Source organism: Sorex fumeus, unplaced genomic scaffold (assembly GCF_029834395.1).
Source record: "Sorex fumeus unplaced genomic scaffold, SorFum_2.1 ptg000039l, whole genome shotgun sequence".
NCBI lineage: Eukaryota > Metazoa > Chordata > Mammalia > Eulipotyphla > Soricidae > Sorex > Sorex fumeus.
The window spans coordinates 8,811,041-8,955,219 of NW_026606096.1; the positions used below are offsets into that span (position 1 = coordinate 8,811,041).

Genomic DNA, 144,179 nt, shown 5'->3' on the forward strand with positions numbered 1-144,179 from the left:
GAGTTGGTCAGGGCCTTTTATTCCTTTCTGATTTAAATAGATTATCTAGACACATTTAAGAACAGAATACAGTGAATATTGGTACTTGACAAGAAAAAGTGTTCAAGAAAGTTATTTGAATGCAAGGTAGAGGTACAGAGAGATGAAAGAGATAGTATATGATTTGGCGAATAATTTAGTTAACCTACATATCATGTATTCAGAAAAAAATAGGCAAGTCAGATAAAGAAAAGTTTTTAGACTTAAGTAGAAGGGTAATAAGACAGTTGTTATTTGTGATAGCTCTTCCTAGTTGATGGTTTTAAGCAGAAATTGAGTTTTAAAATGATATTATAATAGGCATTAGGGTATCTGTCCTCACAGAAACAACAACAACAAAATTCACAGGCCAATACCTGGTTCAAATGGAGAACACACACACGCACACGCACACACACACAAACCCATACTACTTCTAATCTCTGATTTGTATTCACAACTTTTTCTCTAAGGATACATAGTTCTAGACAGTGTTGTAGAATTTTGGTTAGATCAGACTAGGAAAAAAACAAAAACTCACTCACTGAAGTTTTAGAAGTAGACTTTATTAACACCACAGGGGGACGGGACGTAGCTGAGTTCAGGTTCTTTCAGACTGGGCCCAGAGCAAAGGTGAGAACTCAGTTTTATAGAATACCTTTTGAGGGATACATCATTTGCAGCAGCAGGGGGCAGAGTACAGAAGCAAAAATTGCTAAGCATGTTCCTTGCATAATAGGATCAGCATCCTTTCAAAAACACTCAGCATTCATTCTGCATTTACAAGGCAAGGGATTACCTAAAACCATCTCCCACGCCTACCATAGTAGCAGTCTGTTTTGACATCCAGCTGCTGTGCTATAATGGAGGCAGGGGAAATGGACCTATTCCCTCAACCGAGAGGGGAATAGGGTCTATTTTCATCATCAGAAAAGTATTCAGGGATACTATGGCCATCCAGTAGATATAACTGGTTCAAATACTCCTGAGTCTCGCTAGGGCAACAATTACTATGAATATGGTCTACTCGTGCTTGGAGAGCACTAGAAACTAGTTCACAGCTTACACTGCTTAGGAGTGATGCAAGTACTGGCATAGGACTAATGGAACCTGTTGATCAGGTAAAATTTTATTCCTCAACCAAAAGTAGCCTTTGATTAATATTTTTAGCAATTCAATATATTACCTTGACGAGCCACTTGACATACAGCTTTATTAAAATTTCTGATGTCTTATTGTAAATCACGATCACGATCATGATCATCCTGTTGTTCATCGATCGCCTCGAGCAGTCACCAGTAACGTCTCCTTCTTCCCAGCCCTGAGATTTTAAAAGAGCCATATTCAATGCTCTTTTAGGGCTAGGAGAATGAGACCCATCATTGTTACTGGTATTTGGCATATTGAGTACAACACGGAAAGTTTGCCAGACTCTGCCTTATTGTAAATAGAGTGTGTTATTGCTTAATGACCAACACTAAACTACTTCTTTTGTTCAGAAAAACTTTTAAATAACTGAAATTTCATTGTTTCACCAAAAATTGAAAAGCACTAATAAAAATACTCTATACTTATCTAGATTTTCACTTAAAATACATCTTAGCATGAACATTTTTGACTATGTCTGTTAATGTTTTTCTAATTTTTCAAATTAACTACTATATAACTGGACACAAAATTTTACTACAAGTCACATATTGTCTTCAGTAAATATCTTTATTAGATACAGTGAATTTTAACAGAACTAATCTGAACCTGAAGTTACAGAACTGATTACTAAGATGAAAGGAAATAAAATTCAGGTTTCTGTGAACCTGAGCTCAAATTATCTACCTGAACATCTGTTGTTTACTTTTTTCTGGTCTAGAAAATTGTGTCTGTTCAATATTCTATCCAAGTTTTACCTAAAATAGCCATTAATAGACTGAAGCAAAGCCAGAACAAGAGTAGAAGTACACAACTATACACACAGGATTTCTTGGGGGAAAAATGAGTGATACAATATTCACTCCAGGATAAAGCTTTAGTGAGATCCAATAAAGAGTAGGTATAAGTTAATCATGACTGATTCTTAATCTGTACAAACCACAACATCCTTTGTGCAAACATTGCAAACTATCCCTCCTTCTTATTCACAACTGATGGGAACATATGACTTTAGATAATTTGTTTTGTAATATGAGTTAACAAATGTACAAAATACAATTCATGCTTATCTACAAACATGAGGCCTCCACATTCTTTATTTATCACACTCTTAGATAATGCCAACTTCTCAGACTACACAGGCAAATATTCTGGCCTGCATCTGGCACATTTCTGCCTGAATTGAAAGAAAGAAAGAAAGAAAGAAAGAAAGAAAGAAAGAAAGAAAGAAAGAAAGGTCCCATTTTCTCATTTTGTCTGAATTTAAAAAAAAGAATACAAAAAATAAAAAATGCTATACTTAGAAGATAAGTTTGTATTGTGGGGAGGGGGTTTGTTTAGACAGTAAGAACGGAGTTGGATTTTCCATCAGCTGGTGAGGCGAATTTAAAAATTGCATTCCCTGACATATTTTGGAGAACAAGTACATTTGGCTAGGGACGCATAAAAAGTTTTTTTCTTCCCTTTTATGAAAATTAGATATTCTAAAACAGGAGTGAAATCAGAACATAGTAAAATCAGAACATTTTTTTACTATTGATAGAGTAAAAATCAACATTTGGGTTAATAATAATGGTGTTTGTGGAATGCCAGTTTAATTTTTATGGCTCAAATCTCCCTTCCTTCCTTCCTTCCTTCCTTCCTTCCTTCCTTCCTTCCTTCCTTCCTTCCTTCCTTCCTTCCTTCCTTCCTTCCCTCCTTGTTTTTCTGCTTTCCTGCCATCCTGCCTTCCTGCCTTCTTTTCTTTCTTTCTCTTTCTTTCTTCATCTCTTTCTTTTCTTCTTTCTTCTACTTTTGGGCCACACTGGTTATGTTCTGATTTTACTCCTGATTCTGTGCTCAGGGATCACTCCAGTAATGGCTCAGGGGACCATAAATGGTTCAGGGGAGTGAATCCCTGTCAGCTGCATATAAGGTAAGTGAGTTAATTACCCACTGTATTACCTCTCTGAAACCATGTCTTCTTCCTTTCTTTCAAGGATTTAGAATTATCTTCTTGCCAGTCAACTTTTCTTCCAATATTATCTCCGACCTTCCTGTCTTCTCAACCTTTCACGCTTTTAAGTTCTAAATGTCTTCTTATTTTGTATTAGCCTCCCTCTCTCAGCCCTCAATAATTATTGGCAATTATTAGAATGCTTTACTTTTATTTTAGGCCCACTTCTTACTCTGTAAGCACAGTTCATTTTTTTAAAAAGAAATACTCATAAAACATGACAATTTTCTGGACATAAATGCTGCGTTAAAATATGACCAATTATAATGTATATCACATTGATGTCTTTTTCTGTAACTAATGTGTCACTTAGATTTTCCAAAAACGATATTCCAGTTGACTGTTTTATATTATGAATTCTTACAAGAGACTTTTCTGTACTTGAGCAGTGGGTATGGGAGAACTGAATTTTCAAGCTCATTTTGCTGCCTGCTGCCAAATATATGATCAGTGCAATTTCATTTCAATAGTGCCTGCCCCATGATCTTAGAGTATCATCATGTGGCAAATTTCTTACCTTATATAATTTTAAATTTTCTACCTTATATAGAATTTTCTAATTTTCTACCTTATATAATTTTTGAAATTGGTGATGTACAATACTATTTATGATACAGTTTATGCATAAAATGTTCCAGCATCACACCCTCCACCAGAGTTTCCACTTTTCTCTACCTTTGTACCTTCATCTAGAATGCCCTCCTATCACCCAACTGCCCATGGTATTATTGCTTTATTCCATTGTGTATGTGTGTATACCTGTGTGTAAATACATGTATATGTTCCTATAACACACATATAAGAAATATACTACAGGAGCAGGAGCAATAGCACAGCGTGTAGGGCATTTGCCTTGCATGCGACTGACCTGAATTCAATTCCCAGGATTCCTTATTGTTCCCCGAGCACGACCAGGAGTAATTCCTGAGTGCATGAGCCAGCAGTAATCCCTGTGCATCTCTGGGTGTGACGCAAAAAAAAAAAAACACAAAGAAATATACTACATATAAAATATATATAATATATAAAAGACATATTTACTCACTAACTGGTCAAGAAGTCTTACACGGCACCTCTCACGGCCATGCTGCCAGTCAGGAAGAGCACAGATCTAAGAGCTTCCTTTTCTGGAGGATCAAATATGGGGTACCTAGAGTCTTTGCATATCACTCTTTATTAGTGAATCTAACATGTGAGAGAAAGAAATGAGGTGTAGGAAGGGAAAACAGTTCATTCCATTGTTTTATGGGTTTTAACAGTCATATGGATTATCTAAGACTTTCTAAAGGAGCAATTTCATGGGGTTAAAAATCTTATTTTCAGTTGCATAGCTATCAGATTAACTGTGTTTCTGGCAATATATGTATTCACATATTGAAATGAAGGCAAAACTTATCAAAATTTTAGTGTAAAGAATTTATAATAAGAAAGGTTTATTTTCAGGCACCATACTACATATAGCTTAGTTCTTAAAAATGATAAATATAAAGATCACGATCACGACCACCCTGTTGTTCGTCGATTGCCTCGAGCAGGTGCCAGTAACGTCTTCTTCGTCCTAGCCCTGAGATTTTTTTTTTTAAAGTGCCATATTCAAGGCTTTTTCAGGGTTAGGAGAATGAGACCCATCATTGTTACTGGTATTTGGCATATTGGGTATACCACAGGGAGTTTGCCAGACTCTGCCGTGTGGGCATTTTACATTTGGTAGCCTGCCAGTTTGACCAAATTAGGAATGAGATGATAAGATGTCATTCGCGGCCGCGCGCTTCCGGGAGCTGAATGTGATGATCTCTGGATCCTGGCCGTTGTTGGAGTTACATGGCAGTTGGTGGGTGTAAAGATATGTTAATATATTTATATATTAAATATAAAGATATGTAGGGGAAATTAAAAAAAATATTCTGGACTGTTAAAATGTTTTTGGCTTGGGGAGATCTTAGACTTTAAAACCATTTGTTTTCTTTTATTGTGTGTTGGTTTTTTTTTTGTTTTATAATGCTCACTCAATATGAGTTTAAATTGAATAAAGAACAAATCACTTTATAGAAGGATGCTTGACATTATGTTAAGTCAAACAACATAAAAATGTACACTTCATTATAAAACTCAGAAAAATGACTAAGGGACACAGCACTTGCAAGAGGCATATGGAACATGCAATAGTAATAGATACAATACTTGCAAAATAATAAACTGACTTCTCCTTCCTTCAGCCAGTATTATCACTTCTTAAATGTTTGTGACGATAAATAAAAAGAAATGTTTATATTAATATTTTAATATTTAATATGAAATTAGTATACTGTAAATTTTTGTTTGCTTGTTTTGGGGGCCACACTAAGTTGTGCTCAGGTCTAACTCCTGGCTCTGTGCTCAGAGGTTACTTTTGGTAAGCTCGGGTCCACTTGGGTGTTTTGAGTATTGAACCTGGGCTGGACACATCCAAGGCAAGTGCTTTACCTGCTGCACCATCTCTCCATCCCCACTATACTGGAATTTTACATTCTAGTACAAAACTCTAACTCTAAAATAATGTCTACATTTTCTGTGTAATTGATTAGTAATTATTCTAAACAAAACTGTTAATTATTATAATTTATTGCTACTATAGTGGTCTATGAAATTATGACCTTATTTTACTTAAACTTTAGTCATATTCTTGTCCATCTATGTCCCTTCTTCTTTGTTAATTTATGTCTATTGTAGTTATTACACGACAATTGAAATTCATGCCTGATTTTTAACAAATGATGAAAGTCTGTCTCCACTGGGGCTAGAGCATGAGGTCACTTGGCTCACACTCAGCAGACCCAGTTTGATTACTGAACACATATGAGGGCCGCAAGCCCACCAGGAATGATCCCTGAGTGCAGATCCAGGAGTCAGCCCTGAATATGTAACCCATCTCTCCCCCAGGTATATCACCACTTGTTTAAATTATTGGTTGTTTACTAAGATAGAGAATTGTGATTCAACATGGCTCAAAGTATGAATAAAACTATCCTGGGCCCTTTACAGGGTTTTGTCTGCTAAACTGATTATATATTTCTATAAGTCTGTGTTAGTAATTTTTTGATATCCAAAGATCGTGTTTGATCTGCAGATGAGAGTTTCTCCTATTCAGCTTGCTGAGAAAAATGTTCTTTCTCCATGTCACCCAGCTCATTTCTTCATAATAACCTAGCCCATTTCTTCGTAATAAGCAATAACAATGTAGAACCCTCATATGGCTTCTTGGGTTCTGTGGTTCATGTTTCATTATATTTATCTTACTGTTTTGGCCTCATTCACAAGGTATCACTGTTCCTGATAAATACCTTTCTACATAATCACATTCTAAAGTGTGCACACAACAGCTTTGGTATTTCTGGCAGTGATTCATTAGGAAATGCAAGCTTTAGACATTTGAATGCTCTTCTGTTAGTTTCTATGATGTCCATAGAGGAAGTGGTTTCAAAACAATTTCAGTCCATGAGAACTCCCATCTCCTCTCTCTGTATTTGTATGATTCTAAGTATTTTTTTCTTAGAACTTTACTTTTTCTGTTAAGTTCTGTATTTCTTATGTCATTTTGTCAGGATACCACTCCTCTCTTTTCCTGGCTTTCTATTTTACATTCCAGTATGATGGTTTCCTTGCTAAAATTGATTATCTTGCATATATATTATTTTCTTTATTATGATTTTAAACTTTTGTTACAGAGATTTAATTTCAATTTAATTTCATAAATAAATTCAATATTTTTTGATTGGGCAACACATGCTCCTAAATTGCTTAAAAACCTTTTATAGCATTATTTTAACAGGAACACTTTTAAATATAAAATAAATATTCCATTACCTTAATTTTGCATGTATTTTTTTGCCTCCAATTTGGTTATTTTATTTATTTATTTATTTATTTATTTATTATAATTTATTTATTTATTGAATCACTGTGGGAAAAGTTACAGAGCTTTCAGGTTTAGATCTCAGTCATGTAAATATCAAACACATTTCCCTTTACCAATACTTATTTTTAACCGCGAACCCCAATAGAACCCCACCTCCCACCCCTCCCAATTCCTGTGAGGCAGATGAGTTCTAGTTAACACTCTATCTACTTTGACTAGATTCATTGTTTCGATAAAAGATGCACCATTATTATTTAGAGTTTACGACTCCCCCCCTCCCAAATCAGACATGCTGAAAAAGCGTTGTGAAATGATTTGCTTTCTACAGCTGGGTTTTAAGAATTAAATGATGTCTTGGATTTTGGATTTCTGCTATTTTACTTATTAACCCTGGAAGTATTTCTGTTAAAAGTTAGATAGTTAAGAGATTGGTTTCTGTGCTCTGGAGTCGTGGCTGTGCCGGAGAGCCCCTCGTGGGGGGCAACTGGTGACCTCGGTAGGGCGTGAAGGACGGACTGGAACGCCCCCCTTCCCATGAGGTCCCTGCCGCCTCCACCCCCGGCTCAAACCTGCTGTCCACAAGGCTCCCATGCAGCTGCCATCTTTTTTTCCAGAGAGACTTTTATTTATATAAACCTTGGATCATATAAATTCAGCAGTTGGGGCACTTGCCTTGCACACAGCTGATCCAGGTTCAATCCCCAGCGACTCATATGGATCCCTAAGCATTGCCATTCATAATTCCTAAGATCGAAGCAGGAAAAAGCCCTGAGCACTAGAAAGCAAGGGCCAAAAACAAAAATAAAAAAAAACGGAAAGAAGAGACTCATTTCTAGTTCTTTTATCTTCTAATTTTTTTTAAGAACTGCCACTATAGATTTACAGATTGCAACATTCAGTATACCTCCCGTTATCTAGCCCCTGTCCATGACTGTACAAATTGCTTTGCCCTTATTGTGAGAAAAATATTGTGTGTTATTCAATACTATAATATTGTGTGTTATTCTATTACGTTAATAGTTATCAATGAAATAATTTAATTATTAAAATCAAATAGATTTAAAAACATTCTTATATATGTACCCATTAGGAATTATAATTAATGCATTTTATTGCTTTCTTATTCCCATCTCCTCTCATACTCATACAGAATTAGATCTAATCCCTATGTCCGCAGTTTTTATTCCTCTTTGTGGTTCTTTTCATTCTATAAAGCAGGCTGACTTATCTTTGTGCCAGTGCATCTTATCTATTTCTTTCCCTTCAAAGAAAAGGTTCTGTAGTCCATGCATTTGATGCACACTAACTCCACTCTCCATTGTCTATTGAAACTACTCTTGACCATTTGCCAAATCCAAAGTCCAAATTAATTTTGATTAATATAGTTAACTTTTTCAGACAATTTGTATTGTTAATTTCCTTTCTCTCTTTTCTTTACTTCATTCCCCTCTTGTTTACTTTCTTTTTATTTATTTTTCCTTCTTCCCTTTATCCCTCACCCCTTGCTCCTCTCCTTCCTTCCTTCCATTTTATTCTTCAGAAATTTTTGACTGCAACACCAGTTCTTTGGTTTTTTAACACCCTCACTTATTCTCAGTCTATTTCATGACTACTTATTTATAAGAAGAAGAAGGCCCTCCCGTTGTTCATCGATTTGCTTGAGCGGGCCCAGTAACGTCTCCATTGGAGATTTTGTTGTTACTGTGTTTGGCATATCGAATACATCACGGGTGGCTTGCCAGGCTCTGCCGTGCGGGCGAGATACTCTCGGTAGCCGGGCTCTCCGAGAGGGGCGGAGGAATCGAACTCGGGTCGGCCATGTTGGCCGCTTGTAAGGCAAATGCCCTACCGCTGAGTTCCCAATTATCCATAAAAAGAAAATTAACAAAGTGTGTGAGTGTGTGTGTATGTGTGTGTAGGCAGATTATGAGGTAGGGAGGTAGAGAGAGAAAGATTTGAAGAAACAAACTCATGTAAAGAAAATTTGGTAAATGTAGACTCTGTAATTATACATGATGATATTGTGTGATATCCAAATACATCCATGAAGAGTTTCAGACAGAGTCCAAAGGCAGGCCAACAGTTTCCTAGCAGAATTATTTCTTTCTCAGAAATCACTTTGGTTATATTGTCATTCAAGTGATTGAATGTGGCTCACCAACATCCTGGAGAGTAATGTAATTTCTTCTAGGTCTATTGTTTATTACTTGGTATTTATATATTAGCAATAAGCTATTTGGAAAACAAATTAACAGAACAATTTCTGTCAATTTTGCCAAGGAGTTGAAAGGACTGCACAATAGAAGCATTGGATTAAGGAATAGAAAAATTAATTTCTTCATCCTATAAAAAGATCATTTGGAGGACTTTCCTTAATGTTCAAGAGCGGGTTTAGCAGGCTCACATTTTTGCAAGGTTAATGTAACAGTATAAAACAAGTTCTTTATCTGAATTACTAGAAAGATGCAATACCCACTTGTCATGCAGAATATATCTCAACAGAGAAGGGAGCAATTATAAAAAAGAAAACTCTGGGTACTGAAGAGATGATGAGTAAGCCTTGCATGTGGTTCATCCATGTTTGACTTCATGGCACCCCATCAGGTACCCAGAGCCTATCAGGAGAAATTCCTGAGCAGCAGAGTTAGGAATAAACACTGAGCAAAGCCAGGTGTGGCCCAAAAACAAAACCAAAAATAATTCTATGGTTTTTAAAAAACAAATGTCAAATCCCAATATAGATACCCTCTAATCATATATATTTCAAAGTTTTCTGTCAGACTCATGTATTTTTGTGAGGTTAGTTTTGGGACAGATTAGAACAGTAATAGACTTTGTAAAGGAGGTTACTCATCATACCCACATATGTGGGTCTCATTTAATTGGTGAAGTGCCTTAATAAAGAAAGACCAACTTCCCTTAGAAGAAAGAATTCTATCAGTAGATTATTTTCAGGTTCAGTCTTCAGAATAAACTCTTTGGGCTGTCAGCTTTATAACCATTAGATCTTAGACTTTCCACCATTTACAAATGTGTGAGGCAATTTGAGACATGACAATCAAAGACAAAACGGGGCTTTATTCAAGAGATTGTTTGATTAGCATAACCCTAAAGCTGTTTGCAACTTTATGCCCTCTATTTTGGCCATCCTGGTACAAGCAAATTGTACGAACTATAGCTTAGCAGGTCAATGTGAATGAAGAATCTTTAATGTCTTATCTCCGATGCCTTATTTGATGCTTCAATGAGATTAAAAGTCAATAAAAACATTTTTATGTTAATTAAGTAGCTTCCCCAATGATAAAATATTCACAATGATGAACCAGTCCAAATCTTGTTGTTGTTCGTATCTTTTGTTTGTACAGCAATGCCATTCTTTCAATAACGTAAATCTGTGTGAGGTATTGAATAAAGTTTTGAAGTAAGAGAGTGCATAAAAAGGAATAGAATGTGTTTCCCACCAATTGGGATTATTGGGAAATCTAATGTCTTGCTAAAAACTTTTCTAAAGATAAAAAACGTATGTTTGCATATATATTGATTTCTTATATTAATTGAGTTATAATATTTCATTAAGAAGGTTATCTTAAATATAATATTTGGAAGTATTCAAGTAGAAAATATTAAAGTAGATTTCTGAAGAAGCAATTAAAGAGAAGAACTATTCAAAGCAAACACAGAGTCAAGAAGTAGCTGACGTGTTAAAGAATATGAAGTAATCCAGTAAGTCTAAATGAAATAAGATGGGTTCAGAGACCCGACTGACTGAGATAGAAGCACAGAGTATAGGACAGCAGGTTCTGTAGAATCTGGAATCTCACTGTAATTGGTGAGTTGAGTTTAATTGAGATGTCAGCTATCTTATGCTCTGTTTGAATTTGTAGGTATAGGCAAAGTGTGAGAGTAAAAAGAGATTTAAAGAAGAGAAATGTGACTTTTTTTTGATAATAGGATGGAGAGAAAGTTTCACTGTAGCACTGTAGCACTGTTCGCCCATTGCTTATTGATTTGCTCGAGAGGGCACCAGTAACGTCCCCATTGTGAGACTTGTTATTGCTGTTTTTGGCATATCGAATACACCACAGGCCAGCTTGCCAGGCTCTGCCATGCAGATGGGATACTCTTGGTAGCTTGCTGGGCTCTCAGAAAGGGGTGGAGAAATTGAACCTGGGTGCTCAATAACACAGCGGATAGGGCATTTGCCTTGTATGTGGCCGACCTGAGAAGAATCACCATGAAATAAAAATGTGACAAATTAACACAGGAATAAGCACACTGCCTCTCAAGGCCAGAAACATTTAACTGCTACAGTAGATTACGTGTCAGTGTACATATTATATCTCTATAATACTTTCTATTCGTTCACTATTGTGAATGTTTTGTCACTGGGGGAAACTACATACAGGGATGGCTGAGCATATAAAACTGGACTTATACGATCAACAATAGTTTATTTCATATATATTCTGTACCTCAGACAGAATCATGCATGGTATGCAGGGCTATCAAGGACTGTGCCTGGGAACAGGATAAATCTGTGGGAGTTAGTCTTAGTAGTACCAAGAGGATGAGGTACCTTTTGTTTTACATGAGAGGATGTGGTTGATTTGTTTGAGCATTTCTATAGGTTGGCAGGAAACTAAAGTCTATTACACAGAGATTAACAGGTCTCCACCTGGTCCTAGTGATAAGAGTTATTTGCCTGGAGGACTGAATCCATTGGAGAGCAAATCCATTGTGAGAAAAACTTGCAATTAGGCCAATCCCAATCCTCTCCATCTTTTATTTATTTAGTTATTTATTAAAAGACATATAGGTACACATAATATTGGGTCTTCATTTTAGTTTTTGTACTATGAGGTATGTGGGAGGATGACCATATTTGTTTTTGAGAGTAGAGAATAGGACAAGTAGAAAAATCAGAAATACACAGGGTAGGAATGTTAGTAAGTACAGCATGTAGGGTGCTTGCCTTGCACGTGGTCAACCCAGGTTTCATCCCTGACACCCCATATGGTCCCTTGAGCCTGCCAGGAGTGAGCACAGAGCAAGAAGGGAGCCCTGAACACCACTGGGTGTGCCCCCAAAATAAAACACGCACACATGCACACACACACAAACACACACACACATGAAAATGTCTCTGTTGCTTCCACTTGACAGAGTTTTCATCCAAACCTAGTCTTCTTGCTAAAGACATCAATTTATGCAAGTGGTGCATCAGCTTGTCTGGGAACGATAAATGTTTGTTGACTAGCTACTGGTGTTAGATATAGGTTTTGTATGATGAGAAATAAGGCCACTAGCTGTCACAAGGTACTTAATGACATGTAGTATTTCTTAAATACGTACTTAAGTAGTTCTAGACCAGAAGGGTTCTCTGATGGTTATTACATTTAAACCTAAACAAAAATGTGGGATCTTGATAACAAAATCTCTTGGCTTATGTAAAAAAAAAGTAGTGTTTACTAAGCTTAAGACCAAATAGCTTTCTTTGCTTTGTGTGACACTATATACTTACCACAGGTAGAAACCTGATAAGTTCAAATAGGAAACTCTAAGGCTGCAAATTGGTTTTGGTTTTAGAACACACCAATTCTTTTTCTTCTATTGAGCTGCTCATGACTTGTGGTTCAGAGACTGTGTTTTCTAAGTGTTCTGCCTCCTATTATTAATTCGGCTTGCAAACTTATGTTCAGGAATGACTCTTCTATATTGGACTCTTGCAGATTTGACTCAAATATGTCCTAAAGGGAACTCACCACCACCCCACCCCACCCTAACACACAAAAACATTTTCTTTAAACACTGTGAGATGCAAATTTGTTCATGATGATTTGTTACAGACACTTAATATTCCAGCAGTAATCCCACTACTACTGTCCCCTTCCCACCACCATTGTCTCCATTTTTCCAACCACCCCTCAAACCTGTCCCCGTCACAGGAGAGGGGTTTATTTGAGGATTGGGGGAAGGGTTCTGGTTTAAAGATATTTTAAAATATTGGTTTAGTACTTCATTGAATAGGTATGCTTAGATTGCATATCCATATTGCTCGAGCGGGCCCAGTAACGTCTCCATTGGAGACTTTGTTGTTACTGTATTTGGCATATTGAATACGTCACGGGGAGCTTGCCTGGCCCTGCCATGCGGGAGAGATACTCTGGGTAGCTTGCCGGGCTCTCCGAGAGGGGCAGAGGAATCAAACTCGGCCGCTTCTAAGTGGTTTAATTATTTGTTTAAAATATAAGGATATACTGTGGCTGGAGACACAGTATAGTGGGTAAAGAGTTTGCCTTGCATTCTGCCAACCCCGTTTCAATTCCTGTCACACCATATGGTTCTCTAAGCCTATAAATAGTGACACTGAGTCCAGAGCTAGAAGTTAGCTTTGAGCACTTCCAGGTGTGCACATATATATATATATAAATACACACACACATATATATTTTTAAACTCTTGAATTTGATAATAACCTGTCTATTTTCTGGAAATTACTTTTAATTACTTTTAATCTTCAAGTTTGTCCTTTTGTTTGTTCTTTAACCTAAGTTGAGATAAAGATGTGATCGGATAAATTTTAAGCATGTGTACAACATGCTAGTACAACAAAGAAAAAGAATGTAAGTTGCCAGCCTGAATTCTTTAAAACCCAAAGTATATTCTTTAATACTGTTACTAGAATTTAGTCAGTGCTAACTCTGATGTGTGTAGGTATCAGTTTCCGGGTACAAGTAAATCAAAGAAGGCAATAGATACTCCAGTACTCAGTACTGTATAGCCTGCAGCTAGGTAATTTTTCTTTTTTGATCTCAAAATTATTTGTCTTCCTTTTTCAAGACACTGAAGAAAAATATGGCTGTTTGGTAGATTGAGCTGTCATGTAAAAATGCAACACTCCAAAAATGACAACACATGGACTATGGAATGTCTGCTGTTCACTCTCATTATCTTTGACCAGGAACAGTTTCTCCTATGTGCACATTGATCTTGCACTATTATAAAGTGAAGAACTCTTAAGTGAAACCATCAGAAATTGGGAAACACGCAGTCTTACCCATGTGGAATTTATCTCATCAAATAGCAACTAGAGGATATAAGAGAGAGTTACTATGCTCCTCTCTGCCCCCGCGCCTGGGTGTTCCTTCCCGGAGTCCCTTGGAGGGGAGCGGGTTGAGCTTTCCTCCCCGCCCCGGCCAGGGCTACGGCAGCCGGAGACCTCCAGGACCAGCCACCACCATGCTGAGACCACTCTCCGCACACCTGAAGGTACTGGCAGAGGGACAAAGCCACGCGGGTTCCGGGGCCGAGACCTCCAAGCCTACTCGAATTGGAGTCGAGCATCTTCCACCAAGATCCTCCAAATTCCAGTAGGCGGGGGTAACACCCACCACCTGGCCCCCTGGCGCCGTGTAATCCCATCAGCGGCCAAGACTCAGAGACTTTAAAATCCAGAACCCGGAACCGCGCGGCCGCAAAGCCGCGCGACATCTTAACAGAACTTTTTTTTATGACATCTTATTGTCTTATTCCTACTTTGGACAAACTTGCAGGCTATTGAATGTAGCCTGCCCACAGGGCAGAGTCTGGCAAACTCCCCGTGGCGTACCAAATATGCCAAATACCAGTAACAATGATGGGTCTCATTCTCCTAAATAGCCTTGAATATAATCTCAGGGCAAGGATGAAAGAGACGTTACTGGGGCCTGCTCGAGGCAATCGACGAATAACAGGATGATGAAATGAAAATGAAATGAACTATGCTCCTGAGTGGAAAGGAATTATGTTATGGTCCTTCTGTTGTGGTTCAAAACCAGAAATTAAAAAGAAGAAAAATATCATAGCAAGATGCTGATCCACTGGGTCAACCACAAAGGTGTGCAGGGGGTCTGGAAGCCATTTCTGGTACCTCTCTTCTCCCTGACTTCTTCTATCCACACCGCTCGTCGTTCTTGAATATGTAAAGAACATTTTTTGTGTGTTCTGTTCTTTTCTTCTTAAGACACCCTTTCCATACATTTCTTCATGCCCAGTTTTCAGTTTCTCCTCATCTAGGTTCCAACACAATAACAACAAAATGTCACCTCCTAAATATTTGCAGTAAGGAAGAAGGGAGTGGGGAGGGGAGAAGTAAGGGGTAGCCTTAACTCTTTTCTCTGTTTTCCCTTTTATGTTGGACTTCAAAATACATCAGTTAATAGGTTAATTTCTCTAATAGCTTTCTGAGTCTTTGAAAAATATGACAAAGATTATGCAGATACAGTATTCGCCACATAATTGATTGGGCTAAACACTGGAAGCTGTGGCAAGTGGATTAACTAATCCTGATCCCTAAATTATCCAATACAATAGACAGCTGTCTTGTATCACATAAGACTTGTTTTCTGCTGCTTCCTGGAAACCTAAGGGATATTGCAGAGGAGATATGTGCTCGTCAAACCTTTCCCTTTCTCTCTCTCTTATGTATGCTCTTTCTCAGCCCTCTCTGTTTCTCTCTCTTTCTGTTTATGTAATACCCCAGAGAGAAAAGGGAAAGATGGCAGGGTCAGGCAGATGCACCTATTGTTTCCCTTGATAGCCTAAGAGAAGGGGGCAGGTGAGTGTGTTATTGACTATCTGCCCCTAAATGATACATTAAAAGTGAGGAATTATGTGTCCTCAATACTGAACACCTTGTTTTATTTTGTAGCATTTATTATGTCTTCCTTCTCTCCAGATTCTAAATTTCATGCTTGCATAAATTTTTGTCTGTTTTCAAAGTTTAACAACACTGAGTGCAGTAGTAGCTATATAGTAGATACCAAGTAACTATTTAATGAAAGCATACACCTTCTTAATTTCAGTACTTGTATATCTGCTTATTGTGATGCTACTAGTTTTTCTGAAGTAATATCTGAAATATGTATGTACAATATAATACATAGGCAATACATAATATTACATGTAGCAAATTGTACAAACACACATGTATAGGTGCTGAACTGTCTATCTTCTTTCCCCTCTATCCAAGTGTAGAATGTTCCTATTTGGCATAGTTTGGTAGGCTGGTGTTTGGATCTGGCCAATAATTTATAAGAAACAAATTTTTAGCCTTCTCGGGCTAAAAAAAGAAAAAAAAAGATCTACCAAGTCGTGGGACCAGAAGATATAACAGTGGGTAAGGTGTTTGCCTTGCTGAAAAGGGTCTGATCGCTGGCATTGAAACCCCACCAGATGTGATCCCTGAGCCAGAAGTAAGCCCCGGGTACTTTCTGGTGTGCTCTGAAAATGAACAGATAGTTACCAAATAAAACATACTACACCTACTGAAAACAACATATTCTGATATATAGACGGTACTCATTTTGCATGTCATCTTGTTAAATATTTTTCCTGTTTTTCACCAAACCATTTTAAAGGCATTTTAAAGGACATATTTGCATTTTAAACTACATTCTCAGTAACCTACATATAGCATGATTATACATAGAATTATTAAAGATAAAACCTGTTATAAAAACTATCTTTTACATTTCCCCAAATAGACAAAGGAATACAATTTGTGTTGAAGAGAGACAAGATACCTGTGAAATTCCCAGCCTCTGAGACTGACATAATCAATAACTAGATAAAAAATTTCTTTGTATTAGTCAGCGCCTGTATGATCATTTAAAAAAAATCTTTTCATTTTAAGTCACTGTCTAAGAATGTACTTCTTAACACATAAATGACTCACAATTTTAGTGAACGAGACATTGATTCATAGCATTAATCTTGGGACAGCTTCATTGGAGCTATTTTTATATATTTATCCATAGAAATAAGACTTAGTGCATATATCAGCTCTGTGAGTGGAAGGTATATGACTAAGAGTTTAGACAACAGTGAGTTAAAGTTCTACTCTTGGCAATTATAAGCAACTTTGATTGGTTACTTGATTTTATTCTATAAAATGCCCTTTTTTTGGTAAAGGATCAAATGAAAATGAGGTGATATTCAATAAAAATGAAGACAATAACTAGAAAAAACTTGCAGCTTACTGAACAGCTCAGTTTCTATTAGCTATTAGAATAGTTATACAGCGTGATATCGGAACATGCCAGCTTAACAACAGTGCCACCAGTGATAGCTCCTGTAATTACCCTGGAAATTACATCCTTTGGGCTTTGAATCCTTCCCTCCCAATTCTCCATGCTCCTGGATCTTAGTGACGAAACGAATAAATACCTCAGGGGAACTAAAAAACATTGAGCTGATACAGTTATAAACATTTTATTTTAGGACAAGTCAGAATCCCTGAAAGCATGAATGTTTGAGAATGGAACACAAGATAATTAGAAAGGAGAATTTTACATAAGAGATAGATTAGGTCTAGAAACTGTTTTTATGGATCCACATGTGTATGTGGTAGAAGAAGAATGTTTTCAATAATGGATTTTTGTCAAGAAAGCTATATATGTACATAATTTTTGCTAACTCATATCAATAATATACACATTATTGAGATACACTGAAGCCAATATCTCATTGAAGGGCTATAGTAATATTTTGGAAATGTGCTCCTTGTGAGTGGGCAACTTGGGGAAGGAGAAATGAGTTCGTTAAAGGAATCGTGGAGCAGGAGGCAGCCAGAACTTCCGCCTGCTCTGCCTTTGTTACAGCTTCAAGGTTGTGCAACACCTTTAGTAAACACTTCCTGAAGCAGAAACAAGAATGAACCCAGGAGTCTCATTCTGTCTCACTGGAGCTGGACGGAGCAGCCACAGGTCTAAGGAAAGGGACAGGAACCAAGTCCTGAGATCACCCAGCATGTTGCAAGGGCTGCTCCTAATTCTCATGTTCCTCTTTTCTTCAGTTCCAGGTAGGTCTTTCACTTCTTCACAGGTCCTACTAATAACTCTGAACTACTTGCTAGCCTTCCTCTCCCAATATTTTTGCTAAAGCAATTTTAACAAGTTGGACTGATTTTATTCTGTTGTTTTGGGGCAGTTGTGACTTCAATAGTCTGTAGAAGAACCAAGGAAAGGGGTCGAATCTATATGTAGTCTGATCTACGAATACATAGAAATAAGGAAAGATGGACACAGCATAATTTAAGAAATGAAAATGATATTTGAATGAAAAATAAAAATTCACCAAATGCCTATTATTTTCAGAAGTGTGAAGTTGCACCAAATTTACCAGATTATTGCTGGCAAAGATGATTTTGGAAAATATTTGCTGTTATCCGTGAGGCTAATTTGGCACATTTGTAACTTTCTGAGTGAACATTTTTGTAGTCCTTTTATTACTGGTGATAATAATGAAATAATCGAAAAGTTGAAATAATCATTCATTATGATTTTATTTGATCCAAATTATTTTGGTATTAAATTTAAACTGAGATTTGAGTTTTCATTTTGCTGCAAACATTTATTATTTCCAAATAATAAATGACTTTGGATAAATTCTCCAATTGCATTTTTATGAAATTAGATTGGGTAATACACTTTAAGAAAGAAAAAAATAAAAAGCTTATTTCTGTTCCTTCAGCTATGTAAGCCAATACCTGAGTTTGAGATCTTTCACTGGGAGAACTTTCCTTCTGTTTTAGAATACTTGCAGGGACTCAGGGACGGGGATTGATTATCAACAAGAAATACAGGTTAAGGAGTAGATTCTTTTCCCTCTCTGCTCCTTCAACACCTAGTCACTAACAATGATATTCCCTACCCCTGGTTTCTGATTTGTATCCCAGACTTGTGAAAGTTTTGTTAAATATCTTTAAGTCTAGAACTGTGATAGCCAATTCAGTTACTGTCTTAAAATTCTTCACATTTTTAATTGAATTAAATAGAAATTTTCTTTCCCTGAATTCTCCAAAAATATTATCACCAAAATCTCATTGGAGCCCTTCTCTCAGTTGGAGAAACTGTTTGGGTACTAGTTTCATCCAGCCTCATGACAACCAAGCTGGTTCCATAAACCTAGAGTTCACTTTATCACCGTCTTTTCAGTCAACTTTGTCTACCATCTGTTACTGTTCCCCTGACAATGTAGTCATGGCACCAAGAGGCACAGCTTCCTGAGAACCTGCTTGAAAGAAGGACATTTCAAGTAGTTGTTAATGAGGTTCTGAGAAGGTTCTTGTGAAATTGAGGGCATGGGGAAGATATGGAGACAGGTGGAAAGCTATCGTTCTTTGACTAACCTTCTTGAGTTTTCCAGTGTCTCCCTGGTCATGAAATTCTCTTATTTTCCCCTATGCTTTCCTAATTTCTCTCTTTTCCTCACTGTTAATATTTTAGAGAGAATGCTAAAAAAGACAAGACATATATTAACCAGAGCTTGATTAAAAGAATACAGAGAATGCATTTATACACACATATAATTTAATAATAATTAAAATTTATAGCCTTGATTTTCTTAAGATTTATATTCAATTTATGTCACCATACTTTAAGGGAGGCCCAGAGAATGACAGAATTTAAGTCTATGTCATCGCATAAACTCTGCTTCAGAGCTTAATATCATGCAAGTGTTCTATTTGGAAAGACAATACATTGAACAGTTTTGCAGAGACTTTAATGAAAAGGAAAATGTTGCCAAATATTCAAATATGCTAACCTCCCAAATAGCCCTAGAAACATAAAAAAATAGAAGCAATCCAAAGGAGTGTTGAGTTTAATCTTGTTAATGAGCTTTGACTTTGCTAAAATGAGTAATTAAAATAATGATCCAAACAAACCAAAATAACAGATATTTTTTTCTTGACCTGGTTTTGCCACTCAAAACAAATTCAATATGTGAATTCTGTGGGAGAGAGAAAGCAAGTATTAAAATGAATTAGTAAAAACATATTGTGTTACATCTCGAATTTGTATAATCCCTGGATGGCAGTTAGTTGTGTGTTTGTTCCACAGACTTCAAATAATTAGTCTGATGTTATTCAGCTGGGAGAAAGCTGCTGCACCATCTCCACCAAACCCAGTGATGAATGAGACAAACAATATTTAGGATTGCTGCATCTTTGTAACTGAGGTGCAGTTTATTAGATCACAAATCTCATTATTTTTTCCAGTCTTTTTCTTTATCTCACAAAATGAAGGGCCTCCAAAAGAAATTCTATCTGTTTTTGTTAGAGATTGTATTGTGTCATAAGAGCTTGGGAAGAGTGGAAATCCATTCATTATAAGTAAATTAAGTTGAAGGAAGTGAGAAGTTGAGGAATTAAAAAATACTGTACCTTAGAAAATATTAATTTATTTTGACTACTAATTGTAAGTACTAAGCTCTCAGGGAACTGAATTGTTTTCCCACTGATTGTGTGTATACACTCCATTCTAAGGAATCAAGGATACTTTCCAATATAATGAAATACTGACTCCAGAAAATAAACAAAAAGTAAGTACTGTTTAGAAAATAGGAGTGCAATTATCAAAGAAAGCTTGGTTTTGACTGATTGTTCCATTCTCACCACTTCTGACTACAGAATATATGTATGTTATATTTTTTTAAAAAAGAATCAGTTGAAAGTTATTTTTGTGATTTAGAAGTTATTTTTTGTGACATTTATGTGTTATAGGTAAAACTCATTTTTTATACTGCTTCTTATGCAAGTTTCTGGAACTGTCACAGATGAATATATGGTTCTGTGAGTTTTATATTAATAGGGCTAATTGTTTTTGATTGGACTCAATCCACGATACAGCATGTGGAGGCCTTATGGTATATTTGTTTGGTCTCATCAAGTTAAGGAGACAACAGGGAATTGTGTTGATGCCATCAGCTAATTTCTTGCAAGAGTAATTTTTTCACCTCGTTATTATTTTGAGGTAATTGTAAATATTTTAGCTTCTTATAAATAAAAAAGATAAACTGGGTCTTCTTTTAGTTTTTGTTAAGTGATGCAAGATAGTTTTATTTAAAGAACTGTGCAGGCAAGAGACAGAGGTATTCAATAGTGAACATGGGCTTCTTCAAAGGGGAATAAAATTAAGAGTAGAGATCTTGGACTGTGGTAATTCTTCAAAAGAGTATGTGCCATAAAGTAAAAGAAAGGAATTACATTTATTACATGAGTAATAATTAATACATAAGTAATTCATAATAACTAGGGAACTATGAAAAAAGAGAAATATTTGAAGGTACATGTTTAAGGGAGATTTCAGAGGCAAAGAAGTTCTCTTATTTTGTGGTTCTCTTCTGTTGTCTGAGCCTGAAACATTTTCCTAAATAAATTAAAACTCTGGTGTGTGACATCATTCATTAGAAATGCAATAAGGACGACTATTATCAACCAGCTTAAGTTTGTTCTGTTTACTTAAAACTTCTCTTACTTTTTCCTCCCCTAGTGAACTCTATAAAGAAGTATGAAGTGGTTTATCCCAAAAGAGTTCATCCACTGCATAAAAGAGAGGTCAATGAGCCAGTTGACCAGGTACAACCTTTGATTCAACAAAGAAACTTGAATATATATAAATATATACATAATATTATATATTTATGATATGTTGTTATAGCAAATAAGATATATTGCTTATATCAATTAAACTTGTATCATGGTAATTAAAATTCCATTTGTAGTATATACATATAATTAATATACTCATTTTTCTTTTTATTTATATACTAAAAATTTTTATTAAAGGAACATGATTTACAAAGCTGCTTATGGTTGTGTTTTAGACACACCATGTTCCTACGTCAATCCCACTACCAGTGTCTTCTCTATAACAGGGTCCTCGTTTCCCTCCCAGTCCTTCTAACCCCATCCTCAACCTGCCACCTTGATAGGTTATTTTTAAGTTGAATTGCTGAAATCTGGATCTATTGCTTTCAGTGTTGTCGATTTTGTGGTTTTGGTATGTAGCTATACATCTCCTTACACCACCAAAATATTTGGATTGCTTTAGCTCCTGCGCTCCTTTGCTTCCTGTCTATTCTTTTTCCCACTCAATATCTTTCCTTCACTGTCCTCCTCTCCACACTCTGAGATCAAGGGTGATCTAGGCAGCACTTCTTTTAATATATCCATTTCATTCTCTCCTCCAATTATTCTATAGACTACATATAAGTGATATCATCCAGTGTTTGTCCTTCTGGCTTACTTCATTTAATATTACTTCATTAGCTTTGCTTCTTAAAAGACATTATTTGGCTTCTACAATTAACATTATTTTGCAAATTAAGACTTTGACAGTAAAGTTAAGTGAGCCAAGTATACACAGAGTAGTTTTAAGATCCTTATAACAATTAATATTTTATTCTATGTACTTTGAGAGAAATTTTATAAAATTACATTATCTAACAGTGTATCTATATATACAAACAAATTCATGGTTTTCTTTAAAGTCATTAAATATTAAAATGTTCTTTGGGCTGGAGTGATAGCACAGTGGACAGGGTATTTTCCTTGTACAGAGACAACCAGGGTTCAATCACCAGCACCCTAAATGGACCCCTGAACCTGCCAGCAGTGATTCCTGAGATAAGAGAAGAGAGAAGAGTCAAGCCCTGAGCACTGACTAGTGTGGCAAAACTCTCTCTCTCTCATTCTCCCTCTCTCATTCTCTCTCTCTCTCTCTCACACACACATACACACACAAATTTAAATATTGTAGATAAATATATGCATGTAAAGTTAGGATGCTATTGAACATAAATTTAGCAGTCTTTCCTAAAGAGTCATTTATAAAAAATTTGTATAAGTATCAACACTTAATATCAGAATATTCTCAGTCAAAATTCACTCAACATTTATTGTTCAAAAATAAGCTAGGTTATAAAGTTTAATTCAACAATGTTTCAATTATTGGCACTCAGAAATTTCTGTTGGGAGCCAGAGAAATACAGATAGAGTAGATATAAATAATAATCACAGAAGTAAATGACAAATATATTCTATCACCAGCTAAGGTTCCTCACAGGATATTTTTTTCTAATGTAAATAAATTTGTAACAACAAAACCTTAAGGAAATAAGTAAACAAGTAAACCCTGTTTTCTCAAATAATCACCTCAACAAATGTTCTTTTCAATTGTTTTTATTTAGGCACTGTGATTTACAAAGTTTTTCATGGTTGAGTTTCTGGCATACAATGTCCCAACACCAATCCCTTTACCAATGTCCACTTCCTTCCACCTATGTTCTCAGTTCTCAGTTTCGCTCCTACCCACCAGCCTGCCTCTGGAATAGGCACTTGTTTTTTTCCTTTTTAGGTCCTGTAGTTTACAGTCCTGTTACTGATAGGGTTGCATGCACACCACCTGACCACCTTCCAGCACCACCTCCAGCTCCATGCTTGTCACTTCCTTCCACCGTTTATTATAATATTCCCCTCCCCATCCTATTTCATCAGACTCCTACTCAAAGGTTCCTTTGAAAGGCCATTCTCAGTTTCTGTTATCTTTGGGCATTTGTTATGCTTCTACTATGTTTCTTTATAGCCAGCCTCTGAGAGAGTTCATTTTGTATCTATCCTCTTTCTCCCTAGCTTCACTGAGTATGATACTCTCCAGATACATTCATGTAGCAGTAAGTTGCAGGATTTTTATCTTTCTTATAGAATAGTATCATTTCACTATATATATGTCCCATAGTTTCTTTATCTGTTCTAGAGCACTTGGGTTCTTTTTGACTTGTGGTACGATGAGCATAGGAATGCAAATGTCTTTTCTGAAAAGTGTTTTGGGACCTCGGGACATATTTTAAAAAGTGGAAATGATGGGGCCTTATGTAAGATCAATTCTACTGTTTTAAGGAATATCCATTTTGTTTTCCAAAATGTCTGGACCAGTGACATTTCTACCAGCCGTGGATAAGGATTACTTATTTTCATATCAATGCCAATATAGGTTGTTTTAGTTGTGTGTTGTGTGCAGGTCTTTGGTGTGAGGTAATATTGAATGGATGTTTTGATTTGCAGTTCTCTGATGGGTAGTGATGCCGAGAATTTTTTCATATCTACATCTTGGTTAATCACGTGTCTTTTAGGAAGTTTCTGCTCATATCTATGCCTCAGTTTCTGATGGGTTCTATGGAGTTTTTATTCTTATAAGATTCTACATCTTGGATATTAACCCTTTATCAGATGAATGGTATAGAAATATTTCTCCTTATTCTTTGGGGTTTCTTTTGATTCTGGTCATCTCAAAATCTTTGAGATGCACAAGTTTCTTAATTTAATGTAGTTCTGTTTGCTCATCTTTGTTTCTGCTTGCTTGGTCAACAGTGCTGAATCCTTAAAGAAGCCTCTAATTTCAATGTTATGGGCATTATGCCCATGTTTTCTTCAGTATATTAGAATCAGGTCTGATACTGAGGTCTTTAATCCATTTTGAATTGATTTTTGTGTGTTATATTAGAAAGCAGTCTGATTTTATTTCTTTATGTATGGGCTTACTGATTTTCCCAGCAACACTTCCACAAAATGTTCTGTTAAATTAGTTGGTGCTCACATGCATTATATTCCCATCAATATGGCTTCCATTATGCGCTTTCTTATACCTTAAAAGTTCCAAATATCCTTTTTACAGAATAGTTTGAGGAAATTCAAGTCCAAGGTTTAAAAATAACATTTTTAAAGTTATTCCTCAATACTATGAAAAGAAACTTAGGGATAATAGAGATAGTACAGGTATTATAGTACATGCAAGATAAGCACTAATGCTGGTTTGATCCCTGGCCATGTATACTGTCCCCTGAGAGCAGACAGGAACAATGCCTGAGCATAGAGTCACAAGTAATACCCAAGAACAGGTAGATGAGGCTCCAAAGATATTACCATATCACTGCTGCTACTACTGAATTCATTTTAATGAAAAAAAAAACACAAAGAAGTTACTGGAACATATAAATCAACCTGAACTTTTAAATGGTTGAAGTTTATACAGTGTGTCTTACGAATACATTGTTTACCTAACTGAGGACTCAGCCACTACCTAATCCTCTAATCAGCCAATGTAAAAGCTAAATAAACTATCCTTATGTGAACTGTGCAATGACATGTAAAACACCTAACTTTATAGGTCTTTTTTGTGTGTGTGTGTCCACATCTTATTTTTTGCTGCAGAAAGTTATTATTTTTTATGTTAGGCACCTTTATTTCCAATAATGTTAAGGGTAGGATTTCTTGCATACAATGTTCAAGCACCACAGCCTCCCACTCAATCTACACCATCCCTGACCCCTACAATGGTATACTTAGTTCTGCAGAGCAATTCTCTAGTTGTTTATACATGTGTGAGGGACGTCATTCTGTATTAATGTTAGAGAAATTTTGGAAATACCCGGGCTAAATTTCAAAGCAGCTTGTGTTCATTCTATAGTGCACCTAAATTGTGTGTCTATTACTTTGAATCCTTAAATTAAGCTAAAAAAAATAAAATAAAAACATAACATCTTGGTGGTTTAAATTCTAAGTTCACATACACAGAAAATTGCCATCTTAAAATTGAGTTGGTAATTGTGCTGCTTATCTTTATGGTTGTCTTGAGATCATGTATTTGAGAGGATAAGTAGAATCTAGTTATTCAAGAATGTGTCATAACTCACCGTACTCCACTTCATATGACTCTGTCTAGCCTTCTTGTACTTAATACTGTGATTTATTAAGCTATTTTGTTTTCTTTCTGCCTTTCAGTGCAATCTTCTTTTCAGTCAGCCTTGACATTCTCAAAGATTTTCTTAATAAAGGTCTGCATGTCCTTTCTTATGATTCCCTACTGTCTTTAATCAGTACATTTAGGTAAAACCCAGCCAATATAAATTTTTTTGTGAAAGTGGACATGAGTCCTGTGTATATCCAAATAGATCTTTTTCCTAAAGTGATGTGTCAGTCAAACCATTTGATTCTTTCTTTTTTTAGTGTATATTTCATATTGTACTGCTGGTGATGGGGCTAACATGTATGTCTGCGTAGTTTTGTGTTGTATGTAGGAATGAAAGCAATTTTCAAGTTTGAAATTGTCTGAAAAGGAAAATAAATATTTTCTGTCTTTGACATGTGTTAAAACTCTTCCTTACTCTTCTCTTTAAATCCTGTACTACAAAAAAAATTCTCAATTCAAAACTTACTTTCATTATTATATAATTAATTATTTTTATTGTAATGGGAATAAAAGCATTAAATGAAATTCCGTAAAGAATCAGAAGGAAATTTTCCTAAATAGTTGCAATTTCTTTCTATGATGACTCTTATTTTTATTTATCTCGCATATTTTGTATATGTATGTATTTTCCCTTGGAGGCAGTTGTAAACAGTAGAAAATGCCTTATCACTGAGTGATGAACAGAAGAGAATGAGCAAGAATGTTCCCATAGTGTCTCACACGTATATCTGTTATATTGACTTTTCGCTATTCAAGTGACATCAGCATTCTTTGTAACTGAAGAATTACACCAATATTGTAATTGAACAATTAAAAGTAATTGCTGGTTAGAGAAACAGTTAAAAAATCTACTTTTCCCCACTGTTGGTTTTCATAACACATCTTTCTCTAGTCATTGATTTTAGTTCTGTTTTTCTTACATCACATATGTGGAATCATAAAATTTAGCAAAAAATTAAGATGCCTTATTAAATTTATCAGATAAACAGTGAAGAGTGGTTTAGACTAAATATTCTCAAATGGTGCATATCAAGTATTTATACTTAAAAATTTCTCACTGTTTAGCAATTTTATTTCCCTGATAACATATAGAAGTCAATCCTAGAAATTTTTTTGTGATTTCAGATCGTGACTCCTCTACAAATAAAAGATTCCATGCTGTCATGTACATTCCAGATATTTTATTGCTGTCCACCAGAGTTTCTGAGGTTATTACTTTATGCTTGTATCATAAGCTCAAATTAGAAAAGTTTGTGACATCCCATCTACAACCCAGGAGGTATAATCCTTCTCCTGTCAGTACCCTTGTTTTTTTCGCCTGGTGAAGCCTGTTAAAAAAAACCAACCCTATCTTAAGATATAAACTAAGTTCTTACAAGTTATCTTTGTTAGTTTGGTATTGAAACTCTTGGTCTTTCTTGCACAAAGAATTTATGAGAAATTGAAACCATAAAGAATTTGGGTGAGGGTGAGAGTAAAACATATAGGGCATTTGTCTTTTGCATGGCCATCCTGGGTTTGATCCCCAGTATCGCATAGCGTTCCCCGGTCCCACCAGGAATAATTCCTGAAGGCAAAGACAGGAATAAGCCCTGATTACCACCAGGTGTGACCCAGAAATACAATAACAAAATAAAATATACAGAATTCATGAAATATGTACCCAAGGGGCTCTCTGTAATAAAGGATGTTACATCAATCTCTTTACTCCTCAAAGCAGAGAGGAGAGGACTTGTTTCTTTTCTTATATACAACTGTGCCCTCTACTGGACCAGAAAGCTGACCTGCCAGCTCTTCCAAAAGCTTCACTAGACATGACCACAATGCTTAAGATTTGAGCTCCAGTGAAATCACTGTATCACTGTGTCACTGTCATCTCGTTGTTCGTTAATTTCCTTGAGCAGGCACCAGTATTGTCGCCTTCATCCTAGCCCTGAAATTTTAGAAAGTGCCACATTAGAGGCTCTTTCAGGGTCAGGGGAATGAGACCCATCATTGTTACCAGGTTTTGGCATATCAAATATGCCATGGGGAGTTTGCCAGACTCTGCTGTGCGGGCAGGATACTCTCAGGAGCCTGCCGGGTTCTCCAAGAGTAAGAACTAGATAATAAGATGTTGCGCAGCCACATTCATCGCTTCCGGGAGCTGGGTTTATAGTCTCTGGGTCTTGGCCGTTGATGGGATAACACGGTGCCAGGGACAGTGTGATAACCATTTACAAATATTTTTCTAGGGAAGGAATTCAAGACCAGAAAGGTGTTTAAATATTTTACCTATGATTTCATTTATTATGTATAAGATAAACTAAATAAATATTTGGTGAAGTTATTAAGTACAAATGTGTAAAAATATTAATGAATGTGAATAATTGAAGCACATTGCCTATATATATACATATATATGAATCAAAGCATACTTAATCAAGATCTCACGTGTAAAAAATATCTTTATTGCATCTATACATTATAAAGACAGCCACCAGCCAATTTTTGCCAGCATTTACCTTTCAACTGTACAGTTCCTTAGATGCAAGTTAGTTTACTATTTGTTCAGGTCATGAAATAAATTATCCGGCAGACCAATGCCTTACTAAGATCAGAATAATTTCAAGTCTTAGCTAAGTCTACCAGGGTTCCAAATGACCTTGAATTTAAGATATATTATAGCAATGGTTCCACTACTAAGACTAAAAGCCTCTCTTGAAATTCTAGGGCTTCCTGTACCAATTCCTTGATATTCGTTGCCATTTTTTTTTTTTTACCGATCTACTCCCATGCCCTGACCACCAAAAACTGTGGTTGACCCAAATAATCATGAAAACTTATCAATGGTGTTTTCTCTGAAAGATTATCTTTTTCCTCCTCCTTTTATTTATTTATTTATTTATTTATTTATTTGTATCTCAATCAAGCTTTTCTCAGGAGGCTTATAAGAGGTGGTATTGGGACAGGACAGGGGGTGGGGCAGGTAGAAATAGTGTTCAGCCCATAATACGTGGTTCTCAATCATGTCTGGTCTGCCATATTTAAATCTCTATATTTACTCATTTATTAAAGTAACATCAACATGATAATGCATGTCGTAGGTGTACAATTTTGTGCTTTACCATACATGTGCTTCATCATAATGTAGCATAACTACTTTATGATCAACACAACAAGCTTAGTCTCTGTCCACAACAATTGTATCGGCCCCTTTATCTTCCCTACCCACCTCCACCCCCTTGGCTTCTCATATCCTGTAATGACAACTCTATTGTCAGAATATAAGAATTATTATTTTTGTTTTGTTTATTCCACATATGAATAAAATCACATAGTCTTTATCTTCCTCCATTCACTTATTTCAATTGGCATAATCCCCTCTAGGTTAATCCATGCCACAAAAGATTACTCTTTTAAAAATGTTGTTCAGTAAGAGTAATATTTAATGGTGAATATGTAATTCCTCTTTATCTATTCATTCATTTTTAATAAAAGTGCCCTGGAAATTATCAGAGAGTTGAATATAGTCATGGCTAATAACCTTGCTTTATAGACAGAGTCAAAATTCAATATCTAATATCACTTAATTTAAAATTCTTTGGTTGAGCCCTTTGTATTTCTTTCCGTACTTATCTATCTCAACTTAAAAACCACTTTCCTTCTGCTCATTACTTACTTATGATAAGACTTTCTTTTTAGAACAGTTAAGACTAATCATTTGGTCATTTCTTCTTGTTTGGGGTACATATTCTTGCCATTTGCTCATGTCTTTTTTAATTTTATTGAGGAAATTTTTTCTTAATTTTTTATTTTATTGAATCACTGTGAGATAGAGGATTACAAAGCTATTCATGATTTGGATTAAAAAATGGTATGTCTACAAAATGAAATACTACACAGCTGTTAGAAAATGAGGTCATGAAACTTTATCATTAGAAATGCCATTATCTCATATTCTTATCTCCTTGTAGCCTTGAGGTCTCTATAATTAAAGTCAATAGATTTTGGGGGGTCTGTTTACCTTCCCTTCTCAAGTAACTTCCTCACACTTCAGGGGCTGGGGCAATAGCACAGCAGGTAACCTGGGTTTGACTCCCAGCATCATATATGGTCCCCTGAGCACTGCCAGGGGTGATTCCTGTGTTCAGATCCAGGAGTACCCTCTGTGCATCACCGGATGTGACCCAAAAAGCAAAAAAAAAAACAAACCTAAAAACTAGCTTCCTCACACTTCATTGCTGTCTAATCCATCAGTTGTGTTTGTTTGTTTGTTTTGGAGTGTTGAACCTAGAGCCTCAGACATACGCAGGATGTCCTTTACCACTGAATTATACATCCCAGTCCTCTATCAGTTTAATGTTACATTCTCAAAAACGTTTTTTTCTGGCCTGAAGCTGTTATTCTCTTAGTATATAATACAATTTTTTTTTATAGTCTTCTACAAGACTTAAGTTTGCTGGACGAAGGCAGTTTCTTTTGCTCAGAATTGTTGTTTTTCCAGTGCTGGGGAGTCTTTTTGCATATAACAATCACTCAAACAATATTTGTAGAATGCTTGGATTGATGTGTGTATGTATGCAAGCATGCATAGTAGGTAGGTGGGTATAAAAGACTTAGATAATTTTCCTATTCAGCCAGCTGAGATGCTCAGTTTGGTAACATGTGCAGAAGTAATTTTGGTATTATATCAGCTATTCTTAAATAAAAACACAAGTTGCTTGATAATGATTAACCAGAGATGTCTACCAAAAGAATATTTTTGTGTGTATTTTACTAGTAAATGTTGTCCATTTTTGCAGGAGAAATTTGAAACTGAATTGAAGTACCAAATGACAGTTAATGGAAAAATGGTAGTCCTTTATTTGAAAAAAAGCAAGTAAGTTTCTTTGCTTTTGATATTCTCACTAACAGGAATTCAGTCTGTGAAAGACATGCTCATTAAATGTGTCAATATTGATAGCTCTCACAAAACTTAACTAAATAATCTTTTGCTTTCTATAGTCTCAGGGTATTCAGCAATTACTTGTTCCTACTTAACTAGTAGAAACACATTAGGTAAAACACAGTTAACTAATGGTTTGATGCTTCTGTTAATAAAACAAAATGGATGAGGCACAAGTAGAAACATTTGTTGTGAAATTTTATGGAATATCAGAAAAAATAGTATATTTTACTATATTCTTTAAAATTAGTCATAAATTATATTAAAGTCCAGAATCAACAAATCAATGTAAACCAAGAATTTGATTGTCTCAGTTCTCTCTCATTGCTTTTTACCCAGCTATCCACTCTCAAGCATTGTTGTCCTTTTCTACCATATTTATTTTCATCTAATTTATCTGAATTTAACAGTTCTTTCCAAATTTCAGTTCCTTAGATCCTGCCTAAACTTAATGATAATCTCTATAAAGTGACAAAAAATATTTTTTCTAATATATAACAGAAATTTCTTAGTGTGAATAAAACAGCAGAATTTTAATGCAATTAAGTTATCATCTTTTGAAAAAATCAAAACTACTATCACTTATAAATTGTGGTTTAATGGAATGAAACAGGTTTTTATTCTCGCAGATTTAGGTATGATTCTTTGCCACTTAAACTATTTAATCTCATGTGAAAAACAAGAAGAGTAATATTTATCGTGAAGGGTTGTTGAAAGGATTAAGTGTACATTTTTACAAGAGACTAATGTGCAGATGATATTTGATATATATCAGTTACTTCCTTTTCTTTTCAAAAACATATTCAGACTCTTATTTTCTGATCGGCTATTGGAAAATAAAATTAAGCAACTCATTGAAAATGCTGCAGGGGCCCTTACTAAGGCTGTCCTACTCAATTTTGAATAAATCCTTCTCTGCCACAGTTGTGGTCATTGGCGACTGAAAATAATTGACCGGACATGGTGAATCTTTTGACCTATCCGAAACTGCTAAGGAGAAGCAGTCTCAGTCATTTTTAACCAACATTGCTCCTTTTAGTTTCATTTTCCCTCAAATCTTTTGTCATTCAAGTTGCAAATTTTGGTAAGAAAGCAGATAATTGTTTAGAGACCACTCCTCAGGAATATCCTGGTTATTCTCAGCCTTTCCATTTTAAGCACCTCTTTCATGCTTGGACTTTGTCTTGAAGGGTTTGAAGAATTGGGAGGTTAGTTCAGTAATTTTTTTAAATGTACCCAGTGAGTGAGAGCTCTCACTTTGATTATTGAACTTTGCAAATGTAGTGAGCAATCATCCCCTCCCTTTTTTTCCCCCACTTTCTCCAGGGATCTTCTTGCATCGGGCTATACAGAAACACATTATAATCCCACTGGAAAAGAGATTATCACAAGTCCACAGATCATGGTAAAACAGATTTATAGATTTGTTGTTCTCTCTTTTTAAAAGACTTTTTGTATTTTTATAGTTTTTCTTAGTATTTTATTTATTTCCTTTTTTTTAACTGTTTACCTTTTATTTATTTTTTTAAATTTTTATTAGTGAAACACCATGAGGTACAGTTGTAGACTTACAAATTCTTGTGCTTGGGTTTCAGTTATACAATTACCAAGTACCCTTCCCTCCACCATTGCCCATTTTCCACCACCACGGGTCCCAGTATCCCTCCCATCCCCCCATCCCATCCTGCCCAACCCCATCAAAAAATGGGGCGACGAAATGAACAGAAACTTTCTCAAAGAAGAAATCCGAATGGCTAAAAGTATTTTATTTCTTTAAAAAATTTATTATGGTTTAGGTAATATGATTGCTATGGTGTTGAAGTTTATAGTATTGATGTACAAAGTCACTGCTCTCTTAGACTCTGGGCCACACCAAAGGCAGCGTGATTGCCAGAGTGAAACTGCAGTTAGGGGATTGGTAATTTATTTGGTAGAAATAAATGTTTAGAAATAATTTTTTTTTAAAGTTCAACTTTTTTACAGTTTGAAAAGAACAAAAGCATGTATCAAAAACCCTGGTATCCACTTCAAGGCTTTATGGATTTCCTGTGAAAGGATCCTGCTATTTTTATTAGAAGAGTGAAGAATTACATATCATGTATTGTTCATACCCATCACCTGTCTAAAAGATGGACTGTCAGATTCAAGATTATTACTTCAGTGCCTAGTTTGCCAAATTCTATTTTTCTCTCTTCAATATAGCCTCTGCTGACTGGTTCAGAGCAATCATAGTGTGAAATGGAAAGTTATATATTTTATAACTGCCCTTTTCTCAGAGTTTCATTTTCTATTAGAAGTCAAACATTGTCTTCTTTCCTAACCATGCTACATGAAATTTACATGAGACGGAACTCATCTGTGTTAAAATAGAAAGGCAAAGAAAAGAATTAAGAAAGGCATTTTACTCCAAATGGAAGCAGGTTATGGTTCAATAATCTAATTAATATGGCAGGACTCTTTGGAGATATGATAAATCAAGAGAAAAGAATGTAACACTGGAAAAAATATTAAGATGTTAGAAAGGTAAAGGTAGGTAAAGGCCCTCCCGTTGATCGTCGATTTGCTCGAGCGGGCCCAGTAACGTCTCCATTGGAGACTTTGTTGTTACTGTGTCTGGCATATCCAATACTCTCGGTAGCTTGCCGGGCTCTCCGAGAGGGGCGGAGGAATCGAACTCGGGTCGGCCATGTTGGCCGCTTGTAAGGCGAACGCCCTACCCGCTGTGCTATCGCTCCAGCCCTATGTTAGAAAGATGTTAGAAAGATGTTAGAAAAATGATGTTAGAAAAATAATGAGCAAAGTAAAAATTTAGTGCTAATGATGTTAGAAAAATAATGAGCAAAGTAAAAATTTAGTGCTAATGTCTTTGGAACTCAGGTTTTAAACTTACAAATGTTAACTGGCTTCCTGTAAATTTCACTCAACTCTTAATACACAATTTTAGCAAAGCCAAAATTTATGTTAAATTTTATTTCATATTTTCTACTTTGGTGATAATTACTTATTTGATGGTAATTAGCTTAATGTTAGAGCTTTCATCCACAAAAACTTTTTTTTTTTACATTTCTTTCATGTGGTATATAAAGAAACAATGCAGAGAAGTGGACAGTATTTACTGATAACAACTCTTGGACTTTTACTACAGAATTGAGATTACTAAGCACCATGGAGAGGGCCATTGAGGAGTGGGGAATGAAGAAATAATTTGAAATGACTGTGGACAGTGGTAGAGGTCTTTGAAACTTTAGTGGTGGTGGAGGTGCAATAAATTTGTACACTAAAAGAATAAATGTTAACATTATTATAACAATATTATCTCAACTGCAATAAAAAGATAACAAAATAAGTTTTTATTGAATCACTGTGATATACAGTTACAAATTTTCATGCTTAAGTTTCAGTCATAAAATGATTGAACACCCATCCCTCCACCAGTGTACATTAAGAAGTGTTTTCATATCTCTAAGTTGACTGTGCTTTATGTAAAATGTTTTAAAAGTATTATATATAATCTTGTTTTGTAATGCACATTATATATATTCTTATATATACAACATATATTACAAATGGTAGATATAAAAGCCTCTTTAAGATATCAAATTCAATTTACCAGTGGACCTATAAAATACACATACATTCCTTCACAAAATTCCTTTTCTCTTTTCATTAGGATGACTGCTATTATCAAGGACACCTTATAAATGAAAAGGTTTCTGATGCTAGCATCAGTACATGTAGGGGTCTAAGGTAAGAGTTCATGAATACTTTGTCCCTGTGATGATGAGAAGAGTGCTTTAACAAACATGATGATGTCATATATAATATGCCTCATAATTAATTACACTATAGACTATATATTATTCTATGTATTAAGAGAACCCATCTCAAAGAAGAAAGAAAGAGGAAAGAAGGAAAGAGAAAGAAAATAGAGAAAGAAAGAAAAAAGGAAGAAGCTAGAAAGGAAAGAAGGAAGGGAGGAAGGAAGGAAGGAAATGGCTTTTCTTTTTCTTTTTAGACACATTTTAAACTTTAACTAGTGCCACATATAAAACTCCCATAAAGAGATCTTTTCTTAATGCGATTCTTTTTTGTCTCTATTCCAAATTTATTCTCATGGCATGGGGATTAATTGATCATTAACAATGGGAAGTGTTCTTCATTTTTTAATTGAATAACTGTGAGATAGAGTTACAAAGTTGTTCATGGTCAGGTGTCAGTCATACAGAGTTGCAACACCCATCCCTCCACCAGTGCACATTCCGCACCACCAGTGTCTCCAGTATACCCCCGCTTTTCTACCCTCCCCCTGCCTTCCTGGCAGACAATATTCCCCATACTCTCTCTACTTTAGGGCATTATGGTTTGCAATGAAGACACTGCTTTCTGTCTCTTTTTCTCTCTTTCCCTTCTCTCTCTTTCTCTGTCTCCTTTTGGCATTATGGTTTGCAATACAGATACTGAGAACTTATACCAAGCATTGACCAGTCCTCCTGGCCCATTTTACCTGGCCATGGATATTAGTTTTATACTGTTTTCTTTATATCTCACAAATAAATGCAATCATTCTATACCTGTCCCTTTCCTTCTGACTCATTTCACTCAGCATGGTACTTTCCAACTCTGTTCATTTATAGGCAAATTTCATGACCTCATTTTTCCTAACAGCAATATAGTATTCCACTGTGTAGATGTACCATAGTTTCTTTATCCATACTTCTATTCTCAGACACTCAGGTTGTTTCCATATTCTAGCTATTGTTAATAGTGCTGCAATGAACATTAAAGTGCAGATAGCAATTCTGCTGTGTGTCTTGGGGTGCCGAGGGTATATACTCAGAAGTGGTTTTGCTTGGTTGTGTGGAAGATCAATTTCTAGCTTTTAGGGGAATGCCTATATTGTTTTTCCAAAAAGACTGAACCAGTCACCATTCCCATCAACAATGAAGAAGAGTCTCTTTCTCTCCCTGCATTGATTGCAGATTGGTCTTTATTGCAATACTATGCTGTTTTGATTAGTATCACTTTGTAGTAGAGTTTGAAGTTGGGGAAATTGATGCCTCTCATCTTCTTTTTCCTAAGGGTTGCTTTATTATTTAGCTAGGCAAATATTATGGGGATTACTGTTCAATATGAATTTTAAAAGTGTTTGATCTATTTCTTTTAAATATATCATTGGTATCCTTATAGGTACTGCATTTAATCTGTATAACACATTGGGGAATATTGTCATTTTGACAGTGTTAATTCTCCCAATCCATATGCATGGGATATCTTTCTATTTCCTCATGTCCTCCTGTCCTCATGTCCTCTTTCACTTTGTGAAGTAGTGTTTTATAGCTTTTTATAGTTTCCTTTCTATAGGTCCTTCAACTCCTTAGTTAAATTGATTTGGAAGTACTTGATTTTCTAAGGCATGATTGTGAATGGGTTTTTCTAATATCTCTTTCTTCTCTTTCATTATTTGTATATAGGAAAGCCATGGACTTTGGGGTACCAATTTTATAACCTGCTACTTTACTAAACAAATTTATTGTTTCCTGGAGCTTTTTTGTAGATTCTTTAGGATTTTCTTGGTATAGTATCATGTCATCTGCAAATAGTGAAAGCTTGACTGACTTCTTCCTTTTGTATCTGGCCTTGATACCTTTTTCTTGCCTAATGCTATGACAAGTACGCCTTGTGCTATATTGAATAAGAGTGGCGGTAATAGGAAACCTTGTACTGTCCCTGGTCCTACAGGAAAGGCTTTTAGTCTTTCCCCGTCAAGAATAATGCTTGCCATGGGATTGTGGTAGATGACATTGACTATATTGAGGAAAGTTCCTTCACTTCCCATACTTTTAAGAGTTTTTATCATAAATGGATGCTGGATCTTGTCAAGTGCTTGCTCTGCATCTATTGATATTATCATATGGTTTTTATCTTTTCTTTGATTTATATGTTGTATTTTATTGATTGACTTGCAAATGTTAAACCATCATTGTATCCCCAGGATGAATCCTACTTGGTTATGGTGTATGATCTTTTTGATGAGTTGTTGGATTCTGTTTGCTAGGATTTTGTTGAGGATATTTGAATGTGTGTTCATCAGGGATATTGGTATGCAATTTTCTTTTTTTGTGACATCTATAGAAACTGTTTGGGACTGCTTCTTTTTCTTCAATCTCATGGGAAAGCTAATAAAGGATGGCAGAAGTTCCTCTTTAAAGGTTTGGAAGAATTTACTAATGAATCCATCTGGGTCTGGGCTTTGATTTTGGGGAAGAATTTCAATTGCCATTTCAATTTCCTCAATGCTCATATGTTTGTTCAAGTATTCCAAATCTTCTTGGTTCAGCCTTGGATAGTTATAGGAATCCAGGAATTTAACCATTTCTTCAAAGTTCTCTTTTTCCATGACATAAAGATTCTCAAACTAATCTCTGATGATTCTATGGATTTCTGCAGTTTCTTTTGTGATATCACCCTCTGTATCCTGATTTGGTTTATTAGGATTTTATCTTTTTGTTTCTTTGTGAGTTTTCCTAGTGGTTCATTCATCTTGTTTAATTTCTCAAAGAACCAGTTTGGTTTCATTGATTTGGGGGTTGTTTTTTGAAATTCCAGCTCGTTAATTTCTCCTCTAAGTTTTATTATTCTCTTCTTCTGTTCTCTTTGGGCTCTTTTTGTTGGTCATTTTCCAAAATCTTAAGCTGTGAGGTTAAGTTATTGATGTGAGCTCTTTCTTCTTTCCTGACGAATTCTTGCAGAGCCATAAACTTCTTTTAACACTACATTTTCTGTGTCTCACAATTTCTGGTAACTCATGTTCTCATTATCATTTGTTTTCAGGAATCTTTTGATTTCCTCTTTGATTTTCTCTCTAATCCATTGATTGGTCAGTAGCTAGCTGTATAATTTCCAGGTGTTTGATTTGATTCTTCATTTCTGTGTGTGACTTACTTCCATTTTCAGTGCATCATGGTCTGAAGTGGTAGTTGATATCATTTCTATACTTTAAATTTTTTGGAGGTAATTTATGTGGCCCAGTATGTGGTTTATTTTGGAGAAAGATTCCATATGTACACTGAGAACAATTTGCATTTTTTTCCTGAACTTTGGTCTGGTTGTAGGGCGTTTGCCTTACAAGCCAGCCAACATGGCCGACCCGAGTTCGATTCCTTCGCCCCTCTCGGAGAGCCTGGCAAGCTACTGAGAGTATCTCACCCGCACGGCAGAGCCTGGCAACCTACCCGTGACGTATTTGATATGCCAAACACAGTAACAACAAGTCTCATGATGGAGACGTTACTGGGCCTGCTCGAGCAAATCGATGAACAACAGGAGGATCGTGACCGTGACCAGTCTGGTTGATCTATAAGAGGTGACAAAGTTGTGTTGAAATCTCCAACTATTATTGTGTTGCTATCTTAATCTCTCTTCAAGTCTATTTAAGTAATTTGATGGTCCCTCATTAGGCACATATATATTTAGGAATGTTAGTTCTTCCTGATGTACAGATCCCTTGATCATAAGAAATAATCCTCACTGTCTCTTATAAACTTCTTCAACCTGAAGTCTATGTGGTCTCATATTAAAATGGCCACCCCAGCTTTTTTGAGAGGGCTGTTTTCTTGGAGAATTATTTTCCAGCCTTTGACTTTGAGTTAGTGTTTGCTTTAATTGTTCAGATAATCAGGCAACAGTATCGGATTCAATTTTCTAATCCACCCTGCCATTCTGTGCCTCTTGATTGGTGTAGTTAGTCCATTAACATTGAGGGAGATTATTATTATGGGGATCTGTGACATCTTTATGTAGGTGTTTTGTGTATTTGTGGAGTTTGTCTTATCTTAAAGTAACATATTTAGTTCTTGTAACAATGGTTTTGTGTATAAACTCAAAAAAAGACAGCAGTGGGCGGCAGTCTATCTCTCCCGCAGCCAGCGTTCGGTAGTCTCATGTCTCATCCCCCACCCTGAGGAGTTCTATGGTGATGAGTAGGTGAAGGAAGGAAGGAGGGCCAGGCTGGTTGGTCTCAGTTTCAGTTTATTCCAATCCTCTCTCCATTCATTCTGGTCACTCTCCTCTGCCTTCCCTTGCCCATTCTTACAGTCTCATCAAATCCCCTAGCATGAGGGATTGTGGTAACAATTACACATAGGTGTGGTCACAATCAACAGGGGTAAAGTTCTTTCCCTCGGGGAAAGCTGCTTCTAGGACAGATTCTCATTATCAAATTGACCCACTCTAGAGCAGAATCCCCTGGGTGTGTTTCTCCTCTCCTTATCCAACAAACATATAAGCATATATAATATAAATCATTTTGTGTGGCTACAGTAAGAAATACCTTAAGCTTATAGAATTGCTCTCCTAGGGCCATCTCAATCTCAGACTACAGTGCTCAGTCCAGATAGTCTTTTGTATCCCTAGCAGGGCAGGGTCCTAGTCTCATCGTTACTTTTGGATCATGACAGCATTTGTCTATGATCAAGCTCTTAACTTATAGTTACGAATCGTTGCACTTTGGCCTGGCCCATTTCATGCCAGGGTAGCTCACAGCTTGCCCTGGGTCCATTCAGTCTCTCATCAGGACCCTGCTTTGGGGATGCTAGGAACTAAGGGCAACTGAGGCTTAAGTCAAGAAAGCAGACACCTGGGAGTGAATAATATTCAAAGTCAATTAAATCCTAAGTTACAAAGCATAAAATTAACAGTCTTCCTGTATCTATACAAAGAGGGCATTGCTTTAAAATAAACTATTCAAAAGACATAAGGAAAGGAGAAAGACAATATTAACTTACAATACAATTTCAGTGTCCTAGAAGAATCTGACCTTACAAATAATTAACAGATTCTGATTAGGGGAAGAGCTGGTTAACTGGTTGGGAAGGAGAGCATAGGGAAGAATTTACAGGTAAACACAATGGAATGGAAGTGCCTCAGGAGCACTGTAATAAAGCTGAGTTCCTCGCCAAGGGGGAAAGGGCAAAGCAATGTTAAGCCTAAAATATTTGGAGCTATATCCCAACAGTTTTTTGTCTATGAACTTCCTGAGCTGTTGTTTGTATGTGAAGTTGTGTATTGTTCTTTCAAATCTGAATGAGAGTCTGGCTGGGTAAAATATTCTTGGTGAGCCATTAATTTCAATGAGCTTTTCACTGTATGCTTCACATATTATTTCTTTAATTGGTTACAACGTTCCAACTTACCTAGGTTTTATTATGTACATTTCATCTATGGAGAAATTGAGTCTATGTGAGTTTAAGTAATGTTCTTATCTATCACAAATGTTATGTAATAGGATCAGAATCCTTATTTATATCTCAAGAGAAATAAGGGTAATCATTTTTGTTTGTTTAGGGGCCACATATAGCAACACTCAGGCTTTCTTCTGGCTCTGTATTCAGGGATTATTCTTGGTTGTACTCAGGGAGCCATGTGTAGTGCTGAAGATAGAACTTGGGTCAGACATGTGAAAGGCAAGCATCACCTGTTGTACACCTATTTTATCACTCCAGCCCTAATGGTGATTTTCTGTGCTTTCTATGTTGAAAGAGGTTATAAAATATTTTCCACTTAAAACTTTAAAACATTATTTTAGCACCATGGTTTTTAAATTTGTTCATAGTAGAGTTTTAGCATACATGATTCCATAACCAATCCAACCCCAAGTACAAATTTCTTTTCACTAATGTCCCCAGGTTCCCTACTCCTGCCCATGCTTCTTTAAAAGACACAATTTGAACGTTTATATATCTCTTCTTACTTCCCACTACCCTTGATTTCTTTTCTTCATGTTCTCATTTTTGTAGTCTAGGGTCCAAAGCATTCTATGTGTACCCTCTTTAATACTTTGATTTCCCTTTTCACTTTGTACCTTTATAGAAGACTAGTCTGGACATTGGAAGAACACTCTCTTGAAATTCAGGAAATTTCCATTCTTGTGTTAACTATGGGATAAGTTAGCTATTCAATAATGCAGAAGTCTCACCCCCAGCAGGATTCATATCCTCAAGGAGAAGATTAGTTTAGATCACCAAAGAAGGTATCTTTAGCTATAGTTTATGTAGTATTCTACTGCCATAAAGTTGGAATGTTTGGACATTTGTATCTTTTCAGAGAGTTGTGTCTATAGCACCAAGAAGCATAAAACAATTTGTTTTTCAGAGGCTACTTCAGTCATGGAGATCAAAGCTACTTCATTGAACCTTTGGGCCCCACAAATCAGGATGAGCAGGAACATGCGCTCTTCAATTATGATCCAGATGAAAAGATGAACAGTTCTTGTGGAATGGATGATGTTTTATGGGCACATGGATCTCGGCAGGCAGTGGTTCCTCCTGCTTCCAGTCTGATTGTATGTACACCTTTAGTTTTCCTTGGTGATATATTCGGGGATCCTATATTAGTAGTCCTGGGTTCTAATATTTACAATGACAATGGACTGACATGTTATATTCATTGTTATATTAGCAGACTGTAATAAAACTAAACCATTGCTGCACATGATGATTTATTAAGGTATTTACATATAAGCTATTACTAATGATTCTAAGGATTAAAAGAAGTTTTAGATATAATAGTTACTAATAAAAAGAAGTCTATTAAAGCATTTCTACAATGTATGACTAAGGTATTAAATGTTAGTATGACTTTGAGTAAAATATCCTGTTATTTATGAATGGGATCATAAGGAATCTTTCTAAAAAGTCCTGGGGATATAACAAGAAAAATAAAACCAATATTTTTATAGGAACTCAGACAACTTTACATATGGAATTTTATTCCAATTAATAGAAGAAAATACATATAACTTTTGTTTGGAACTACAGAGTATATATTAAAATCATTTTCTAATCAGCGCAATGCTTCCCTTGCATCTTTGAGGACCATGGGTGTGAATTCAACACCATTTTTTTAACATTGATTTTGTTGTTGTTGTTGTTGTTGTTGTTGTTGTTGTTGCTGCTGTTGTTTTAGCCATACACAGCAGTGTTCAGGGATTAGTCCTGGCTCTTTGCTCAGGGATCACTCCTGGCAGACTAGAAAGTTTATATGGGGTGCTAGGATCAAACCTAGACGGCATGTGAAAGGGAAATGCCCTACGGCTGTACTATAGTTCTGGCTCCCTCAGTTTCTTTAGAATCCTGTTCATATATGAATCTCTCCTAAATATCTCAGAGTTCATAAGCACTGGAAAGAAATAGTGTAAATTTTTTAAAAAATTTTGCTGATTTCAATGTTTTGTGGATTTAAATCCTACTGGAGAAATACAAGTAGCCAGAAGAACTACTTTTGGTGATGGTCCCTGTGATCTTGTTAATGTGGATCTCCTGGGTGAGGTTGTTACAGCCCTTTTATTTCTGTTCCCAACTCTTGATAATCATTCACAGTGCTCTTGTTTTCATGGCACCCTATTGTTTTGTGTTTCTTCATATCATCTACTAGCACTATAATTCAGTTAATTTTTCTGTTGGAACTATTACCTCTTCTCTATGTGCTAATTTTTATCTCTTTTCTATACTCTCTTAAGCTCAACCCTGGGTACAGTCTTTTGCCTTATTTACAAATTATTTTCTGTATAGCACAGCCTTCTTTAAACAGACACTCTTCCTAATCACTCTCATTATATAATCTCCAACTTTGACTGCTTCTCCAAATCCAAACTACTCCCTTCCTCTATCCATTTGAACTTCTGATATGTAACAAACTTAATGGGGTCAAGTAGAATGATCAGTTTATAAACATCAAACAAAATTTGCTTCTTCCTTATTATTTCCCACCTCAGTCTATTTATCACTCGCTCCTGGCCAAATATTAAAACTGTCATTGGTTTCTCTCTCTCTCTCCATCATCCTTCCTCAGCTGTATAAGCAAAAGATGCCACGTACTCTGTTTCTCTGTGTTCCTTCTTCCCAACTACCTTGCAGCATTATCCATCTCATTGTAACCATGGTGGCAACTTCTACCTGATTTCTTCACTTTCATGCTTGTCTGAGTAGAATTTATTCTCCATACACTAGTAACTGCAATTATTTTTCTGTAGAATACATTATATTTTCTTTTAATTTTAAAGACTTCTAATATTTTTATTGCATTTAGTATATCACTCTAGCACTGTCCTCCTGTTGTTCATTGATTTGCTCGAGTGGAACCAGTAACATTGTGAGACTTGTTACTGTGTTTGGCATATCGGGCTGGAGCTAGAGCACAGTGAGTAAGGCATTTGCCTTGCATGCAGCCAATGGCTGACCTGAGTTCGATTCCTCCACCCCTCTCAGAGAGCCCAGGAAGCTACCAAGAGAGTATCTCACCCACATGGAAAAGCCTGGAAAGCTACCCATGATGTATTCGATATGCCAAACACAGTAACAGGTCTCACAATATTACTGGGCCCACTCGAGCATTTAGTATAATATCTAGAAAGCTACGGATGAAAAATACTCATTATTATTGGACCCCATATTCCTGTCTTTTCTTATTGGATAATATAAGTATCAAATTAGCTACTTTAGTACAGATGGAAAGAGTTGATCCTGAAGCACAAATGTTTGTGAAAATGATAAGCTAGACGAGGGAAGATAAATAATTTGTGTATTCATAAAAATTTAAATATGCTTCAGGGTGGACTTTAAAGTGCTTTCCCTGATCTTCTATTCTGTAACTATTACTCTGTCCCTCATTTTCACATTCTGACATTTAATCCTTACTATAGTGCTAATGACGGTCCTAATTCCCCTGACCCTGGAAGAGCCCCCAGTTCGCCATCGAGCTACACTAGCATGAGAGAGGGGCAAATGAAGATGTTACTGGTGCCCGCTTGAGCAAATCGATGAACAATGGGATGACAGTGATACAGTGCGATACAGTGATAGCACTGGTTATGATTAGACAAATTTATATTTGCTTCCTTATTTTGAGTCAATTCCTCAAGCAGAAGTGCCATGATTATTTCACTTCTATAAACCTAGTGTATAGATCATGATTTGGAACTCTTATGTGGGGTTGGGGGTAACCAATTTTTTGTTATATAATACCTAAATGTCTCCCTTCCATCATCTGATGTGATGAGTACAAGCTATTCACTGGCTAAAAGACATGCCTTTCCAGAAATGAAGCAGAAAGTGTTTTGATGGTTTATAATTTTGGGAGAAAATATATCTGTTACTTTTCAAAATACATCTGTTACTATGAAATATGGGTGTTTTTGATTTTTTTGAGGAAAAGGAACATAAAATAGAGACACTAGGGAGATAAGAATGAGCCCCAGCTCTACTGAGAAGAAAAATGTCTGGGTGGGGATGGAGAGATAGGACAGTAGGTATGGCACTTGCCTTTCATGCAGCTGACCTGGGTTCAATCCTCAGCGTCCCATACGGTCCCCAGAGCCCACCAGGAGTGATTTCCGAGTGTAGAGCCAAGAGTAACCCCTGACCACTGCATGGAGGAAGGAGGGATAGAAGGGAGGGAGGAAGGAAGGAAGAAAGGAAGGGAGGGAGGGAGGGAGGGAGGGAGGGAGGGAAGGAAGGAAGGAAGGAAGGAAGGAAGGAAGGAAGGAAGGAAGGAAGGAAGGAGAGATAACTGACTGGGTTTCTGAAGGATTCATGCATCTTGCTCTTAGTAGAGGAAGAGATTTCACAGGAACAGAAATAAAGATTGACTCAGAAAAAACATTAGGAGAATGCAAAGGTCAATGTTTTTCTATATCACAACAGGATGGTGGACAGTCTTGGGCTCTAAAATCCAAGGACTTTGTGTGACTGGAATGCAAGCATGAAAGTTTATAACTCTGTAACTGCACCTCATGGTGATTGACTAATAAAAAATTTTTAAATAAATAAAAAAAATAAAATCTAAGGACTTTGATTTTGGTTTCATACTCCTTTTTGATTACATGTGCAGTGATTAAACACTTTGGTAAACAAAAGGAAGAGACAAAAGAATACATTTCTCTTTTCCAATTTTAACATTCTGAACTTTGGCTATGGATAATTTTGGTGTTAAAGTTAAAACTTTAATATTGTCGTTTCTATCTCTATTCACTGAGTTAATAAAATTATGTTTTGAATAAAATAATAAGTTTTATAGAAAACGTGCTGCCTAATAATTCTATTTTTTATATTTATTGTAGAAATTTAATGATCGGAAAGCTCAGAAAAATAAGAAATACATAGAATATTATTTGGTACTGGATAATGGTGAGGTAATTATATCAGATAATTGTGCCTTTAAAATGTTCTAGATAAGTCTTTTCATTGTGTGAGATTTTAAATATGTGGATCCATTTTAAAAATCATGAATATGAGCTATTATATTTTAGAAAATATTCTGAATTAAATTTATAGGTAATTAGACTGATATGATTTCTCCTTAAGAATGTGCTAATAATATGCATACATTAGTTTTTGTGCTTTATTGCACCATTTTTTTTAAATCTTAAGAGCTACAAATAGTTTCCACTTAAGTTACTTTGTCATTTGGTTCTCAGTTAAATAGAAAAATCATTGGTAAATTTATACTTATTGGCAAGTGGTAATTATTAAAAGGTCAATGAATAAAATCTGAGAAAGATGATTTCAAAATAATATTTATTGATCATCTCCTTTCATAAGAATTAATTTTTAGCTGTCAGAGAAATAGCACAGTGTGTAAGGGACTTGCCTTGTAAACCATATGGTTCCCTGAGCTCTGCCAGCAGAGAAACCTGAGTGCACAGCTAGAAATAAGCTATGAGCACAGCTGGATATTACCCCAAAACAAAACAGAAAAAAATGATTTCATTTTTACATATTGGAATTTTTTAAAACTGAGATTTACATGTGTTATCTCAAAAGAAATCTTAAAAAGTGAAAATTAATTTGTTCAGGCAACAAATCTTCGTTCTTTCTTATTATGCTGAATGTATTTGTTGTTCATAATCCTTTATGAATAAATTCTATTTTGCACAGAATAGGAAATCATGGTATTTTAACAGACTATATTTAGAATAATCCCGTAGACCTTTATACTACACTAGTACTTCCCCTCTACCATTAAAGTCCATAAAATTACTTTGCTTTGTTTTGTTTTGTGGCCCTACCTGGCTGTGCTTGGAGTCACTCTTGGCTTGGGGTTTCTTGCTCTCAGCAGTGATCAGGAAACCATGTGGTGATTGATTGAATCTTCCACATGCAAAGTATAAGCACTAGGCCTTTGAGTTATTTCCTAAGCCCCTAATGTATTTTAACTGAGCTAAAGAAATAAAATGAAGCAGTTTCTTTCTCAACTTTGAGTATTAATATTTATAACTGGTCTTGAATTTTAATTGCTGTTAAGTATTATAAACATATTTGGGGGGTAAACCTTCAGTTATATTCATTTATGTCAGTGCCCACATTTTTCTTGCTTGTTTTCTAGTTTAAAAAATATAATGAAGATCCAGAGGAAATAAGAAAAAGAGTATTTGAGATGACCAATTACGTCAATATGGTGAGATATATTTTATTAAATGTAACTTGAATAATTTTCAATGAAGTGTCATTGGAGGGCATAACTGTCTAGCTACTGACAGGTCCAGTCCCAAACCGTGCAGGCTTGGAGATCTCAGCCCCGGGTCCCACACACCTGGTTTCCTCTGCCAGTTCTGTTATGCCTGAGGCTTATCCAAGTGTGTGAAGAGTGGCCCCAGTAAGGCCTTGGCTGGGGCCTGGAGGTCTTCAGCTGTTGGGCCCTGGCGAGGATAGTCAGGCACAGGGTAGGAGACTCTGCCTTGTGCTATCCCGGGAGCTTGTTGTGATAATCTCTGGATCCTGGCCGTTGTTGGGGTTACATGGCAGTTGGAGGGCGTAACTGTCTAGCTACTGACAGATCCAGTCCCAAACCAAGGCAGAAATAGGCTGCCAAAACGCAGAAAAACAAAAATGATTGTCTGTACTTTTAATGCTCGTACGCTGGCATCTACTGCATCCATTGAAGACCTTATGGTACAAGCGCGAAAGATCAAGTACGACATCATTGGTCTGACTGAAACGAGAAGACATCAATCACATCATGCCGTTTTCGACACTGGAGAAGAACTGTTCCTTGGAACATGTGATAAAAGAGGCGTCAGTGGTGTTGGTATCCTTGTCAACACAAACTTAGCCAGGAGCACTGATTCATTTGAATGCCTAACAACCCGAATCGGACGATTACACTTGAATAGATGTGGCTCACTACCGGCAGTTTCTATCTTTGTTGTCTATGCACCAACATCCAGTTATGGTGAAAGAGAAACTGAGAAGTTCTACATGGAGCTGGAGAAGTTCTATAAAGAAGATCACACCTTCTACAAGATCATTGTCGGTCATTTTAATGCCAAATAGGACCAAGAAGATCAGTCGATGAACTCCACATCGGGACCCATGGCCTGGAATGGAACGAACAGGGTGACAGACTGTCTGAATTCATCATGTCAACCAAAACCTTCCATGGTAACTCACAGTTCCAAAAGGCTGAATCTAAACGTTGGACATGGGAGTCTCCCGATAGACGGTTCCACAATGAAATAGACCACATCATATTCAATCGGCAGTTTTGCCTAACCGATGTTGCTGTTGTCCCAAAATTCCAAACGGGATCAGACCACCGTCTTCTTCGTGCAAAATTCTACCTCACAGAATGAGGAGAAAAGAATGCAAGGTTTAAGAAGAGGACTCCCAGAACAACCACCAACTGGGAGCTCTTTGGCTCTGTTGTGGCAACATGGGAAGATGCCGTCATTGACAACATTGATGAGGAATGTGATCGAATGATTCAGCACCTCCATGATTGTGTGAAGAATGCCAAGAGAGAGATAACCACAAAAAACCGCCTTTCTTCGAACACTCTTGAACTTATTCGCCAATGTGGCTTGGCACATGCCTCAGGCAACCACAAGCGAACATCCAAACTGGCAAAGAAGTGCAGAGAAGCCATCAAGGATGACCTCAAAAACAAGAGAGCAGCAGTACTGGTAGATGCGGCAGAAGCTGGGAAAAACATTCGTAATGCCCGCCTGTCCTTCACCAACTACAAAACCAAGATGACTGCCCTCCGACATCGTGATGGATCTATCACATATTCCAGAAGGGCAATGGAGAAGATTATTCATGACTTCTACTCAGATCTCTTTAATAGCCACGTCCACTTGCCCACATACCACATACCACATGATGGATATGTCGTTCCCAGTGTTCTCCCTTCCGAAATCCAACATGCCATCTCGTCGGTAAAGAAACAAAGAGCACCTGGCCCAGACAAGATCAGACCTGAACACCTGAAGAACTTACCATCAGTACTCATCAATACATTGGCTCGGCTCTTCACACGCTACCTGTCTGAATGCAAGGTTCCATCCCAATGGGAAACCAGCAGGACTGTACTACTATACAAGAAGGGAGACATCCACGACATTGGCAATTATAGCCCAATCTGCCTATTGTCTGTCATCTACAAACTGTTCACTCAAGTCATCCTGAATAGGATTGGAAGAACACTAGATGAAGGACAACCATGTGAACAAGCCGGATTCCGAAAAGGATTCAGTACCATCGACCATATCCACACGATTACTAAGCTCATTGAGGTTTCTCGGGAGTTCAAGATGCCGCTCTGTCTAACATTCATTGATTTAAAGAAGGCCTTTGATTCTGTTGAGACAGAAGCGGTTATGGAAGCTCTAGCCAATCAGGGTGTACAAACTCAATACATCAGGATCCTTTGTGAGCTCTATTGCGGATTCACTACCAAGATCTCACCATTCTACAAAGAAGTAATCATCCATATCAAGAGAGAGGTTCGACAGGGTGATACCATTTCACCAAAACTCTTCAGTGCCACCCTCGAGAACATCATGCGACGACTGGAATGGGAAAGCATGGGAGTGAAGATAGATGGTCGGCAACTACACCACCTCCGCTTTGCTGATGACATCGTTCTAATAACACCAAACATTAGCCAAGCAGCACAAATGCTGAATGACTTTGACCGTGAATGTGGAAAGGTCGGACTACAGCTGAATCTTACGAAGACAATGTTTATGAGAAACAGCCTTGTTCCTGATGCTCCATTCGTTCTCAACGGAACCACCATCTCCGAATGCAACAGTTATATATACCTAGGTCGAGAAATCAACATGATAAATGACCTGGCACCTGAGTTGCGTAGGAGGAAGAGAATGGCTTGGAATGCTTTCAAGAGCGTTGAAGAAATAACTAAAAGGACAAAGAACCTCCAGCTACGAGCACATCTCTTTGATTCCACTGTTCTTCCTGCATTAACATATGCCTCAGAGACCTGGACCCTACGAAAACAGGATGAGAACGCTATTCGGGTCTCTCAAAGAGGAATCGAAAGAGCTATGCTTGGAATATCACGATTCACTCAAATGAGGGATAGAATCCGGAGTTCTGATCTTCGTCAACGCTCAAGAATCAGGGACGCTGTCTCATTTGCCAAGACATCAAAAATCAGATGTGCTGGACATGTAATGAAGTTTACAGACAACCGCTGGACTAGAGCCATTACTGATTGGATTCCACGGGACATCAAAAGATCACGTGGATGCCCACCTACAAGATGGTCAGACTTCTTTGTCAAGACCTTGAATGATCGGTTTGAGGCTCTGCATGTTCCTAGAATGAACAGATACCATTGGGCTATGCTAGCACGCAACCAGGATGAATGTAGACTTTACTGGCACCCGCTCGAGTAAATCGATGAATAACGGCGATTAAGTGAAGTGATTAAGTGAAGTGTCATTGAATATTTCTACAAATTATCACTGAACAGCAAAGAGAGTCAACACTAACACTAGGACTAATGCTTCAGACAGATGCCAGAAGAGTGACCAAAACTTTTATCATTTAAGTTTTGGTCAATATTGTATGAGGGATTTTTTTCTCATCTTTGCCGTACTACTGGACCATGAAGGTAAAACAGATATTTTGGACTGGAGAAATAAGACATGTTTGAGTCTCCAGGCCTGCATTTGGTTCTGTAATCACCAGGAGTGATCCATGAGCACAGAGTTGTGAGTAAACCTGAGCATATTTAGGTGTAGCACAAACACACACACATATAGACCCCCCCACATGCACTCACCACACACACACACACACACACACACACACACACACACACACACGTAGTTAATTTAGGTGAATGATCTTATTTTTCCAGAGCTCAATTAGAAAACATTTTTTAAAAGTCTCAATTGAAAGCACTTGACAAAATAAAATAGAAAAAGAAAACCAAAAAGATGCTTCTGACATTGCTCATATTCATTATCTCATTTCATATTCAGAATTATTCTGATATTGCTAAACTGAACGTTTTCTAAAAAATTCTTAGAACCAAGTATACTACTAATAACTACTAATATCAAAAATTAGAAAAATGTAGAGGAAATACTTAAAATTAAATCGGTTTTATATCAAGGCCAGTTACACAACTGTTTATTCTTTTACATAAGAGTATCATATAATTTCCAAAATCTTTTAAAAATGATTCCTACATTCCTTCTAGTTGAATTTTAGTTGATAATTTGTTACATATATGGTCAGCTTACTTAGTTGAAAGGAGTGAGTTATTTTGTAATATTTGGTGAATTCACTAGGAAGAGAAAGATAATTATAGTTAATTCTATTGGGCCTGAAAGATAGCATAGTTAGCACAGCAGGTAGGGTGTTGCCTTGTACGCGCCTGACCCGGCTGACCCGGGTTTGATTCCTCTGCCCCTCTCAGAGAGCCTGGCAAGCTACCAAGAGTATCTTATCCACACGGCAAAGCCTGGCACACTATCCATGATTTATTCGATATGCCAAACACAGTAACAACAAGTCTCACAATGGAAACGTTACTGGGTCCACTCTAGCAAATTGATGAACAACAGGAAGACAGTGACAGTGACAGTGAAAGGTGTTTGCCTTATACTCAGCCTACTGTATTAATACAATTCCTAATACTAACAATTCCTAATATTTCTATGAGAACCACCAGTTGTCAAGTCTGAGCACAAACCCAGTAACCCAGTATCACTGACTGTGCTCTGAAGTGAAAAAATAAATTCATGATTAATCACACAGCTTATTTTTCAACACAGATCACATTCATTGTTCTTAATGAACCCACAGAATAGCTATATTTTTAAGCTGCATTTTACGTCATATGTTTTTTCAGATCACAGATAAAATGTAGGCAAATAGAACTGATGCCCATCTTTTTCCTCCAAGGTATATACATTCAATTCAGGAAGACACGGTCATGGTCATGGTCACAGTCCTCCCGTAAATAAAATGAGTCATATGAATAGTGGTAATGAGTGCTACAGAGAAACATAAGCAGAGCAAAAATAAGAAAGAGAATGAGGTTCATCTTGGATTCCATGTTAAGCAAAGAAGAATTTGCTAATAGGATTACACTTGAGCAGGGACCGACAGAAAAGGGGCAAAGAGGCAGAAAATATGCTAATGACAAAACCTAGATTGCCTTGTTTGGAGGACAATGGAATATGGATGTTGTGGCTGAAAAAAAGAAAACCAGGGAAAGTGGGTGAGGAGATGATATTTGATTAGTGGAGGAGGTGGGAGCCTAAAGGTCTGGTGGGCATATTTCTAGAATTTGTTATTCCTTATTGATTAGAAAGATATTGGAGAATCTAAGATACTTGAAATAGAAATCTACTGAGAAGAACAATCAATAATATTAAATGATGCTGAGGATTGATTATTGAATGTTGAATTTAACAAGATGGAATTTACCAATAATCTGAGTGAAATGAGTTTACATGGATTATGAAAATAAATGCATGCCTGGAGAAAGAATTGAGAAATAGAATCAGATACAAATAGCAAAAATTAATTCCACATATGAGAGGGGTCACATTTGTATTGATCCTTTTCCTCCTGACTTACTTCACTCAGCATCATATGCTCTAGTTCCATCTGTTATGGGAAATTTCATGATTTTATTATTATTATTTTATTTATTTGTTTGTTTGTTTGGGGCTTATGCCCAGAGATGGACAGGGGTTTCTCTTGGCTCTTCACTCAGTAATTCCTCCTGGTAGTGCGTGGGAAACCATATGGGATGCTGAGGAGCAAACCGTTTGTAAGATGATTGCTCTACTTGTTGTATTAGGGCTTGGGCCCTAATTTTATTTTATTCTTTTAAGTGGAAGTTTGTATTCTTTGATCAACAGTGTGCAGTTAAATGAACTATAATAGCAATTAACACTTATTTTTAAAACATGCCTATAATCTCAAGCATAATTTATATTTACTAAGTTTTTTTCTATATTCATTGTAGATAATTTGATGCAGTTGAGGCTTAAGAATTAGAGGAATACTTACTGTGTAGTGATTCACAGATTCAGAATTTTTTTCACTTTTTCAGGTAGTATGTTATTTTCCTCTGTGGGGTGTGGGGGTAGAAGGGCAAATCTGGCTGTGCTCAGGGCTTACTCCTGGCACTGTGCATAGGGCACACAGTTCACTCCTGACGGGGCTCAGGAATATATAGTGCCAGGGTTCCAATCAGACTGGCTTCATGCAAGGTCTGTGCCTTGCCCTCTAAACTATCTTTCTAGCTCAGTGTTTTAATTTTCTTTTTTCATTTTTTTGATTTTTGTTTATTTATTGGATCACCATGAGATACAGTTATAAACTTTCATGATTACGTTTCAGTCATACTATGATCAGGCACCCATCCCTCCACCAGTGCATATTATCCACCACCATTCTACCCAGTGTTCTTCCCGCCACCCCCATCTCATCACCCCTTGACTCTGTGGCCATTCTTCCTACTCTCTCTAAATTTGGGCCTTGTGATTTGCAACACAGATACTAAGACCATCATGTTTCGTCCTTAGTCTACTTTTCAGGACACATCTCCCATTCCGAGCAATTCCTCCAATCATCATTTACTTAGTGGTCCCTTCTCTATCTCAATTGCCTTTTCCTCCAGCACATGAGGCTAGCTTCCACACCTTGGAGTGATCCTCCTGGCACTTATCTCTACTGTCCTTAGGTAATAGTCTCATAGTATGCTACTTTATCTTCCACAAATGAGTGCAGCCATTCTATGTCTGTCCCTCTCTTTCTGACTAATTTCACTTAACCTGATACACTCCAGGTCCATCCACTTATATGAAAATCTCATTATTTCATCTCTTCTAATAGCTGCATAGATTTCTATTGTGTACATGTACCAAAGTTTCTTTAACCAGTCATCTGTTCTCGGGCACTCAGGTTTTTTTTCAGATTTTGGCTATTATTAACAGTGCTGCAATAAACATACAAGTGAAAATGTCATTTCTACTGTGTTTTTTTGCATCTCTGGGAGATATTCCCAGGAGTGGTATTGCTGGTTCATATGGGAGCTCAATTTTTAGATTTTTGAGGAGTGTCCATATTGTTTTCCCAAAAGTCTGAACTTGTTGACATTCCTACCAACAATGTATGAGAGTCCCTTTCTCTCGGCATCTACACCGGCACTAACTGTTCTTGTTGAAGTGTGCCAGTTTCTGTGGTATAAGATGATTCCTCATTGTTGTTTTGATTTGTATCTCCCCGATGAGAGTATTTTAATTTTCTAATCAGAAGAAATTCAGCCTTGCTAATTCTGAAATCCATGATGAGAATATTACAGAGCGCATGAACAAACATACTTAAAATGAGATTACAAAAATGAACTGATAAGTGAAAAATTTATAGTATATTCCAAGTAATTTCTAAAAAGAGTGATTTCAATTGGATATTTGCTAAAAAAAAAAAAACAAAAACAAAAAAAAACATAGTTTGTAGACCTAAAATACATAAGGGTATGTGTTTTGCCTATGAACTGGAATCTTGTGTTTCTAAAAGAGATGATAAACTCCATTTCACAATCTTGTTTGGAAGGAATTTTTTTTCAATGCTATATAAATAAATTTGGAGGTTTAAATTACATTGCTATTTTAAAAAGATATCAAACCAGAAATACAGATTAGTAGTTTAGTGGGAAAATACTTATTTTGCAATTAAGAGGTTCTACTTTACTCTGTGACACACACACACAAACATATAAAATTTTTACTAAAATATTTTAAAATAAAAGTTCACAGTGACATTGTGAGTCATTGCTTTGCCGTTTATTATCTTTGGACAGCTTTATAAAAAACTAAATACTCATGTGGCTTTAGTTGGAATGGAAATCTGGAATGACAAAGATAAGATAAAAATAAGTCCCAATGCAAGTTTTACCTTGGACAATTTTTCTAAATGGAGGGGGAGTATTCTTCCAAGAAGAAAACGCCATGATGTCGCTCAGTTAATCACGTATGTATTGATCTTATCTTTTAACTCTCTGTGTGAGATTTAGCATAAAATCTTTTCAAACTCTCAGCAAATCTAGTAATACCTAAGTGTATAGGTATAAATCCTCTCTGTAAGGATTTAATTTTTTTGTGTTCTTTTATTCCCCTCCTTTTGAGGGATAAGGCTACACTTGGCAGAGCTCAGGGGTTGCTTCCAGCTCTGTATTCAAGGGATTAGTTCTGGCAGTGAATAGCAGACCATATGGTACCGGGGCTAAAACCCAGCCTCCCACATACAAAGCATGCCTTCAAGACCATTGAGCTATCTCCCCATCACAGGGGATTAAATATTTTAAGGTTCTTATTCGGCTTATCCTAAATATGCTCTTTAAGTTAGACATTTAACCATAATTCATCAGAAGTTTTCTGTATTTATTGGGATTACAGAAAGGAAAGAACCAATTTAAATAATGGAAAGGATTTAAATTCAGTCCATTTTTTATTATTATTTAAATTGGCATTTATTACCTTAGAATCAGGTAATCAGCAGTTTAACGGACCTAGAAACTTAATTTTATTACAAAATTCAATGTTTTTTTTATCATGGGTTACTTGCAATAACCAAATTCATGTAGTATATATTTTTTGATTAAAATTTATTTATTTACAAAGTGTTCATGATTGGATTTTGTTCATACAATATTCGGACACCTATCCGTCTACCAATGTACATTTCCCAGCACCAGTGTCCCCAGGTTCCCTTCTATTATCCCCCATACTCCATTCCCTGCTTGCCTCTATAGCAGGCACTTTTCTCCTCTCTCTCCCTCTCTCCTTTTGGGTATAATTCAGTTATTTTTTTAAATTATTATTTGTTATTTTTACTCTTTGAAGGGCTAAGTACTAAAACCAGGGCCTCACATTTACTTGGCAAGTGCTCTATCACTGCTTACACCCCTGTTTTTAAAAAATCATATTCACTTTAAATGGTAATTAAGACAAACTTTGAGATTTTTTTTAAAAAAGTGAATATTCTAACTCAACATCTTTACCATATTATTGGAGTGATGAAAAATGAGGGAAATAAATATAATGACTAAGATGCACAAGGCCACTAAGTATATGCCTCTAGATAAATCAAGAAAATTCTGCTAGATAATTTGCAGTTCAAAGCAGCAGAGAGTGATTTAGAATTACTGGATCTTTATTTCCCAAGAAAAAAACGTGCACATTGTAGGAAATAAGTAGAATAGACCTGTCAGATTTAACTAATATGGTTCTCTATCCCTGCCTAACAAATTGTCCAAAACTTTCTTATATATGATTCTTCATGTATGTTTGGTCTTGCCTGGAGTAGAAAGGTAGACAGCCATGTACAGTCACAGTCCTTTATTTGGTTAGTTTGACCTTTCTTTCCCATGGCAGTCTGGGTATCAGAACACCTTGCAAAGTGGTTAACTTTGCCCATAAGAAGTATTTTAAGAAGTCCAAGAGAGAATCATACCATATCACTTCTGGTATATTCTTCTGGTAAAGAACAGGTCATTGGGCCAATTCAGATCAAGAGAAGGAACTACACAGGATGCGAAAACTGCAAGACTGATTCACTGGGGGTTATCTTTGAAGAATAGCTGCTACAATTTCTTAATTTTGAAAGGTGAGTTAGAATCAAGAGAACACTATGGAACATAGCACATTTTGTGGAGAGACTTAGTCATTTTCTTTGATCTCATGCTACTAAGTAAGATAGGATTTAATTCTTATCAGACTCGATACAGGGCCGAGCATATTCTGATATATCCCCATATTTTAAAGTAATATGATATACATAAAATCATAAGCAAGTTGTTAAATACATAACAAAGATAGAGAAAGAGAGAAAGGGAGAGACAAAATGTTAATCCAATTGCCAAGTGTAAATTTCTTGAATAGATCAGAATAAAATATAGGATAAAAATAATCAAAAAGGAAGGACTAAAAAGTAGTGCAGTAGATCAGTACTTGTCTTATATGCACTAAACCCCACTTACATCTCTAGCTCTACTTATTGTCCCTGAGTACCTCCAGGAGTGATTCTTGAGCACAGAGTCAGGAGTAAAACCCTAAGCACAGTAGTTATGGCCTAAATGTTATATTGCTTACAAATGTGTAAAGACAAACAATCTCAGGCTTTTGAAAGGAATTAAATTACAAAATTAGTAAAAGGGATTAGTACAAATTGATAAAAAAAAAAGTTAAAAAGTTAAAGCAAGCACAAGTGGTTCAAAATCCTTTTCAATAAGATCTGTCACCTCGTTGTTCATCCATTTGCTCGAGCAGGCCCAGTAACGTATCCATTAGAGACTTTGTTGTTATTGTGTTTGGCATATCAAATACATCACGGGTAGCTTCCCAGGCTCTGCTGTGTGGGGGAGATACTCTCGGTAGCCTGCCGGGCTCTCCGAGAGGGGTGAAGGAATTGAACTCAGGTCGGCCATGTTGGCTGCGTGCAAGGCAAAAGCCCTACCGCTGTGCTATGTTTCAATAGCATAATTCAAAAAGAGAAATTTTTAAAAATGAGTCCTAAGTCCAAATCCTTAGGTAGCTAAGAATACTAAAACAAGATCAAAATATATAAAAATATATAACTTCAAACAAAACGTTATATTAATATTCAAAGTAATATTAATATCCAAAAATACAAACAAATAAAATATTTAATATTTAATATTGTTTAATAATATTTTCACTGTCAGTGTCCTCCCATTATTCATCGATTTGCCCGAGCGGGCTCAGTAACGTCTTCATTGTGACACTTGTTACTGTGTTTGGCATATCGAATACGTCACAGGGAGCTTGCAGGCTTTGTCGTGCGGGCGGGATACTCTCTGCAGCTGGCCGGACTCTCTGAGAGGGGCAGAAGAATTTAATATTTATTAAGATAATATTTTCCCCATTATTTTGGACAAGGTATGACTTTCACAATGAAAAATATAATAGCTGGGGCCAGAGTGATAGAATAGCAGGTAGAGTGTTTGCCTTGCTCATTGATCCAGGTTCAATGTCTGATATCCCATATGGTTCCCCAAGCCTGCCAGGAGTGATCCCTGAGCATAGAAACAGGAGTAAGTCCTGAGCACCATGCGATGTAACTCAAAAAACAAACAATAGCCAAATAAAATACAATAAGCATGAACTAAAAATGAGATATTAAAAGTGATTGTATCTGGCACTTGTTTTTCTGGTGACGTAAGAACGTGTTATTAAAGAAAACCTCAACCCTTCTTGGACCCATAACCCTGACCATTGCTGTGTGCAACCCTAGTGACCCCTGAGTACTGCAGGGCATGTTCAGACTATGTTTGACAACCTACCGTGGGTGACAGTGTGTCTGGGAGAAGCTCCTGAACTCCCAGAGCAAAGTTTTTCAAATTTTGATTCACATTGTACATTTTTCTGCCAATGCATTTAGAGTGATCACTCACTCGTGATGTATTCAATATGCCAAACGCAGTAACAAGTCTCACAATGGGGACATTACTGGGCCCGCTCGAGCAAAATCGACGAGCAACAGGAAGACAGTGCTACAGTGCTACAGTGCACTTAGAGTAATAGTTCAAATTAAATGTGTCTTTTTTTTTTCTTTCAGGTCAACAGAACTTTCTGGCACTACAGTGGGCCTTGCTTTCATGTCTACCATGTGTTCTCCCTACCATTCTGTCGGCATTGTTCAGGTTTGTTTGACTATAATCAGTTGGCTCTGCAGATCCAGTTTGTCAGGTTTTCCCTGAACCCATTGAAAAGATCACACAGTGTTTCTCTTTTAATTTGTGATACAGTAACTAGCACTGATAGAATTTCAAATGCTGTTATCAGTCTTAGGTATCTTGAGTACTTGGAATCTGGCCATGATGCTGTATATTTTAATATCTCACTGGATTCAGAATGCAAAAAAGTTTTGAGGATTTCATATTGATAGTCACAAAGACATTATCTACAATTTTTATTTTCTGGTAATATGTTCTTTAAATTTTGTTACTAAAGTATAAATATCAGGTGAACCTGTTCACATAAAATTATATGATCCCAACTATTCAGGTTCTTTTTCTGAGAAAAATTGATAGTGTTCATTCCAACAGTATTTGATTTAATTTATCAGTAAAACTGTAGAAGCTGGATATGGGCTTGTGTGTGCATGTGTACGTGCATGTGCATGCGTGTGTGTGTGTGTGTGTGTATGTGTATGCATGCATGAATATTTAATTATATTTAAGCTGACAATTTTTTCTTTATTTTGAGGGTGAAGGGGTCACACCCGACAATGCACATGGGTTACTCCTGGTTTTGCACTCAGGAATTACTCCTGGCAGTGCTCAGTGGACCATATAGGATGATGGGAATCAAACCCGGGTCAACCTTGTGCAAGGCAAACGTCCTACCTGCTGTACTATTACTCCAGCCTTGACAATTTTTTTATATTTTCTTGATTATCCTATTCAATGTTTGTAGAATCTGTTATTATATTTCCCTTCTCACTTAGAATAAGCTAGTAATTTTGCCATGGTCAATTTGGTATAGACGGTATTATTGATCTCAAAGAAATAGTCTTTGCTTAGTTGATGTTCTATATGATTTTCCTTTTTTATTTACTTATTATTTATTTATTTATTTTTTAATGTAGGAGTACTGCTATTTATTCAGCCACTGATTAGCTGATTGAATTGGGCATGAACTCCACCTTACTTTTTTTCATTTTTTAATAATTTTATTTATTGAATCACCATGAGAGCAGTCACAAAGCGTTTGGGTTTAAGTCTTGGTCATACAATGAAACACATGTACCTTCACCAGTGCCCATTCTCTATCACCAAAAACCTCAGTATACTCCCATTCCACACTCTCCCCCTATCTGTGGGGCAGATGATTTCCACATTACTCTCTCTCTACTTTGATCACATTCAATATTTTGACACCAGACCCACCATTATTATTTGGGATTTTACCCCAACACTCAGATCTGCCGAAAAGGCACCGGTAGACAATTTGTTTTCTATTGCTGGTTATGAATAACATATGATGTTGTGCGGCTGCAGTAGTGGCCGTGCGATTTTGAAATTCCAAAATTTTAACACTTAAATCTGGAGGGATTTCTGCCAAAACCTGCTGGGCTCCGAGATTTGTTCCTGAGTCTCTTGGATCATGGCTGTAAGCAGCTTGATCAAGGAGCCAGAGAGGCCGTTCATGGGCGGCAAGTCAGGGTCTCATTGGGGTGGGGAGAAAAGGGCAGGCTCCATCCCCAACCCGTGAGGCCCCACGTGTCTCATCACTATGGGCCCAAACCTGACTGTCCAGTGGCCTGCGGAGTATGGCAACCACTGAGCCGCCAATAGGAGCAGGTGGAGGAACAGCACCCTTTCCCACCTGAGGTGGCCCAGCGCAGGTAACTTACTGCAGGGACTGGACGCATTTCTGCCAAAAGTCCCTGGGTTTTGAGATTTGTTTCTGAGTCTCTGGGATCATGGCCATTAAGCTGTTTGATCAGGAACCAGAGAGGCTGTTCATGGGTGGTGACTTGGGGTCTCATTGGGAGAAGGAGAAAAGGGCCGGCTCTACCTCCATACCGTGAGGCCTTGCATGTCTCATATGTCTCATCACTGTGGGCCTAAACCTGACTGTCCAGTGTCCTTTGGAGGATGGTGGCCACTGAGCCGCTAGGGGGAACAGGCCAAGGCACAAAACCTGGGGTGGCCTGGCACTGGTAACCTACTGCAGGGACCAGGCGCATTTCTGCCAAAAGCCATTGGGTTTCAAGATTTGTTTCTGAGTCTCTGGGATCATGGCCATTAAGCAGTTTGATCAGGAACCAGAGAGGCCTTGCCTCCAATTATATAGCTGAGCTGGAGGTGGTTTGTGGGTGTGTCTCCCACATACCTAACTTTTGGCCATTTACTTTCTTGGTAAACTTTGCCCCAAGTTTTTGGGGCCTGGCCAAAGGCACGGCAGAAATTATAGGGTATCTGGAAGTCTGAAGGTGCCATCAGGTTCCTGATGCACTTGTCTCACAGGTATAGACTGACCTGCTGGCGGCACCATACCCCCTGATTTTCCTTTTTTAAATGACTTCTATTTACTCAATATCTTGTATTTCTTCTTATCTTGTATTTAATTCTTTTGCTCATCCTTCTGCTTATCTTATTAATCCTCGATTACCTCATATTTAATTTGTTCTTTATTAGCTTAAAGATGAACCTTATTTGCTTGGTTTGGTTTGCAAGTTCCATTTTATTGTGATTAGGACTTACTCCTGGCTTTGCACTCAGAGATCACTCCGGGGTGACCAGAATCCAACCTAGATTGGCTGTATCAAAGCAAGCACCCTACCCACTATGCTATCTCTCTGACTCTTAAATAATATTTTTGGATTGTTAATTTCAGGGTTTTTTTCTTTTTAAATATAGCATTAATATTTACATTTCCTTCTGTACAGCACTTTAGTGCATCCAAGATGTTTATATTTGTGTATTTGCATTTTATGTAGCTAAATATTATTTCTAATTATCTGGTGTCTTTTTTTCTTTTTTCCCCTTCTATCATTGAGAGCATATGTGATGAAGATTTAGGTTATTGATTTTTTTTTTTTAAATACTATCATCATCTATGTATTCATTTGCTCTTGCTCATTTCTCTTGCTGAGAGTCCACTTACATATACATATTACCGCCTGCTTAATTTGTTTGTTTTAGGCCACATTCAGTGATGCTCAAGGCCTAACTCCTGGCTCTGCACTCAGGGAATCATTCCTGGTGGTGCCCAGGAAAGCATATACGGTTCTGTGAATTGAACTCAGGCTCACCATGTGCAAACAAGTGCCATAACATCTGTAGTATTTCTGTCATATACTGTATAAATTCTTTAGGGGCAGCCGGGGGTGGGGGGTGGTGGGAGGAGGTGATGGCTCTTCCCCTAGCCCCCAGTGTTCGGGGTGGGCCTGGGCCGTGGGGCAGATGGTGGATGAAACAAGGGCCAAGCTGGTTGGTTCATCAGTTACAGTTTATTCTATTCCCCCCAAGCACCTGCCCCAGTCTCTCTGTGTGTAAACACACAAAAAAACGATGGGCGAAGGGACGGCAACAGCCTATCTCTCCCGCCGCCTGCGTTCAGTAGTCTCAGGGTGTTTCCCCACTCCAGGGAGGTCGATGGCAATGGTCAGGTGGAGGAAAGAAACGAGGACCGGGCTGGTTGGTCTTAGTAGCAATTTATTACATGGAAGAGATGTACGTCTCAAGCATGTGCTCCTTTGTTCTCTCAGCTTCTGTCCTCAGCCCCATCTTCCCAGGTTCTCTGATGCATGTGTCCCCCAGAGAGCCCTGAAAATCCCCTTATATAGATCATGGTACCTCTAAAGGGAGCAATATAGTGATGTCATCAAAAGGAGTTACTGAAAGAACATTGAGGCGCCAACTATACATTGTTTCTTTACATCCACCTGCCAGTAATCTTGGCCTCACCTTTTACAAGTTATAAGCACTTGGATTAGCACAACTAAAACCAGTCTGCTAGAGCTTGCAATCTAAATCTCAAAAGATCAGCCTGCCTGGATCCAGGCATCTACATCCCCAGGATCAGGCCTGGTTTAGCACCTGGGATCTGCATACCTAAGACCAGCTAGGTTTCTGTGAGATAAGGGAAACTGCCTCAATATACTGAAATCATTTACTGAAGGCAGTTTGAAGGGGAGAAAAGTTCAGTCTCATCCAAGCTAGTCTGGACACACTGAAAAGCAGTTTCTAGGGCAGATTCTCATTTAGCAGATCAACTCACACTAGAACAGAATTCCCTGGGTGTGTTTCTCCTCTCCTTGTCCGACCAACATATAAGCATACATAATATAAATCATTTTGTATGGACACAGTAAGAAATACTTTGAGCTTATAGAATTGCTCTCCTAGGGCTATCTCGACCTCAGACTGCAGTGCTCAGGCCAGATATCTTTCCTATTCTTAGCAGCAGGGTCCTAGTCTCGTCATTACTTTTGGATCATGACAGCATTTGATCAACTCTTAACCTATAGTTAAGGATCATGGCACCTTGGCCTGGCCCATCACGATGCCAGGGTAGCACATAACTTACCTGCTTGCCCTGGTTCCATTCAGTCCCACATTGGGACCCTGCCCTTGGGGTGCTAGGATGTTAGGGCAACTGAGGCTTGAGTTGAGAAAGCAGATGCCCGGGAGTGAATAACATTCAAAGCCAATTAAATCCTAAGATGTAAAGCATAAAATTAATTGTCTTCCTGTATCTATACAAAAAGGACATTGTATTAAACTATTCAAAAGACATAAGGAGAGGAGAAAAGCAATATTAACTTACAGTACAAGTTCAGTGTCCTAGAAGGATGAGACCTTACAAATTGGTTGGGGAAAAGAGCACAAAGAAGTAGTTACAAACAAACAAAGTAATGGAAGTGACTCGGGAGCACTGTGATGGGTGCAACCTGATAAACCTAAGCTCCTTGTACTCCAACACTCTGAGCCTCCCAATCTAGTCTCCACTGCTCCTCATTCCCGTCTCCTTCTGTCTCTACTGCTCATCTCTCTGTGCTCCATTTCTAAGCCTGGGCTCACTTTCTCTACGTGCTTGCTCCTGTATTCTTCTACATTCTTCTGTCCTCTGTCCCCCTTGCTAGTCTCTCTGAACTGTATCTTGCCGCCCTGCTCTCTCTCTCACCCTCTCCAGCTCTCTCCCTCTCTCCAGCTTGGTTGTCTCTCCAACTCCCCAGCCCACTGGGCTGACACTGCACCCAGTCAGGTAGCAAAATCAACATAAGAAAGCCCTTCCTGAGGGTCCACCAGGTTCAAGGGAAACACCACCTAAGAGGTATTCCAAAACCCTTCCTGACTGCCCAAGGGCAAAATACCTCCTAAGGTGTTTTTCTCCTTTCCTCAGTCCAATAACTCTATCAACATCTTCATACTAGTTATTTTTGTATGGACACAGTAAGAGATACACTGAGGCTTGTAGAGCAGCTCTCCTGGGAACATCTTGCCACAAACTCAGACTACAGCGCTCAGGACAGATTGACCATTCCTAAACCTAGCAGGGTCCAAGTCTAGTTATTATTTTTTGGATCATGACAGCATTTGTCCTTGACCAAGCTCTTAACTTATGGTTAAGCATTATAGCACTTTGGCCAGGCCCATCTTGATGTCAGGGTAGCACATAGCTTTCTGCTTTTCCTGGTTCCAATCCAGTCCCTCATTGGGACCCTGCTTTGGGGGGTGCTAGAAAGTAGGGGCAGCTGAGGCTTAGGTCGAGAGAACAAATGCCCGGGAGGAAAATATCACTGAGAGTCATATTACAAAAGCATAGCATATACTGCCTTCTTGTGTCCATACAAAGAGGACATTATTCTGAGTAAACTATTGAAAGGACTTAGGGAGAAGAGAAAAACAATATTTACGAGTCAACAGAACACAAAGAAAGAAGTTACAAATAAACACAGAGAAATGGGAGCACCATGATGGGGCCAACCCAATACACCTAAACTACCTGAGGCCATGCAGGAAGGACAAAACAGTGTTATCCTGCAATATACAACCATTTATATTGAACCTCAAACCATGTATATTCTCTTGTGTTTGTTTGCTTTGGTATATTTTCATTTTATTTTTCATTTAGATAATTTCTTTTGAAATTTTTGATACTCTTGGTAGCTTGCTGGGCTCTCCGAGAGGGATGAAGGAATCAAACCCAGGTCAGCCGCGTGCAAGGCAAATGTCTTACCCGCACTTCTATCACTCCAGCCCCTCAGCATAGCTATTTTGTCTTTTTAAAATCTTTATTTATTTATTTGGTTTTGACGCCACACCCGGCTGATTTCAGGGCTTACTCCTGGCTCTGTGCTCAGGGATCACTCTGGAAAGTGCATGTGAAAGCCCCGTTATTGCTCTCTATCATTGAATACACCCTCCAAGCCCCAGTTAATAGATATTTGGAGGCCCTAATACGATATGGTCTAAGTTGAGCAACATTGTCTATCAAAATACTGAACTATGCAGCTGAAATGTATAAAAGACCATGAGTGACACTCAGGGTTCCTAAGCACTGTTTGGGAGCATTCTTCCAAAATAAAGTATTAAAATCTAGGCTTACTTAAAGAGAAGAAAGAATGGAAGTCATCCCAGAGGAAAATTATTTGAGATATAAAAATAATTATTGAAATATTATGTCATAAGTTCAAAGGAACTCCACGGTAGACACGGTCCTCCCGTTGTTCATCGGTTTGCTCGAGTGGGCCCAGTAACGTTTCCATCATGAGACTTGTTGTTACTGTGTTTGGCATATCGAATACGTCAAGGGTAGCTTGCCAGGCTTGCCAGGCTCTGCCGTGAGAGCCAGATACTCTCGGTAGCTTGCTGGGCTCTCCGAGAGGGGCGGAGGAATCGAACTCGGGTTGGCCATGTTGGCCGCTTGTAAGGCGAATGCCCTACCACTGTGCTATCGCTCTCGCTTCGGCAGCACATATACTAAAATTGGAACAATACAGAGAAGATTAACATGGCCCCTGCACAAGGATGACACGCAAATTCGTGAAAGGAACTCCAAACAAAAAAAAAACCATAAAAGTTTCTATTTTAAAACACTTTCTCTCGGAGAGCCTGGCAAGCTACCGAGAGTATCTTGCCCGCACGGCAGAGCCTGGCAAGCTCTCCGTGACGTACTCGATATGCCAAACACAGTAGCAACAAAATGGAGACGTTACTGGGCCCGCTCAAGCAAATCGACAAACAACGGGAGGGCCTTTACCTTTTTTACCTTTTTATTTTAAGAATATATATATATATATATTTTTGGGTCACACTCGGTAATGCACAGGAGTTACTCCTGGTTCATGCACTCAGGAATTACTCATACGGGATGCTGGGAATTGAACCTAGGTCGGCTGCGTGCAAGGCAAACGCCCTACCCACTGTGCTATTGCTCCAGCCCCTCCAGATTGGTTTCAATAGGATGAAACAGTATCAGACAGACAGACACATAGATACAGAGAAAGACAGTAGAGTTGGAATGCTGAAGTTTTACTCTATCTCTACTCTGCCTGGTGATAGGAAAAGAATAAAATTAAACTCTGTATAACAATTCAGTTTGCAAATCAGAAGATCTTTTTCCCCATTTTCATCCTCAGGACCACAGTGACAATGTTCTTAGAGTTGCAGGAACAATGGCCCATGAAATGGGCCATAACTTCGGAATGTTTCATGACTCCTATGTTTGCAAGTGCCCTTCTACTATATGTGTGATGGACAAAGCATTAAGGTGAGGCTTTCTTTGGCTGATCTAATAGATACTCTTTTGTATTACTTTGTGCTGTGCCACTCTTTTATGTCATCTTCAGCAACATGTTTATGCTTTTAAATTGTCACATAAAAGCTTCTAAACATAGCCACAAATGTGCATCATTCCTTATCTAATATGAATTATTTTACCAAGATAGTTTAGACATATTGTCTCTTACTGTTGAGGAGACCAGCTCTCATATACTCTTCTTAGCTATACAAAACCTGTAGCACTGTAGCACCATCTTCCCATTGTTCATTGATTTGCTCCAGCGGGCCCAGTAATGTCTTCCTTGTGAGACTTGTTGTTACGGTGTTTGGAATATTGAATACGTCACGGGTAGCTTGCTATGCTTTACCGTGCGAGGGAAACACTCTTCGTAGCTTGTCTGGCTCTCCAAGAGGGGCAGAGGAATCAAATCTGGGTCGGCTGCATGCAAGCAAATGCCCTACCCATTGTGCTATCACTCCTTCTCATACAAAACCTAATTTCTGAAAATTATTAGTATTTATCAGATTTTCAATTAATTCAGAGTGGGTAGAGGTAGAAAAACTCTTTTTTTAAAAAAAATTTTTATTAGCGAAACACCATGAGGTACAGTTGTAGACTTACAACTTTTTGTGCTTGGGTTTCAATTATACAATGATTGAGTACCCATCCCTCCAAGAAAAATTCTTGAAGAAAATTGTAATTAAAGAAGTTCTCATAGGAACATGAAAAAAGAGACTATCGAAAGAGGTTATACATTCTTGCCTTGCCCTATACAATGTTGTTAGACAATTTTGTTTCTGAAAAAACCACAATCCCTATTATGTCCCTATTATGTTCATCTCCTCTTTTCTATTTCCCTCTCCCAGCTCACATTCCCTTCCACACAAGAGCGCCTGGCTGCAGGCAACTACATCTCTTATGTTATGGCTCCTAAATATTGCTGTTTTAGCATATATATATATATATATATATATTTGTGAAAATGCAGAGATTCTGTCAAAAGAAATCCTGGGAAAATAAATTTTCAGAATGCAAATAAATACAATTTACTGCCCTTAGGAATTCACAGCCAAAATTACCTACATCTGAATACGATTATCTGGAGGAGTCAGAAGCATTTTTGTTTCACTAGGCAGCAGCCTAGATACTATTCTTTGAGATATAACCATTTTTTCTCTTATGTGGGGATGCGTGTCCACATAATTGAGCTAATTTAAGTGGACAAACAAATGAGGTAACAATTTAGCAACTGGTCAGTGGAGTAGATATCTTTGTTTTGGGTACTTCTTAGCTATTGTCTGCAAACATTGCGTATATGTTCAGCAAGTCTGTATTCTATTTTCCCTTCCTTCTCTTTACAGCTTCTATATCCCTACAGATTTTAGTTCTTGTAGTCGTGTCAGCTATGACAAGTTCTTTGAAGAGAAATCCTCAAATTGCCTCTTTAATGCTCCATTACCTACTGATATCATATCCACCCCAATCTGTGGAAACCAGTTGGTGGAAATGGGAGAAGACTGTGACTGTGGGACCCCTGAGGTAGTAAAAACTTCCTAAAATAAAATGATCTAGGGTGTTTTTGAGTTTCTAAGAAGATAATTTTTTAAAGAATGTATAGTTGAATGTGAAGTTGTATGTTTTTTGAGTTTTAGTCATGCTCACTTCAAGATAGTTGTCATGTTTGCCTTTCTAAATTGCTGAATAGGTCACCCTAATTTCCCTTTGGGGTTCATTCTCCATTCATTTTTATTTAAGTTCCACGTGCCAACTTGGGATCTGCATCTTCACAAAATTTTGGACCTGTATTATTAACATTGAACATGAAAACCACCAACCACCTAGGTGTTAGCTTCTTAGTAGCTTCAAAATAGAATTACAAATTTATTCATTCTAGAGAATAATCATTCCTAGATGATGCTTATACTTAACATTAAAACAATAGTTTTAAACTTAAAAGTTTATAACTTTAAATATAACATTCCACTTATAGAATCTAAACAGCTATGGGATCAGGTGTTGAGGTAGAGGTGTCTCCAACACCTGTACAGCTAGCTTATTTTTCAAAATATATTGACACACACAAAGTTAAATTAAATGTAAAAAATTGATAAATAAATATACTTTGAAACTATTATCACATGTTTCAGAGGCTAAAGTTATTGCTCGATAGGTACAAAAATCTTGAGTAAATTATGTTAACTTTTTAAATAACTTAATTTTACTTTTGTTGTTACTTTGTTGTTACTGTGTCTGGCATATCGAATACTTAAAAACTATTTTTTCTTTTGTTTTCTTTTACATTTTACTAACATTGACCAGTCCAGTATTACTGTGGAAGGTTGAGAAAACTTTAAAGAATATATGTTTCGTGTAATTAACAAATTTTAATTAAATATCACATATTCGTTTATGGTATTTTTAGGAATGTACCAATATTTGCTGTGATGCTAAAACATGTAAAATCAAAGCACATTACCAATGTGCTTTAGGAGAATGCTGTGAAAAATGTCAGGTAAGATTATTATTTTATTTTTTCTTTGTGGTTATGATTTGTATTAGTTTTTATATGATAATCTTGGAAATTTGTGAGTATAATAGATGAGTGGATGTTTTTCTATTACAAAATAATGGTACATAATAAAATCCTCCACCGATGTTGTATGCACATGACTATTTGATATAGTAACTACCTTTTAAGTGAGAGACTATTATCTCATTCTGATTTTGAAGAAACAGCTCAAAACAGGCACTGTGAGTAAAATAATCAAGCCATTAGATGTCAAATTGCAAAGAGTAAATTTTTTTTTAAACTGTGCAGAGAATTGAATTACAATATATTTTCCAGGTACAAATAGTAAATTTTTAAAGCAATAATATTCTTCCTACATGTTGTTTCTTCTGATGTTGCCAAATACTCTTGGACCAAATCTCATCATTTATTATATATTCCTTTGATATGTTTGATGGAAAAACTTTCATTTTGAATAATTTGAGGGAGATTTTTTGTCTTTACCTTTTAAGCCATATTAGGATGAAATTCTTTGAAAATAATAGGTCATTTCTTTGTGGTACTTTTTAACTTTTCCTTTAAGTTAGATTTACTATTTTACATTTCAGTGTTGTATATTGCTCAATGTTAGGTATACATAATTTTGTATTTGTCTTATAAGTTATATTGATTCCTAAAAATCAAGGAACTTATTTCTGTTCAAGTAGTACAGAATGTAATTGTGTGGTGTTTGGGGCCACACCTATGATTCTCAGGGGCTACTACTGGCTCTGTGCTCAGGGCTCACTCCTGGTAGGGCTCAGATCTCCATATGGAGAGTCAAGGATCAAGCCCAGGGTAGCCACATGCAGAGCAGGCACCTTACTGAATGTACTATCTCATAGGTCTGCTCTTCATAAATTTTAAATAAATAGAAATCAGAAAGCAACCCCCAAAAGGAAGACAGAGAAAAATCAAAACAGAACAAAACATATATATCTAATTAATTTGACAACTGGTAGAATGTCAGTCTGGCTACTGCAGGGGGCTGCATTGGAGCATCTCATTCATATACACGAATTCAGCTTTTGTAAGGAGACTGCATGTGTTTTGATGACATGGGAACAGACCTGTTCACTTTAACTGGTGAAATATTCTTTCACTGTCCCATGGGCCTCTTCACAGAAACGTGTTATAGTAAGGTTTATCTGAGGAAGTAGAGACAAGATTTACTATGATAGAATGCAAGATATTAACGTACCAAATAAAGTATTTGATTATTTCTCCCTTCTGAAAAATCATTCCTGAAAAAAAAATGTTGGGGGGAAGGGGCGTTGGGAAGAAAGAGCCACACAAACAACAAAGGAATTCGGATTAGGAAATGTGATGCCTGGGAAAATTTCAGAGTATGCTGATCTGGTGCCTGTAAATTTAGCTTCTCTAATAATACAGAAGACTCACTTCAACAAATCTATGCAAGTGTAGATTTAAATATCCATGAAAATCTTGACAAAGATGCATTCAACAAGGAGAGAAAGAGCTTCCTTCTTCGCATCTCAAATGTTTATTAGTTTTTTTCTGCATATTTTATTAATATTTCTCTGGCATTTGTGCTAGATATTTAGAAATAATATTGTTTGCTAAAAATTTTAATCATCAATTGAAGTGAACAGAGTTAATACACTAGATGATACCTTTAGTTTATACAGTGCAAATGTAAACTGAAAGAGGATGTCTTTAAGACAGCCAAAAAGACCAAATTGAAAGCTCATTTCTAAATTATTAGGGTGTGGCAAGAGTGAAAAGGCCTGTTTTCCATTTTTATTTCCCTGCAGTTTAAGAAGCCTGGCTCCGTATGCAGACCAGCCAAAGATGAGTGTGATCTGCCGGAAATGTGCGATGGTAAATCTGGCCTTTGCCCTGATGATAGATTTCGAGTCAATGGCTTCCCTTGCCAAAATGGGAAAGGTTACTGCTTGATGGGGATGTGCCCCACCCTTCAGGATCAGTGCACGGACCTGTGGGGACCAGGTAGGAGCACGGGCCCCTTCTTTGGGCTTCTCTCTTCTGTTTCTCTGTCTTTCTGTCTCTCTGTCTCTGTCTGTCTGTCTGTCTGTCTCTCTCTCTCTCTCTCTCTCTCTCTCTCTATCTCATTCTTTCGTAGAGACATTATGGTCACAGCTGCATTCTGTCTTGTTATTTCTTGAGACAGTATATCACTGTAAAAACTCTGAATAAGAATCCTTTATGGTAAATTTTAGCATACTTAGATTTAGCAGGTAAAAATAAGACGACCCAAGTAAACTTTAACTTTAGATTAACAAATTGTTTGGTATCAGTAAGTTTCATATGATATTTGAGTAGAATTACACTAAAAATAATTACTTACAATTACTTACAAGAAATTCAAATTTAACTATGTTTCTGTACTTTATCTGACTGCACTAACCAAGATCATTTCTAGTTAGGCAACCCTTGGATGTCTGTGTGTACATGTGGTATGTGATTATGTGTGCTCATATGTATATGTAGGTGTCTGTGCATGTGTTTATGTATGTGTTAGATACAGGCCTGTGTAGGGGTGTGTGTGTGTGTGTGTGTGTGTGTGTGTGTGTGTGTGTGTGTGTGTGTGTGTGTTTGATGTAGCAGTTCTTGGAGATGAGAAGAGATCAAAACAAGGGAAAGAAAAGAGAAGGGTTATTTTGTCAAGGCTGAAGGAACAATGAACAAACCAGTGTTTCTTTCTCCCCTCTCTGTCTCTCTGTCTCTCTCCCACTGTCTCTCTTTGTCTCTCCCAATCTCTGCCTGGTCAGTCTGTCTTTCCTTTCCTTCCTGTTCCCTTTGTGGCTGGTGTGATGATAGGAGTCACACACTCGAGTGTGGTGCTGGGTACCTGGTGGTGTGTTTTTATGCCAGATCACAGACTCTCTTGAGGATCTAGAAATTCCTGAGATCACAACCATGTGGTCCTCTGCCTATGTGTGTGGCACCAGGAATTAGACACATGTTTCCAAATTAAACAGGCATTTTGGGCACTCAGGCATCACTTAGGGCCCCAGAAAAATTAAAACTTTGTCCACAATACAAGACTCTCTAAGGTTTATAAACCTGTTTATGTCTGTATGTATGTATGTTTATGTTTCAATTGTACCATTGAAAAATAATTTAAGATGGCCAGAGTGATAGAACAGCAGGTAGAGTGCTTATACTGCACCTGGTCTACGTGGATTCGATCTTTGGCACCCCATATGGTCCCTTGAGCCTGGTAGGAGTGATCCTCAGTGTCACAGAAATAGAGATCTCTGTATAAGCCATGAGAACCACCAGTGTGACAAAAAAAAAACTAATTCGAATTGTCTTCTCTTATCAATAAAAAGGCAGTATTTTATTAGCTTTATTTAACAATTACCTGGTCTTTTTTTATATATTTTATAAACAATTTACCTGATCTTTCATAAGAATGGATTTTAAATTTGCAACTTTGAAGGTTTACTTTCTTCCAACATAGATAAATATGTTCAATACTAACTCAATAGATAATTTTGAACATTTGCTATTAGAAATTAAACTTATTCACTAATAAAAATATGAAATGCCATTATTCCTTCAAGAAGCAGAGTATACAGCATAAGATATAAATCAATATAAGTTAACCTACATTTATTTAATTGTAAAGCTCTATTTTTCTTACCGTTCAATGCTGGTGTGTATGTTAGAAAATACCTCACCTTTTCAGAAAAAATTTAGAGAAATTCATTTAAGTCTAAAAGAATGTTCTTCTTCTCTTCTTAACTATTTAACTTTTGGAGTACTTGTTTATGTTATCATTAAAAATTTTTATAATAATCAATTACTGAGAAATTCCTCAAAATTAAGAACAAATTAGAATCTTATCTGTCTGCTGCAATCACTATATTTCTGATATTTTAAAATTTAGTGCCTAGACAATAGAATAATCATATTATAAATTGTATTGTTATAATTATAAGAATTATATTAACTATTATATTGTTAATTGGGAAAAAGGAACAGCATCAGTATTCTATCTAGCATAGACATGGCACAGTGAAGTTTGTCATTAGTAAAATGCTTATTCCTAATTATTCATGCCTGATTAATTATTTCTTCAGTGTATATATCTTATGATAATAAAAAAGTTTCTGAGATAAATAATCAAAATATATGATAATAACTAACATAGTATTCATTGAAGCATGAAATAAATTGATCTGAGCATACAGATTTTAATAAACTCTACAATTTTCTTGTAATGGTGCATTATCTTCAAAATTATTTTGAATTAGTTTTAGCTTAGTTTGTTACTCTTTCAAATACTAGATGTAAACGTTTCTTTCTTGTATACTGATCTTGAAGATGGGGCCATTCAAAACCAGGGTTTTAGACTCAAATAGAAATGGGTATTAAGTTTTATTTTTTTTTCTTTACTGATACAATTGCAATGATAAATTAATGACTAATACTCATGAACCACAAAAAATAAATTATGGTCAATTATATACATGTTTGTACATATACATATATTCAGAACAGACAGGTAGAGAGTTTAATGCAGTTATTTAGGACCACATAGCTAGGTATTACTTAAACTTGAATGTTTAATTACTATGTTCTCTTTATATGGGGATCTGAGATTACATGAATAGTTCAATATGTAATATTTATCAACGTGCCTGGTACAAAATATGTTTGACTAAATAAAGAGGGTAGTATTTACAGTAGCACGTACTAACAGAATAGCATTCCAATATTTCTCTATAGATTATTTAGATGGTCTCCTGATTAAGTCTTTAGATTTACATGATTTTTTTAAACATAAAACATATCATTCAGATATTTCTAAATACTTAGATCATCTTTATTATAAAAATAAAATATTGCCAGCTCTTTTGATGTCAGACAACTATAACTTATATTTTAGAGAATGTGATTAAACTGATACTCTACTTTTTGGGCCAGAGAGATCCTATAGAAGGTAGGGAGCTTGCCTTGCTTGTGGCCAACTCCAGTTCAATCCCTGACTCCACATATGGTTTCCTGAACATTGCAGAAGTGATTCCTGAACATAATTAGGAGTAAATCCTGATTCTGGTTGGATGGTCTTCCACCCCCAAGATAAAATAGTATTTGTCATGCTAATGTATATCTCATTAACCCTTTGTTGTGTCAGATTTTTTATCTTTTTTTATTTTCAATGTGACCCCTGTTTCCATCTCCTGGTCCCAGGAACCCAAGCTGCTGATAAGTCATGTTATAGCAAGAACGAAGTTGGATCAAAGTATGGGTACTGTCGCAAAGTGGGTGACACGTACATTCCCTGTAAATCAAAGTAAGTGACCTTGTGATTTGAATCCTTTTTTTTTTATAAACTAGGGAACTACGACGGTATCTGGGGCGGAGGAGCGATAGCACAGCGGGTAGGGCGTCTGCCTTGCACGCAGCCAACATGGCCGACCCGAGTTCGATTCCTCCGCCCCTCTCGGAGAGCCCGGCAAGCTACTGAGAGTATTCGATATGCCAGACACAGTAACAACAAAGTCTCCAATGGATATGTTACTGGGCCCGCTCGAGCAAATAAACTAGGGAAGTTCTCAGTCACGCATTCTCATTCACTTTGTCAGTTTGCGGTTCTCAGCCTCAAACACACAGTTTATGAAAGTGAATTTAAAAATGAATGTTATTTAGTTAATAAATAATCGTTGTGTGACTGTTAGGTGCCATGTTCTTTATTAGATTGTTAATATGAATAGAAAAGTAAGAGATGACAGCAGTGGGGCATTTGCCTTGTGTGCGGCCAGCTCAGCCGAGCCGGGTTCTATTCCTCTGCCCCTCTTGGAGAGCCTGGCAAGCTACCTAGAGTATCTCACCCACACGGCAAAGCCCGGCAATCTCCCTGTGGCGTATTCGATATGCCGAACACAGTAATAAGTCTCACAATGGAGGCGTTACTGGGCCCGCTCGAGCAAATTGATGAACAACAGGAAGACAGTGTTACAGTGCTACAGATCTTCTAGTGTCACATGTTGGAACTTCAGATGCTCCTAATTCCAGTCATTGTTAAGTGAAATGAGCATTTGAGATGGAGCATGGAACAGTAAATGAGCCTTGTTGGAAATTTGCCTGTAGATATCATATATTCACATCATAATTTAAAAAATTAATTACTATTCTAGGTATAAAATGTTTATCAACTTAAAGGATTGACCAGTGCATTGCAAGTCTTTTTCTATTTAAACTTGTCATGTAATTGGATAAATAAAATTATATAGGAGGAAAAAAGAAAAGAACACATAAATTGAAAATAAAATGCACAATAACATGAGATTTTGGTGAGATTTTCTCTAATTTCTTAATTCTGTGATTTTAAGTTTTTTTTAAAAAATTCAGATGATAAAACTACACATACTCTAAATGTTGCACATGCAAAGTATTATAAACAAAGTTAGGCAAGATCAAAATTTTTCAGTTTTTCTATAAAATGTTAAAAAGTAAAGTAAAGGCCCTCCCATTGATCATCGATTTGCTCGAGCGGGCCCAGTAATGTCTCCATTGGAGACTTTGTTGTTACTGTGTCTGGCATATCGAATACTCTCGGTAGCTTGCCGGGCTCTCCGAGAGGGGCGGAGGAATCGAACTCGGGTCGGCCATGTTGGCTGCGTGCAAGGCAGACGCCCTACCCGCTGTGCTATAAAATGTTATTTTTGAATAATAGATTTTGGCAAATAAATTATATTGGGAATATGAAGTCATCTCTTAATTGTTCTGCTCCTATAAAACAACACATCCTCTACTATTGTCTTTATAGGAAATCAGTGTTGATGCAAAAGAAGGAAAGTCTGTCAAAGTTTATATGTATTTGGCATTGGCATAATGAGAAAGGTCAATATTGAGTTTGAATGGTAGTGAATGGGGAACATATAAGAGTATAGTAATTCAGTTTTTCCTCTGCAGCATATGCAAATACCATTTATTTTTATAACCATTTGTGTGAATACTGGACCCTTCCTGTAGTTAGTGACTTGTACATTTTCTCTTTCCACAGATTGTCCTTATTAGTCATTTCTTAGTGTCTTGCTTAGAAGAGTGTATGTATGAAAGGATTGCCTCTGCCCTAGTCCTTCCTATAAACTCTAATTAAATTGTCAAACACCTTCCCAGGTTTTCATGTCTTTCCTTGTCTCTCAGCCATATATTTTTAAAAAATTTTTATTAGTGAAACACCATGAGGTACAGTTGTAGACTTACAAATTTTTGTGCTTGGGTTTCATTTATACAATGGTCGAGTACCCATCCCTCCACCAGTGCCCATTCTCCACCACAACTGATCCCAGTATCCATCCCACCCCCCATACTCCCATCTCACCCTGCCTCTGGGGCAGGGCATTCCCTTTTGTTCTCTCTCTCCTTTTGCTTTTTAACTGCCTCCAGAAACATTACAAGAATCAGAATCCATCACTTTCTAAGTAATTTTTCTCACTTCTCTTAATTCAGCATGAAGCAAATGACTGCATCTTTATTGGCACCAGCTTTGTTCACCTTTGTTTGGCAGTAAATCAATAGCTTTATTCCATGATGAAGAGCTTTATCTTTATTCTCTAGATATTATATCTAGAAAATGTGAGGTTATTCCCTCCACCTACATTGTGCCTTTCTAATATTCAGAAGGTTTATCCTTAAGAAGGGGAGAATTCTGGGCCACACAGATATTACAGAAATTGTGATCCCTGAGTGATCCCTGAGTAAGGAGTCAGAAGCCTTGAGCACTGCTGTGTGGGGCTCAAAAAACAAACAATCAGATAAAAAAAACCCTAAAAATAAAGGAGGAATTGTTAATAGATATAAAGAATTAATGATTGATATAGGAAATTTTACTACAAGGACAAATATTACTTGTTAAACAGAGCCCGGCAAGCTACCGAGAGTATTCGATATGCCAGACACAGTAACAACAAAGTCTCCAATGGAGACGTTACTGGGCCCGCTCGAGCAAATCGACGATCAACGGGAGGGCCTTTACCTTTTACCTATATGAAACTACCATTTGATTTGTAGTATTTGAACTGCAGCATTTTTTCCCTCAGTGATGCCACGTGTGGGAAGTTGTTCTGTCAAGGTGGATCAGATAATGTGCCTTGGAAAGGAAGAATAGTAACATTCCTGACATGTAAAACATTTGATCCTGATGAAAATAATCAAGAAATAAGCATGGTATCCAATGGAACTAAATGTGGTCATCAGAAGGTAAACAAGCTTGACTTTCACTCAAATTGATCCTTATGGCTTTTTTTTATTTGCTTCTCAAGTTCTCCTTATGATTTGTGGAACACAGATTTCAAAATTTCAGAGATTTATGTGTATGAATTCATTAATTAAATTATTTCAAATAATTTAGCATTATATTTCAAACCTGGGTGAACTTATTTTTTCTTCTGAAGACTGGTAGGATTTTAAAAATAATGCTAATAATAGAGAATGACAACAGCATCTATTTTTACTAAAAGAGAATAATTTTAATATTGCATATGATGTGATATCATGTTTCCCATAATTTTGAAGGGTTCTCAATGGGTACTCTCTGCCACGTGCAAAGTTTAACTTAATGCTAAATTTTAGTCTATAAGCTGAATTGAAAGAATGAAAAAGAAGATATAGTATATTTTTCAAAAAAGTGTAGATCCTATCTTTCTACTTATAAAAGAATGCTGTGATTTTACTAATTAAAAGAGAAATAAAATAATGGCTTATATTAATAATAATACATTCTAAAGAGATAATAGTTTAAAAAGCTTTGGACACTGAACATGATGTCAACTTCTTTTTCATATCAATCTCAGGTTTGCATTAATGCAGAATGTGTGGATATTGAGAGAGCCTACAAGTCAACCAATTGTTCATCTAAGTGCAAGGGGCATGCTGTAAGTTTTCAAAATGTTTCCTTAAGCTTTCTGGCATTATAGGATTTTTAAGCCAGTTTTGATTCTGTTCAAGCTCCAGCACTGAATGATTCAGTTATTGTTTGTCTAACATCTTAGTCATTTGGCTCATTGAAAGCTTTGATCTAGGGACTTAGTGTAGAAATTTCCTATTACTGATTAATGTATCATGTAACTTGTTGCAAAATGGCAGAGCAGGGATTATTCCTTTTTCAAGATGAACTTCGATTTGGTTCAAAATTCTCTGAGAAAGAGAGGAAGAGAGAGAAAGAGTATGTTTATAGAAGTTAAGGCACTTGCCTTGCATGCAACAGGCACAGCATATATAGAGAGAGATATCTATATGTCTACATTTATATCCATATCTATATCTATCTATCTATCTATCTATCTATCTATCTATATCTATATATATATATAGAGAGAGAGAGAGATGCTCACTACCCACCCTCAGCAGCACTGGCCAGGAGTCCGCCCCGAATAAGTCCCCATGAATACTGTGGGATATGCTGGCACACGAAAGAAAGAAAGAAAGAAAGAAAGAAAGAAAGAAAGAAAGAAAGAAAGAAAGAAAGAAAGAAAGAAGAAAGAAAGAAAGAAAGGAAGAAAGAAAAAGAGAGAGAAAAGAGAGAGAAAGAAAGAGAGAAAGAAAAAGATCCTTGGGGTTGATGATCAGTCTATTGTGCAAACTAATGGTGCTTTGTTTCTGCAGGTGTGTGACCATGAGCTCCAGTGTCAGTGTCAGGAGGGATGGGCTCCTCCTGACTGTGATGACTCCTCTATGGTTTTCCGTAGGTAACATTACATGTGCAACTTGAGAAAACTGTTCTCTGCAAAAAGCTTTTTCCCATCATATGATTTTTTTCTTTCTTTTTGGTATTGCTATTCTGTAGAAAATGAATCCACAGTATTAATCTAGGGTCGCTTGAACAACTTTAAATCATATTTCCCTGTCCTTTTGCTTCTACTCTACATACACAAAGATTTCCTCCCTTTTTGTAACCTAATTTTAATTTCACAAATTTTCTTGCTTTGTGGTTGTTGTAGTTTTAGGGTACCTTAAAATTTTAGATATCTGATAAAATGAGACTTTTAAAAAATTCTTTTTGTAGGCACAATTCTATTTTCAGATTTATTTCTTTTTCTCCTTTGTTCAATTAACCTGTTGTTTTATACCATCTCTTGGGTTTTATTCCAGAAGTCCATTCATCTACATTTCGTCAGATGAAGTGATTCTTTGTTGAGTGTGTGATGAATCTGTCTTGAAACAGTTCACATGGATTTATTTGTCTGTGTGTTTGTACTCTGAGTAATTGGCAGGATCTTCTTACAGGTCATTAGCGGGGAAAATAGCCAGAGTCATCACTTCCAATCACCATGATTCTTTGATATAAGGAGAGAGCTCTTCATTGCATGTCCTTATTAAGAGTGCTGTTTTTCCTCATCACACTAGATTCTATTGCTCTCCCTGATCTGTTATGCACACCTAGAATTGACCTCTTGTTCTGCTTCTCAGACTCTTGTCTTCCTTCCATCCTCCCTCCCTCCCTCCCTCCCTCCCTTCCTACCTTTCTCCTTCCTTCCTTCCTTCCTTCCTTCCTTCCTTCCTTCCTTCCTTCCTTCCTTCCTTCCTTCCTTCCTTCCTTCCTTCTCTTTGCAGCATGACTTAATACTGTTAATAATAAGAGTTTCAAGTATATAACTCATTACCAGGAGCCCTATTTAATTGCCTTCAAAATTCTGCAGTCTAGAGATTTCACCTCCTTAAATCTTTAATGGGTCTGTGGGTGAAAGACCATCTTATGTAACCTCTTTATGCTAACCAATGGGTACAGATGATGCCAATGTAAGGTTATGCAATCTCCTGCTAACTTAGTTTTAATGGGGCCCAGGAAATGATTTATTGGGTTTTGCATTTTCTTCTTTTGTAAAATATGTTTCAAGATATTTTTTGCCAATTTTTTAATTAGATTTTTATTCCCAAATCTTATTAAGTTGTATGGTTTTAATATACTCCTGATATATGCTAGTTTTCAGTTATATATATTCAAATAACTTCCCTAATTCTATTTTTTTTTTACTCTTGTGTGTGTATATGTGTGTGTATGTCATTTGATTAATAGAAGCTTGAAACTGTAAGCAATAGATCAGTTACTTTTTTATTGTTATGGTTAACTTCTTTTTGTGTCCCTTTAAAGAAAAAAAGTCCTTATCATGAGTCAATGAGTAGTTTTATATCATTAGCTAAAAATTGCTATTAAAAAACTTTAGATTCCAGAGTTGACAATGTATATATGCAAATGAGAATAGGCATTTTATTGTATGGCATTAAATGGATTTAATTTTCTTACATAGATCAAAATCATATAACAATCACTAATTGGCCCTTACTGATTTTCTTCTGATAATTCTCTTTGCCAAAATCTTAAAATTTTGTTTTGGAATTAGCAATGAAAAGTAAATTTGTTATGTGTCTAAGGGGGCAGGTTGTGATTGGTAGGAAACTGGGGATTTTGGTGAAGGGAAGTTCACACTGGTGGTGCTGGACCACTACATTCTTGAAACAACTGAAATAGTGGTGTAATTCTAAAGTAGTCGTTGAATACTTACATTTTTCATATGAATGTATCTTACTATATCTAAGAATCCCATCTGGAATTTGGTATAGGACATTTTATGGAAGTTATAGATTATTAAACTAAATTTCTATATAAGTCATATTTAACCAAAATTCTAAATCTGATGTATCTACCTCTATTTGCATGTATGTGTGTTCAAACTTTTGAACTTTTCTTGCACTAACACAAAAATTAATTTTATTTTAATTGCCCATTTTGGCATAAAAAAACATTAGTTATTTGTATTGATCTTCAAATATATATCTCTGTTCTCCATGGGTTCAAGTTCTAAGAGAAATTAATATTTATGATAATAAAATAATGAAGTTATATACATTACAGATATTAGGAAGTAAATAAATGTTCCATATAGACCCACAAAAGTTTGTTGAAAACATTTCCAGCATACAGGGTCACATGACTTTTTTCCTATACATAATAATTTTAAAGCAGAACACCAGTAGAACATATAGATATATCTGTGTCAAGTTTCTTATGTCTCAGATATTGATAAGATTCATTTTCTATTTCCTTCCAATGTTGAATTATTAAAATAATTCTCTCTGCTCTGCTAATTTCTTCCTTTATGTTTTATCCAATATCTTAGCTATTTCTTTTTCAAATATTTAAACACCTATAAGAATTATCAGTGGTATTTTTACCTGTGTTATGTTAAATGTTTCATATAAACTTCCTCCTTATTTTTCTATCACATAATCATAAACAATGTATATTTTTATTTTACTGAGTATAAAAGATTTTTTCAGAGAATGAAAAATCTTTTTGGGGAAAGGTAAACAGAATTTGTGCTAAATAAAGATAATGGGACTAGTGAGATAAAATGTGAATTTATCATATCCTCATTAGACCTGGGTTTTCTTTGTTGCAGACTTCTCCATTGTGGTTGGGGTGCTCTTCCCTGTGGCTGTCATATTTGTGGTGGTTGCTATAGTAATCCGACACCAAAATAGCAGAAACAAGCAGAAGAAAGTCCATAGGTAAATGTTCATTTTTCTCTGAAGAATTTTGTTCTTTCTTTTTCTTTCAGTTCAAGAATGTGACCCAAATTATCAAACTTATTGTTGGCTTAGCTCAAATATTCAGAACAAAAGAAAGATGTTTTCCTTAAGGTGTTGAGTATCTCTTTTCCCAGCAAATCTTTCAGAGAAATATCATTTTTATTATTAAATCTTATGCTTAAATGAATAATTAGGGGATGGAGAGACAGTACAGAAGTAAGGTATTTACCTTGTACTCTGCTGACCCAAGTTTTATTCCTGGCACCATATACATTCTCCCAAGTACTGCCAGAGCACAGAGCCAGGGATTAGTGTATTCAGTATTCCCTGAGTACAGCCAGGTATGACCCCAAAACAAAAAATAGCTCATTATTAAAGATTGTTATGTTCTTTATAAACAAGTACTATTCTTGATCTTTTTACATTTATTATCTGATCTAATCCACAAAAATTTCATGAAATTTTAATTATCATTTCTAATTATTAATAAAATGCATTAAATGTTCAACCATAAAGCAATTGAAGTTTAAACAGAAGCTTGGACAAGTTAACAAACATGTTCACAATTTTACAAAGTAAGCAATGGAAACTTGATCAGTTAGTTAGTTGGTCTTCCAAAAATAATCATGACATCTTAGTATCTTTGAAACATTGTTTAATGACATACTTATTTACTCACATGGTCTTTTAATAAACACTGAATGAATAAAATTAATTAATTGAATTATACACATTATATAAAATTTATACTAAACAGATTATTAACAGAATTGAGAAAATAAATTAGTGATGAGGTTTATGAATAACACAAGAAATCCTGAAACAAACCTAGAAAGTAGGTGAAAACCCTGTCAAGGTCAAGGAGGTAGTACATGGGGAAAGGCACTTGCCTTGTCTGTGGCTGACCTGAATTTTCTCTCTAGACCATTATTGTTCCCTCTAGGGATGAGTCTGAGAGCATAGAATCAGGAGTAAGCCCTGACCACTTCAAAAATCAAGACAACTCATGATAAGAGAGCAAAAGGAAGTTGGTACACTTGTAGTGAGTTTTTCTTTCATGGTGAAGGGATTGCAGAAAGTATGTGATTTGTTCTCCTCTACAGGCCCTCATCGGCTCCTGACACCAAGTCACACAAGCAGAAGAAACCACAAACAGAGAAGGTTGCTCAACCCCAAGAGGTGAACCATAGTTTATACTCTTTGATACGAATCCCATTTTATGATTCTCTCACGCATATTCTCCTGATGATTTATCTACTGTTTGTGGTCAGCAGAGTCTCAGAAAAATGTCTACTAATTACTGACTGACATGAACTGACGTGTGGGCTCTAACTAACACATTCAGAAAGTGGTCCATTTGCTTTTGTTAAATGCAAAAAATTCTGTCTAAGATACTGATGTTGACAGAAAAAATAACATGAGAGAGAGCGAGAGAGAGAGAGAGAGAGAACAGGACTGATAAGAGAGTACGGAAGTTAAAGCTTGTGTCTAGCACTGTGTTTGATTAGCCAGGAATGATCCTGAATCAGTAACAAGAAGTCAATCCTGAACACTGTGTGACACAATGTGACTCTTTCCCCAAAGCAAATAAACAAAAACTACAAAGAAAAACAAAGCATAAAAAGAACAAGCATATCAAAGAGAACTAAGATGTAATATTCCAGATCTGTCTTTCACTCTATCACTCACTGTCTGTTGATTTCTTATTCCTTTTGCAAATTTTCTGATTGAGTCAGTAAGCATATTTTATCAACCATAGTGTAGTACATGTAACCTCTAATGCATAACCTTTCTCTGCAATTTTAGAAATTTTGGTTGAAGTTGCTTAGTGATAATGACATTGGTATTAATGTTTTGGGTAAAACTTAACTTGTTTAAAAGCTCTGGCCACAGTGGAATGCAACAGCAAGCTGAGCCACAGTGATTTCCTCTTTGATCTCAATGTCTGCTTAGCTTTATCCTATCAGACTTTGATAGAGCTATTTATTTATTTGGAAGTGAAAATTATTTTAAAAGATTACTTTTCATTTTAGATGAGTCAGATGAAGCCTCAAGAACCTGACCTCCCAGAAGAAGGCGAAGTCCCTCCAGTCTCTTTTGTGAGTTAGCAACTTCTCTTCCATACCACTTCCAGTCCAATCTCAAGGAAGGACTAGGGAAAGATGTAACCCAAAATGCCTAGTAATTATTTTTTGAGTATTAGCATCTGTGTTAACATTAACATGGAGTAAAATTTCTTCTATAACGTTTCAAAAAATATAAACTGTGAGAATGCATTTTTTGTCTGTTATATTCCCAAATCTACATCATAGGTCAGGAAAACTGATAAGTAATTACAAGATTATCTATCTAATTCATAGGTTTACATCTTCAGAGTTGTCTATCAGTATTGGATCATTTCTGAAAATTATGTGTTTACATTGACATGAAAGCCACTGAGCTGATAAGTTTAGATTATTCTCTAAAACCATGAGTAGAGCAGAAATTATCTTTATCTTTTCCTGAAAACTACTTAAGCTTTTCCATTAAACAAAGTTGTTTTTAATTTCTAATGTTTAAATTAAATTATCTATCTTCTTACTAGCTAAGTACAAAGCCGAATTTTCCACCGCCACCGATTCCTACATCTGTATCATCTTCTTTCCTTGTAAGTTCACTGGTCATTTAGAAATATTCTCTTATACCAATTTGAATAGTGTATTGAAAGGATTTTTTCATTATTATATGCTCCCTAAACTAACCTGAGATATCATAGAACTAGGGAAAATGTGGTTAATTATGACCTATAATTTCTATAGGTATTAAGTTTTACAATAAAAATAGTCCCATTGCCATGTATTTGTTATGATATAGAAGAAAAAAATGAAAAGACATTAAATACAGAAACAAAATAAAGAACTCATTAACATTCTACAGATGAGGAAAACTGTCTCCTTGAAAGAGTAACTTGTTAAACAGCTTATTTTTTTTCTTAAAAGTACATTCTTTTTTTTTTTTTTTTTGTGCTTGGGTTTCAGTTATACAATGATCGAGTACCCATCCCACCACCAGTGCCCATTCTCCACCCCCACCAATCCCAGTGTCCCTCCTACCCCTCCCATCCCCCATCCCACCCTGCCTCTGTGGCAGGGCACTCCCTTTTGTTCTATCTCTCCTTTTGGGTGCTTAAACAGCTTATTTTAAAGGATATAAAATTTTATTATAAGCTGTATTTTACTTTCTTACTATAGGTAAAATAAGGTCTACATTAATAATAGTTTTCTGTAGGAGGTATATTATGAAAAGCAGAGCACAAGCAGATAGGATAAAAATGAGTTTTAATTCTCATGAAGTAGAAGACTGAGTGTGTTCTTTCACCAAGTAGTTGCCAAGCATGATGGTTTAGTCTCTTGCACTCTGTGTGGGAAAGTGAGGAATAAGTAGAATTTAAGCTCTGGGTTTTTTATTTCCAAGAATTGCTGCATTTTAGTGAGATACTTTATAAAGACATAGAGCACATAATTCTTCTTATTTTATTTGTTCTATAACAAGTGAATCTAATAAGAACATGGTAAAAGGAAAATTATTTGGGTTAGAGTAGTTAAAGTAGGAAGATCCAGCAAATAAGAGGTTGGAATTTGAACTAAACCCTGAAAGGTTGGGTAGCCTGTGAATGAGGAGGGGGAAAGAAATCATTTAAATCAGGAAACAAGTATTTTTAGATGGCAAATGTGTAGTATTTCTATATTTCTAATAACCTACCAATTTTGTTTTCCTAACATAGCACAGAGACAAAAAGGTGCTTCCATCTGCTGTTTCCAAAGATAAGTCAACATCTACACCAAAGGTATGAGATAGCCAAACTGATGTAGCTAAACATTGATTCTAATGTTAAGAACATAAATTCAATCTCATCTTTCTGGAGGAAATTGTCAAGGGACATGTCTCTATAAATATGGAGAGGCCTTAGGTAGAAAGACATGCTGACCCAGTATTCAGAAATATTCCCTAAGAATCGTGAAATGAAAAAAAATTCTCATAAAATATTCATCCAGTATCTCATAATTTTCCTGATCCCTGGCACTGTCCCTAATTATCTTAATTAACCAGATGGATATTGCTAGCCCTGATTGCTATTGTCTCACCTTCTTTTGTTACTACCCTATGATTCCACTTAACTATGATGTGTGAAATAATTAATCTACTGGGAGTTGTGAAAATCTGACACAAAATCTTGTCTTTAACTTCTCAATAACTTAAAACTATATAATAACTAAACTTTAGGAGAAAATTCATTAAGAGTTTAAGAGTTTTTGTCTTTTTTTTTTCAGGGATCAAATCCAAAAGTCTGAAGCAAGAGATAGACAAGGATTTTTAGGCAAAAAATCAGCTTGGAAGATTAACTTGGACAATCTGGATAAAAATGAAGTTTACTTATTTCCTTATTATTGTTTGTTCTTGATGTCCAAGGAGGTTGACTTCTGTTTATTCATGTTATATATCAAAGAGATTGTACGAAATTTTCAAGAGAGATATATTTTTGAGAATTTGTGCATGAATTTAAAGTCTATTATCCATACTTATGAGAAGAAGGATGGCTTAGTTAATCATTCCCCATTTCATTTTAGCTGTGATGCTGATAAATATTTGTTCAAATGTTTTGAGCACCCTGGTTTTCTCATTTAGTCAAAACAATTAACTTGCTAATGGAAACCAAAAAGAAGAAAACAGAAAACCACAGGGAGCTGGGAGGGAAGGAAGAAAATATGTATTCATCACTAAATGACTAGCAACATCTTAATTTCTTTAACCATAAACTTTTCTTAGAGTTTTCAGTTAGGAATCAAATTGTGTAAAGATTCTGATTGATACAATATACTTTTTCCTATATTATCTTCTGGAATCCTATTAGCTTCATCATGTGAGAAATTGCAATTTTTTAAATTATTATTTTACAAAATTTATAGAAATATGTGTAATTCAGTAAACTAAAATGGGTAGAAATGAATTTTGCTTTTAAATATGGATTAATAGCACAAATCAGAAATTGTAAACTGGTGGTTTGAAGGAAGTGTCTGGACTGCAGATGTATTTTATTTGCCATGGATAATGATTTTGGCCAGATAGTGTTCTTAAATGTTTTGAATTTATTGCCAATGTTTAAGGATTAGAAGATCTTTCATAAACATCCAGATTCCAGCTTTTTAAAAGTAATCAGATGGTTTGTCAACAGTGGAATCATGCTGTTCTTATAGCAGCCGTCAGCCTAATTGACGGGAAGTAAATAATCTTGATTGGCTACTTAATAATGTAATGACTTTAGTTCTCGCTTTTGGAAACCCGTATTTTTTCAATTGTCCGTATTTTAGAAAAGACTATTCTAATTTCATCTCAGGGGAAAACCTATATAATTTTCTATTTATTAAGAGATAATAATCTCATTTTCCTTATTCACTGTTGGGTGAATAAAGAGAGAAGTAATATGCAAAGAATAATAAATGAATAAAGAGAACAGAAATATGTCAAGAATAAAGACCACTTTTGAACTGGTGAACCAACAATTTCTGGAATTTTCCTACTCTTCACCTGTAATTTATATTATATAATCAATAAAATTTACTTATTGTTTAAACCAATGAAAGTTGAATTTTCTCTTAAAACACAAGTTCTCTTACAGTAATAGGGATTGAGAAAGTAACTGTGTGTAACGGTAGGGTGCATATTTGCTCTTTTTGGTACTCAGCCTACTTCACAGATTTTCATGACAGATTTCACTCACATTGGCTGTCATTTCCATAGGGAAGTTTGCTTAAAAATTCTATTTTCCCTTGATCTGCGACTTTACAGAGTTGCTCACTCTGGCCCCCAAATTTAATTTCTATCCTCAACAGACCCAAACTTCACTTATCACTCTCCCTGAAGGAACATTTCTTACCATATACAAGTTAACTTGAACATATTAAAAACTATAACTTTATCTGTTGTGAAATATTTCAGAAAACCTTACCCCAATTAAGAAACAAGTCCTTTGCCCATAAATCCATAGTGTGTTTTCTGATAGACCTATGAATATTTGCTGTTTATTTTTCCTGTTTCTTGGTTTAAATTTCTGCCCCTGTCCTATTCTTTTTAATCATTCCAAAACCACTTCCTCTCTTTCACTGTATTTAATTTTCTTTCATTTAATTTTCTTTTAGACTTAGTGAAATTTGCTGGAGATAGCCCAAATCTTGCTTTTTAATGTATCTTCTTCTCACTTCGGTTTTTAAGCTTATTTTTAGTAGTTTGTGGAGAATTTTATCTTTAGTTTTTTTATTTTATTGTCTGTTTTACCAACCCTGGGTACTTTTTTTTGGTAAAGTTTAGTACTTTACTATTATGTCTTGCATTATACTATGTCTGTCTTAGCCTGTAATAGCCTCAGATTTTAAAGTTTTGCTTATAGAATCCAACCCTTAAGTTTAAACTAAAGAAATTTGGTATACTACTATGAAACCTCAGTGGGAATTGAGGGACCACAAAAATATATTGCTTGTGCTTCTCTTGCCAGATAATTTCGTTATCCATAGGTAATATGGTCCACCAAATGCAAACTAGAAGTGGTCCAATTTTGTTGGTAACATCAAGATCTGTCTTATCAAGAGTCAGACCTCGTGAACTTGATATCAATCTCATCAACAAAAACTCTGAATTCGTCAGGGAAAACCTCCAACAGTAAAATCTACAATCACCTTGGCAAATTGACTCTGGAATTTGCCAAATCTCTTCAAAATACCTTTCCTCCCCCCAAAGATTTAGATACCACCTAGCACTTATCAAGCCTGAGACTATTAGGCAACACTGATGTAATGTTCTAATCATTATTACTATGATGCTAAGGAAGTGATTTAGTCATAAAAATTAAATTTCTAAGGGTAAAGAAAATTATGATAAATTGCAAGCCATCTCCTTGTTAAGATCTACATTTCTCTCGGAATCCTGAACTGGAAACTATCATTTAAAACATTAGTTGTGGTAAGAACAGTTTACACCGCCTCCTCCCCAACAACCATATGCTTTATTTCATGAGTTTTGCTATTGTGGATACTCCATATACTATGGGCAATAGTTTTCCTGTGATTGGTTTAGATTCTTGGTGTAGGTGGTACCATACATTAGTTTTTTTCCCTTTACATGACTGCCTTAGCAAAATATTGTTTATAAGTTTCATTCATATTTAAAGTATGCACAATTGTATATATATATATTTTAGGCTGAGTAGCCTATTTCAATTTTAATAATTTAGTTTTTTTTGCTTAAAACACTGAAAAGCAATTTCTGGAGCACCGCGTACTCAATTATATTAACATTGCTCTGATGGGGTAAGATAGGGTCATATTCAGAGATGTTCCAGATTTAGTCCTGGCTTTTTGCTGAGTGACTACGGTGGTGCTTAGATGAAAGACCATATGTGGGTCTGGGATTCAAACCGGGATCAGTTGAACTCAAGCAAGTGGCTTAGCCCCTATACTATCTCTCCTGCCTTAACATTGCTTTCTTTTATCCTTGCTAATGTTCTAGTTTTTCAATGCTTTTTAAATCATTTATATTTGTACTTCTCAGAATGTAAACATATTCATAAGTTGACCACTTTGCTTTGTAATGTATATGTTAGAAAATTGCTTAAAGTAGTGTTATTGCTACCTCATGAGCAAAAATTTTGTTTAGCCTTGCTAAACTCCCCAATAGTTTAATTTTGAAATCCTTATGTAACTCCTAATGGAATTCATTAGTTTGAAGAAGTTGAAAAATGTATCAAAATGAAAAGTAAGGTTATGACAACCTAAAGATAATGGTCTCCTCCTTACATCCTAGTAATTTCAGAGAGTAATATTTTCTTCTCAGAAATGTAAAAATTAACAAGTTCCTCTTAGAAAAAAAAACCCGGATGTCCACACAGCTTAGGTGCAGACAATATTTATTCCAGGCTTTGCAGATTTGCCTTTCTTTCCTTCCCAGTTAGAGGTCTTTGCCGCCACAACCATGCTCTGCCAGATGTTCACCTGTAGCATCTGAGCTTCATTTCCCTCTTCATCTTCACTGGAGCAGGAGCACTGGTACAGCACTCTGTGACACCTGCTGGATGTTGTTCAATCCAGATGTCAGTTAGGACAGAAAGTATAACCCAGAACCCTGGAGTAAAATGGGTCCAAATGATCAATACAAGTTTTTTTGCAGTGATTCTAGATTATAGCAAACTGAAGAAAGAAGGTTCAGACTTTGAACCAAAATGTTTCACTTGCAAAGCTGCTTAAAATGTTTTTTTTATTAATTTTTTAATTGAGCTACCAAGAGATTTTTTAATTGAGCTACCATGAGGGGCGGAGCGATAGCACAGCGGTAGGGAGTTTGCCTTGCATGCAGCCAACATGGCCGACCCGAGTTCGATTCCTCTGCCCCTCTCGGAGAGCCCGGCAAGCTACTGAGAGTATCTTGCCTGCACGGCAGAGCTTGGCAAGCTCCTCGTGAAGTATTCGATATGCCAAACACAGTAACAATAATGTCTCCAATGGAGACGTTACTGGGCCCGCTCGAGCAAATCGACGAACAACGGGAGGGCCTTTACCTTTTTACCATGAGATACAGTTACAAAGCTTTCATGTTTGATCTTCAGCCATACAATGATCGATCACCCATCTCTCCACCATTGCAAACATTCCACCACCAATATTCCCACTATCCCCTCCACTTCCATCCCAGTCCTTATACTGCTTCTATGGCAGACAATTGCTTAGATACTCTCTCTCTCTGGTCTGGGACATTACATTTTGCTTAGATATTCCAAACCACCATTCATGTCTGCCTCCCAGGGACAAATGTTAGATCATTTATGTTCCATTGCTCATTTTGCATATCAGGAAAGATCACGTGGCCGAGTAAGTGGCAGTGCACTTTGGAGGAATAGTCCTGAACAACAAAAGTCTCCAATGGAGACATTACTGGGCCCGCTTGAGCAAATCGATGAACAACGGGAGGACAGTAACAGTGACAGTGACCCATATACCAGAGCCAAAGCTGCTTAAAATGAACATCTTTCAGAACCCTATGAACCATTTTCCACATAACTAGGAAATATTCCCTCTCTAAATACATGAAAACATGGTGATGTATTATGTTGGGGTTTACGATGATTAACAAATATATATATATAATTTAGTATATGTCACTATTTAAAGCTAAAAATTCTGTGCTAAACTTTCAAACTAGTGTATAGTTTGAAATAAACCACAAGAATTTAAGGGGAAAAGAAAGAAAGAAAAAGACCTCTGATTTACAGGCTAAGTATCATGACTAAGTATATTGAATTTTTCTTTGTTAATCAATCTGTGACCAATTTGGCTTTCTAAGTACTAAATGTCATGAGATTTCTGTCTTTTGAAACATGTAACTTGTTGTAATAGAGTCAACAGAAGTCAATATATCTACATACATATGGATATATACTTTTATATATATAAAATATTTCACATTATGAGAGGGAGGTAGGCAATATGCACAAATAAAATCAGAAAAAGCTCAGATCTGTTATTTTTAGACAAAAAATTAACTGTTTTTAGACATCTTTAAATGTCCTTAGCCAAACAGTGCAATAAATTATTATGATTATTTTGAAATATGACAATATTTCTATGAGATGTATAAAGGCAATATTTAAATACAAGAAGAAAAAGAGTAAGTCCATAAGGTATCTGCATGGGAGCCTTGTGGACAGCAGGTATGAGCCGGGGGTGTGAGGGCGACTAAAACCTCATTGGAAGGGGGGGCATTCCGGTTCATCCTTCACGCCCTACTGAGGTCACCAGTTGCCTCCCACCAGCGGCTCTCCAGCACGGCCACGGCCCCAGAAGCACAAGGACTTAATGTAGAACCCAGCAGATTGGAGCAGAAAAGTGAACGGACTATGCGTTAATCCAGGCCATCATGTCTGCCCGGAGGGGAAAGGGTTTTGCCCCATTCGCCCTCTCCTCTCTGGAAAGAAAGATGGCGGCCTCAAGGGAGCCTTGTGGAGAGCAGGTATGAGCCGGGGGTGTGGAGGCGACTAAAACCTCATGGGAAGGGGGGCGTTCCGGTCCGTCCTTCAAGCCCCTACCGAGGTCACCAGTTGCCCCCCACAAGCGACTCTCCGGCACGGTCATGACTCCAGAGCACAGAAACCAATCTCTTAATTATCTGACTTTCAGTAGAAATACTACCAGGGTTAATAAGTAAAATAGCGGAAATCTAAAACCAACATTTAATTCTTGAACCCAGCTATAGAAAGCAAATCATTTCACAATGCTTTTTCAGCACGTCTCATTGGGGTGGGGGGGGATTAACTCTAAATAATAGTGGTGCATCTTTTATTGAAACAATGAATCTAATCAAAGCAGATAGAGTGTTAACTAGAATTCATCTGCCTTGCAGGCATTGGGAGGGGTGGGGGGTGGGGTTTTATTGGGGTTCTTCGTGGTAAAAAATAAGTATTGGTAAAGGGAAATGTGTTTGATATTTGCATGACTGAGACCTAAACCTGAAAGCTTTATAACTTTTCCCACAGTGTTTCAATAAATAAATAAGGCCCTCCCGTTGATCATCGATTTGCTCAAGCGGGCCCAGTAACGTCTCCATCGTGAGACTTCTTGTTACTGTGTTTGGCATATCGAATACATCACGGGGAGCTTGCCAGGCCCTGCCGTGCGGGCGAGATACTCTCGGTAGCTTGCCGGACTCTCCGAGAGGGGCGGAGGAATCAAACTCGGGTCGGCCATGTTGGCTGCGTGCAAGGCAAACGCCCTACCGTTGTGCTATCGCTCCAGTCCCAGGGCTGGAGTGATAGCACAGCGGTAGGGCGTTTGCCTTGCACGCAGCCAATAAATAAATTATTAAAAAAAAAGTAGGTGCAGTACATTTGCCAATTATCTAACATAGGAAGACTGTGACTTTGGATTTGCCTTTGGATAGGACACCACTCCACAAATTACGGTTTTATACATCTTTGAGGAGGAAGTAGGACAAAGTTGCTTATTAGTTAAGTCCTGGTGTTTCGTTCTGACTCTAAATTACTTTTATAAGAAATTGGCTTCAGAATTTGACAGCCTATGTGAATTCAGCTTCCTCCTCTTAAATTAAGTCTAAATTTCAAGCAGAATTTCTGCCTTAAATCACCATCTCATAGAACAGGGTTAAAACACTTGCCTTGCATATGACCACCCTAGTTCAATTCGCAGTTTCACTATGATCTAACAAGCACTGCCAGAGGTGACCACTGAATACAGATTCAGGAGTAATTCCTGAATAGTACCAGCTAAACAAGTAGACAGATAGATAAATAATAGGATACAATTTACACCTGCATATAAATCATATCACTTCTATAGCTCTAAAATTTCCATGTGCATGACCATGAATTTATATTTTGGGAGAATCAATAATTTATAAAGCTATAAATTAAAAATAAAATTGCAACCCATTAAAACTTTAGATGATTGAAATCAACATTAAAGATCAAAAGAAAAATTTGCACTTGAAAAATGCAATTATAATTTATACAAATTTATATGTATGCATATATTTGCTATATTTCACCTAATCCTTATTAACAATCTAATGTAAAGAATTATTGTGATCATTCTACATTTGAGAACACTAAGCTAATGATAACAACAGGTGATTTTTCTCTAGGTCACATATCAGTAAATTTGGTAGCAAGAAATTAAACCTAGATATTCTGAATTAGCTGGAGTTATGACTTAAAGTGCTGAAGTGCATGCTTTGCATACAAAAGTCCCAGGTGTGATCCCTGGCACCACTGGGAGTGGTTACTAGGTGTGGTTCTCCCCATCCAAATCAGTTACTCTAAATCCAAGTTTTTGCTTCATTTCACACAACCACAGTGATTGCATCAAAATTATTTTCATAGAAAGGCACATTTACTGTTATACTACTATATATGGAAATTCCATTTTAGATCCAAGTACAATGCTTTTTTGTGGGGGGGGGGTGCGGATGGAAAGTTAGAAAGTTAATGTTCAGGGTTTAGTCCTGGTTCTGTGCTTAGGTTTCACTCTTGAACAAGGGTTGGGGTACCATATAGGATTCCAGAGTCCATTCTGTTGCAAGCAAGGCATGCACTCTAGCTGCCCTCCTATATTTGCAACTATTGTAAAGCATTTTGATATGCTATTATCCATGATGAAAGAGAAATCGAGAAGTTCTACATGGAGCTAGAGAAGTTCTATAAAGAAGACCACACCTTCTACAAGATCATTGTGGGTGATTTTAATGCCAAGATAGGACCAAGAAGATCAGCTGAAGAACTTCATATCGGGACTGCAATAAAATTTTATGTCCCTGAACTATCCACTCCTAAATATTATTTTTGACATGTTCTCAATTCTTAAGTAGTTATCAAAAAGTCTAGTAAATGAAATTACTCAATGATCTATGTTTAACAAAAATCTTCCAAGAGAACCTGGATTTATGCATCATGTAACTGTGATTGTTTACTTTCATTCTTTATCCAAATATTTGTAAGTTGACCATTGCTATGTTGGTACTAGGGACATAAATATTGAACTCTTTCCTGTTTTCTAGGCACTCACAACTTCCAAGGACTGACATAAATATACATAGAAATAACCGCCAGAATATACACAAAAGGGAGTACAAATCAAGAGAAATTTTCTGAAGAGATTCCATTTACTTTTGCAGGTGTTTTGTTAGGTTATTAAGGAGAAAGTAGAAAATGGAAGACAGGAGAAATAAAGGAGTTTAACAATAGTATACATGAGGTTATGATTCAAATTCATCCAAGCTAACCTTGAAATAGTTTTGCCAGATTCATTTATGTTTTAGGGCCATTCCCCATAATGTTCAGGCTCTATGCTCAGGAGTGATCTCTAGTGGTGCTCATTATATGTAGTGCAAGAGGTTAAACCAAAGCAAGTACCTTACTGCCTATACTGTCTCTTTAGTCCTTTACTGACTTAATTTTAATGCATTACTTTATATGTTGTAAAACTCCATCCCTCTCGGAGAGCCCAGCAAGCTACTGAGAGTATTCTGACCGCACAGCAGAGCCTGTCAAGCTCCCCGTGGTGTATTTGATATGCCCAAAACAGTAACAATAGTGGGTCTCATTCTCCTAACCCTGAAAGAGTCTCCAATACGGCAGAGTTGGGAAGGATGAGAGAAGAGGCTATTAAAATCTGAGGGCTGGGACGAATGGAGATGTTACTGGTGCCCACATGAGCAAGTCGATGAACAATGGATGAAATTGGTACAGAGCTACTTTATATGTTTATGCATGCCACCTTTCATCAAACATACATACATCTGTGCATGACAAATTTAGAAGCTTTAGGAAAATATGATGTTCTCGAGGCTGGCACTGAAGAGTTTCGGTGAAATGGTGTCACCCTGCCGAACCCCTCTCTTGACATCAATGATTACTTCTTTATAGAATGGTGAGATCCTGGTAGTGAATCCGCAATATAGCTCACAGAGGATCTTTATGTATTGGGCTTGAATGCCCTGATTGGCTAGGGCTTCAATGACCGCTTCCATCTCAACAGAATCAAAGGCCTTCTTTAAATCAATGAATGTTAAACAGAGCGGCATCTTGAACTCCCGAGAAACCTCAATGAGTTTGGTTATCGTGTGGATATGGTCGATGGTGCTGAATCCTTTGCAGAACCCGGCTTGCTCAAATGGTTGTCCTTCATCTAGTGTTCTGCTAATCCTATTTAGGATGACTCGAGTGAACAACTTGTAGATGACAGACAATAGGCAGATCGGGCGATAGTTGCCAATGTCATGGACGTCTCCCTTCTTGAACAGTAGTACGGTCCTGCTGGTTTTCCATTGGGACGGAACCTTGCATTCAGACAGGTAGCGAGTGAAGAGCCGAGCCAGTGTATTGATGAGTACTGATGGCAGGTTCTTCTTGTGTTCAGGTATGACCTTGTCTGGGCCGGGTGCTGTTTGTTTCTTTACCGACGAAATGGCGTGTCGAATTTTGGAAGGGAGAACGTTGGGAACGACATATCCATCCTGTGGAATTTGGTATGTTGGCATGTGGTCATGGCTATCGAAGAGATTTGAGTGGAAATCATGGATAATCTTCTCCATTGCCGTTCTGGAGGATGTGATGGATCCATCAGGATGTCGGAGGGCAGTCATCTTGGTCTTGTAGTTGGCAAAGGACAGGCGGGCGTAACGAATACTTTTCCTGGCTTCTGCCACATCTACCAGTACTTCTGCTCTTCTCTCTTTGAGGTCTTCCTTGATCGCATCTCTGCACTGCTTTGCGAGCTCGGACATTAGCTTGCGGTTGCCTGAGGCATGCGCCAAACCTCGCTAGCGAATTAGCTCAAGAGTTTTCGAAGACAGGAGTTTTTTTGTGGCTATCTCTCTCTTGGCGTTCCTCGCACATTCATGGAGGTGCTAAACCAGTCGATCATATTCCTCGTCAATGTTGTCAACAATGGCATCTTCCCATGTTGCCGCAATAGTGCCAAAGAGTTCCCAGTTGGTGGTCGTTCTGGGAGTTCTCTTTTTTAACTTTCCAGCCCTTTCGCCCTGCTCTGTGAAGTAGAATTTTGCACGAAGGAGACGGTGGTCCGATCCCATTCGAAATTTTGGGACAACAGCAACATCGGTCAGGCAAAACTGTCAATTGAATATGATGTGGTCTATTTCGTTGTGGAATCGTCCACCGGGAGACTCCCATGTCCAATGTTTATATTCGGCCTTCTGGAACTGTGAGTTACCATGGATGGTTTTGGTCGACATGGTGAACTCAGACAGTCTCTCACCCTGCTTGTTCCATTCTAGGCCATGGGTCCCGATATGAAGTTCTTCAGCTGATCTTCTTGGTCCTATCTTGGCATTAAAATCACCCACAATGATCTTGTAGAAGGTGTGGTCTTCTTTATAGAACTTCTCTAGCTCCATGTAGAACTTCTCGATTTCTCTTTCATCATAATGAGATGTTGGTGTGTAGACAACGAAGATAGAAACTGCAGGCAGGAAGCCACATCTATTCAAATGTAAACGTCCGATTCAGGTTGTTAGGCATTCGAATGAATCAATGCTCTTGGCCAAGTTTGTGTTGACAAGGACACTGATGCCTCCGACACCTCTTTTATCGCATGTTCCGAGGAACAATTCTTCTCCAGTGTCAAAAACGGCATGGTGAGATTCGTGCCTTCTTGTCTCGGTCAGACCAATGATGTCGTACTTGATCATTCGCGCTTGTACCATCAGGTCCTCGGTGGATGTATCTGATGCTAGCGTACGTGCATTGAAAGTACAGACGATCATTTTTGTCTTCCTTCGTTGTGGCAGCCTAGTTCGGCCTTGAGATTTTGTCGGCCTCTTCAGTGCCACCCTCGAGAACATCATGCGACGACTGGAATGGGAAGGAATGGGAGTGAAGATAGATGGTTGGCAATTACACCACCTCTGCTTTGCTGATGACATTGTTTTAATAACACCAAACATCAGCCAAGCGGCACAAATGCTGACCAACTTTGACCATGAGTGTGGAAAGGTAGGACTACAGCTGAATCTTACTAAGACAATGTTTATGATCAACAGCCTCATTCCTGATGCCCCATTCGCTCTCAATGGAACGACCATCTCTGAATGCAACAGCTATGTGTACCTAGGTTGAGAAGTCAACATGACAAATGACCTGGCACCTGAGCTGCGCAGGAGGAAGAGAGCGGCTTGGAACACCTTCAAGAATGTCGAATAAATAGCTAAGAGGATGAAGAACCTCCGGCTCCAGGCATATCTCTTTGATTCCACTGTTCTTCCTGCATTAACATATGCCTCAGAGACCTGGGCCCTACGTAAAACAGGATGAGAATGCTATTCGGGTCTCCCAAAGAGGAATTGAAAGAGCTATGCTTGGAATATCACGTTTCACTCAAATGAGAGAAAGAATCTGGAGTTCTGACATCTGTCGATGGTCAAGAATTAGGGACGCTGTCTCATTTGCCAAGGTGTCAAAAATCAGATGGGCTGGTCACGTAATGAGGTTTAAAGACGACCGTTGGACTAGAGCTGTTACCGACTGGATTCCACAGGATGTCAAAAGATCGCGTGGCTGCCCAGCTACCAGATGGTCAGACTTCTTCGTGAAGATCATGAATGATCGGTTTGAGGCTCTTCATGTTCCCAGAGCGAACAGATGCCATTGGGCTACACTAGCACGAGACAGGGACAAATGGAGACATTACTGGTGCCCACTCAAGCAAATCAACGACTAACGGGAAGTTAAGTGATTAAGTGATTAAGGAAACTATAACATTGAGGCCTGGAAAAATAGTAGTATGAAAGTGGCTTTTCTGTGGTGGTGGGTTTTGGGGAGTTGTATTTGATTTGACGACAAAATTCAAAAGTTGGGGAGTTGTATTTGATTTGACGACAAAATTCAAAAGGCTAAACGTTAGAGTTTATTGTGCAGTTCAAATAGATGTATCTGGGTTATCCCGCAATTGTACAATTGTATCCCTTTATCTGTGTACAGCGTCACTCATTCTGTCTCACAATGCCTGGTCCAATGTAGGATGATTTCTGAAATCTTGTCACTAGGCCTCTCTTGGGCTGTACTCCAATGATTTCCTGATGTCTCAACTTTCTTGGTTTCCGGTCACAGCCACATTGTATGTGGGTGAGATCCCTGGGCTCTGAACCTGCAGTTGGGCCACTCAGCTGTCCCCAGCAGTTTCTGTTGTTCAGTACTAGCTTTTTTCATGTCTAACTTCTACCGTGTGTGTGTGTGTGTGTGTGTGTGTGAGAGAGAGAGAGAGAGAGAGAGAGAAGAGAGAGAGAGACAGAGACAGACAGAGAGTAGAGAGAGACAGAGGCAGAGACAGAGAGGAGAGAGAGAGAGAGAGAGAGAGAGAGAGAGAGAGAGAGAGAGAGAGAGACTCTGTCTTGAGACTTTCTTTGACCTGCTATGCTATTATCTCTCCAGCTCATCCATCCCATTATCTCTTGTGATCGGTCACCTTTTCATTGGGTGAGATTCAAACTAACCAACTCAATTCACCTAGTGCTCTATCTTATTAGCAGTAAGCCCCGAGCACTGTCAGACCTGGCTCCCAAACCAAAAAGAAATGAATTAAAAATATCAGGAACCCTTTAAAAAAATAAAGAAAAGCATAAAATAAAAAAAAAAGACAAATAAAAATAAGAAAGTGGGAAAGTAAGAAAGTCACAGACTAGACAACATCATAGGTCTGATGAGTTCCAGGAAATATAAAGGACAAACTATCGTATCTTTGCTAAGTACAACTTTCAAGATTTACCACAGACTCTCCAAAAACAAATATAAATTAAGTAAACAAGATTTACAAACAGGGTTGACAGTGGAGATTTATGATGTACATAAAGTAGAGACAAATGTATCACAATCAAAGACAATATAAAACCACATAAACAAAGAAAAATTAACCAGCCCAAGATTACGACTCTTTTTATTTCTGAGACCTGAAGTGTTTATGATAATGCTGCTAATACATCAAACTTGGGAACATTCCCTTGTGCTTTCCGGCAGATACTCTTAAGCATTTCATGTACAAAGTTTCTTTCCTAATTGTCTAACCCAAGCTCTGGTTTCTCAGTTATAAACTGACTCAAGGGGGCTGGAGTGATAACACAGTGGGTTGGGAGTTTACCTTACATGATTCGATTCCCAGCACTGCCAGGAGTAATTCCTGAGTTCAAAACCAGTACTAACCCCTGTGAATCACCAGATGTGACCCAAGGGAAAAAATGAAACTGACTTAATGTAGAAGAAATACAGAGGCTCATATTAGGTCCTCTTTCCAACTTTTTCTCTAGGAACTTAAGCATTTTTCAGAGCAACAAAGTATTCCTTTCTAACTAAGCTCCATGACTGTGAGTTGAGTTATAGCTAGTTTCCTCTTAAGATATTATCACTGTACACACATACATACATATCCCCCCAACCTTGTTTTACGAACTCTGTTTTTGTTTTTGGTTTGTTTTTGTTTTTGTGGTCAGGGCGTGTTCCTTCTGTGCTCAAGAAGCACTCATGGTGATGCTCAGGATAGTGGCCTCAACCAGGTAAAAGCTAAGCTCTTTACCCCTTGCACTAACTATCTGGTTCTTGTTTGAAGAAACTTTTTGTTTATTTTTTGAGCCACATCTGACAGTGCTCAGGACTTACTCCTGGCTCTGTGCTTAGTGTTCATTCCTAGAGGGGCTCATGGGACTATTATATGTGCAAAGCAAGTACCCTATCTGCTATACAATTACTCTGGCCAAGTTCAAAGAATTAACTTTATTTCATTAACATACTAATTTTCACTAATTTTCATTGAGGAAAGTCATTTGTAAACTTAATGACTATTCATGGATATGTCCATTACATTTGTATGACTGCATAATCTAGTTTCAAATATTTTAACTGATAATTCACGAACCTGAATATTTTATTTTCTATGTACTTTTCCCTAAGCCCATTAAATTGAACTTTCTGGTCACAAATATTTAAGTGAAATATTAAAATATTTGTTCTCTTACACCTGTACTAATTTCATTTGTAAAACATTGATTTAATTCTGATTAAAATAGATAAAAATATATTTATGTTCATATATAATATATTTATTCAAATTTAACATTTAAAGTATACTTTATGTAATAATGATTCTTAAACAAAGCTGAGTACTAAGATAATCTGTTAGATTAAAAATTAAGGTTTTACTCTATACCAACTAAATCTGACCGAAGAGAAAAAAAAAGGCATAATTATTTTAATTATTTCTAAAAGAGATCCTAATGTTTATACTTGGTTACACATTCACTTATAATGAATCAGAAGGGTTAAAGTTGCCAAAATGACCATCCTTCCCAAAGCATTATACTCATTCAGTGCAGCATACAACTATCAAACCATGCAAAAATAACGCAGGCTCTGAGGAAACCATGGAGGTAGAAGGATTCACAGAGGGGTTCAGTTTGACATAGTGAGTGGCACTTGAATTATGGTAGGTGGGTGTGCTATATTCAAATATTGAAGTATGAAGCTATTGCTCCCAAATTAATATAGTGCTGTTTACCATTGGTAAATCCCTAATGAAAATTTTTTCTTTAAAAAAAGTAGATAACATTTTGCAACAATTTACTTTTGCTATTTCTGGTACTAATTTACATAAATCAGATTTAAAATAAGTCAGGTAATCTCAGGAAAAAAGTTCTGTGAGATTATAGAAAACAAATAGTGACTAAGAAATTGCTGCTATATCTATGATTCTATTTCCCTACCCCATTTTTATTGGTGCAAAATGGTGCCGTGATTTGCAATAATACTGTCCCTGATAATTTCATGCATACCGTGTTCCAACGCCAAACCCTCAATTGTCTCCTTCCCTTCACCTTTATATCAGTATACCCTCTGCTTCCCTCATCTTTCACACCTTTCATCTTTTCTCATCTTTCACTATAGATCAGGTCTCAGGTTCTGTTGCATTTGTTATTGCCTTTTTATGTTTATTTATATCCCACACGTGAGAGATAATTTTGTATCTGTCCCAATCCTCATGATTGCCTTCTATCAGCACTATACCCTTTAGATGTATTCACACAGTAGCAAATTGCATGATTTCATCTTTCCTTATAGTCACATAGTATTACATTGTGTGAATACCCAATTATGGGTTCTCGGTTACTTGGGTTGTTTCTAGATCTTGGCTATTATAAATCATGCTGCAGTGAACACAGGACATAGGAGAGCAAATATACTTTTGAAATAGTGGTTTTGGACCCTTAGAGTTTATACTAAAAATCATAAGTTTTATGTATAAAATGCGGTATGAAGTTAAATAGTTCATGGATACGAAGGGCAAAATCTATCAGTGAACTCAATAACTAAGTGGCTGTGAGATCTAGTGTCAGAGGTGGACATTACCAAGTCCCTCTCAGAGCTTCAGGACCACAAAAACTTAGATCTCTGCTTTCAAATGCAAAAACATCTAAACCTGAATTTTATTGGTAGAAAATCAGATTACTAAGGAACAGTGTGGTACACTTTCCCACTCTAGAAGGGCAAGACTCATTTATGGCACTTGAATATGCTATTGAAGCTACACAAAAGAAAAAATTCAAGGACATGAAATATAAACAAATGGAAGTAAACATCACTGTAGCACCATTCAATGTAGAGCAAACTGATTGTTCTCATAACCTGCAAAGCAAAATCACAGTAATACCTAGCTGAAAGCTAGGTACAATGACTTCCCACTGCCTAAGTTCTATAAGCATTACCTAAGCAATGGTGAATTTCCCACTTTGAGGAAACATGCATAAAACATGCATCTGTGTTTGGTGCAACTTGCTGTTATGAGCAAATGGTTCTCGAAGCCTGCCATTGTAAGACTTACCTGTATTTGCACAGGCTGTATTTGCACAGGCTGTATTGTAAGACTTACCTGTATTTGCACTTACCTGTATTTGCACAGCCTGCGCTACACAAACCTGGAAAAGTAGTCGTAATCAACGACATCAATACCAGTTAACATCAAATTCTCTACCAAAGAAAAACAGTTCTCCTATCACATTAGGGGTGACTAAATATATTAAATTATCTGCTAAAATCAATCTTCTCTATTTGATCTAAGAGTAAATATTGCAGGCTCAATTTTACATTGATAATTTTCTATGGCCTGCAAATAATGCTTTAAATACTCAAATAGTCGTTGGTCAAAAAAACAAAACAAAACAGTGTTTCGAGCCTTGTGCCAGAAAGCAAGAAATATGTACCATTATAATCTCATGCATAGCATTTGCAAAGCTCTAAAAAGTCTCCTTGCTAAGAGACTATATTTTTTCACTTTACCTATATTTTTATCTGTTTTTAATTTTTTAACTTTATTTTTACTTTACCTATATTTGTGCCTGGACTGGTAGCATAGCGGGAAGGGCATTTGCCTTGCACACAGCCACCCGGGTTCGATTCCTCCATCCCTCTCAGAAAGCCAGGAAGGCTACTGAGAGTATCCCACCCACATGGCAGAGCCTGGCAAGCTACCCGGGGCATATTCAATATGCCAAAAACGATAACAACAAGTCTCACAATGGAGATGTTACTGGTGCCCACTAGAGTAAATTCATGAACAATGGGAGGACAGTGCTACAGTGTTATATTTCCTCTATATATTTTTTTACTTTACCAGAATTCCATACAGTTATAGTCATATAACTGTAACCTTTACTTGATACTATGCATGTAATCTTCCTTCATATCATTTCATGACTTACTAACTCATTTCTTCTTAGCTCTGAGTACAATTATATTTTCTGGATAGATTTATCTAATCATTATTATATAATATATCTAATCCTTTAATTTATCTAGTTCTTACCAGCATTTGATTTTGTCAACATTCTGGAGTTTAATAATTCTAATAGACATATTATGGCATCTCATGGTTTAAATTGAATTTATAATTCATATAAGTCATATTGAACATTTCTACATTCTTTTTCTTAGGTAACACCATTTATTCATTTTTAAGTGTGTTAAGGTAGCATGCTGCAGTATTATTTACATTCATGCTTCATAGTGTACAGAATTAATTCCCTTCCAACCATCATCACTAAAGTTCCAAAGTCCCTCAAATATTACACTAGTGTTACTTCTTGTCCATCTCAGCTACATCACTAACTATCCCTGTCTGATAATTGAAGTTCTGGATTCACATCCAGGACTCATTAGCGATCTATTCCTTTTGCTTAAGGAAAGTCTTTTGAAATAATCCAAGCATCATTGTTTCAACTGGAAATAATTCTATAAAATATGTTATATTTTGTGCTCTCTTTCTCTTCAGATCATTTATTTCCTATACATCATTTTAGATGTTTTTTTTCTTTTTGTGGTTTAATTTTTTCTTTAAGTAGTGAAACACCATGAGGTACAGTTGTAGACTTACAAACTTTCATGCTTAGGTTTCAGTTATACAATGATTGAGTACCCATCCCTCCACCAGTGCCCATTCTCCACCACCAATGAACATAGTAGCCCTTGCACCCCCCACCCCATACCCTCCCCCACCCCGTTCCACCTCTGTGGCAGAGCATTCCCTTTTGCTCTCTCTTTCCTTTAGGGTGTTGTGGTTTGCAAAAGAGGTATTGAGTGTCCACCCTGTTGAAATAATCCTTCAATCAGCAATTTTTGTAACAACCTCACAAACAGATGCATTAACAATTTGGTTTAGATTTCTTCTTAAAACAGAAATAGAGAAGCAAAAGGCAAAAAAAAGAAGCTAGGATTTTAAGGGTCATGCTCAATTTAATAATCTAGTCTCAGTAAATTTAATGGGAAAAGAAATGCCTATAACTTATTCTCAATTTTAAAAATAAAGTGAGTTTAAGCAAACTAACACATAGCATAGTTTTATTTTTATTACAGAAGCACAAGAAAATTGGAAATATCTTCTTGGAAGAATCTAGAATAGGAGGTGGCTTCTTTTTGAAAGTGTGTGTGTGTGTGTGTGTGAGAGAGAGAGAGAGAGAGAGAGAGAGAGAGAGAGAGAGAGAGACTTCAGCTTAGAATAACTGATTAAATCCATGAAGGTCTAGAAGAAAAGACTGCCCTCTCATTTTTCTCTGCTTTCTAGAAAATCTTGTTTTCTACCACAGCCATCCCCTTACCTATAGCAGCTTGGACCAAGCCTGACAAAGTTAGAAGTAATAATAGGGCAACTCTGAAGCTGGATGCCACAGGAAGTGAGACTAATGTCTGACAGTTAATTTTTAATCGCATGTTTCCTAAACCTACAAAGGAAGTAACATCTAAGTAATTCATCTTGCTAATGTTATATTTTGTTGAAGCAAAGGATAAAATTGACCTGAGAGTTATCTGTATGTATAGACTCATTTTCTGGTTTCTGAGTTTGTCCACCCTATGACGAGGATTCATCAATTTCTCTTCACAAACTTCATCAACTTATAGTCTTTGTTGTCTGATGTGTTTTTATTTATTTAGTTTACTTTTTAATTTTTATTAGTGAAAGACCTTGAGGTACAGTTGTAGACTTACAAATTTTTGTGTGTGGATTTCAATAATACAATGATCGAGTACCCCTCCCTCCACCAGTGCCCATTTTCCACCACCACTGATCACAGTAACCCTCCCACTCCCCCATCCACCCCATCCCACCCTGTCTTTGTGGCAGGGCCTTTCCTTTTGTAATCTCTCTCCTTTTGGGCACTGTGGTTTGCAAAAGAGGCATTGAGTGGTAATCATGTTTGGTCTATAGTCTACTTTCAGCATGCTTCTCCCATCCTGGGAGGATCCTCCCCAAACCCTTTATTTGGTTCTCACTTCTCTATCTGAGCTGCCTTTTCCCCTAGCATGTGCGGCTGGCCTGCAAGCCATGGAGTGAACCTCCTGGAACTTATTTTGTCTAATCTTGGGTGTTAGTCTCCTATTTTGCTACTTTATATTCCTCAGATGAATGCAATCCTTCTATGTATATCCCTTTCTTTCTGAGTCATTTAGCTCAACATAATTCTTTCCATGTAGTACCACTTGTAAGTAAATTTTATGACTTCATCTTTTCTAACAGCTACATAGGGTAGATGGGGGACAGCACCCACCCCCATCTGGGGCAGCCCAACCAAGAAGGCCTTTTGCAAAGTCCAGGGCCATCTCTGCCGAAAGTTGCTTAGGTCTGAGATTAATCTGTGTGTCTCCAGAAATATTTTTTGAGAAAATATTTGTGCATCAGACATCAAATGAAGGATTAATATCAAAGCTAGATCAGATGAAATGAATAGAAATATTCACAAAGAAGAAATCCGAATGGCTAAAAGACACATGAGAAAATGTTCCACATCATTAATCATCAGGGAGATGCAGATCAAAACCACAATGAAATATCAGTTCACATCACAGAGACTGGCCCATATCCACAAGAACAAAAGCAACCGGTGCTGCCGCGGATGTGGTGAGAAAGGGACACTCCTTCACTGTTGGTGGGAATGCCGACTGGTTCAGCCCTTTTGGAAAACAGTATGGATGATTCTCAAAAAAATAGAAATTGAGCTCCCATTTGATCCAGAAATACCACTCCTGGGAATATATCCCAGAGAGGCAAAAATGTATAGTCGAGGTGACATCTGCACTTGTTTGTTCATTGCAGCACTCTTTACAATAGCCAGAATCTGGAAAAAACCTGAGTGTCCAAGAACAGATGACTGGTTAAAGAAACTTTGGTACATCTACACAATGGAGTACTGTGTAGCTGTTAGAGAAGACAAAGTCACAAAATTTACTTACAAGTGGTACTACGTGGAAAGAATTATGTTAAGCGAAATGACTCAGAAAGAAAGGGACAGACATAGAAAGATTGCATTCATCTGGGGAACATAAAGTAACAAAATAGGAAACTAACATCCAAGAATGGCCAAGATTAGTACCAGAAATTTTACTCCATGACTTGGAGGCCAACCACACATATTAGGAGAAAATGGAGCTCAGATAAAGAGAGGAACACCAAATAAAGGTGTTGGGAGTATCTTCCCACGATGGGAGAAGCATGCTGAAAGTAGACTATAGACCAAACATGATTGCCACTCAATGTTTCTTTTGCAAACCACAACACCCAAAAGGAGAGAGAGAACAGAGGGTAATGCCCTGCCACAGAGACAGGGTGGGATGGAGGGGAATTGTGGGTGGGAGGGATACTGGGATCCGTGGTGGTGGGATATGGGCACTGGTGGAGGTAGGGGTATTTGATCATTGTATAATTGAAACCCAAGCACAAAAATGTGTAAGTCTGCAACTGTACCTCATGATGTCTCAGTATTAAAATTTTTTTTAAAAAAAGCTAGATCAGACAATCACTGCTCAAGAACACAACAAAAATAACCCTATCAAAGTTGGGACAAGGAACTGAACAGACACATCCTCAAAGAAGACATACAGGTGGCGAACAGGCATAAGAAAATATGTTCATCACTGATTATCAGGGAAATGCCAGTCAAAATTACAAGCTGTCACACAAGTAATAATGGTCCATATATATAAAAATTCTAAAGCAATCAATGTTGGTGGGGATGGGGTGGGGAAAGAAAATGAAACTTTTCATTCACTCAGTCACTGTCAGTGAGACGGTAGTCAGATTCAAGCTTTATGGAAAATGGTTTGGAGACTTAACAGAAAATGTAAGAATAGAGCTCACATAAGACCCAGCGACTACACATCTGGATTTCTATCCCCAAGAATGATAAAACATTAATTCACAGATATATGCATACCTATGTTATCAAAGCATTATTTACAATAGCCAAGATCTGACAGCCGTCCAATAAAAAAGAAAAACTGATTATCACGCCAAGCAATGACATAGCTGATTCTATAAAAGTCTAAACCTCAAATATGAGAATATTCTGGGATAGAAAGATAGCTAAAATGACAGAATCACCAGGTGAAAAGCCCCGAATTTGATTCTTGCATGCATGTCCCTCAAGCACTGTCAGGTGTGGCCTCAAGTGACCACCATGACTGGAAGACCATTGCATCCAAAAAGGAGAAAATTTATAACTAAGTCCTGCTAGTTTTATTAATCTGTTTCCTTACTGCTTTTTCTTTTACTGCTTTGCTTCAGGATCATTTTATAAGTTGCAAACATTTTTCCAAGGAAAATGTGAATTGCATTAAATGAAAACATTTTTTATCAGAGATACTAATCTTAGGGTTATGTTTATTTCTTATCATATTCCAGGAATAAGTTTAGATAATCAAACACATTCAAAATTATATATGGTAACCTAGACTGGGTAACAACTCTTGGAGATGTTTTTCTTTGAACAAACTGGCAGGCTACCGAATGTAGCCTGCCCACACGGCAGAGTCTGGCAAACTCCCTGTGTCGTACCCAATATGCCAAATACCAGTAACAATGATGGGTCTCATTCTCCTAAAGAGCCTTGAATATAATCTCAGGGCTAGGATGAAGGAGACGTTACTGGGGCCTGCTCAAGGCAATCGACGATTAACAGGATGATTTGTGATTTGTGATTGTGAAAGAATTAAAACTGGCCCCCTGGCGCTGTGTAATCCCATCAACAGCCATAGCTCAGAGACTATAAAAAACAGCTCCCGGAACCGCGCGGCCGCATTTGTGGCCGCGCGACATCCTATTATGACATCTTATTATTTCATTCCTACTTTGGACAAACTGGCAGGCTACCGAATGTAGCCTGCTCACATGGCAGAGTCTGGCAAACTCCCCGTGGCGTACCCAATATGCCAAATACCAGTAACAATGATGGGTCTCATTCTCCTAAAGAGCCTTGAATATAATCTCAGGGTTAGGATGAAGGAGACATTACTGGGGCCTGCTCGAGGCAATCGACGATTAACAGGATGATTTGTGATTTTTTTGTGAAAGAATTAAAATTTCCTAACAGCCTATTTTAAGTGTTGTCTATTTATTGCATAAATAAAACCTGAGTGAAAAGTTTTAAGATTAGAAAAAAAAACAAATGTTTTAAATAGTTGATGTTCTGTTTAAGACAAATGTATGTATATTTATACATAAATATATGTGTGTTTGTAAGTACATATATTAACTTTAAAGTTAAATATATTATACATAGACTCATATCAAGAAAACTGCATATTTATGACAGCAATCATTGAGATTTCATAAGACACAGCTTATTTCACAAATGTCTCCATCATAAATGGAACATTCGGAGGGCCCTAGAAGGCTTTGTCTTTCTTTTATGCAGAAACTAGACAGCCGCCTTCTCAAAATAAAATGTCATCTGATATCTAAAATCAGAGATTAATTTTGTCACTTTGAGAATTAATTCTGCATGATAGAAGATTATACCTCCTTTACTATTATTTGTGATAGCACAGTGGGTAGGGCATTTGCCTTGCACGCAGTCAACATGGCCGACCCAAGTTCGATTCCTCCACCCCTCTCGGAGAGCCCAGCAAGCTACCGAGAGTATCTCTCCCGCATGGCAAAGCCTGGCAAGCTACCCATGGCATATTCTATATGCCAAACACAGTAACAAGTCTCATGATGGAGACGTTACTGGGGCCACTCAAGCAAATCGATGAACAATGGGAGGACAGTGACAGTGACAGATATTTCTATAATTCTGCCTGTAACATATGGCATACTTTCATTACTGTGAGGTGTTTCACTATATGGATACTATTTTGCGGGAAGGGGGTCACACTGCCAATGATCAGCGTTTACTTCAGGCTCTGCTCTCAGGACTCACTCCTGAGAGTGCTCAGGAAACCATATGGGATGTGGGGAATTGACCCCGGATCAGTTGTGTGAAAGGCAAATTACCCCTTTGCTCTGGCCCCTGTGAATCTATTTTTTAAAAAGAATACTTTTATTTTCCCATCTGACTTGACCTTTAAATCCAGTTTTCGTCTTTGTAAAATTGAGAATGCTGCTAACTCTGCTTTACTTATTAAAGCCTCTGGAACCGAAGAGTTGTATAGAATGTGGCAAAGAATGCAAGGTTAAATTCAAACTCACCTCTTTATAGTCTTTTCTCTCGGGGTATTTTACTCCCCATTTTTTCCTGCCTTAGCTATTCTAAAATTTCTTCCAGTTTATTATATATATAATAACACATAATATAAGGTATTAGGTAAAGGCCCTCCCGTTGATCGTCGATTTGCTCGAGCGGGCCCAGTAACGTCTCCATTGGAGACTTTGTTGTTACTGTGTCTGGCATATCAGATACTCTCGGTAGCTTGCCGGGCTCTCCCAGAGGGGCGGAGGAATCGAACTCGGGTCGGCCATGTTGGCCGCTTGTAAGGCGAATGCCCTACCTGCTGTGCTATCGCTCCAGCCCATATATATTTTGTCTACCTCACCAAAATGCCTCTAGCTGACAAGAAGTATTATATAATCTAGTCCATTGTAGCTGAAAGAATTCATTAGTTGGAGCGATAGTACAGCGGGTAGGGCGTTCGCCTTACACATGGCCAACATGGCCGACCCGAGTTCGATTCCTCCGCCCCTCTCGCAGAGCCCGGCAAGCTACCGAGAGTATTCGATATGCCAGACACAGTAACAACAAAGTCTCCAATGGAGACGTTACTGGGCCTGCTCGAGCAAATCGACGATCAACGGGAGGGCCTTTACCTTTACCTTTTTACCATTGTAGCTGAAAGAATTCATTAGTTGGTATCTCCAATTCACCCTCTTTCCTGTTTAATGTTCTCTTTTCCCTTATGTTTTATTTCTGTTACTACACCGTTTAGTTTTCACTATAATTCTCCTACTCCATCTGACATGCCCATAGTCTTATCTAGAATCAAAAAGTGAATTCTAAATACTAGTTTAATAAATGGGCAAATCCACAGGAACCATCTCATTTCTTTTACTGAAATATACAGAATCTTTTACTTACCTGAAAACTGTCCTTCATATTCAATCTTTTCTACTCTCTATCATTAAATAAATCTTGTTTCACATACAGTGAACTTCTTAACTTACACCCAGTTTAGGAATGTTTATAAAATGTCCAATACATTTCCAATATATGTGGAAGAAACTACCTGTTCTCCAAATATGATTTTAAACTATCACTTTTCCATTTTATTTATGTAGTATTTCATTGAGTTGGTTATCACATTTGATATAGAACAATTTTATGATAATTAACAGATGCATTAACTTTGAGTAACATAACTACCTACCAAATATTTCCCTTTTATCTTCATGCATATAAAAGAAGTATTGTTCAAATTTCTTTACAGTTACATGCAATTATCAGACTGAGATCTAGTTAATGGATTATTAAGTCTGTTATGTTACTTAGGAGGCTTAGCCTTGGAATGTTCTTTTTTTCCTCTCCTCCATCTTCCACCTACATGCTAACTACAAAAATGTAAGTTAAATATTAAAAATAACCTGTCTCGGTTTATTCTGAATCTGAACCTGACAAGTGGAACAGAGGCATTTGCTGCTAATTGGAAAAGTAGTTGTGATATGTACAGCCACCAATATTTGGCATTTATAAGTCTACAATCCTAGAATTGTCTTTAGTAAAACATCGTATTTTTCCACATGGGTAACTTCTATAATGCTGAATATAAAGGCAGCAATTTTTTTTATTAGTGAAACACCATGAGGTACAGTTGTAGACTTACAAATTTTTGTGCTTGTGTTTCAGTTATACAATGATCGAGTACCCATCCCTCCACCAGTGCCCATTCTCCAGAACTAATGATCCCAGTATCCTTCCCACCCACCCCCCCACCCTCCCCATCCCCATCCCCATCCCATCCCGCCTTTTATTCTCTCTCTTCTTTTTCTTGCTGTGGTTTGCAAAAGAGGCATTGAGTGGCAATCATGTTCAGTCTATAGTCTACTTTCAGCATGCATCTCCCATCCTGGGACGATCCTCCTAACACCCTTTATTTGGTGCTCCCTTTTCTATCTGAGCTGAAAGGCAGTAACATTTAAAGGCCAAAAATTTCTTTAAAAGACATTTAAGAAAATAAAGACCCAAAATGTTATAGACTCACTTTTTTTTTCAGAGAATTTAGGTACCAAATCCATTTTCTAATAAGACACTCCTGTACATTTAAATTTTTTTGTGACTTTCATTCTTAATTATATCAGTAGTATATAAATTTCTCTTTTTAGTTATTTCTCCTTCCATTATTCTCTGTAATTACTTCAAACATCATACACATGCGTTGATTCTTATACTCTCATATACTTAAATTTAAAACTTCTTCATGAGGTAATTAAATCCACCAATGTTCTTTCCTACAATGAAGTATTTTAAATACTAAAGTTTTCATGTCGGTGACTCTTCTCCAGCTTTAGAAATCTGAAGAGATTTATATCATAGACCTACGGTCTATTTCAAGGAAATATTTTAGTCTCTGTGTGAAATTTACAAAATGAAAATTTTAGTCTTCTAATTACTTATATTTGTTATGATTGTCAAATAAATTAAACAATGCGTGCAAAAATTACACATCAAAAGATTTTATAATTTTGCTAATTTGCTCTTCTACTTTCATTTCCAGTTAGACGATATTTTAGCGTGTGCTCAAGATAACCTTTATTACAAAACATTCTAGAATGTTAAGTCACAACTTTTATGCATACAAAATTCTCTGTGGTCTGGATGTTGTCATTAATTTTTAGTTTCATGATCATAAATTAAGTTCTATGTTTAGTCAACATTTGGATTCTGTATTCATAAAAGGTTGATAAATATGCCATCCCTCATTCCTCCAGATGCATCAAGTAAACATTGGCCTCTCTGTTATTTCCACAGTTTTAATTTATAGGCTTTTGTTGAACTAATAAACAGTATCCATATCTCGGGCTGATAGTTTAGTTTATAAACTATTTTCTTGGTGCAATTTTCATGGGAATTTTTGAACATCTATTATCTTTATCAGAATATCCATTCTTCTATTACTTTTTGACTTTCTCCACAAATCTAATGAAAGATTTGTGTAGAGTTAATTTGATTACTTTTATTTATTTATTTATTTAAGTTCTCCATTTTATTTATTTCACTTAAAAGAATTCCCTTCTGATTCCAGTCAATTTGCAGAATGTTGTGAAATTTTTTTTTGTTGTTTTATTTTTATTTATTTATTTTAGTGAAACACCATGAGGTACAGCTGTAGACTTACAAACTTTCCTGCTTGGAATAGCACGGTAGCACTGTCCTCCCATTGTTCATCGATTTGCTCTAGTGGGCAGCAGTAATGTTTCCATTGTGAGACTTGTTGTTACTGTTTTTGGCATATTGAATATGCCATGGTAGCTTGCCAGGCACTGTCATGTGGGTGGGTTTAAATAATATACTTAAATTTTTAAATATAAGTTTAATCTATTTTTATTAAATTTTAGGTGACATGGTCAAAATAGTGTTTGCATTTATGATTTTGGTGTACAAAATTACTGCACATTCACCTCTACCGAAGTTCTCCAGACCCTCTAAAACAGTACTGTATTAATTCTAGTCTGTCTCTACCTTCCCATGCCCTCCATGCTATTTTCCATGAGCTAGAGAATTTTCCCACCAACAGTGAATGGAGGATTTCTTTTTAATCACATCCCTGTCTTACTGATATATGCCTAAAACCTACTTTAATACAATGCACAAACCTTATTTATATTTTACTATTTGTATAAACTTTGTTTAAGATGTATCTCTGGTTTTATAGTTGATTATGGGAAAATTTTAATAAGAATAGTGTCAGGGTCATCTTGGAATTTTCAGAAATGTAATATTTAGTATAAACTCAAACTGAACATGGTTTGGTGAATACTTATTTTATAAATGAAAAGCAAAATTAATTTTTATGTATGAACTGAAGGTATTTTTATTTAGTTAGTTAGTCTAAGGATCATCCCAGCAATGCTCAGGGATCTCTTCTGGTGGTGCTCAGAGAACCATACGCATAATTGGGTCATAGAATAAGGTCAACTGACTATAAGGCAAACACCTTAACTGTTATGTTTCTAGCTCCTTATGAAATTTTTGGTAACAACAATTGTCAAAAGATAGCAAAGTGAATCCAAATGTTGCCATCCTAAAAAGAAGTTGCCTTCCTAAAGAGAAATTGTTATTCTAAAACTGTATTCCAAGATAAGCTATAATTAAAGCATAATGAAAAATATACTCAAGAAAAAATTCTTACTCTATGAAACTTTAAAAAAGAATTTATCAATAAATATGCTTCTCAAAATATATTTTCAAAAAATGGAAAATGCCAAAAATAACTTTCTCCTAGGTAGTAGTATATGCACAAATAATTTCAAAGAGCATAGTCTGCATAAAATAAAAATCAATGTTAATGACTAAATGGTTGAAATTCATTACATAACAAAAAAACTTGAAAACAATATAAAAGAGGACAAATTGGGGCTGGAAGGATAGCACAGTGGGTAAGGCATTTGCCTTGCCCACGACCTACCCGGGTTCAATTCCCAGGATACCATATTAGTCCCCCGAGCACCGCCAAGAGTAATTCCTGAGTGCAGAGCCAGGAGTAACCCTTGTGCATTGCTGGGTGTCACCCAAAAAGAAAAATAAAAAAAAATAAGTAAAATAAAATAAAAGAGGACAAAGAGTAGAATGCTGATGAGTTCTAACATTTGATCTTTTAACTAGTCATAGTGAATACTTTAATTAAAATAAAAATTTTAATAATGTGACAATGGTTACCTCTACCAGACCAGCAATAAAAAAGCAAAATTTAAGGAAGATAATTTTCAACAGAATATAGAGTAAAAAATATGTACATGGAAAAGTAACTTCAAATCTTCTAATCTGATGTCTCAAAAAACTCCCAAATATAGTAGTGAAGAGTAATATTGGCAATTAAAGGGTATAGATTTTTAGACTGGGAAAAATCTTTAAACATAAATGCAATTTGGTAACAACAATTGTCAAATATATAGATTAAGGTTATAAGGTCTCTAAGGTTAACATATACCAACAATCTAGAATTTACTTGTATTTTTTATTTTCATTTTTGATTTGGGGACACCCCTGGTGTGGTTCAACGTATATTACAGACTCTGAGTACAATGATCATTCCTGGCAGGCTTGGGGACTGTACAAGGACCAAGCCCAACTTTGCTATACATAAGGCAAGTTCTCTACCTGCTGTGCTCTCTCTCTGACCTAATTTGTCTTCTTATAAAAAAATTACTAATAACAGCAGAGTTTGTCCTAATGTAATATATATATGCATACGTATATATATATATATATACAATAACAGACAAGGTGATATTCTAAACTCATGAGATTAATGTTTTAATGTTATATCTCATCATGGATTAGAAAGTTAGTACAGCAGGTAGGCACTTACCTTGAACATCGCCATCCTGGTGCGGTCCTTGGCACCCATACAGTCCTTCAAGCCCCACCAGGAGTGATTCTTGCATGCAGAGCCAAGATTAAACCCTGAGCACCATCTGATGTGGAGCCCTCAAAAAATCATATCTCATGAAAACACTTATTTTATAATACTATGCCAAAATATCAGGTTCCCCAAACATAGTAAAAACTAGCATCTATAAAAATTATATTTCCTTTGTATTTACAAGTAAAATGACATTAAAATAATTTATCATTTTCTCTGACAAGGGCTGGAGTGATAGCACAGCGGTTAGGGCATTTGCCTTGCTCACAGCCGACACGCCGACTGGAGTTCGATTCCTCTGCCCCTCACAGAGAGCCTGGCAAGCTACCGAGAGTATCTCACCTGCACAGCAAAGCCTGGCAAGCTACCTGTGATGTATTTGATATGCTAAACACAGTAACAACAAGTCTCACAATGGAGACATTACTGGGCCCACTGGAGCAAATCAATGAAGGACAGTGACAATGGAGGACAGTGACAGTGACAGTTTCTCTGACAGCCTAAATCTCTCATTTCATGACAATTGGCCATTGGGAGATCAATTTTTACCTTTAAAAAACTTTTTCTGTCAGTGCGGTTTATAATACTGTTAATGGTAGTGGTTTTTGCATAACACATTCCAGTATCACACCCTCCACCAGAGTGACAATAATCTCAAAATACTTTTAAAAACATCTACAGCCATAAGAATGAATTATTTTATAATCATAAGAATATCATATTCCCCAGTAGAGTTTCTATCATACTTCAAACATAATTCTTATAGTTAAACAATTTGGCTGAAGCTAAGATTGGGGTAAAATTTACATATTCACATTTCTTTACAGTTGAACATATGGGTATGCATATGCATAGGTTACTTAGATGAATTTCATAAGAAATTTGAGATAAAGATTTGCAATATGCAAATATGTATGACTTTACTACTTGTTTTGTAGATTCTGTATTTTCAGTGTTGTCTCAAATAGCTAGATATTATTTTCATATATTTTTCTAAATGTATAGATCAAATTTTAAGATGTGACTGAGCAACAATGATGACAGTCCAGTTTGGTATGTACGCAAATACACACCAGACATCTGGCTCTCAGTAGATTCCCATCACTGTGAGAGCACTGGGTTTGGCATGCAATCAAGATGCGACTCCTTAACAAGATGTAACTATACACACAAACACCTCTTATAAATGAGGAACATTCTCATGATTTTGACACTGCAATTTCTTGGCAAATTTCCCAAAACTCTTTGGAAACATTCCCCGTCTCACAAGAGTGGCTGAGGGTTTTATTTCCGTTTCAATTTATAAGGAGAATTTGGGGAACAAAAACTGGAGAGCTGTGGGGAGACCACATCTTCAGGGTGCCTGGTACTGTCTGCAGCAGTCAACATGCCTTTGAACCTGGTCTCTGTACTCTATCTCATCATTCAAGCTCAAGGTAAGCAACATAATACATCAACATTTTTCTTATAAATGTTGTTATTCGATTAATTTTAAAATACTACTGAGAAATATGGCATTCACATTATTAAAAATCACTGCTGTTTTTATTTTGGAATATTTACTTAATAGCTGTGTTCATAGTCAAGGCGTTGTGATTGATATAAGGGAACTCTGTAACTTTCACTCTTATATTATTTTAATTCATAATCATACAGTCATACAGTCATATAATCTCACAGTCCTACTATGTTATTGCTAAAATGCATACCAAATGACATGAACTATCTCTCAGGCCTCAAAGCAAGATGTCTTCACTTTCTCCAATGTTTTCTTGAGGAACATTGAGATTTTCTACCCCATAATCATTTATCTAAAGACCTAATTTAGTCAAAAGCTGTGCTAGGTAACAAGAAATATTCAAATGGCCTTAAATTTAAACAAGTCATAATGACATAATTATGAAAAAAATAAAGAGTTAACTAAGGAATCGAACAATTAGTGTTAGAATTGTGATCCCATACCTCACACCTCACACCTCACACCTCACACCTCTTTTGATAAAGTTCTAGTCATACATTTATCAGCCTCTGTTTTCTTATGTATGAATTCCCCTACCAAAAGACAAAATTACAGCAGAACTTTGGCAGCCATCACTCTTGCTTTGCTCTCTCTTCCAGGCTCCTCACATCAAACAGGTAAAGAAGTACTTGGTGTTCCGAAGTTTGCCTGGATTGTCACACTGAATAAGAAATTGTTTCTAAACATAGACACTTAAATGTGAAAACAAGAGCATTTAAAAATAAGACTGACCATATGGAGGATGATTGAATATATATTTTTTAAACTTAAGAAGGGATGCCCGATGTGTTCCTAGGATGATGCTATTTAATTTTATATTTTATGCTATTTAATTTTATGCCAATTTCTCTTTTAGATAAGCATACTGATGGGGGAAAAAAAGAAACTTTCACAAAACTGGACTTAAGAACATATATTTCAATTCTATTATGAGCTCTTTCCTACCTATATGAAAGCAAAATAGAAAATTGCCTAAGTAAAATAATTCCAAATGCAGCAAGGACATCTGGTCTATAGATAGTTTTCTCCATGCACTCAGTTGTTTTAAAATTGTTCCAGCAAAAGTTAAGAAAAAAATCGTTTGCTATGAAACCTAAAGTATTGAGCACAAGTGCCTTTGAAAGAACTTAATTACTTTAGTCACACTGAGAAATAAAATAAGAGCTAATAGAATCTTTTCTACAAAGTATTATCTGTAATTAATACTTAACTTTTCAAGGGTTTGTACACAAAGGGAAAAGACCAAAAACGGGAATTATGGAGGTTTCTGAGGACACTGGGAAAAACAAATTTGCAAGTTTAAAGGGATTATACATGTCCACATAAATAACTAGATTAGGGAGAATTCTTGGCTCCTATAACTTCTGTTCTATTCCAGATCTTCCCTTTCCAGGAGTGTAGCCCAGAAGCTATATATGTTGAGGAGTATCCAACTAACTGCTTCACTATTTATTGTCAGAAGTACAAAATTGCTTATTATTGGAACTGTAGTAAAAGAAGTAACTTGTTTTACTCTGCACTTTCCTTCTTAATGCAAATTTAGTCTTCCATATTATTTCAACAAACCCACAACCAAAAAAAAAAAAAACCTTTATTTTGTCAAATTCTCTCTCTAGCACTAATCATAGAGCAAACACCTGAATCAGAGTACTATGAAGTTGTTCATCCCAAAAAACTACACAGTTTACACAAAAGGGAATTGCAGAACAAAGTGAAAGAGAAAGATCGCGAAGAGGTAAGAAATTCAAATGATTTTGGCGTGTTTTACAATAATCTGAAGAACAATAAACTTTTACTAAGAGAAGTGATGATATTTAAAATAAATATAAAACTCCATTTTACCCATGAGGAAGTGTGTAAACTCAAAAAGACAGCAGCCGTCTATCTATCTCTCTCCCACCGCCCGCATTCGGTAGTCTCATGCCACTTACCCCACCCCGGAGAGGTTGATGGCAATGGGCAGGTGAAGGAAGGAAATCCAGGGCCAGGCTGGTTGGTGTCAGTTGCAGTTTATTCCATTCCCATCTCCATTCTCCTATGATTCTTCTCCTGCTTCTTCCTCCCCCATGTTACTTCACTCTCCTTCTCGATCCCCCTTCATCCTCCTTCTGGCTCTGGAATCTGGATCCCCTTTTTCCTTCTCCTTCTGGACTCTGGATCTCCCAGCCCCCTCTTTTTTTTATTGTGATATTTTTTTTATTTTAATTTTTTTTTTTATTTTTAGTGAAACACCATGAGGTACAGTTGTAGATTTACAATTTTTTGTGCTTGGGTTTCGATTATACAATGATCAAATACCCATCCCTCCACCAGTGCCCATTTTCCACCACCATGGATAATATCCCTCCCACGCCCATCCCTCCCTTCTCACCCTGCCTCTGTGGCAGGGCAATCCCTTGTGTTCTCTCTCTCCCTTTGAGTGTTGTGGTCTGCAAAAGAGGCTTTGAGTGGCAAACATGTTCAGTCCATAGTCTACTTTCAACATGCATCTCCCCTCCTGGGAGGATCCTCCAAACACCCTTTATTTGGTGCTCCTTTCTCTATCTGAGCTGCCCTTTCCCCTAGAATGCCTGGCTGGCCTCTGAGCTATGGAGTAATGCTCCTGGTGTTGATGTCAGCTATTCTTGGGTATTAATCTCATATTTTGTTTCTTTATATTCCCCAGATGAATGCAATCTTTCTATGTCTATCTCTCTCTTTCTGACTCATTTCGCTTAGCATGATACTTTCCATGTTGTACCACTTGTATATAAATTTCATGACTTCATCTTTTCTAACAGCTGCATAGTACTCCATTGTGTAGATGTACCAAAGTTTCTTTAACCAGTCATCTGTTCTTGGGCATTCAGGTTTCTTCCAGGTTCTGGCTATTGTAAAGAGTGCTGCAACGAACAAACAAGTGCAGATATCACTTCGACTACACATTTTTGACTCTCTGGGATATATTCCCAGGAGTGGTATTGCCCCAGCCCCCTCTTACAGTCTAGTTAAATCCCAAAGCATGAGGGGTTACACATAGGTGTGGTCACAATCAATAGGGGTAAAGTTCTTTCCCTCAGGGGGTACTTCTTCTAGGACAGATACTCTCTCAGCGGATGATCCACCCTAGAACAGTAACAGAATCCCCTGGGTGTGTTTCTCCTCACCTTGTCCAACAAAGATAAGCATTCTGTGTGGACACAGTAAGAGAAACATTAAGCTTATAGAATTGCTCTTCATAAGACATAAGGAGAGGAGAAAGACAATATTTCACTCATACATATAAAATCATAGATTTCTGAGGAATCTGACTTTACAAGTTTACAGATTCTGATTAGGGGAAAAAGCTGATTAACTGGTTGGGGAGGAGAGCATAGGGAATAGTTTACAGATAAACACAATGGAACGGAAGTGCCTCAGGAGCACTGTAATAAACTTGAGTTCCTTGTGGCAAGGGAGGAAGGACAAACCAATGTCATCCTACAAGGAAGTATGGATTTCTCAGAATATTTGATTATGATTATGCAGCAGGAAGAGTGTTAATTGTTGCATGTAATCAGAAAACTAATCTGGTGGGACATTTCTCTATCTGGGGATTTTGAGGAAAGAAAGCAGCATAGTCAAAGCAGCCAGTGTGTGTGTGTGTGTGTGTGTGTGTGTGTGTGTGTGTGTGTGCGTGTGTGTGTGTGAATTTTTAAAATTTTATTATAACACCATGATGTACGTACTTCCTCATAGTTAAGTTTTAGACATACAATATTGCAGAACTGATCCCACCAACAATAGTTTCAAATTCCCTCCTCCAATGTTCCCAGATTCCTTCTCAAGTGTCCCTTGCATCCCTCAAGCCTACCCTCTTGACAGGCATATAGATTATCTTAATTATATCAGAGTTATGACAGAAACATCTTTAAGTTGTTAGAGTTTGGGTCTCTTGATTTCAGTATTATTGACTCTGTGGTCTGGATATTTGGCTCCATCATTCCTTAACACCGCCTAATATCTTCATCTACTGATCTGGACTCTGTTGCTTCTGATCTGTGATGTCCCTAAACAAACTCAGATGCACATCTTTTCCCTACCCTTACCCACTGCCTCCACTGAATTTCCTTTTCCTGCACCATTTTATTAACAAGGTAGAACTTAACATAATCTCATTAAGGAGAAGTTCAGAAATAAAGATATAAATAATTTTACTTACATTATTATAAATATTTCCCTCACTTTATAATTTAAACTGCATTTAATTCTTAATGGATTTTCATCTAGATTTCCTTAACATATTATATTTGATTTGGTTTTAAAATGAGAAAAGAAATATGTACCTTATTTTCATTAGCACATATAGTGAATCATTAGGATATGCTTTAAAGAAAGTGCTTACCTCCCCCACGATCCCCCCCCCTTTGTACATACAAGAATTATTACTGAATGACTATACATTTTGGAAATCAGCTAATCAAAAATTTGTGGTTCACTTTGTAGAATATAAAAAAATTCTCAAATATCTTATATTTGAGACTATAATAAAATGTTGTTATTTTACATGCATTTATAATCATTCCATATAACTTAATATATAACATTTTAGATAAATGCAGAAATATACATTGATTTCATATGTTCTTATATTTTTAATTATGTCCAATATTTTTAGGAAAGATATGACTCTGAAATTCAATATCAGATTAAAATAAAAGGAGAAGATGTCATTCTTTACCTACAAAAAACCAAGTAAGTTGTACTTTCTGAAAATTAAATCATTTGATTATATTAAACAATTAGAGAAAAAACTCCATTCGAGGCACTATTTCATAAGATTTGACAGGGAATTATGAATTATAATGAGTATTAGAGGCTATTAGTTTGTTCTGATTATTTCTAAGAAGGCTGATGATGTCTGAGAATAATTATAATTTTTAAGAAAGCAGAATACTTCTAAGAAGTATTGAAAAAATCACTTTTTCCCTTGACATGCCTTGGAATTTACTAAAATGCAAACTATTTATATGTGGTTTTATTCCTTTAATAAGATATGTTGAAGGCTCAGTCAGGGTACAGAGCCTTGAATTAGATCCAAGCAACAGGATTCCACAAGCTTCTCCCAGAATCCAATGATACTTTGTATAAGCTTCTTTACAACAAAGCACCTTCAGAGGTAATGTAATGATTATGTCCTCCATACAAAAATTCCCAAACAACCCACATGAGGACAGACAGTATGCAGCTGAAAAGCAACTAAAGGTATATCTTTTCTCATGTCTGATAGTTATGACAAATGCTTTGGTTCTAAGCAACAGTTTTATTTATTATGGGGGAAGGGCAGGGGTCAGGGCACAATATAGGATGCCGGAGAACAGAACCCAGGTGGACCCGTACAAGGCGAACACCTTACCCACTATGTTATGCTATCACTCTGGCCCAGAGAAGCAGCAGTTTTAAAGCCAGAAAAAGATCAGCTGGTCAGGGTCAGAGCAAGCACAGGGGTGTTGCTTTCACAGCTAGAGCTTTCATGGCTAAGACTTTCACAGCTAAGGATTTCAGGGCATCCTTGAGTTAGATCCTGGCACTACATACTGTGCCCTGATGACACCAGGTGTGATCCCTGAGTACAGAGTCAGGAGTGAACACAGTCACATCTAGTCCCAACCACCCACCTTCCCCACAAAAAATTTTTAAAAATCAGCTGGTCAGAATGTCAACTTGTTCCTCACTATAAACGTTTTCATTCAATTTGTGCTAAGGTCCTATCCGAAATATTACCTCTTATTACCATCACTGTGTATCATGCACTTTTTTTTTAATCTTAACAGGCATCTTCTGGGACCTGACTACAGTGAAACATATTACTCCCCCACAGGAGAGGAAATCACCACCAGTCCTCAGAAGGTGTTTTCTGAATTCTTTGTTTAACTCTTTCTGGGATCTGTGACTCTTGTTATGAAATTCATAGACATCCTTTATTAAGAATTCCAAGGACATCTTTTTTAAAAGTCTACAGAATTGGGGGGGGGGGCAGAAAAATAGTACAGCCTTGCATGCAGCCAGCCAGCCAGCCCAGGTTTGATCCCAGGCATCCCATTTAGTTCCGCAAGAACCACCAGGAGCGTTATCTGAGTGCAGTTAGGAATAACCAGTAACCTGTGAGGCCCCAAACAAAACAAAACAAAAAATATATACATATTTGGAGAACTGGAGAGATAATACAGAGGGTAGGATGCTTTCCTTACATGTGGCTGACCCCAGTATCCCGTATGGCCTGTGAAGCCTGGAGAGGAGTGATTCCTGATCACAGAACCAGGATTAAGTCCTAAGCACTGCCACGTGTGATCACCATAACAAAACAAAACAAAACTGAACGGACTAGAATGACCAATGAGACAACAGATAAGAAAGTTTTTAAAAGGTAAAATTTTAGGATACTCCCAAGTGTGGCATTCTCAGAAGCAAACAAGAATCTACTTTTCGTTAGCCCATCTTATCAACAGGTTCACTAGAGGGACTTGGAAGTCTATATCTCTAGTCACCATTTTCTGATATTTTTATGTTGCACGCAGTAATAGCATATCAGATATTTAATCAATATAATTTTATATCAAGTTACAATGCCATCCTCTGTATAAAGCCAGGCCTAGAGTTAGACATAGAAAATCATGACCAAGAGGAGAGCAGGAGAGAATAGAAAAGGCTGAAAATGGTATTTGCTTAGAGATGTGTTTCGAGTGTCCCTTTTTAAATTTATTTTTAATAAATAAACTTGCAAACCTCCTGAAACTTAGTGACTTTTAAAATTTTTGCTTTATTATTGGTTTCAAGGTCACAACCAGCAGTTCTCAGTACTTACTCCTGGTTCTATACCGAGGGACCACTCCTACTGGGGCTTGGGGAATCATATTGGGTGCTAGGATTGAATATGGATAACACCCTGCCCATTGTACTGTCTCTCTAGTCGAACAGAATAGCTTTTACAAACCTGTTTAAAATTTTATTTTTTAAGTATTTTGATTTATTATTCTATATTCTATATAATATATTATTGCTCATAGGGTTTTTGAAGCATAATGTTCCCGCATGACACCCTCCACTAGAATTCTCACTCCCCACCCCCACCATAGTCCCTATTGCCTTTCCCCATCAGTGCCCCTGCCCAACCCCACCCATGTACACGTACACACTGACTGTCAGCTCAGTACTGTAGGCAAGTTCTTCAAATGGCTTTTTCTTTCTTTCTAATTTGATACATATGTGGAGTTTCACAAACATTAATCTCCAAGTAAAGTATCCAATAAATGAAGTCATTCTGAAATGGCTACAGTTGAAAATGTCTAAAGTGCTCTGCTCTTTCCAAGTCTTCAACAAGGAAACATTTATTATAACAAGGTTTCTCCCAAAGAAACAACAACATATGTATTTTCAATTGAGATATGTCCATATATATTGAAGAAAAAGCTATGTGTTAGGTCATTATATGTGAGTCTTTACTTCGCTTACATGGAACACCAACCCTGTCTAAACCTCTCGAAAACTGTTTTGTTGTTGTTGTTTTTTATCTTTATTTTTTGATACTGGTAAAGAAATTGCACTATCACAGCAATTTGAATGGTTGATTAAATGCGTTAATATGAAGGGCTCAGGAGTATGACTTTGAAGACTCATACAATCTAGGAAAATAGGTACTTCATTTTACTGATGTCTCAGGAACTGAACACAGGGAGCAAAATTCTCAGAAGCTGACTGTCAGTCCTGAGAAGTCTTTGGAAAAACTGTCGGTTATATGGAGTTTGCCATTTCTCAGCTATAGGGATATATAAATTCACTTAGGTTCACATAGAGGTAGTAAAATGGGTAAGGTGCTTTCCATGTATGTGGCTGACCCAGATTCAATCCTCAGCAACGCATATTTCCCTGAGTACTTCCAAGAGTGATCTTTAAGCACAGAGCAGGAATAAACCCTGAGCACAACCAGGTATGGCCCCCAAACCAAACCAAAAAACAAAAACCTCAATAAATTCCCTTAGGTGCAAGTTCTCTGGATTTCTCTTTTAAAACATAATTTATTTTTAATTTTTTTTACTAAAAGATAATTTCTTTGTCCAACTTTAGGAACACTGCTACTATGAAGGGCACATCCTAAATGAAAAGAATTCTGTTGCCAGCATTAGTACTTGTGATGGGTTGAGGTGAGAAGCATTTACAAAAATAGTAAACTGCCAGCTATGTATTTGTTATGGAGTTGAGTCTGATATCCTTGGCAATTTTTTCTTAATCTCTAATAGTGTGGAACATATGCTTTTAAAATGAATAATGAAACATTACCCTTGCAATGATATCATAATCTGCTCTTCCAGAAGTAAACTCTGAAAATGTTCAAACAAGATGTTTTATCCTGATTTTTGATGATATCTGAATTTGTTATCACTCCCTAAAAATGTATTTTTAAAAATTGATTCTACCATTCAATATCCAGTTGAATATTATTTTGAAGGCTATATAGGTCTGCGTGTGTGTGTATGAGGGTATGCATGTGTCAGTGTGTGCTATGAAGGGATGTTAGATGCACAGTTGTCTGAAGTGCTTTCATATTTTGCTTGAGATTCTCATCATGGCTTGCTTGAAGTTGCAGTGCTCACACCATTGACTACAGGGACTCACACTTTTTTAGTTTTGGAGCTTACATATGTACTTTAAATGGTGTTCAAGTCCTGGTCATGGTGTTTGATATATTTTAGTTAGAGTGCTGGTCTCATATTTGCAATTGCAATGCTTGCAATACCTAGCTGTGATGCGAGCAGAAATTAATCATAATCCCAAGGATGACAGATAGCAGACCTGCTAGGCACCAACTTCAGAGTTGCCAGAATCTTGGTAGGGACCAAGAGGCACCTGAAATTGAACATGAAACCTCACATTTGCAAAGACAATTAGCCACTGAGTGTGTTCTGCCCTCATCATTTATGTTGCCATGATAATTCTTGCCAATTGTGCAAATTAGAAAAGGAAGACAAGACCCATTGTGTGTGTGTGTGTGTGTGTGTGTGTGTGTGTGTGTGTGTGTGTAACATATACACTCTGTGGGGGTAACATTGCAAAAATTTACCTTTAAATTAATTATTTCCCAGAGTGGTAATAAAGTCCCCTTGGAGTCAGCATATGAAAGGGTCAGTCTTGGGAATAATTAGGGACTACTTTCTAATTATTTTTTTACTAAAGAGATTTTGTTCAATAGACATTGAGCAATACTTTTTTCCTGAAAAAGGGCCAGTGGGCCAAATAAGTTTGGGAACATGACCACTGCTATTGCTAATATTTTGTCATCTATGCCACCTCTTATGCATGAAGTCAAGAAAGATATATTTTTTCAACAGCGTATCACTTTGTAACAATATAATTAACTTTGTATTTTTGAACCAACATATTATTTAAGCTATTATTACTTTGGACAAACTTGCAGGCTATCGAATGTAGCCTGCCCACAGGGCAGAGTCTGGCAAACTCCCCGTGGCATACCAAATATGCCAAATACCAGTAACAATGATGGGTCTCATTCTCCTAAAGAGCCTTGAATATAATCTCAGGGCTAGGATGAAACTGGGGCCTGCTCGAGGCAATCGACAAATAACAGGATGATGAAATGAAATGAATGAAATTATTACTCTAGCTTCCTCTGGTTCATTGTTTCTCTCCTTTGGATTTATTGGTATCAAAGTACTTCACTAATTGGTTCTCCATTATATTTCTAAGACATATAAAGAAAATTTTGCTGCATGAATAAACTATGGAACTATTGAGTTTACAATGTAAATTCCAAAATTTTTGTGATAGCTTCAGCTTAATATTTTTTAATAACAATTCTATAGGTAAATAAATAAGAGCCTTAATTTTGTTATTGAAAACACCTCAAAATTGAGGTTATCAAGAGTTAGGGAGTTTACTAATGGGGTCCAATGAACATTGTTTTCAAGAACACTAGCAAATATCACTTAAAAATTAAAACAGTAAATTAGCAAAAGTCCTCTTAATGAATACTATATATGAAAATTTTATAGAATTCTTAAATGCCAGTCTCTATTTCATAGAGGTTACTTCACACATCACGATCAAAATTACATGATAAAGCCTTTGAAAAGAACAGATGAAGAAGAACATGCTGTCTTCACAAATAATTATGAAGAGTTAAATCCAGTTAATCACACCTGTGGCATGAGACATGTGGGTAAAGAATCTCTTATTCGATCTGCAAGATCTCCCATAAGCCCAGAAGTAAGTGTAGCTTTCCTATGTTATCATACATTTCAATTATCTCGTCAATGAGGCAATTTATTTCCCCTCTTAGAAGAAAATAAATCTTTTATCTTTTACTATCATAATTGTTCACAAGTTTCTTTACCTCTTTTTAAAGCAAAAAGAATTTCTTCAAGCTGACAAGTATATCAGTCTCTTTTTGGTGCTGGATAATGCCTTTGTAAGTATGAAATGCATTTCTTGACTGTTGAGTTAACTTCTAAGTTTTTTATCAAGTCAACACAGTGAACTATTCTAACTAAAATATAGAGCCTGTCCTCTTGATTGCTTGCATAGCAAGCGATAGTTTTCACCACGCCACACAATCCTCTCCATTCATATATTGACAATATACTTAAAACAAAAGTCAACATTAAGGGAATGGAAAGATATTACAGGGGTTATGGCTGACCCCAGTTCAATCCTGGGTTCCATATTTTATCCATAAACACCTCTAGGATTGATCTTTGAGCACAGAGACAAGATTAAGCCCTGAGCACTTCTAAGTGTGGTACAAAACAAACAAGTCTCAAAACGGGAAAAAAAATAATAGTAAGTAAACCCCAATAATATGTGAGTTATGTCTCAATAATGTGTTATGGTACTCTATTTCTAACTTATTATATAAATATATAGATAATAATATATACTCTACCAATTATATTTTACATATTCAAAAATACTCAAATATATGCTTCTAATAAATATTCCTTTAAAATAAAAGTCTAATAGAGAATTGATTGAAAGGTATTTATTATTCATTTGTTTTTTTAAAATTTATTTCATTTTAAATGAAATTTTATGAATTATGACATAAAATAGATATTATTTGCATTGAAACCTGAAATTTTTCATAAAAGTTAGGAGCCCTTTGTTGCCTCAGCTTTGTGTTTTTATTTGCAATTTTAAGTTTACTTTATGTTTGTTATTTTACAGTATAATAATTTTAACAGAAATGTAACTAGGATAAGAAGCTTTATCTTTGAAGTGATGAACCTACTCAATGTGGTAAGTTGTTTGTGCCTTGTGAACGAACATTGGAAAGACTGGGACTTGGGGTTGGATGTGTAACAATGGCCCACAATCTGGGCTGGTTTTAATCAAGCAGGACCAATAGCAATGTAGGCACCTACTAAGTTCTATATTTTCAAAATGAAATGTGTTCATTTAGTAGTTGTGGTCAGCAAGATAATTCTTGAACCATTTTATGAAAAAGTGCTCTTTTCACAGATTTATAGAACCATAAATATTCAAGTGGTCTTGGTAGGTATGGAAATATGGTCGAATGGTGATAAGATAGAGATGTCAACCACGAAAAATGAACTCTTTACCAATTTCAAGAATTGGCATCGTTCCAGCTTTCGAAGTCAGAGGATTCATGACCACATTCAGTTACTCAGGTGAGCTTGTGTTAACCAGAGCCAGGTGTTCAGAGACAAGAGAAGATAGTTATCCCAATGCCAATAGAAAAGGATTTATGTTCAATTGTATCTTCCCAATCAGTTTCCAAACATCTTGAATATATACTACTAACAATTCACTTGTGAGATTATTGGAGACTATCAGATCAATAATATGGAAATTTGTATTGCAATGGCTAAACTATTTGTGATATTGTTTAATTTTTTTAGATTTTTGGGGGCTTTTGGGGTCACACCTAGCGATGCACAGTGTTTACTCCTGGCTCATGCACTCAGGAATTACTCATGGCAGTGCTTGTAGGACCATATGGGGTGCTGGGAATTGAACCTGGGTCAGCCGTGTGCAAGACAAACGCTCTACCCACTGTGCCATCGCTCCAGTCCCTATTTGTGGTATTATAATACTATGGAATAAACTTTTCTGGGACTTAGTGAATATAATAAGACTAGAGAAATAAGAGAAATAAAAATATAATATACAAAATTAATGTTTCCAAAGACTCAGATCGTGACATTATACCTCTGACTTTCACACAGTGGAATTGACTTCAACAACCGACTAGTGGGATTAGCAGCCTCCAACTCCATGTGTTACTTATCTTCAATTGCTATTATTGAGGTTAGTAACATTACAGTAAGGCTCCCAGTGCTTCTACATCTTCTACAAAGACCATTTTTTTTAGTCCAACTAATAGAAATTTTCTGAGCCTGTAATGAGTGTTCAAATGCATCTGCTGATCATTTCTTTGGATATTTTTTGTTCAACAGAATATCTATTTACATTAGTCCTCTCAAAGGCATGTCTTTTTTTTACTTGTTAATGAAAACAAATAGAAAGATGGTGGTTTTAAGGTATATCAGGTCTGAGATGTCAAAGAAAATATTAATGTTATATGACCAACAAATGCCAGTGCCACAACAGCTGGTTTTAGACACTTTTAATAAGAGTTTTTCCAGATGTGCTATGATGTATATGATCATATTTATTTAAGTATGGTTAAAATATCACAGACATCTCATTACCAAAATGACATCTCATTATCAAAAGTTAAATGTTATTGATTACTAACTCAAGGAACCAACCATGTCAAATATGTGTTTGGCATTTTGTAGAAAAAGCAGTGTTAGAGTCATAGGAACCAACCATGTCAAACATTGACTCAGCATTTTCTAAAAACCAGTGGCTGAGAAAAAAGCTTCATTACTTCGCATCTTTCAAACTTTTTGTTTTTCTACTGATCATTCGAAACAAGAAATAACTGACGAAAATAAGAATTTATAGATGTTTCTACTTTCTTTCAGGCTAAGAACAAGAACAGTGTGTCTCTAGTAGGAGTCATGGCACATGAACTGGGCCATGTCCTTGGCATGCCTGATGTTCCTTATAACACAAAATGCCCTTCTGGTAGTTGTGTGATGAGTCAGTATCTGAGGTGAGACATTGTCATCCTGTAAAACAAAATCGTTATTAAGTGTTAAACAGTTCAGATGTGGTCCACATAATTGGGTAAGCATTTTGGAAAACATTTTTTCTAAAATTATGTATATAATTATTTTTGTCATAGAACATCATAATCAATCAATCCATCCATCAGGACTTGTTTTTATTTTTGTTTGTTTGTTTGATTTGGGGCCAAACCCAACTGTATTTCGGGGTTATTCCTGGCATGTTCTATCTCTCTGGCCCACAACTTGAGACAGAAAAATTAACAAAAACATACACGTTAATAAAAGTGCTTATGACTAGAGAAATAAGAGTGTGTACTTTCTTAGTGTTCAATTACTACCTTTCACTAGCTCACTGTTATTATCTTTTACCTCTTGTCTCTCAGTGTTGGGATGAGAAAGCAATTCCAGAGTTTCCATGTAGGAAAGTACTTAATGAATTCACCAGGGAATTTATATTCTAACTCTGCAAATGGGTATCTAGGAAAATAATTTTCAGACTGGCACAGTATACTTGTTCTGTTTTCCTTTTCACAGTGTCATACCACACAGAAACTAAATTTATAATTTCTCCCAACCCCGGTTAATTAGATAAGTCAAATTCTTTTGACCACTGATGTTGCATATCATTGAATTTCTCATTTTTGTTTTGGTTCCAGTTCAAAATTCCCAAAGGATTTTAGTACAATCAGCCGCTCACGCTTTGAAAAATACCTTTTATCTCATAAACCAAAGTGCCTGCTGCAAGCACCAATTCCAAAAAATATAATGACAGAACCAGTGTGTGGAAACAAACTTCTGGAAGTAGGAGAAGAGTGTGACTGTGGGTCTCTCAAGGTATGGAAGAAGAAGGGGTTAAACATTTGTCAGCAAGTGCATGAACAGTTATGCAATTTTTTTTCTTTTTAAAAAGCCTTTTTTGCTAAAGATGACTCTGGCCTCACATTATAAATTAATTTTGCATTTGTGTATTTTGTTCAAATTTGTTTTTCAAAAGTCATTTCAAATATCAATTGTGATATGGCTTATAAAACTTAGTGTTAAGAACAAATAAAACTATGATATGAGACAGGGTTTTTTTCTAGACATATGAGTCAGAAATTATAAGTTATATTCAATCACACTTGATCATGGTTGAGCAACAGCAAATATTGTACTAGAACTAAGTTCTCTATCTGATAACTCTTGGTTTATGTTTTTAAAGGCAGCTGCAAATAGATAGTAAATAAAACATATAGACCAAAACAAAAATTGGGGTTCAGAGCCAGTAGTACAGTGGGTAAGGTGCTTGCCTTGCATGTAACTGACTACGTTTGATACCAAAAATAGCATATGGTTCCAATGCACTGCCAGGAGTGAATACTGAGAATAAAACCTGATCGTTGTTAGGTTTGGCCTAAAAAATGAGAAAGAAATAAAAATAAAATGACAAAGAGTAATATAAATAGAACTTAGAACACCTAAGATAATTTCTATGATTCTATTAACTTTATGAAAATCTGACTAGTGTTTTTGTGTTCAAATGACTCAAAAAGAAATCTAAAAAGATGTGAAAGCTGTGGTCAATTCAGAGAGATATACTGTTGACATTGTTGTCAGTAAACTGTATTCCAAATTTTACTATTGTCAGTTATGTATGCGTTATGTGGCTACCTTGTCACAATCAAAACAAAGCACTGTTTAGGAAGTAGAGATTTCCTGCAGTTTAAAAAGAAAAAGACGGACTGAAGCTGTAGTGCAGCGGGTAGGGCATTTGCCTTGCACGAAGCAGAACTGGGTTTGATCTTGGGCATCCCACATGGTCCCCCAAGCACTGCCAGGAATAATTCCTGAGTGCAGAGCCAGGAACAACCCCTGTGCATCACCGGGCATGACTGTAAAAATAAATAAATAAATAAATAAAAATGTTTTAATTTAAAAAGAAAAAGAAAAGGATGTCCCTGAGGGCCTGGGAGTGAGCCTGAAGTACTACTGTGCATGCTTTTCATACGCAAAACTGAGCAGGATTTCAAGCACTGTGTAGTCTTCAGATGCAAGTGTCATTGAGCTCAATACTAAAAGCAATGCTGGGTGTAGTTCTTGAATACCACCAGCTGTACTGCAAAAACAACGTATTTGACAAAGACAAAAAGAAAGTCTGGTAGAATGTTTGCCATAAGTCTTATATTAGATTCCTAAAAGAGGAATTGTTCTCTCTCCCCTGAAGAATCATTGCTTATTGCTCAAATTTGTGTATATTTTAAAATTTTATTGAAGAGCCATGATTTACAAAGTTATTGATAGTTGAGTTTTAGGCATATAATGTTCTAGAATAAATCCCACCACCAGTGTTAACCTATCTCCACCACTGTTTCCAAGTCTTTTAAACTGAAAAATAGTTAATCTTTGAAGGCTGGGGTGATAGTACAGTGGGTAGGGCACTTGCCTTGCACACTGCCAATGCAGATTCAATCCTTGGCACACCATATGGTCCCAGGAGCCCGCCAGATGTGATCCCTGAGCATAGAGCCAGGATTAATCCCTGTGCTTTGTCTTGTGTAGCAAAAGAATAGTTAAAACTTGAAGAAATGTTTCTACATTCTAATATGCAATATAGTTTACATATATATTATATATAATGTCTCCTCTATTAGTTAACAAAAGACCCTATGTATTATATTTAATTGTTCTCCTTATTTATTTGTGAAACTTCAAAGTAATTGTTGAAGTCCATTTCAAGAGTAAACTGTATTACACAAATGTCACTTTTTATTTTATTTATTATAAATATCCATGCATATTACTTAATTTTTAATGGTAAGTTTACTAATTGGTATAATTTTTTCTTGCAGAACTTGCAGAATACATTATCTATCTATAACTCCAAAAGAACTAACAGATATTTTTTGTCATTTTGCCCATAAACATACATTTGAGGTTCTGATCGAAGAGTATTAAATTTATTGTTTACTTGAAGAGGCGCTGACATTTTAATATTAAATATTGTCTTCAAAAATTATCTTTAACATATTTTAAAGATACAAAATTCTATATGTGGTCCTTGTTATCTTGAAAATTTATTCTAAACCATAGAAATTGTAGGGAAAGTACAGTGTGTTAGGGTCTTTGCTTTCCACACGGCTGAGCCATGATCTGAACCAGTCATCCCATACATTCCCCAGAGCTCACCAGGAATGGTTCCTGAGCATAAAGCCTGGAGTAACTCCTGAGAAACATTGGATGTAGCCCAAAAACCTCAGAATAAAAGGGAATAAAATGTACTTATTTTCTCTTTTTTTCTAGTTTGTGCAATTTTTTTTAAATTAGGATACTACTGTTTTGTTATTTATTTTTAATTATCTCTATTGTGACAATGTTTTCAGAGTTAATTCTCTGCTTTTCTGGAGACAAATTTTGTTACATGAAAGAAATTAAAATGTGATTTGTACTTTACAATTATTATTCTTTCATATATTTTTCTCATAGCACTTATTAGAATTTTGAAAGACAGTTTAATGTTTGGGGGGTTTTGAACTTCATCTGACTGTGTTTAGGACTTACTCCCAACTCGACACTCAGTGATCACTCCTTGCTTTGCTGGGGGAATCTTGTGCCATACTGAGAATCAAATTTAAGTCAGCTTGTACAAGCAAGGGCCTTAGCCTCTGTAGTATCTCTCTAGCCCACCAAAAATAATTTTTCTACCCCTTATGAATTTACTATATTTCTTGCCCATCAGACAAATATCTCCATTTATGATGCATACTTCTGTTCATAAACTACTATATATGCTAAAAATATAATGATGGCTATTGAATTTTTGACAAATTTTTCCAAAAATCACATTATTAGTTGTTTTTGCCTCTCATTTGTATAATATCATAGAATACATTACTTTATTCTGTAGGAGCAAATCAACTGTACATTTTTGGTGAAAACCTTTCAAAATATTTGTATTCTTTTAGGGGAGAGTTATTATATAAATTAAAATATGTAAAGATGTACTTTACTGATATTTTATTCAATTTTTGCCCTTTTGTTCAAAGATAAAAAGAAATTGTGTGTATTTATTATTAATTCTTGTTAACAGAATTATGTAGTCTTGCTTTAATGTATTAGGGACTTAATCTATTCTCTATTGTTAAACATTCAAATAATATAGAAATACTCTTTCAATTTTTAAATTAAATTATGCTTAATACCATCTAGACCAATTAGACATGGAATAATTCTTGGCTAGTTCTTTTTTTCCTTTCAAGGGGTGAGTTTTTATTTTTCCTAATTTTTTTCTATTATTAAATTTCCTAGGTAATTTCCTCTGAAATTTGTATAGCACAATAGTTTAATTTAAAATTTCATTGTCATCGTTCACTGTATCTAGTCAGTGAGGAGAACATACTGAATCCATTTTCTCATTGTGTCTTTGCTTTTAAGGAATGCACCAGTCCTTGCTGTGAGGCTAAGACCTGTAAATTAAAACCTGGAGCTGGCTGTGAAAACTCTCTCAACTATATCAAGTAATACCTTCATTTTCCCCTTTATTCTTTCTTATTTTTTTTCTTTTTTTTGTCTTTGAGAAAATATGTCTTTGGAGTCTTATAATACATTAAAATTATTTTACATTTAAAAATAACTTTCAGAAAAAAAAGTAGTAGAAAACTAACCTATGTTAGTGTGTTTATTAATAAATTAACAATAAAATGGCTACCTTTCCCAATTTGAGATTAGGATTGCTAGAATATAAAATATGAAAGTATGTATACTAAAAACACAAACTTTATTTAGGTAGTCATGGCTTTATTATAGACTAAGTTTAATAATATGAGTGATGAACAATTTGACTAAAAGCTGATAATTATAATTTGTAAAATAGCCTGAAAATCAATATCTTTTCAGAATAATCTATGAGATTTTAAATTTTTATATTCTGCAAAATTGAGTTTTTGTGTTTCATATAATTTGCTATATTCTGCAAAATTGAGTTTTTGTGTTTCATATAATTTTGTGTTTCATATAATTTGCTATATTCTGCAAAATTGAGTTTTTGTGTTTCATATAATTTGATATATTTGATTCCTCTGCCCCTCTCGGAGAGTCTGGCAAGCTACCGAGAGTATCTCGCCTGCATGGCAAAGTCTGGCAAGCTACCCATGATGTATTCAATATGCCAAACACAGTAACAAGAAGTCTCACAATGGAGATGTTACTGGGCCTGCTCGAGCACATCGATGAACAGCGGGAGGACAGTGCTACAGTGCTAATCTGATGTGTAATGTGTAACTAGGAACCCAATTATCTTAATGGGTATTTAGTTCAGTGAAAACTGACTCCATAACTAAAAAAGACAAAAAACAAGTAAATGAAACAGTAAATAAGGAAAAGACAAGATAAGAATATATAGAAGGAATGATTCCTTCTCATCTTTGAATTTGTTTGAAATTAAAACTGCAGAGAGATTATAAGATTATAAAGAAAGATTAAAGACTCAAGAACTGTCCACCATTACTTCCTCAGAAAAGAAATAGAAAAACCCAGGGAGAAAAACATCGTTTATTCATTTTTCAAATCACCAGTTCGCACAACCAGCTTGAAACCCTAAGGTGAATGAACTTTCAGAAATTCTCAAATCATGTTGACATTCTTACTTTTTCATAAAGACTAGAAGAATACTATCTCCAAAAATATTAATTCAGGGGCCAGAGCAATAGTAGAGTGGATAAGGTGCTTCCCTTGCAGGCAGCCAGCACATGATCCTGGGCACCCCATATGATCCCCAAAACACTGCCAGGAGTTCAAAGCCATGGTTAGTAACCCCTGAGCATCAGTGGGTGTGGCCTAAATGCAAAAACAAAAACCAAACAAAAATATCAATTCAACTTTTTAGGGCACTTGCGTATTGGTGGATATGTACCTCCTCATAAGGAAGACTGACTCTTATAATATCATAGAATAAAATTATACTCAGAATCTTTCATTTTATTTCTTAGTTATGTCAAACCTATCAGCTATGGAACTTTAAGTTAAGTTATTTAATTCTCTCTCCTGTAAAATGGAACTAATGCTATTATATCAGTAAGGTTCCTAAATTCATTAAGTCTATAACTTTTAATATTATTAATATACCATATTACCTTTAAAATAACCATGACTAATAAACATTTTTCCCTTTAATCAGAGAATGAATAAAAAATCTTCAGTGAAAAGCTACTTTGCCAAAGACAAGAATCAATAATTCTACACATGCCAGGAATTTTGTGTATTTTCAGTTCAATTCTTGGATATATTTTCCTTTGACCTGCATGCTTCCTGTATTTGTACTAATTCTTAGAGAATTTTCCTCTTTAATGTAAATCCCTACAATATTGTTTAGCACCTTGGAAAAAATATATTAGCCTCTCACCAAAACATCTCAAAATATACTGTTGATTTCTGTAGGCTCAATCCAGAATTATTAAATCATAAGTGAATTGTACTCCAGCCCTACTTTCCTTTAACTCCTGTAGCTCATGAACAAATGAAACCACTGATGAATGAGCAATTTTGTATAATAAAGTGTTACTCCATTTACTTTTTTACTACAGTACTCTGAGCCTTGCTCTTGTAAGTGTGCAATTTTATCATAACATGCCAAGACTAATTGAGTGTAATACTTTACATTTTTTTATTGTTTTTGGACCACACCCTGTGGCGTTCAAGGATTGCTCCTAATTCTGCACTCAGGAATCACTCCTGTCAGTGCTCTGGGACTCATATGTGATGCTGGAAATTGAACCGAGGCCAGCCTATCCAAGGCAAGTGCCCAACTCACAGTACTTTCTGGACCCTCAATTTGTTATTTTACTTTCATTTTTACTTATGCACTGGGATTTTCAGAGATGTTGACAACAGAGTTTCAGTGAATGTCCCCACTCCAATCCCACCACCAGTGACTACTTACCTCCCCAATGACCCCCTGGTTCCACCCCATTCCTCAACATGTATCCTTGAAAAATTTTCACTTTATGACATATAATCTCTTACACATATATTTCAGCTTTGCCTTTAATATTAACTTTGATGAATATACCTTGTTTACATTTTAATTTAGCTATCAAGAAATGTTTTGTTCATATATTTAGTGAACTATAATATCAGTGAATAAAATGGAGCATTGATTTCAATGAATAAAAGCAATTTATTGAGGCTTTCTTAATTTTTTGTTATTGTTTGATTTGGGGGGAGAGGACCTACCCAGCTGTGCTCATGGCTGACTCCTGGCTCTGTGCTCAGGGATCACTCCCAGCTACACTCAGACTAGGGATAGAACCTAGGTTGGCCATGTTCAAGGCAAGTGCCCTGCATCCTGTACTATTGTTCTGGTCCCCTATATAGTCATTTAAAAAAAAATAATGCTGGAGGGCCAGTGAAATAGTACAGTGGGTATGGACATTGCTTTGCATGTAGCCAACCCGGGTTCAATTTCCAGTACCCCATTTTATCCTTTAAGCTCTTCTAGGTGTGATTCCTGTGTGCAGAGACAGGAATGATCCCTGAGCATCATGGAGAGTGACTAAAAAACTGAAAAAACCAAAAAATAAAAAATAAAGTAATGCTTTAGAGCTTCAATATAGATGTGTGTTAAATATTAAAGCTCCATATTGCTAAGATAATCTCCATTCTGGATATTTGATAACATTGCTCAAGAGAGCCACATCATTTTGTGAAGGTGAGGAAAAGTCACATCACATCACCCAAATGACATCACTGGAGGTCAACAGAAAAGAAAACTAGACTTCTTTGGACAGAAGACATTACTTTATTACAACTGTATTACAACTGTAATACAGCAGTAATACAGTTGCCTTGCATATAGACAACTTTCATTCTATTCCTAGCACTGCATTTTGTTTCCTGAGTACCACCAGTCCTGATCCCTGATCACAGAGTAAGAAGCAAGACCTGAGCACAGATGTCTGTAGCCAAAAAAAAATGGAAAGAGGAAGAAGGAGGGAAGGAGAAAAGAAAAGAATGGGAGGAAAGAAGGAAGGAAGGAAGGAAGGAAGGAAGGAAGGAAGGAAGGAAGGAAGGAAGGAAGGAAAGAAGGAAGGAAGGAAGGAAGGAAGGGAGGGAGGGAGGGAGGGAGGGAGGAAGGGAGAGGGAGGGAGGGAGGAGAGAAGAAATGAGGGAAGGAGGGGGTGAGGGAAGGAAGGAGGGAAGAAGGAAAGAAAGAAAGGAGGGAAGAAGGAAAGAAAGAAAGGAGGGGAGGAAGGTAGAAAGGAAGGGAGGGAGAGAAGTGGGGAGGGAAAGAAGAAAGATATTAGACTTCTTGTTGCTGTAATAAGCAATAGAAATGTGTGTATAATTCTAAAGATTAGATTTTGAAAGAACCAAAATCTCCCAGAATCCCTGCCTGCTGGTGTTAACTGCATACCCTTAACTTTTTCATAATTATTTGTAAGTTTGTCACTGCTAGTGTTATAGAAGTTGCATGTCAGATTAAGAAAGAAGGAAGATTGCTAGAGGTTTTGGCCCTCAACAATTATAAAAGGTGCCACTCATATGTTTGATGATGAGTATAATTTCAAAATGCATAGCTGTTGTTTAAATGTTATTCATTCATATAAGTAAATATAGTTCGATTCCTTCACCCCTCTCAGAGAGCCTGGCAAGCTACCGAGAGTATCTCGCCCGCACAGCAGAGCCTGGCAAGCTACCCGTGATGTATTCAATATACCAAACACAGTAACAACAAAGTCTCCAGTGGAGACATTACTGGGCCCGCTCGAGCAAATCAATGAACAATGGGAGGACAGTGACAGTGACAGTGACAGTGATTTTTATCAAAGCTATTCATGGGTATTAACTGAAGCACAAGTTTCTTCAGTAAGTTTAGATTAGACCTCACAAAGTCATCTCACTTGGATAAGCTGCTGTTTTGAAGTTATGTCAAATGAAGCTCCACGGACTCAGGAGAAACTTTTACCACATCCTATCTTAATGAGGGGACGAATTAATTACCCAGAACCATGGCTATAGCCCCAGGTAACTTTTCACCCTTTTGGGGGGGCATAGGAGGTGGTTGGCTCAGGGAGCATTCCTGGCTCTCCCATGATGGTGCTCAGGGTACCTTATATGGTGCCAGAAGTAAAATCTAGGTAGGTTGTGGGCAAGGCAAACACTAATTGTTATGCTATCTCTGCCTCCTCTCCAAATGTTTCCACTAGAGAAACGAACAGATCTACAATCATGGGTTGCTTCATAACTGGAACATGCTTCATCATAAGATAATTTTGTTATATATATATATGTGTAAGAGTATAACTACCTAAAACCTAAATGTTGTAGTTGATTACATGTACTGAACAAGGTTTTGACCCATTGAGGTCACTTCTCTATGTATAATATATCATTGTATATAAAGTCACATGTGATTGTTGATGGCAGGGCAAACATTTGGGTGTTTGAGTTGCCTTCTCCCCATTTTAAAGAGCCCTCTTCTCTCTTTGAAGTTCCAGATCTCTATCATTATCATATTCCTTAATCTGGGATAAATATTTCCAATTTATCTCAATAGATTTTGAATCCTTTTTTTCTGTGTAAGTTCCTGGATATAAAAAATTATGTTTGCCAACTTTGTCTTCAATGTACCTTATGGTTTCTGGTCTGATGTTGAGGTCTTTAATCCATTTTGATCTTACTTTTGTACATGGTGTTAGGCAGAGTTCTGAGTCCATTTTTTTTGCATGTAGCCATCCAGTTTTGCCAGAACAATTTTTTAAAGAGGCTTTCCTTACTTCACTTCAGATTTAGCAAAGATTAGATGATCATATCATTGAGGGGAGATGTCAGTGTATTCAAGCCTGTTCCATTAGTCTGCAGCTCTATCTTTGTTCCAGTACCATGCTGTTTTAATTAGTACTGCCTTGTAGTAGAGTTTGAAGTTAGGGAGGTTGATTCCTCCCATTTTCTTTTTCCCAAGAATTGCTTTAGCTATTTGTGGGGGCTTATTGTTCCATATGAATTTCAGGAGTGTTTGCTCCATTTCTTTGAAGAATGTCAGGGGCATCCTTGTAGGGATTGCATTGAATTTGTACAATGCTTTGGGAAGTATTGCCATTTTGACAATGTTAACTCTCCCGACCCATGAGCAGGGGATATCTTTCCATTTTCTCATGTCCTCTTTTATTTCCTGAAGTAGTGTTTTGTAGTTTTCTTTGTACAGGTCCTTTACTTCCTCAGTTAAGTTGATTCCTAGGCACTTGATTTTCTGGGGCACAATTGTGAATGGGATTGTTTTTTTCATGTCACTTTCTTCCCTATCACTATTTGCATATAGGAAACCCATGGACTTTTGGGTATTGATTTTATAGCCTGCCACTTTACTATACAAGTCTATTGTTTCTAGGAGTTTCTTGGTGGAGGTTATAGGGTTCTCTAAGTATAGTATCATATCGAATCTAGTGGTATCTTCAAAGATGTCATGCCACTGGCCGAGCAAGTGAAAACAGATAGATAAATGGGACTATCTTAAACTAAGAAGCTTCTTCACCACAAAAGACACAGTGACCAAAATACAAAGACAGTCTACAGAATGGGAAAGGATATTCGCCGAATACACATCTGACAAAGGGTTGATATCAAGGATTTATAAAGTACTGGTTGAACTCCACAAGAAGAAAACATCCAACCCTGTAAAAAAAATGGGGCAATGAAATGAACAGAAACTTTCTCAAAGAAGAAATCTGAATGGCAAAAAAGCACATGAGAAAATGCTCTACATCATTATCATCAGGGAGATGCAGATCAAAACCACAATGAAATGCCATTTCACACCTCAGAGACTGGCCCACATCCAAAAGAACAAAAGCAACTGATGCTGGCGTGGATGTGGTGAGAAAGGGACAATCCTTCACTGTTGGAGTGAATGCTGACTGGTTCAGCCCTTTTGGAAAACAGTATGGACGATTCTCAAAAAACTAGAAATTGAGCTCCCATTTGACCTAGCAGTACCACTGCTGGGAATATATCCCAGAGAGGCAAAAATGTATAGTCGAAGTGACATCTGCATTTCTTTGTTCATTGCAGCGCTCTTTACAAAGCTAAAATCTGGAAAAAACCTGAATGTCCGAGAACAGATGATTGGTTAAAGAAACTTTGGTACATCTATACAATGGAGAATTATGTGGCTGTTAGAAAAGATGAAGTCATGAAATTTACATACAAGTGGTACTACATGGAAAGTATTATGCTATGTGAAATGAGTAAGAAAGAGAGGGATAGACATAAAAAGATTGCATTCATCTGGGGGACATAAAGTAACAAAATAGGAGATTAATACCCAAGAATACCCGAGATCAGTACCAAGAGGATTTCTCCATGACTTAAAGGCCAGCTGGGCATTCTAGGGGAAAGGGCAGCTCAGATAGAGAAGGGAGCACCAAATAAAGGGTGTGTGGAGGATCCTCCCAGGAGGGGAGATGCATGTTGAAAGTAGAGTATGGACCGAAACTGATTGCCACTCAATGCCTCTTTTTCAGACCATAGCACCCAAAAGGAGAGAGAAAACAAAAGGGAATGCCCTACCACAGAGGCAGGGTGGTGGTGGTGGTGGGGGGAATGGAGGTGGGAGGGATACTGGAATCCATGGTGGTGGAAAATAGGAACTGGTGGAGGGATGGGTATTTGATCATTGTATAATCGAAACCCAAGCACAAAAATTTGTAAGTCTACAACTGTACCTCATGGTGTTTCACTAATAAAAATATAATAAAAAAGAAAAAAAACTATGTAATATCACTATGTATAAGTAAAATCTATGTACATTTCAAAAAAATAAAAAGAAATGGCTAAAATATTATGTTTACTTTTTTCTTCTCGTACTTATCTGTCTGATGTTTATTTGGCTGCTCTATTAGCCTGTGAAGAATTCATAGGTATGGAGGGACCTTTTTCTTCCCTCCGTAAATAGCCTGTAATAGCATAAAGGTTGAATTGTTCTTTTAATATTGGTTTAAAAACAGTAAAATTTATAGTTTAAAAATGTACTTATGTGTACATTTACATTTTTCACAGAGTTGGCTGTTGAAATATTAATTAGCATATCATTGATTAGGTACATTTAACATGATGGTTTTAAGGTATAATTTCATTTTAGTGGTGGTGAAGTAGACACATAATGGTTCTGTGCTCAGGAATAGCCCTAAGATGGTTCTATGGGACTATATATGGTGTCAGGGATTAAACCACAGTCAACTACATGCAAGGGAAGTGCCATAATCCCTGAACTATATTTTCAGCCCCTATCCTTTAATGTTTAAACATATATAGTTAAACCAAGGTAATGTAAATTAGAAATTACTGAAAAATGGAAGTACTAATTGTCTTCCAGAAATTCCACATAACAGTAACGACATCTGTAAGTAGATTATGTAGGTATAAAGTGAATGAAAATGCAGAAGGTTACTGTTTGAAACTGAGAAAAAAAGTATTTATGATCAAATTTTAAGTTAAAGAATAAACAATAAAAGATGATTCTGATGGAAATAAGAAATTCAATGAGGAAAAGAATATATTTTTAATTCATATATTAAAATACATTTTAAGTCTTCCAAGGAATATCACTGTGTTCAAAATGGTTCGGCCATGGGGCGGGATTGTACTCCATGAGCCTAGGCACCTGCTCACCTTCACTTCTCTGTCTCCTACTAAACCCCAACACATCGTCTGTTCCATTTATCTTCCCTTAAGTGCTCCCTTCCCCTCATAAAATGATACTTTGGTTTTAATTTTTGTTTTCTGAAATTTGCTTTGGTCAGGGATAGTCTAGCCTATCCAACATGGATTTTTATGTATAAAACTCAAAGAAATTGTGTGGGAAATGTGACATCTAATTCCAAGTTACTTTACTGAGTATGCCCCTAAGTTAAAATATCTTAATACGTAATTCTCAATTTCTAAATGATTTGTCAATTATTAAAAAACTATATCTTCAGAAAACTGACTTCGACATTTGGACACTTTATTTTATTTTATTTTGGGGCCATGCTTTCTGGTACTCAGGGGTTATACTTGGCACTGCACTCAGAGATAACTCCTGGTGGGCTCAGGGAACAATATGGGAATGTCAGGGATGAAACTGGGGTTGGCCATGTGCAAAGAAAATGCTCTACTGGCTTTACTACCACTCTTCCCCTTGGACACTTTTAAAAATGTGTGCACAATTGCACATTTTGAAATACATGCCACCGAATACCCAACTTAAATGAAATGTATTTATTAAACTTATAGCGAATAAAAATTATTCATAAACTATATTTATGAAAAAAACCTTTTCAAATCCTCAAAATAGTGACATATTGGTAGACCAAACAGCTGGAGAGTATGTTTTTGACATTTGACAATGTAATGTATACACCATCTGGGCTGGACAGATAGCACAGTGGGTAGGGCATTTGCCTTGCATGCAGCCGACCTGGGTTCGATTTTTCCGTTCCTCTTGGAGAGCTCGGAAAGCTACCCAGAATATCCCACCCTCACGACAAAGCCTTGCAAGCTCCTCATGATGTATTCGATATGCCAAAAACAGTAACAAGTCTCACAATGGAGACATTACTGAGCCCTCTCGAGCAAATCAATGAACAATGGGACTGCAGTGCAATACAGTACAGTGTATGCACCATCCATCAATTAAGTACAATATTATTTTAACTTTTAGAAAATGTTTTTATTTATTTATTTTGTTTTCAGGTCACAGCTTACTCCTGGTTCTGTGCTCAGGGATCACTTAATCACTTAATCACTTAATCCCCGTTATTCATCGATTTATTCGAGCGGGTGCCAGTAACGTCTCCATTCATCCCGGTTGCATGCTAGCGTAGCCCAATGGTATCTGTTCGTTTTAGGAACATGTAGAGCCTCAAATCGATCATTTAGGGTCTTGACGAAGAAGTCTGACCATCTTATAGGTGGGCGTCCACGTGATCTTTTGATGTCTCATGGAATCCAATCAGTAATGGCTCTAGTCCAGCGGTTGTCTGTAAACCTCATTACATGTCCAGCCCATCTGATTTTTGATGTCTTGGCAAATGAGACAGCGTCCCTGATTCTTGAGCGTTGACGAAGATCAGAACTCCGGATTCTATCTCTCATTTGAGTGAATCGTGATATTCCAAGCATAGTTCTTTCGATTCCTCTTTGAGAGACCCGAATAGTGTTCTCATCCTGTTTTCGTAGGGTCCAGGTCTCTGAGGCATATGTTAATGCAGGAAGAATAGTGGAATCAAAGAGATGTGCTCGTAGCTGGAGGTTCTTTGTCCTTTTAGTTATTTCTTCAATGCTCTTGAAGGCATTCCAAGCCGCTCTCTTCCTCCTGCGTAACTCAGGTGCCAGGTCATTCATCATGTTGATTTCTCGACCTAAGTATATATAACTGTTGCATTCGGAGATGGTGGTTCTGTTGAGAACGAATGGAGCGTCAGGAACAAGGCTGTTTCTCATAAACATTGTCTTCGTAAGATTCAGCTGTAGTCCGACCTTTCCACACTCACGGTCAAAGTCCGCAAGCATTTGTGCCGCTTGGCTGATGTTTGGTGTTATTAGAACGATGTCATCAGCAAAGCGGAGGTGGTGTAGTTGCCGACCATCTATCTTCACTCCCATGTTTTCCCATTCTAGTCGTCGCATGATGTTCTCGAGGGTGGCACTGAAGAGTTTTGGAGAAATGGTATCACCCTGCCGAACCCCTCTCTTGATATGGATGATTACTTCTTTGTAGAATGGTGAGATCTTGGTATTGAATCCGCAATAGTGCTCACGAAGGATCCTGATGTATTGAGTTTGTACGCCCTGATTGGCTAGGGCTTCCATGACCGCTTCTGTCTCAACAGAATCAAAGGCCTTCTTTAAATCAATGAACGTTAGACAGAGCGGCATCTTGAACTCCCGAGATACCTCAATGAGCTTGGTTATTGTGTGGATATGGTCAATGGTACTGAATCCTTTTCGGAATCCAGCTTGTTCACATGGTTGTCCTTCATCTAGTGTTCTGCTAATCCTATTCAGGATGACTCGAGTGAAAAGTTTGTAGATGACAGACAATAGGCAGATTGGGCGATAGTTGCCAATGTCGTGGATGTCTCCTTTCTTGTATAGTAGTACAGTCTTGCTGGTTTTCCATTGGGATGGAACCTTGCATTCAGACAGGTAGCGTGTGAAGAGTCGAGCTAATGTATTGATGAGTACTGATGGTAAGTTCTTCAGGTGTTCAGGTCTGATCTTGTCTGGGCCAGGTGCTTTTTGTTTCTTTACCGACGAGATGGCATGTTGGATTTCGGAAGGGAGAACATTGGGAACGACATATCCATTATGTGGTATGTGGTATGTGGGCAAGTGGATGTGGCTATTAAAGAGATCTGAGTAGAAGTCATGAATAATCTTCTCTATTGCCCTTCTGGAAGATGTGATAGATCCATCATGATGTCGGAGGGCAGTCATCTTGGTTTTGTAGTTGGTGAAGGACAGGCGGGCATTACGAATGTTTTTCCCAGCTTCTGCTGCATCTACCAGTACTGCTGCTCTCCTGTTTTTGAGGTCATCCTTGATGGCTTTTCTGCACTGTTTTGCCAGTTCGGACGTTTGCTTGTGGTTGCCTGAGGCACGTGCCACGCCACGTTGGCGAATAAGTTCAAGAGTGTTCGAAGAAAGACGGTTTTTTGTGGTTATCTCTCTCTTGGCATTCCTTGCACAATCATGGAGGTGCTGAATCATTCGATCATATTCCTCATCAATGTTGTCAATGACGGCATCTTCCCATGTTGCTGCAACAGAGCCAAAGAGTTCCCAGTTGGTGGTTGTTCTGGGAGTCTTCTTCTTAAACCTTGCATTCTTTTCTCCTCGTTCTGTGAGGTAGAATTTTGCACGAAGAAGACGGTGGTCTGATCCCGTTTGGAATTTTGGGACAACAGCAACATCGGTTAGGCAAAACCGCCGATTGAATATGATGTGGTCTATTTCATTGTGGAACCGTCCATCGGGCGACTCCCATGTCCAACGTTTAGATTCAGCCTTTTGGAATTGTGAGTTACCATGGAAGGTTTTGGTTGACATGATGAACTCAGACAGTCTGTCACCCTGTTCGTTCCATTCCAGGCCATGGGTTCCGATGTGGAGTTCATCGACTGATCTTCTTGGTCCTATCTTGGCATTAAAATCACCGACAATGATCTTGTAGAAGGTGTGATATTCTTTATAGAATTTCTCCAGCTCCATGTAGAATTTCTCAGTTTCTTTTTCACCATAACTGGATGTTGGTGCATAGACAACAAAGATAGAAACTGCTGGTAGTGAGCCACATTTATTCAAGTGTAATCGTCCTATTCGGGTTGTTAGGCATTCAAATGAATCAATGCTTGTGACTAAGTTTGTGTTGACAAG

The 144,179-nt window shown here is 36.8% G+C and overlaps 2 protein-coding genes and 1 non-coding gene across 3 annotated transcripts; all 3 read left to right on the top strand.

Moving 5' to 3' along the window:
• The first annotated feature begins 17,747 nt into the window (after positions 1–17,747).
• Positions 17,748–84,797, top strand: ADAM28 (ADAM metallopeptidase domain 28). Its single transcript, XM_056118822.1, has 24 exons — positions 17,748–17,895; positions 21,368–21,453; positions 30,409–30,485; positions 31,878–31,956; positions 34,222–34,298; positions 40,701–40,890; positions 44,665–44,736; positions 45,930–46,001; positions 53,679–53,848; positions 57,455–57,539; positions 64,991–65,121; positions 66,495–66,672; positions 67,556–67,645; positions 69,457–69,652; positions 72,866–72,968; positions 75,721–75,880; positions 76,474–76,554; positions 77,285–77,363; positions 80,080–80,188; positions 81,313–81,388; positions 82,243–82,308; positions 82,794–82,856; positions 83,973–84,035; positions 84,520–84,797. The coding sequence occupies exons 1-24, from the start codon at positions 17,748–17,750 to the stop codon at positions 84,538–84,540; spliced, it is 2,472 nt and encodes an 823-aa protein (XP_055974797.1). The 3' UTR covers positions 84,541–84,797.
• On the top strand, positions 64,308–64,414 carry LOC130028493 (U6 spliceosomal RNA). Its single transcript, XR_008793218.1, has one exon. It is a non-coding gene; the product is annotated as a U6 spliceosomal RNA (small nuclear RNA).
• A 29,734-nt stretch (positions 84,798–114,531) lies between the features above and the next one.
• Positions 114,532–134,016, top strand: ADAMDEC1 (ADAM like decysin 1). The gene is made up of 14 exons (XM_056119164.1): positions 114,532–114,580; positions 116,280–116,398; positions 119,300–119,376; positions 120,456–120,531; positions 122,746–122,822; positions 124,719–124,902; positions 125,042–125,104; positions 125,860–125,931; positions 126,154–126,323; positions 126,882–126,963; positions 127,647–127,777; positions 128,450–128,627; positions 132,204–132,286; positions 133,945–134,016. The coding sequence occupies exons 1-14, from the start codon at positions 114,532–114,534 to the stop codon at positions 133,949–133,951; spliced, it is 1,368 nt and encodes a 455-aa protein (XP_055975139.1). The 3' UTR covers positions 133,952–134,016.
• The last annotated feature ends 10,163 nt before the right edge of the window (positions 134,017–144,179 follow it).

What these genes read in the sequence shown, in the direction of transcription:
- ADAM28 (XM_056118822.1), top strand. Translation starts at nt 17,748, where the DNA reads ATGAACCCAGGAGTCTCATTCTGTCTCACTGGAGCTGGACGGAGCAGC. An exon ending in AATGCTGTGAAAAATGTCAG is followed by an intron (nt 67,646 to 69,456) that starts GTAAGATTATTA and finishes ATTTCCCTGCAG; the next exon opens with TTTAAGAAGCCTGGCTCCGT. An exon ending in AGTCAACATCTACACCAAAG is followed by an intron (nt 84,036 to 84,519) that starts GTATGAGATAGC and finishes TTTTTTTTTCAG; the next exon opens with GGATCAAATCCAAAAGTCTG.
- ADAMDEC1 (XM_056119164.1), top strand. Translation starts at nt 114,532, where the DNA reads ATGCCTTTGAACCTGGTCTCTGTACTCTATCTCATCATTCAAGCTCAA. An exon ending in TCTCATCATTCAAGCTCAAG is followed by an intron (nt 114,581 to 116,279) that starts GTAAGCAACATA and finishes TTCTCTCTCTAG; the next exon opens with CACTAATCATAGAGCAAACA. An exon ending in GACCACATTCAGTTACTCAG is followed by an intron (nt 126,324 to 126,881) that starts GTGAGCTTGTGT and finishes ACTTTCACACAG; the next exon opens with TGGAATTGACTTCAACAACC.